The 144,179-nt window shown below is 35.6% G+C and overlaps 6 protein-coding genes and 1 long non-coding RNA gene across 8 annotated transcripts; 5 read left to right on the top strand and 2 right to left on the bottom strand.

The window, feature by feature from the left end:
• Nucleotides 1-28,648: 28,648 nt before the first annotated feature.
• LOC100373172 (uncharacterized) lies at nucleotides 28,649-36,454 on the bottom strand. Its single transcript, XM_002735484.4, has 6 exons — nucleotides 36,126-36,454; nucleotides 32,832-32,966; nucleotides 31,950-32,704; nucleotides 30,519-30,705; nucleotides 30,026-30,167; nucleotides 28,649-29,717 (listed from the first exon to the last, which is right to left on the bottom strand). Exons 1-6 carry the CDS (start codon nucleotides 36,402-36,404, stop codon nucleotides 29,578-29,580), a joined length of 1,638 nt encoding a protein of 545 aa, XP_002735530.3. The 5' UTR covers nucleotides 36,405-36,454; the 3' UTR covers nucleotides 28,649-29,577.
• Nucleotides 36,455-40,276: 3,822 nt separating this feature from the next.
• LOC144353338 (uncharacterized) lies at nucleotides 40,277-69,279 on the top strand. Its single transcript, XM_085508078.1, has 8 exons — nucleotides 40,277-40,377; nucleotides 42,260-42,334; nucleotides 42,823-42,906; nucleotides 50,747-50,809; nucleotides 50,961-51,055; nucleotides 56,143-56,334; nucleotides 57,822-57,938; nucleotides 67,702-69,279. The coding sequence occupies exons 2-8, from the start codon at nucleotides 42,271-42,273 to the stop codon at nucleotides 68,218-68,220; spliced, it is 1,134 nt and encodes a 377-aa protein (XP_085364204.1). The 5' UTR covers nucleotides 40,277-40,377; nucleotides 42,260-42,270; the 3' UTR covers nucleotides 68,221-69,279.
• A 1,321-nt stretch (nucleotides 69,280-70,600) lies between these two features.
• On the bottom strand, nucleotides 70,601-90,159 carry LOC100367078 (sialin-like). Of its 2 annotated transcripts, XM_002737440.4 has the most exons (10): nucleotides 89,901-90,159; nucleotides 85,418-85,596; nucleotides 84,162-84,395; nucleotides 83,657-83,744; nucleotides 80,817-80,912; nucleotides 78,401-78,531; nucleotides 77,893-78,036; nucleotides 76,911-77,043; nucleotides 74,932-75,173; nucleotides 70,601-73,244 (listed from the first exon to the last, which is right to left on the bottom strand). In XM_002737440.4, exons 1-10 carry the CDS (start codon nucleotides 89,980-89,982, stop codon nucleotides 73,017-73,019), a joined length of 1,557 nt encoding a protein of 518 aa, XP_002737486.2. In that variant the 5' UTR covers nucleotides 89,983-90,159; the 3' UTR covers nucleotides 70,601-73,016. The 2 variants fall into 2 exon arrangements, with proteins under 2 accessions (XP_002737486.2, XP_085364203.1); XM_085508077.1 differs by lacking the exon at nucleotides 74,932-75,173 and having other exon boundaries at nucleotides 89,901-90,155.
• Nucleotides 90,160-95,069: 4,910 nt separating this feature from the next.
• On the top strand, nucleotides 95,070-124,074 carry LOC100367226 (NPC intracellular cholesterol transporter 1-like). Its single transcript, XM_085508076.1, has 19 exons — nucleotides 95,070-95,322; nucleotides 100,732-102,147; nucleotides 103,657-103,895; nucleotides 104,250-104,350; nucleotides 104,780-104,961; nucleotides 105,260-105,388; nucleotides 105,855-106,037; nucleotides 107,072-107,186; nucleotides 108,078-108,343; nucleotides 108,881-108,970; nucleotides 109,404-109,594; nucleotides 110,029-110,153; nucleotides 110,653-110,782; nucleotides 111,211-111,272; nucleotides 111,888-112,038; nucleotides 112,483-112,714; nucleotides 113,524-113,637; nucleotides 114,667-114,829; nucleotides 121,098-124,074. The coding sequence occupies exons 1-19, from the start codon at nucleotides 95,260-95,262 to the stop codon at nucleotides 121,232-121,234; spliced, it is 4,089 nt and encodes a 1,362-aa protein (XP_085364202.1). The 5' UTR covers nucleotides 95,070-95,259; the 3' UTR covers nucleotides 121,235-124,074.
• Nucleotides 124,075-126,158: 2,084 nt separating this feature from the next.
• LOC100367378 (programmed cell death protein 6-like) lies at nucleotides 126,159-133,121 on the top strand. Its single transcript, XM_002737441.3, has 5 exons — nucleotides 126,159-126,189; nucleotides 128,064-128,262; nucleotides 130,646-130,798; nucleotides 132,199-132,342; nucleotides 132,882-133,121. Exons 1-5 carry the CDS (start codon nucleotides 126,163-126,165, stop codon nucleotides 133,109-133,111), a joined length of 753 nt encoding a protein of 250 aa, XP_002737487.1. The 5' UTR covers nucleotides 126,159-126,162; the 3' UTR covers nucleotides 133,112-133,121.
• Nucleotides 133,122-134,171: 1,050 nt separating this feature from the next.
• On the top strand, nucleotides 134,172-135,050 carry LOC144356985 (uncharacterized). The gene is made up of 2 exons (XR_013421603.2): nucleotides 134,172-134,249; nucleotides 134,875-135,050. It is a non-coding gene; the product is annotated as an uncharacterized LOC144356985 (long non-coding RNA).
• Nucleotides 135,051-137,017: 1,967 nt separating this feature from the next.
• LOC100367533 (peflin-like) lies at nucleotides 137,018-140,793 on the top strand. The gene is made up of 4 exons (XM_002737442.3): nucleotides 137,018-137,147; nucleotides 139,197-139,349; nucleotides 139,835-139,978; nucleotides 140,564-140,793. The coding sequence occupies exons 1-4, from the start codon at nucleotides 137,018-137,020 to the stop codon at nucleotides 140,791-140,793; spliced, it is 657 nt and encodes a 218-aa protein (XP_002737488.1).
• Nucleotides 140,794-144,179: the final 3,386 nt, after the last annotated feature.

The following is a 144,179-nucleotide window of genomic DNA, read 5'->3' as shown; positions in this document are numbered from 1 at the left end:
ATTAAATGTGATGTTTTTCTATGACTTCTATATACTTATTGGGTACAATATACTGACTGACTACAGCCATATTTACGGAACGCTCGATTGCTGTTCCTCTCTGTTCTACATGTTGCATTACTATATTATGTTTAATCTGATTAGATGCCGGATTGTACCGAACTGGCAAGGTCATGTGGCATATGGCAGTAACAGAAAGTGTTTAAATAATATTAAATATCTATCAGAACTTATTGAACTGGCAGAAGGCTTATCCAAAGATATTCATGACGTCATGAGGGAACAAAGTCTGACATGTGTGTATGTTTCATGTCCATTCTACAGCATGGTAAGTATCAAAATAGTGCAAATTATAAGACAAGTTTTAACCTTATAGTATGATATAGTTGCATTGTACTTAAGGTAGAGATGCAGGTTCGTGGACACTTTTTTAGAATTTTTTTTCTTTGCTTTTTATTATCCAAACAGTCTTTTTAGTGCACATCCCAGAACTTTAAAAAATAAATAGCTCCTATACGCTTTGACCTTTTGTTTTGAAATTTTCACAAATGATTGACAATGTGTTTATCTTCCAAACGCCGTCGGGGCATTGTTTATGGTTGAACAGTGTTACAACAATCGTACAGACAACTAGCCTGGGTGTTAATTTATGCATAAATTTGAAGTAGTGAAATTTGAGCTGCTGCCCTGCACAATTGACAACTGGTAGTCAGTTTTCAAGGAATCAGAAACATGGTTTAGAAGCTATTTTTTAAATCACTTTTGACCAAAAAGGCACATTTTTGTCCATATTTCAAATTCATACAATAAGCTTTCCGAAAATATATAGTTTTGTGGACAAGGGAGGTCATCTTGGTTTCCTAATTAACTAATTGAAATACCTGTCAGGTAAACTGCATCTCTACCTTAAGACGATCGTCATCCCCCGGTCATTATATTATATTTAATTTCTAAACAGAAAATACTCGAAATATTGAAGGCTACTGACGTTCCAGGAATATGGTCACTCGATAAAATAACTACACATGCATATCCTGCGATTCGAGCCTTCAAAGATGACAATTACGTGATGTCATTAGTTGAGCAAGAAATTTGCAAACGTAAGTAATGTGCATTTACTAATATTGATTTATTGTTAAATTTGCTCTCAGAGGAAATCACCAGAGCTGTAAAATTACTACAGTACAGAGGCTGATTTACAGAAGGTCAAATGGCGGATTTAGAAGATTTACACTCTTCTCTGTGTTTGCCAAAAGAAAGTTGTTTTTAGTTTTTGAGTAATGTAATATAATTATACCCTATGTATCGTTGTGTGTGTGCCTTTGTTATAACCCCTCCCGATTGCTACAACCATTAGAAATCTAAGATTTACAAACCTATGTCGAATCCAAATAATTACAGTGCCGGGATTTGTCAGTGAATATTCATAAACATTTGGTAAATTGAATAGTGTGGGGTACTGTCCTATATAGTCTTGATCTATATTTAAACCCATTACAATAATACGAATGACTTTATTTGTTCCTGTCCTGCAAGAAATTACGGAACAAACAGTAGAGTAACTTTTGTGCAAGAGAGTGGGGCACAATGTAGCATGTATTATAATACAAACAAATCCGAGACATACTTCGTTTGTTTAATATCTTTAATATAATTGTAGGCGCAATGGTCATGTCGAACGATTAAGTTTTTATTTGGGACGGAAATAAATTAATGTGAAGTGGGTTACAAATATTTTCGTTTTTATTATTCGAATTTCTAGTCTCTCTTTTTTTTAAATCCGGTTTCCTCCCCTGCCCTTGACTTGACGTACTCAATGATCTACGGACTATGACATCAATACCAATTGTGTTCATTTTTTATAGGAAGTAATATATGATCGTGCATACACATAGACAATTCCATGTGTCATGCTAGAGTAACTAAACCTACACTTCAAATAACTATATTGTTTGATTGATAAGGGGGTAGCATACTGCAGTTAAAATATAAAATATACCGCCAGGACACGAAAGTAATCCCCTCTATTTTGAAATTATGATATATGCATAGAATTTTAAACAACCACTTTTGAGATAGTGGAATGATACTAATAGAAGAAGTATTCAGTGTGGCTGGTTTTAGTTTTTTTTTTACTTTCACCTCCGACTATATATTGTTTGTCAATTGATTTTACGAGTACTGCAAACCACTTTTTTTATAGTGTGAGTACCTGATTTATCGTCCCTATGTGTAAAGTACATTCAATGGTTTTAAAATCAATGCGAATTTACCGACAGTGTGAAATTTACTAAGATGTCTATTGTCGTGTTCATATTCTAGGATCTGAAGTTTTTATTCAACGGAGTGAATCAAACTGGTCGGAAATGGTGCGATACACAAGAAAGGCAAATCATGACGTCACGTTGACAATGAAAAATTTGCCATGGTATAAAAAAGCAGCAGACGGACTATCATGACATGTGTACTCTTCTACATGATCTCCAGGAATATTTCCTCAAACAGTTTGTAACATGTTTCTGAATGTGTGATTTGTTTACAAACCAGTGTTTTCTAGTAAGGGGACATTATAGGTACCAGTGTTTTCTAGTAAGGGGACATTATGTGTACCAGTGTTTTCTAGTAAGGGGACATTATAGGTACCAGTGTTTTCTAGTAAGGGGACATTATGGGTACCAGTGTTTTCTAGTAAGGGGACATTATGGGTACCAGTGTTTTCTAGTAAGGGGACATTATAGGTACCAGTGTTTTCTAGTAAGGGGATATTATGGCTACCAGTGTTTTCTAGTAAGGAGACATTATGGGTACCAGTGTTTTCTAGTAAGGGGACATTATGGGTACCAGTGTTTTCTAGTAAGGAGACATTATGGGTACCAGTGTTTTCTAGTAAGGGGACATTATGGTACCAGTGTTTTCTAGTAAGGAGACATTATGGGTACCAGTGTTTTCTAGTAAAGAGACATTTTGGGTACCAGTGTTTTCTAGTAAGGGGACATTATAGGTACCAGTGTTTTCTAGTAAAGGGACATTATGGGTACCAGTGTTTTCTATTAAGGATCAGTATGGGTAACAGTGTTTTCTAGTGAAAAGAAGAAAGTTATTTTAACAAAATTTATGTCTTTTCTTTTGTTTCGAATAGAGTCAACGATGTGCATTTCCTATAATCACGTTCCCTGGTGACGAAACACTTAAGACCATTCAAATAGCTGGTTAAATCAACGAATGTTGGGATATTGAGAGGTTATCACAAAATCACGAGTAAAGCGGCGAGAAACACATGGTTTCATGATTTATATGTGACGTGACGGATTTTGACATTCCCATGATGTATTCCTGTGAGGAAAAGATGTATAGTAATAAGGTCATTATGAGAATACTGCAAATTATGCACTCAGACAGTACGTGGTTGCATTGACCTCCGCTGCGCGTTGGTCGATACTCCTGCTGTACTGTCTTTGTGAATACTTTGCAGTATCCTTGTAATAACCTCATAATATTTTACTGTAGCACGTTCTATCTATATTTAATACAGATAACTATTGTACAAGAAAATACAGATGTTGATTTGAACGACGTTGCTTTCATCCAGCAGTAGCCATATTTAGCGGGACTGTAAAATGACTTTTATTACGAGTCTGTTCATTTTACTGATAGCTGTCGAATATACACAAATTTCCTCATCATCAAAAACCTTTGTTTTTTATCCTGTTCTTGACTCGACTAACTGTACGGACTGCTACTATCCAGTGGATGGGCGTCTGTAGAAGCTGATGATTCATCCTATCTTTCTGTTGAGTATTCATGACTTTTCGATAACACATTTCAAATTTTCCGTTCATTACTTTCACATCCACAACTCTGACTTCACATATGTTTCGTCGGAAAATACCACTCGCAGGGGATTCATTAACATCGTATACCTATATAAACATTCCCTTTGAAATTAAAAGTATGTATATTTCTTTTAAGGTATTATGCAAATGTTCTAGTTCGGTGGAAAATAGAGTACATTACATTATCTATAATTATATGTGACAAGTCATGTTCATCTAAGTTTGGCAAAAACAGGCTGTTGTATTAACACCGTCCAATCGCTTTTAATGCCCTTTGTATGTATTTGTGTGTCTTCCCTATTTTCCCTATTAGATCTTCCCTGTCGGATGAATTTACGTTTAATGTAATCACGTCATTTTGTACACGGTGAACCGTGGCTTAAGTAAGCTGTGGAGTTCTGCGAACCTGCCCTACAACCACAGACCAGTCAAACTAATTTATCCCTTCATAGTAAAGTATACTTAGTCATTTAATCAATGATTACATACGGGTTTTCCTACAAACAGCATCAACAGTAAATATTTACACGACATAAACGTTCATCATAATAGCCAAATGTGACAAGTTTCACAGGTGGGAGTGTTGGCTAAGAATGCTCTGTCAGCAACTGACGAGTTTTAAATCTGTCGCCACCTGCTACTGTTTAATCAATGAAAACGTTATCCAAACAATATCACATGGGTCGTCAGTACTCTGTGCTAACAATAATTACGGCTGTGATAATAGCTTTGACTGTGATAACAGTTGTATTTGTATTTATGCTTTAAAGTCAATTTGTACTGTAATGATAATATTTCAGTAATATTGAATTGAGTCCAACAATTCATCTGGCCGGGAAACAATACACGTATCAACTTTTCAGAATAATGTCATTAGAATACAGCCTTGTATAAACTAGAAAGTTTCATTCCAGTAACAAAAAAGTAGTTCAAGATCGGTGTACTCATTTCATTGAAATGACGGATAGCATTACATGTGCCGTAAGATGAAACCAGATTTGTTAACGTAATGTTATTATATATTGCTTATATACATATATGGTTTGTGTTGTGGTTGTGGTTGCTAGGGAAACATTGTCTTCTCGTTCATCGGGCATTTTATTTCCTTTAAACAATAGAGAAGTATACAGGCTATTAGTGTTGTGTAACGTTAATTGCGATGATATAGGGTTTTTTTTCATTAAAATAGCAACCTTTTTTTAAATATCTGTTACAATAAGTGCAATACATAAATTGTTAAGAATAAATACAAATAATTTACGTTTTAATAATGAAAATGTACGAAGACAACATTTTTTTACATATGATAACGATTATGGTGCCCGCCCCTATTTATATTCACCGCCACCCTGAGTATCCAATTGTTTTGGAGATCCTGTCAACAGCTTGGTGATACCATTATACCGTTGTGCTGAAACATAGCACAGGTCATAATACTCGCAGCAGCATGACGTTACCCATACCAAGTCTGATCACTGTCGTTAAGATTCTAACATTCTTGTTAATAATGGGCACGTTTAATTACATGTTTATACTTAATAATTACGTCGATATAAGGACTGAGTCTTCAGAGGCAGATACCTGGATGACGAGGACATCTACTGAAGTTATAACAGTCGACACCGTTTCAGCAAGTACTCTAACAGTAAGTTTTGTATTCAGAAAATATTCACAATCAATTATTTCATTATTAGATATATTAATTTGGATACCTTCTCCAAGTTACTGTACTTGTATTATGATGATATTTGTTCATAGTTCGGAGCTCTTTACATTCAATTATGGCCCTGGGTCAATTCATTTAACAAAGGTGATTCATAGATAATATTTAAAAATACAGGTGGTGTTTATGTTTTGTCACAAATTTCTCATAATATGCATATATTGTTCTTGATTGGTTTTAATTAAAACTATGCATGTACGTGAACATGTTTCAATTAAAAATTAATAATTACTATGACTTCCTTTTTTGTTGTTATACCACGGGCACTTCAGGACACATGTTCATTTCCAGTGCAAACATACTTCATAGTTCGGTGTACTTGACATCCATGTGTCATTCATATGTCACTTTCACACATTGCAATTGAATTGACGATTGTTTAACATATCTGTGCAAATAATATTTCAATAACCCTAAAATATTTAATTAATTACAGATTTTTACGTAACTGTCAATATTTTGCTTTTGAATTAACTTTTCTAAAGTAAACAACAAAAGAAAGAATCACAATTTTACTAATCATTGATTGTATCTGGTTCTGTATATTGAGTATTTAGTAAAGTAGATTGCTATTGCGAATGCGCTATATCTCTCCAATTGACAACAACTATTAACATATACCGAGAATGTGTAACATGTATGTAACCAAGTTAAATCAAAACCCGGGATAGAAGCGTTATAGTGGTTGATATTCCGTCACGCCACTCAATCACAAAACGGCTATTTGGCATTTGGTATCACCTTTTTTTGTTTTGTTTTTATTTCACACGACCACAAAATTGTTTATGTCAATGTGATGAAATTAGGTCTTGAATATAGTCAAACTGTGACACGCTATGCACGACATCAATACGTGATTGTCTAGCCCAGTCTGCATATTGTCTTTTTTGCATTAACTCCTCTTGATTTTCTGTATCTTGTTCGACTTTAACAAAATGTTTTTACTACTTCTATCTATAGAATATCGAGAAGATACGTGAAAACAAAACTACAATAAAGAACAATGAAGTTTATATCAATCGTATACAAAACACACCATCACACAATTATACAAAGCTGCTAGGAATTGACGAAGACTATATAACCCATATTACAAGCGTTCGTTATTTGTTTCCTATTCACTACTTTGCCGGTGGTCCAAACTACCAGTACAATAACTTCAGAATTGCCTTACGCTATGCAATCAGTCAAAATCGTTCTATTGTAATTAGTGCAATTAGAAACCACTTAACTCAACGTTTTGGTAAGCGTAATCCAGGGGGAATGCATTCTCTGGACTCCACGTTTGACATCGACGAGTTATCACGTTTAGTTTCTACGGTAACAGTTGATGAATATAAACGTGTTTGTAATAATTCGATTGATATCATTGTGATGGAGCATATTCCGGTGATCTCTGATAGAGAATATACCCGCGAATACATAAAAACGTCGCTGGTGTTTGAAATGAATTATGGCATCAAACTTCCCGTGTTACCAGACATTTCGAAAACACGCCAGGAATACAGACAACTGTATGGAGAAACTATTTCTACACGCTGTGTTGGCTTATTTCGACCATGGGATATCGATAATTGGCCGATTCCTGGAAAACAAGAAATAGACAGAATAATCGATATACATCTGAAGTGGGCGCCCTACATCAGAAAAATGGGAGAAAAAGTTGCGAGTACATTATGTAATGGAAAGCCTTACTTAGCTGTGCATTGGAGAAACAGAACAGGAGAACCGTAAGTATAAGAAGTCAAAAACAAGAAGTAAGAAAGGATGGTCGTTATATACCCTCTCTCCTCGTGTAAACTTTATTGCGAAGAATAGTTTTGACATTTCATACATATAGGTATAGATTCAGTTAGTGGACACTGACAGCCCTAAAAAGTGATTGTGAATCACAGAAGCAAGTGGAGCTTTCTACAAAAAATTGAAATGATTTTTTTATGTAGTTTAGTTTTCGTTGCAAAGGGTTGCAATTTTCATATAATTTTACTATTAATTTTACTATTTTATTGTAGCAATGTGCCAAATGGTGTTAATAACTTAGTTAAAACTACTAAAGTATTTAACACTTTTGGTATCATTGTGTGTGAACAAATCATAACATACAAAGCTGAACATTCTTTTCATTAAAACACTCCACCTACACAGTGTGTACATTTCAAATCCAATTGAAATAAACTCTTTCACCAACGAAGCAGTAGCGTATATATTGGCAATTACAACACATACCCATGTATATTTCAGTATTTTGATGTTTCTAAAACTTGTTTTTCCAGTTATTCCTTTGTGGTAGATCTCTGAAATCTTAACATTGAGTAGCAAACACTGTCTAACTATATGTAAAAAATATCACTTCGAGCGTTAAGTAACCTACATCTGTACCTTAAAGACCTTGCCATATTGCTATGACTTGGATGTACTCATTACTGACCAAATCTTACGTTAACAGTGTATATCGATTTTTTCCGGCGTATTTGCTAATGTGGATAGACGAATTATTTTGTTTTCTTTATGTTGGTGTACAGGTGCCGGATTGTACCAAAGTATGATCAAATGCAGTATGGTAATGCAACAAAGTGTTTAAATAATATTAAAGATAACAGTCTATCAAAGCACAATACACTGGCAGTGGCATTCTCCATGGATGCCAATGACGTTATGAAGCAACATAATTTGTCATGTGTGTATGTTTCATGTCCATCCTACAGCGGGGTAAGTTACTCAGTAATACATTATTTAATAGAGTTATATTGCTATAGGTGAATCTTCTTATCACCAAATTCGGCATGCATGCATGCTTTCGGCATGTTCGTGTAAACAATAACGTGTTGTGTACATATAACCCATATCGCACATGACACAGCATAATGAATAAAGTATTTGTATGTGATCGATTGATTCTATGTCGTCAATCATCACCGTGTGCTGTTATGTTTACACTTGAACGTGACAATGGTTAACTGTGATTTATTGCTTTGTTACAATAGAAAATAATCGAAATATTGAAAGATGCTGAAGTTCCAGAAATATGGTCACTCGCTAACATAACAACTGATGAATATCCCGAGATCCAAGCCTTCAAAGATGACAATTATGTGACGTCATTGGTGGAGCAAGAGATTAGCAAACGTAAGTAATAGTAAAGAGTTCTAGTTTATATTTTTGACGAGAAAAAATGCTGTCGAGATTGTTTGCTACTGCAAAATTATACCCTGATTTGATTTGATTTGATTTTAGCAAAATTAAATATATTTTAGTTGTGTCTACCAATTAAAGCAACGACGGATTCAAAGGCGGCGGAATAAATTTTGCATGGGGCGATATCTGCTCATCATCCCTTGCGCCAAAGGCACGACCTTACTAGGGGGTCCGGAGGCATGCTCCTCCGGAAAAAATGAAATCTAGACCCTCAGAAACGCTATACACAAAGGGTTTCAGCTTGATTTAAGGACGATGCCCCTCCCCCAACATTGGTGATGGGGGAGCGCCGCTCCCGCCCCCGGTGCCGCCGCAACTTAGGTAAATGTATGCACCATTATAGAGAAACTAAAACACTCAATATAGAGTATGATGTGAAGTGGTGCGTGGTACTGATGTGGATCTACCACATACAGTGTTACTCATAACCAGTTATGCAAGTCGTACATAATGATCTTCTTTTCTTTGACCAGTGATAAGGAAGAACAATTTCGTATCCCCACACATTTTTTAGCAGAAATGAAACATGTGGAATCTTTTATATGTATTACTGATTATTGTCATTTTGGCTATCATCAATATACAGAATTGTATTGCGAGTATTTAGTACATCTTCAGCCCGATGTCGGAGTTGGAGACTTACAAAAATATCGTTCGTAGAAATATGCCGCCTATTTAGTTCATGTCACTAAGCAAAATTTCGAAACCAAATGTAAATGATATTATGAAATAATTATTTACGCTTTTGCATCATGAATTATCTTGTAATCCCCGTCATTACAATGTCTGTGTATGAATGACGTGAACCCACATTATTGGAAATGTGTGGAAACTGTCATCTGTTCATCAAGTAGTCGGTATGTAGTAGAAGGGATACCAGACGTTCTGTTTTGTTTGGTCATTTATGTAATTGTGGCTATGAGTACTTTATTATTTAATTGTTTTATTTCAGTACCAATACGTTTAAATGCACACGCAGGTAACACCGCTCACTTGTATTTCTAAGACAAACAAAGAGAATTGATGGCATATGTATAATTAACATGTGTTATATATTGTAAACACGTGGGCAATATTTGGTGGTATTTAAAGGGCGGTGGTCGTCCGCTGCGCATGTCTGACATTTATTTTGATAAACATATATGTTCCCACAATCCAGTGCAAGTATGAGATTTGACCTGGGCGCGACTTGCACTAATTACAGCCTGTGGCTCCTTCAATACCTTCCAATTATCTGAAAAATACCTAATTAAAGCTTGGTAACGTCTCAATTTGTACATGTTGATCTGCGCAACAGTCAAAGTCGCCATCTTTGTTTATATGAGACCCATATATCTCGCGCATGCGTAGCGCGACGACTACCGCCTTTAATACCACGATTTTTGTTACACCAACACATATGTGTATCTCAATGTATATGAACAGTCTTTAGACAATTTCTAATTTATAAATTTGAATGTTTGTTACAGGGTCCAAGATATTTATTCAGCGAAATGAATCAAATTGGTCAGAAATGGTGACATACTCAAGAAACGCTAACAATGACGTCACATTGGATATGCAAAGTTTGCCTTGGTATGCTATGGCGGCAGATAGATTCAAATGATAAACATGCATTAACCTATCCACAAACAAGTGGGTCACCTTGCAATAAATTATGTTTAATCGGAATGATAAAGAGTCAAATGTTTTCTTATTATACAATGAGACACAATGCATTAGAACTTATAATTAATACTAACAATTCGATTTGAGTGTATAAGTTTACACATTATTGTTGTATTCTTATTTTCCATATCGACTTCTACTTCTTCTTAATTTGTTGTGATTATATTTTGAACTTATTTCGTAATTTATTTTTAAAAAAATAGTCTACTACTTGTTAGATTATATTATACATTAGTGTTATATTTTTATAACCCACGAGTGTTATTATTTACACGTTTGCGGTTTTTAACTTTATCTCCAAGCTTTTGAGGTAAGATGCTTGGCAATGAAATATATTGACTTCTATGCCATTCATTTCTAATTTTCATTGTGATTATAGTGATAAATATCTGTCATGCATATCAGTGCATTCGCCAGTGTAGTGTGTCGATTGAGTTCTATATGGCGCCATGCATTATAGGTAAGAAATTCCCATTGTATGCAGTGGATTGTATTACAGATTCACAAACATGACAACTTTATTGATCGTAATGTTTAGCTTTGCAGACCAAATGGAGAGAAGAGAAGAAATAACATACCCAACCTTATATCGTATAACAAAATTCATATAAAGGAGGTTTACAATTTCAAGAACACAAAACAAATAACTGACAACAATAACAAACAATCTACAAGAACAAAACATTTAACTGGCGGACTGTAAACTTCGTAACATGATCGTGTAATTTTTCAAGTAAATATTTTGCGTGATTCTTGTAATAACTATATCAAGAATATGAAGCCCAAAACTGAGCAATATGATTGAAAATAACAATACTTAGTTTTCAAAAATATCCGCCTTCTCGGAATGAATATGACGTAATCATTCAATATATGGAATTTGCATTTCCGAGTAACGGGCGCAAATTCCCTGTGCAATACCGCATAATTATGGAATGTTGTAACGTATGGCGTAACCAAAACGCAATCCAGCTTCGCAAGTAGCCAAACAGTATACCCTGCCAAAACAAAACTCTTTAACGTTAAGTGAAACTTAATTTTATAAATTAAGTGAAAATTGATTGTTTTCTTGTTTGTTTGTTTGTTTTTCAATTTCAATGAGAATGACCCCCTTCTATAAACCACGGAAAGTAAAACAAAAGCACAGAAAATAACACCTAGGGCGCTATTCACATTAAATATTAAAAAATAGGATTTGTTGAGGCATAGTTCATTTGTCGACGGTGACCAATTTGGGCGCAGTTCTCATATATTCACAGTACTTTGCAACAACTTCAGTTCAAAGACAATCTCATGGTATGCGATAAGTCGTATCCATGGAAAATGACAGACTATGTCTTCCCTCTTATTTTTGTTAATGCATGTCATGAAGTCGAAAATCGAAATTCATGTCATTGGATTTTATGATTCTCTTGAATGATATTTAATGATATTTAAATATTTTTTGATTTGTCACAAATGAGATAAAAATTAAAACATCAGTCTTGTTTCTCTTGGAATACTAACATTGTGTCGATCGTGTCAATTGGCTGTTTTTAGAATAGTTGTGTTCACTGACAGTCGCTAATTGGTTGCTTTGTGTGTCTAAAGTTGGTATTAAATATTCCTCGTATTGCCACCGTGTTGGGTAGATGGTGTATTGTGTTTATCTTCGTTGTAATATGTCCCGTGTCTCGTTTTACTATGTTGCATGCTTCGTGTTACTGCTTCCCGTGCCTCGTTGTGGAGTATTTATTTTCTCGTTTTGCAATGTATAAGTCCTTTTCTGTATTTTATTTGCCGTTAAAAATATTATATTACTTCAATCCGGATTCCTTTAGAATAATGACGCTTTACAGTTTTTAAGCGGGGAAGTCGTCGCCTGCGCATGCGTCAGATGGCTAAGCGTGTCATTGTTGACAAACAAGTGTCTACCCATGCGTTTTTGCGATTTTAGCGTTATCGTCGCTTGGGACTCAATTCCCGCGCATGCGCCAGTGACGACCCTCCCGCTTTAATACTATGATGACAACGATTTGTCCAAAAATGTGACTGTCATTACCGCCTGAAGCGTTATTATCTGACCGGGAGCATGCTAACTGGAAGCCACTATTAACAAGTTATTTTATCTGCACGCTGGTCCCCGTCGCCTTGTAATTTCATTCAGCTTCTCTCACTCATAATTAAAAACAAAAGAAATGCAAAAACATCGAGAATATAAAAATGGTGTTTTGTCTTTAATATTCACGTGTAATCGGTAATTATGCAAATTATTTTTGTATGGAATATGGAATACATTTTTTTTTTAAATATAATCAGCTATTTTATTCGTCCGTATTTTGTACAAGAATCTTATTTTTTGTAAGCGTATAAAGCATTTCCACATTAAATGTCATAATTCGAACGCAATTTCCAATTTTGATTTTTTAAACTAAAATTATCAAATATATTACTAGCGTAACAACGTGGAATGTAATGAGGAATTTGCTTTATCTGTAAAGTGTAAAAACCTATTTTTACTGTCTATGGAACTTTCATTTTATTTCCTGTAAAAACCGAAAATGTCTTTTTTATATTTCCCGTAACCTGTACCAGCTACCCCCCTTGCCCGCCGACACTGGCGGTATTTATGTTATGTTTTCAGTTTCAAGTTCGATCCGTACTTATATGGACACTTAGGGTCGCAAGGCCCTTTCTCTTCATTATATACGCCACACTCTCGACAGTCGAGCTCTGTGGATCTTAACTTTTTTTTTATTATCATTATTTTTATATGATATTAAAACAGTGCAAATACAAAATAACATAACAACGTAAAAATTAAAATTAAAAAACAAAACAATTTAGAGTAACTCCATTGAATCAAACAGTGGGTCCCATGTACTTTTGAACCCATGTAAAGAATCTTTCTGTATGGACTTGGAATACTCAATATTAAAGGTTAAAATCAAAGTATTTTTCCATGCCCGTATATTTGGCTGCACTTGTTTCCACTTACACCGCACAATATACAATTTCGTAAAGTATCAGAAAATTTAAAAGGCAGAGGTGATTTCTGTTTGAATTTAAAGGTATGCCCAAAATTATATCTTTCTGAATAAATTTTATGTAAATATTGCCGTTTACCTCTAAATAATTTTCTATCTGTGTCCAAAGCTCAAGCACATGGGGGCATTCAAAAAACAAATGATGACATCTTTCTACAAACAAACCACTAAAAGAACATTTTTCATCCTTTACCAAATTTCTCAAATATCTGTTAGTTGGTGTAATTCTATGTAATAATCGAAATTGAACATTTCTCATTGATACATCGTCCGTAGTTTTATATGGCAGAATGAAAATATCTTGAAATTCTTCAGTTTGCAAAGAAAAGAACTCGCTCCACTTTTTTACAGCAGTAAGTGGTTTTGTTTTTAGTCCTAATTGACGAATGTAGTAACTATAAATAGTTTTAGATATTTTCTTATTGCCACTGGGAATATAACAGACATTCGTCTTGCATGTTGTCTGTTTATTTTTTTTTTAGTTTTGTTTTCCAATTTTGCGGGATTGCAGCAATTAAAGATTGATATTGAAGAAACTTTGGTGTAATATTCCATTTTTGGCCAAATACATTCAATGACATAATATTTTTACTTTCCTCCAATAAATTCCCGATTACATCAATTCATTTGTGATGCCAATTCTTATACATTACAGTGTTATTTCCTACCAATATTGCTGGGTTATACCAAAGTGGTTGATTTACAATATAATCTGATTCTGTTTTGGTAATACAAATTTCTTTCCATACAGTAAATACATATTTCCAAAATGGATTATCACTCAATACTGTACGTCTAATATAACGTATTTGTTCTTCCCCCATACGCTTGAGCAAGTGATGTTTAAATTTTAGTTGACTATTAAAAAGTTGTTTCCATGTATAAAAGTCATCTATTAATTTTATCATAATTAGAGTTCCAAATAAAATTGTAAATTATTTTTTCCAGGTCTTTGATGATATTAGCCGGCATGTTTGGAAGAACCGTCAACAAATGAACCAGTTTTGAAATTGCTAATGTTTTACCACTGTAACTTTTCCTATGAGTGTCAAGTGCCTCTTTTCCCATGACTTAAACAACCTTTTAATATCATTGATAGCGGGAATATAATTAAGGTCACACAGTAGATTTAGATTCACATCAAATGTGACCTCCAGTACTTGAAATGGATTGTTCGTCCAATTTAAACCTCTGTCTGTTAAAAACTTATCGAGGCAATGTCGTTTACTCCCTATCCAAATAACACTAGTTTTTTCATAATTAGGGCTAAGTCCTGAACAGATAGAGAACTTATCTAAGGTATTGAGCACTTCCCTCAGGGACCACTCAGTTCCATCTAAAAATAAAAAGGCATCATCTGCATATTGCCCAAGCAAATATTCATTTTTTAACAGGGTAATCCCTTTTATTTTTTAGTTATTTCTAAGGTAGATTGCTAAAGTTTCAATGGCAAGAATAAATAGGTATGGTGACAATGGGTCACCTTGTCTGACTCCCCTTTGAACTTGAAAAAAGTCAGTAAAATGTCCATTATTAATTACACAGCTGGTAACATTAGCATATATAGTGGATACCCATTTACGGAAAGTTGGCCCGAAATTAAAACTGATCATTGCTTTTTGAATAAAATCCCATTCTAGACTATCAAAAGCCTTTTCAAAGTCTAAGAGAAGTAACATGCCGGGAATGTTTTGTTGGTTTGCAAGAAACAGCACATCATAAATTAGTCTGGTTATATCACTGATGCTTCTGCCCTTCATAAATCCCTTTTGGTTCTCATTAATAATTGATGGTAATATTAATTTCATTCTATTTGCCAAACACGCTGAGCCAATCTTATAATCAGTGTTCAGTAAAGATATCGGACGCCAGTTTTTCAAAAAGAATCTGTTCTTGTTTGGTTTAGGCAGACAAGTTATAATGGCCTGTTTCTGTGTTGTACTTAATTCTCCCTTTTCTTAAGATTCATTTAGACTCATTAAAAGGTAAGGTGAAATATCTCTCCAAAAGAATTTGTAAAATTCACTGGGGAAACCGTCTGAACTAGGTGTTTTTCCATTGACCATATTTTCAAAGCATTGGCACATTCTTGTATTGTAAGCTTTCCCTCTAACGAATTTCTTTCCTCCGTTGATAATTTTGGTATATTTGTTTTTTAGAAATGAACAATTTTGATCAGAAATATCCCCGACCGTTTGATTGGCAGATTTATACAAGTTTTTGTAAAATTGTTTCATTTCTTTCAACATTTTTCCTTGATCTAAAATTTCAGAACCATCTTCTTTAACCAGTTTTCCAATCGTTTTATTTACATACTGTCTTTTTTCCAGTGTACAAAAATATTTAGATGGTTTCTCCCCATAAAGAGAGTCATTTACCTTTGACCTTATCATAGCGCCCTTCAACACTTGAGAGCGCATTTGTTCCAGTTCGGACTGTTTATTTTCCAGTTATATCAGTTGTTCCTTTTGAATGTTTTTATTAATTTGTTGTATTTTAAGGTCAATTTCCTGTTCAAATAAATATTGTTTTTTATTATTTTCTCGTTTGCAATGACTGGAATAGATTATAGTTTTGCCTCTGATATTTAGTTTTAAAACCTCGAAAAATAACTGGCTGGAAATAGAAAACTCCTCCGTATCTGGAACAAATGCGCTTTCATCAATTGGACTGTTATTCACCATATAATCATTTACCGTTTCCTCTATAGTTTTTTTTTTGACAATATTAATGTATTCTTTATCCTTAAGAAGGTCTACATTAAATTTCCAGAAAACCTTTCCTCGTTTTTCCCCATTCTGGTTAATAGTAACCGAAATTAAACTATGATCAGTATTGTAGCCTGGTTTTATATCTGCATTTGTAATATTAGATGCAATGTCGGATGTGGTAAAAAAATAATCTAGTCTACTTTGTTTAGGCGGATTATTTTTTCTCCATGTAAATGCTCTATCATTTTGGTGCAGTTCTCTCCAAATATCCAAAAGAAAATATTCGTCTGCTATTTTATCAACTTTTTCTTTTGCTAATGGGTTGTTATTCATTGAATAACCCATCGAGTCTTTTTTGTAATCTCTTACCACATTCCAATCACCACAAAATATACATGTTGGTATAGCAAAGTCATTTAAGTACGAGGTCACATTGTCAAAAAAAGTTGGGTGTGTCATCATTGGGTGCATACAGATTTACTAGGCATATACGCTTTTCTTGAATGGTCAAATCAATAATGATGTAACGACCACGTGGATCTGTTATTGTTTTATTCACATTATATTCAAAATTTTGCCTGCATAAAACTGCCACGCCTACACTATTACTGGAGTATGCAGTAAAGAAAGACATCCCCGACCACTCAAATTGCCATCTGTTTACTACTCCTTCTGAGCAATGGGTTTCTTGCAAACAATAAATATCACAGTTCTTATCACATAACCAATTAAATACATCATTTCTTTTTTTAGTATCCATGAGACCTCGTACATTCATGCTACATATTTTATAACAAGCCATAATATATTTCCAGTTTGGGAATTACCTGATGATATACCATATTGTAATACTGAATGATCTTAACTACAAGTATTTTGACAATAGCATGTCCTTTTCTTTGGACCCTAATTAAGTATTCAAATGTAATGACATAACATAAACAATGGATACTCTGAAAAAATATTCGGTGTTAATAAATGGACAAAAATAAACACGTACACTAATAAAATAAAACAAATCTGCGCCATAGTTTTCACAACCAACAAATATGTATAAAGACAGAACTTTTAACTTCAGTAGCTAAACTGGAAAAAATTATTATTCTGCAGTGTTCAACATTGAGAATTTTTGAGCACGGCTGTCTCGCGTCTTCTTTACGTAGGTTGTTCCGAGATTTGTCCAAGCGATGTACCATTTTCTTGATTTAACAAATTCTCTGGCATTGCGAAAGATACTGGCGTTATACTTAGTTAAGCTTTCATTAATATAGATGAACTTTGATTGAGAACTAATCCCCAAATCTTCCGTTGATTTTCGCCTCAGGTGGGTTCTCTTTGCATACACACAGTTGGCTAGGCAACACGATTTAAATTTCACAATACTGTAAAAGGATTAATTATTCACTGGGTTTTAATTTTGCTTATTTCGCTGACTGGGAAATGCGCTAAATTAAAACCCAGTGAATATGTTATATTTAGCATAGAACACATTATCTAAATGATAAAACCGTGAATCTTAAACCCACTGAATATGCCTGAAATGGTAAATCAGCGAAATTTAAACCTAGTGAAAATTAGTCATTTTACAGTAACAACTGGAATCCCATGGCTTTTGCGTGAAATCGGATGACAGGTGTCAATATCGCGTTCTAAAACTTCTACGCCAATTGATTCACAAATTGATTTCATAATATAAAGATTACTGCTATCTTATAAATAAACACCGTGGAATTCCAAACAATACTTTCTGGAATATTGTTCCAAGTAATTGATTTCCATTTTCAGTGTATCATTCTCTTCTCTAAGATTAACTGCCTCGGTCTCTAATCTTTCTATTCTGTCGCCTTGACCCGTGACTATTTCATCAATGCTTGTAATACTTTTAGATATATCATTTATTTCTTGCTTTAATTCAGATGAGATAACATCGATTTTTTTCGAAAGCTTCGTGAAAAGCGACTCTAGTGTCATCGAACTTGCCTTTGTCTTGTCTTTGTCCACACTGGTATCCGCCATCTTGCCACGTTTCTCGTTTGGACTGCACTCACTGCTTGTAGATACTGGTGTCCTATTTTGCCGACCGCGCTTCTTTCCCATTTATTGGTTCACCGTATTGAATATAATAGTATTTCGCACTGCTTTAGTTATGATTTAAATAAATCTTCCCTTCACACTACCGAAGTTTTGTAATAAATACGGAGCTGCCCATTGACACTCAGATCGCCGCAAACTGAATAGCGCCACCTGTGTTGACACAATGCGGAGCTGCCATCAGACACGTCCGCTTCTCAGCCAGACATGCGCAGAATCAGAATGGAATACATTTTGTTAAGAAATATTCTTAATATATTTATTGATTCACTTGTCAAAATAATTTGTTTTCAATGGTTTTCACAATGTCTAAAATGTAGTGTTATCCATTTTTGTACAACCAAACTGCCTTCTGAATATCACTCGTGCCGAAAGTTTGGATCTGTAACGTTTTTGAGCAGCGTCCTCAACGATTGCGCCCTTAACGTCGATCCCGGGTATTATGTGGTCACACCAAGACCACGCTCAATTTTGTTTTACACTTTGCACCACTATTCCACTACGTTGCACTCTAGTTTCGCAATTTGTACCACTATTACTTTGCACTCTATTTTCGCAATTTGCATCACTATTCCACTACTTTGCACTCTAGTTTCGTAATTTGCACCACTATTCCACTACTTTGCACTCTAGTTTCGTAATTTGCACCACTATTCCACTACTTTGCACTCTAGTTTCGCAATTTGCACCACTATTACTTTGCACTCTAGTTTCGCAATTTGCACCACTATTCCACTACTTTGCACTCTAGTTTCGTAATTTGCACCACTATTCCACTACTTTGCACTCTAGTTTCGTAATTTGCACCACTATTACTTTGCACTCTAGTTTCGCAATTTGCACCACTACTACTTTGCACTCTAGTTTCGTAATTTGCACCACTATTACTTTGCACTCTAGTTTCGTAATTTGCACCACTACTACTTTGCACTCTAGTTTCGTAATTTGCACCACTACTACTTTGCACTCTAGTTTCGTAATTTGCACCACTATTCCACTACTTTGCACTCTAGTTTCGTAATTTGCACTACTATTACTTTGCACTCTAGTTTCGCAATTTGCACCACTATTCCACTACTTTGCACTCTAGTTTCGCAATTTGCACTACTATTACTTTGCACTCTAGTTTCGCAATTTGCACCACTATTACTTTGCACTCTAGTTTCGTAATTTGCACCACTATTCCACTACTTTGCACTCTAGTTTCGTAATTTGCACCACTATTCCACTACTTTGCACTCTAGTTTCGTAATTTGCACCACTATTACTTTGCACTCTAGCTTCGCAATTTGCACCACTATTCCACTACTTTGCACTCTAGTTTCGTAATTTGCACCACTATTCCACTACTTTGCACTCTAGTTTCGTAATTTGCACCACTATTACTTTGCACTCTAGTTTCGTAATTTGCACCACTATTCCACTACTTTGCACTCTAGTTTCGTAATTTGCACCACTATTCAATTACTTTGCACTCTAGTTTCGTAATTTGCACCACTATTACTTTGCACTCTAGTTTCGTAATTTGCACCACTATTCCACTACTTTGCACTCTAGTTTCGTAATTTGCACCACTATTCCACTACTTTGCACTCTAGTTTCGTAATTTGCACCACTATTACTTTGCACTCTAGTTTCGTAATTTGCACCACTATTCCACTACTTTGCACTCTAGTTTCGTAATTTGCACCACTATTCAATTACTTTGCACTCTAGTTTCGTAATTTGCACCACTATTACTTTGCACTCTAGTTTTGTAATTTGCACCACTATTCCACTACTTTGCACTCTAGTTTGGCAATTTGCACCACTATTCCACTACTTTACACTCCAGTTTCGTAATTTGCACTACTATTACTTTGCACTCTAGTTTTGTAATTTGCACCACTATTCCACTACTTTGCACTCTAGTTTGGCAATTTGCACCACAATTCCACTACTTTGCACTCTAGTTTCGTAATTTGCACCACTATTCCACTACTTTGCACTCTAGTTTCGTAATTTGCACTACTATTACTTTGCACTCTAGTTTCGTAATTTGCACCACTATTCCACTACTTTGCACTCTAGTTTCGTAATTTGCACTACTATTACTTTGCACTCTAGTTTCGTAATTTGCACCACTATTACTTTGCACTCTAGTTTTGTAATTTGCACCACTATTCCACTACTTTGCACTCTAGTTTGGCAATTTGCACCACTATTCCACTACTTTGCACTCTAGTTTCGTAATTTGCACCACTATTCCACTACTTTACACTCTAGTTTCGTAATTTGCACTACTATTACTTTGCACTCTAGTTTTGTAATTTGCACCACTATTCCACTACTTTGCACTCTAGTTTGGCAATTTGCACCACAATTCCACTACTTTGCACTCTAGTTTCGTAATTTGCACCACTATTCCACTACTTTGCACTCTAGTTTCGTAATTTGCACTACTATTACTTTGCACTCTAGTTTCGTAATTTGCACCACTATTCCACTACTTTGCACTCTAGTTTCGTAATTTGCACTACTATTACTTTGCACTCTAGTTTCGTAATTTGCACCACTATTACTTTGCACTCTAGTTTTGTAATTTGCACCACTATTCCACTACTTTGCACTCTAGTTTCGTAATTTGCACCACTATTCCACTACTTTGCACTCTAGTTTCGTAATTTGCACCACTATTCCACTACTTTACACTCTAGTTTCGTAATTTGCACTACTATTACTTTGCACTCTAGTTTTGCAATTTGCACCACTATTCCACTACTTTGCACTCTAGTTTTGTAATTTGCACCACTATTCCACTACTTTGCACTCTAGTTTCGTAATTTGCACCACTATTCCACTACTTTGCACTCTAGTTTCGTAATTTGCACTACTATTACTTTGCACTCTAGTTTCGTAATTTGCACCACTATTCCACTACTTTGCACTCTAGTTTCGCAATTTGCACCACTATTCCACTACTTTGCACTCTAGTTTCGTAATTTGCACCACTATTCCATTACTTTGCACTCTAGTTTCGTAATTTGCACCACTATTCCACTACTTTACACTCTAGTTTCGTAATTTGCACTACTATTACTTTGCACTCTAGTTTCGTAATTTGCACTACTATTACTTTGCACTCTAGTTTCGTAATTTGCACCACTATTCCACTACTTTGCACTCTAGTTTCGTAATTTGCACTACTATTACTTTGCACTCTAGTTTCGTAATTTGCACCACTATTCCACTACTTTGCACTCTAGTTTCGTAATTTGCACCACTATTCCACTACTTTGCACTCTAGTTTCGTAATTTGCACCACTATTCCACTACTTTGCACTCTAGTTTGGTAATTTGCACCACTATTCCACTACTTTGCACTCTAGTTTCGTAATTTGCACTACTATTACTTTGCACTCTAGTTTCGTAATTTGCACCACTATTCCACTACTTTGCACTCTAGTTTCGTAATTTGCACCACTATTCCACTACTTTGCACTCTAGTTTCGTAATTTGCACTACTATTACTTTGCACTCTAGTTTCGTAATTTGCACTACTATTACTTTGCACTCTAGTTTCACAATTTGCACCACTATTCCACTACTTTGCACTCTAGTTTCGTAATTTGCACCACTATTCCACTACTTTGCACTCTAGTTTCGTAATTTGCACTACTATTACTTTGCACTCTAGTTTCGTAATTTGCACTACTATTACTTTGCACTCTAGTTTCACAATTTGCACCACTATTCCACTACTTTGCACTCTAGTTTCGTAATTTGCACCACTATTCCACTACTTTGCACTCTAGTTTCGCAATTTGCACCACTATTCCACTACTTTGCACTCTAGTTTCGCAATTTGCACCACTATTCCACTACTTTGCACTCTAGTTTCGTAATTTGCACCACTATTACTTTGCACTCTAGTTTCGTAATTTGCACCACTATTACTTTGCACTCTAGTTTCGCAATTTGCACCACTATTCCACTACTTTGCACTCTAGTTTCGTAATTTGCACCACTATTACTTTGCATTCTAGTTTCGCAATTTGCACCACTACTACTTTGCACTCTAGTTTCGTAATTTGCACCACTATTCCACTACTTTGCACTCTAGTTTCGCAATTTGCACTACTATTACTTTGCACTCTAGTTTCGCAATTTGCACCACTATTACTTTGCACTCTAGTTTCGCAATTTGCACCACTATTCCACTACTTTGCACTCTAGTTTCGTAATTTGCACCACTATTCCACTACTTTGCACTCTAGTTTCGTAATTTGCACCACTATTCCACTACTTTGCACTCTAGTTTCGTAATTTGCACCACTATTACTTTGCACTCTAGCTTCGCAATTTGCACCACTATTCCACTACTTTGCACTCTAGTTTCGTAATTTGCACCACTATTCCACTACTTTGCACTCTAGTTTCGTAATTTGCACCACTATTACTTTGCACTCTAGTTTCGTAATTTGCACCACTATTCCACTACTTTGCACTCTAGTTTCGTAATTTGCACCACTATTCAATTACTTTGCACTCTAGTTTCGTAATTTGCACCACTATTACTTTGCACTCTAGTTTCGTAATTTGCACTACTATTACTTTGCACTCTAGTTTTGTAATTTGCACCACTATTCCACTACTTTGCACTCTAGTTTGGCAATTTGCACCACTATTCCACTACTTTGCACTCTAGTTTCGTAATTTGCACCACTATTCCACTACTTTGCACTCTAGTTTCGTAATTTGCACTACTATTACTTTGCACTCTAGTTTCGTAATTTGCACCACTATTCCACTACTTTGCACTCTAGTTTCGTAATTTGCACTACTATTACTTTGCACTCTAGTTTCGTAATTTGCACCACTATTCCACTACTTTGCACTCTAGTTTGGCAATTTGCACCACTATTCCACTACTTTGCACTCTAGTTTCGTAATTTGCACCACTATTCCACTACTTTACACTCTAGTTTCGTAATTTGCACTACTATTACTTTGCACTCTAGTTTTGTAATTTGCACCACTATTCCACTACTTTGCACTCTAGTTTGGCAATTTGCACCACTATTCCACTACTTTGCACTCTAGTTTCGTAATTTGCACCACTATTCCACTACTTTGCACTCTAGTTTCGTAATTTGCACTACTATTACTTTGCACTCTAGTTTCGTAATTTGCACCACTATTCCACTACTTTGCACTCTAGTTTCGCAATTTGCACCACTATTCCACTACTTTGCACTCTAGTTTCGTAATTTGCACCACTATTCCATTACTTTGCACTCTAGTTTCGTAATTTGCACCACTATTCCACTACTTTGCACTCTAGTTTCGTAATTTGCACTACTATTACTTTGCACTCTAGTTTCGTAATTTGCACTACTATTACTTTGCACTCTAGTTTCGTAATTTGCACCACTATTCCACTACTTTGCACTCTAGTTTCGTAATTTGCACTACTATTACTTTGCACTCTAGTTTCGTAATTTGCACCACTATTCCACTACTTTGCACTCTAGTTTCGTAATTTGCACCACTATTCCACTACTTTGCACTCTAGTTTGGTAATTTGCACCACTATTCCACTACTTTGCACTCTAGTTTGGTAATTTGCACCACTATTCCACTACTTTGCACTCTAGTTTCGTAATTTGCACTACTATTACTTTGCACTCTAGTTTCGTAATTTGCACCACTATTCCACTACTTTGCACTCTAGTTTCGTAATTTGCACCACTATTCCACTACTTTGCACTCTAGTTTCGTAATTTGCACTACTATTACTTTGCACTCTAGTTTCGTAATTTGCACTACTATTACTTTGCACTCTAGTTTCACAATTTGCACCACTATTCCACTACTTTGCACTCTAGTTTCGTAATTTGCACCACTATTCCACTACTTTGCACTCTAGTTTCGCAATTTGCACCACTATTCCACTACTTTGCACTCTAGTTTCGCAATTTTCACCACTATTCCACTACTTTGCACTCTAGTTTCGTAATTTGCACCACTATTCCACTACTTTGCACTCTAGTTTCGTAATTTGCAACACTATTCCACTACTTTGCACTCTAGTTTCGTAATTTGCACCACTATTCCACTACTTTGCACTCTAGTTTCGTAATTTGCACCACTATTCCACTACTTTGCACTCTAGTTTCGTAATTTGCACCACTATTACTTTGCACTCTAGTTTCGTAATTTGCACCACTATTACTTTGCACTCTAGTTTCGTAATTTGCACTACTATTACTTTGCACTCTAGTTTCGTAATTTGCACCACTATTCCACTACTTTACACTCTAGTTTCGTAATTTGCACCACTATTACTTTGCACTCTAGTTTCGTAATTTGCACCACTATTATTTTGCACTCTAGTTTCGTAATTTGCACCACTATTACTTTGCACTCTAGTTTTGTAATTTGCACCACTATTCCACTACTTTGCACTCTAGTTTCGTAATTTGCACCACTATTCCACTACTTTGCACTCTAGTTTCGTAATTTGCACCACTATTACTTTGCACTCTAGTTTCGTAATTTGCACCACTATTCCACTACTTTGCACTCTAGTTTCGTAATTTGCACCACTATTCCACTACTTTGCACTCTAGTTTCGCAATTTGCACCACTGTTCCACTACTTTGCACTCTAGTTTTGTAATTTGCACCACTATTCCACTACTTTGCACTCTAGTTTCGTAATTTGCACCACTATTCCACTACTTTGCACTCTAGTTTCGTAATTTGCACCACTATTCCACTACTTTGCACTCTAGTTTCGCAATTTGCACCACTATTCCACTACTTTGCACTCTAGTTTCGTAATTTGCACCACTATTCCACTACTTTGCACTCTAGTTTCGTAATTTGCACCACTATTCCATTACTTTGCACTCTAGTTTCGCAATTTGCACCACTATTCCACTACTTTGCACTCTAGTTTCGTAATTTGCACTACTATTACTTTGCACTCTAGTTTCGCAATTTGCACGACTATTATTTTGCACTCTAGTTTCGTAATTTGCACCACTATTCCACTACTTTGCACTCTAGTTTCGTAATTTGCACCACTATTCCACTACTTTGCACTCTAGTTTCGTAATTTGCACCACTATTCCACTACTTTGCACTCTAGTTTCGCAATTTGCACGACTATTACTTTGCACTCTAGTTTCGCAATTTGTACCACTATTCCACTACTTTGCACTCTAGTTTCGTAATTTGCACCACTATTCCACTACTTTGCACTCTAGTTTCGCAATTTGCACCACTATTACTTTGCACTCTAGTTTCGTAATTTGCACCACTATTCCACTACTTTGCACTCTAGTTTCGCAATTTGCACCACTATTACTTTGCACTCTAGTTTTGTAATTTGCACCACTATTCCACTACTTTGCACTCTAGTTTCGTAATTTGCACCACTATTCCACTACTTTGCACTCTAGTTTCGTAATTTGCACCACTATTCCACTACTTTGCACTCTAGTTTCGTAATTTGTACCACTATTACCTCGCACTCTAGTTTCGAAATTTGCACCACTATTACTTTGCACTCTAGTTTCGCAATTTGCACCACTATTCCACTACTTTGCACTCTAGTTTCGCAATTTGCACCACTATTACTTTGCACTCTAGTTTCGCAATTTGCACCACTATTCCACTACTTTGCACTCTAGTTTCGCAATTTGCACCACTATTCCACTACTTTGCACTCTAGTTTCGTAATTTGCACTACTATTACTTTACACTCTAGTTTCGCAATTTGCACCACTATTACTTTGCACTCTAGTTTCGCAATTTGCACCACTATTCCACTACTTTGCACTCTAGTTTCGCAATTTGCACCACTATTCCACTACTTTGCACTCTACTTTCGTAATTTGCACCACTATTACTTTGCACTCTAGTTTTGTAATTTGCACCACTATTCCACGACTTTGCACTCTAGTTTCGTAATTTGCACCACTATTCCACTACTTTGCACTCTAGTTTCGTAATTTGCACCACTATTCCACTACTTTGCACTCTAGTTTCGCAATTTGTACCACTATTACCTCGCACTCTAGTTTCGAAATTTGCACCACTATTCCACTACTTTGCACTCTAGTTTCGCAAATTGCACCACTATTCAACTACTTTACACTCTAGCTGCGCAATTTGCACCACTATTCCACTACTTTGCACCACTATTCCACTACTTTGCACTCAGACAGTACGCTGTCGCATCGACCTCCGCTGCGCGTCGGTCGATACTGCCGCTGTACTGTCTTCGTGTATACTTTGAGGTATCTTCGTAATAACCTTATAATCTTACTTAGTATTGTGGAATAAAGATAGTAATTTATTAATTGTGCTTTTTATTAAAATTATGTCTCAAATTAAAAAAAGGCTTTAAATTTAAATTGAGGTATATACTTGTTGTGATTACATATTGTGATTTTGAATTATTGTTAAGGTAGAAACCCACTCATAAATTAAAAAACCCAGAAATTATTCATTTTGCAATGAATTGTACTCCAAGCCAATATAAGGATATTGACTTAAAAAAAGTTGGGGGTCATCAGCCTTTTTTTGAGAAATTGATGGTTGTATTTTAGTGGAAAGTCGCCATTTTGACACTATAATAACACTTTTACCACAGGTTCCTATGGCAGAGAAATTATGCAATATCTCAAAATCTAGCCTGGTGACATAGCCTGAAAAATCATATATTGTCAATGATGGAGTACCTTATGTTGTTCTGAATTATTTAAAAAATCTGGGTATTTTGAAAGTGTCAAAACATGAAATTTTTTTTTAACATTGTGTTCTATGGAATTGATCTAAAAATAGCAATTTTCAAGAAATATTAGGACACGTTTCTCAAAAAGCTTAACTGTAACACACAAAATAATGCTATTTAATTGTACCATGAAACATTAGCTTCATGATTGTACATAATAAACCAATGAACATTGTTGTGCGATTTATGACGAATTTTGTCAAAAATTATGACTAGGCTTCTACCTTAAGTTGGGTTGATAATTTAACACTTACTCAGTAATAACATCTCGCTTCAGAAAAACAGTGACACTCATTTACATGTTTATAGACGTGACGATACTTGACTTACCGCATTTTGTGTTTGTATTTGTTTTTTGTAAAAGGAACCACAATGTAGTTTTCATTTACTGTCTTGGACATGGGTACCATATGTTTGATATTAGAGACATTAAGATGCGCATACGAGAACGGAACGAGAACGGACACGTCACTGCTTTGTGCATGTTCTTCGCGCGAATCGATGACGTCATCGGTTGCCTGGTCGCACGGCAGTTGTTTTGAACGTGATACAGGTGACTGACTCGTAGTTCTTTTCCGAGAGCTTTTCTCGCTGTCAATTTTGATTAATTTTCACTGACATTGATACAACGTTTTATATTGGAGTGATTTTGTATATTTATGATGAGATAAGAAATATTGGATTTATATTAGCTGATATTTATACCCACTGAAAACGCATGACATTGATCTGCTGAAAGAGGATTCGGCAAACAGGCCTGGGACTTCAGCAGAGTGGGTGGAAATAGCGAGAGCTCTGTCAAATGTCTTATTAACTAGTAATTCAGATTCTGGACGTGAAATGACATAACAAATTTTATTGGATAGATGGTTGCCAAATGAGAGATGAATTGACATGGTTCTGTTTCAGTTACGTTCTCGTTGTGGACGCTTGTACAAGGAGAAAGATAAGCATTCATTTACTCAGTGGACAGGGGCAGAGTTAATTACCCATAAGCACTTGGTGCAATCCTAGGGATTGAGCGGTTCCCCTTTAATCGTTTTCCGACACCCGAGAACGTAATGCAAATAAAATTAGAACAACACGTTACGTACGCAAATCTCAAACTCTCTATTTATGTTAATGGAACACGTTTTTAGTGAAAAAGGTGAAAGAAGGTGGTGGGTCAGAGTGAGGTCAACATAATATGAAACGTTTTGGTGTCGTGTGATGTTCTAAAAACTCGTTCCTTGTAAATTCAAACTGAAATTGCCGACAAGAGAAAGCGGCGACTTAACTAGGGAAACGAACGCGATATGGGTAAAACTGAGAAAATGCGTTTAATAATTTTGATCTCTTTTTAAAATCACGCAATGAAATTGGTAATAACGTAAATTAAAATTATGATTGTGAGTACAGGGTATCTGCCAAATAACAAATTCTTTCAGTTGTCAATTATTAATGAACAGGGGGCTTCATGCATGGTTTTCTTTTTTAGTTTTTGTCCCCAAAGCCACATATTTATAAGGTAAACTTTTGTTTGGCATATTACCATTCAAGATATTTTACCACTTTGGACTGGAATATCTCTGTCTTTGGTGCAAATAATTCATTGCTAGAAAAAAAAGATGCCAAACACTCGTTTCTCTATACGTTGTTATAACTTTCAAAGAAGTTACTTCAAATAAAATAATACAGGTTTATCGAACACTTACAATAATTCAAACAGCACATTCTCAATTTAGATAATTATTTTTTAACATTTTATCACATGTAATGTCAAGTATATGCAACAAATAAAGTAATACAATGAAATAAGAAACATGTACAGTTAAATTACACATTGTAATGTAAGACGCTAGTCAGACGTAACATTGTTTTTTTGTATATTGGATGTTATGAGGAAGATTGAGACATTCTACAACATTCTGCAAAATTTGATATTTATTTTGAAATTTGAAATATTTTATTTTGTTTCGATATTTATTCGAAAATTTACATCATTTGCAGGTTTTTCATAACAATACCTTAAATTAAAGGTTGTTTACTACCAAATTAATATTGTAAATTATATATGCTCTAAATATGTACAAATACCATATTTTTAAATTACTTCCAATTAAGATATTTTTCAAAGTCACTTACTGTCCCCGTGTTGAAAGTGTGTAAAAATGTAAATACAAATTGTCTTTGAAAACACAATTAGCAAGTAAAAGAATTGTGAGTGTATGTCCGGGATACAAGTGTTTAACTATGTTTAGCAATGTTATTTAACCTTTAAGAATCATCAAATCATGAAATATAAACTTATCTATAAATTCAAATAATTTATTATTAATGATGTCAGGGTACTGTTAGCATTATTATTGAGTTTTATATTACGTGCCGTATTAACATTTGAATAAATTAAAATGTCACAAATATTTACAACCAGGGTATATGTCTATTATTACGGGTCATGGGTCAAAGTTACACATAATGCAAGTATGAGATTACATGTCATCCACACTCCGCATTCCTTTTATATCAATATCACAGTTTCATTTTCTGGTATTTCCGGTTAATAGTTATAATGAATGTACAGTTGTTGCCTTCATGTACCATGGCAGTCTTTGCATTGTTAATGTGACATCACTGTTGGCGTCTCTCGCGTATCTCACCATTTCTGACCAATTTGATTCACTTCTTTGAATAAAAATTTTGGACCCTAAGATGAAAGTAAAAATAGACAATGTATGTACAATAAACAATGTTAGTAGTGTAAAATATTATTGACTGGGTTTTATTTATTTTTATTTCCATGACAAATGAAATCCGCTAAATTAAATCCACGTGAACGTCTAAAACTACAGGACTCATTGCTTTACTGACCAATATATTTGTATTCGAAGTTTTCTGTTCTTATTGCAATTCCTTGAAAAAGTATATTGCGCAATATAAGTACGCGTTCGAATGCACGTGACAGCGACGGCGGCCATAATGAATTATCCGTGTTATCAAACGTACATTACTTACGTTTGCAAATTTCCTGTTCTACCAATGACGTTACGTAATTGTCATTCTTCACGGCTTGGATCTCTGGGTATTCATTTGTTGTTATATTAGCGAATGACCATATTCCTGTAACGTCAGCATCTTTTAATATTTCGATAATTTTCTGTTGTATCAATACAGATATATTAGTTTTCACAAACACATAAACCAATTAATTATATGTGTGGTTACACATTATCAAATGTCAAAAGTAAACATATTTGCAAGTATACGCCGAATATATGGCTGGGTAAGTACCGGTACCATGCCGTGGCGTGAAACTAGGCAATTTGGCGTCGTGGGCCAGTTTCGGTTTGAGTCACGCACGTAGTTTACTTTGATTTGACATAGTATTTACCCAGTCGTGTTTCGGTATAATTTACTTGCTTCATGTCAACAGCTACTATGATTTTACAAATAAATTTGCAGTCACGTAAACATACAAAGACAAAGAAAACACGGTAATGTCTCTTACCCCACTGTAGAACGGAAATGCAACATACACGCATGATAATTGATGTCGCTTCATGACGTCATGCACATCCCTGGAGGCACCCACCGCTAATTTTTCAAGTGTTTGTAGGGTTCTGATATTATTTAAGCATTTCGATTCGCTGCCATATCGCAAACCTTGTTTGGAAGTTTTCGTAACAATTCGGCACCTGTGTGACGAAAATGAAAAAAAAAATGTGTTTTTTTTTTCTATTTTTTAATTTAAACTTTTTTCCTTGGTATACTTTATTGAGCATATGGAAAAGCGGCATTCAACCACAGTCCCTCTGTCATCTATCCTCCATGGATAGAGGGACTGTGATTCAACAAACATGTACATGAAGCATTTTCCAGAGAAATGCTCTTACATATATGATTGACTTTATAGCTCAACAAATGTATAATGCTAATGAAGCAGCGACTTCCGGTTATGCAGATTTCAAGCGACAGTAATTTTCAATAATTTGAGCAAAACTATCATGCACCTAATCGGTTGCAAACTAAAATTCGAGTATTCACAACAATGTCCTCAGTCCTATGTATTTTTAACTTTTACGCAATCACAATAATGATTGCAACTGTACAACAATTTGGTTATTCCCGTACCACATTTTGCTATTAAAATATGCATTATATATATATATATATAACTGTTTTGTCTTTCCAGTCTTTGGATTGATTGGCATAAATATGCCTCCTTATTTCATTGAGCATAAATGATAAATTATTAAGGCATGTAATAATTTCTCATATTATGTCCGACTTTGTTTGAACATATACATTAGGATAAGAAACGTATTCATTTTATAGATTGCGGTGCAATGCGTTGGGGGGGGGGGATTTGATCTCCACAGTACGTGACTTTACTGGCATGTTGTGGGATTTGACGACGTACACCTATCTGTCGGAAACAGAAAGATATGTAGAACAGAAATCCAACTGCATCCAGGAGTTTTAGATAGGAGTACGTTTTCAACGATATGTAACATATAACTGACCAACTCGTATATCTGTTACTGTAACCTTGGTGGACTCATGAGGTGCAACCATACAACGTCTCACTCTTTGCACAACATCCATACACATATTTATTATCATCATACAATTCGATAATGACGTCATATCAAAAGTGTGTCCCTAGCCATAAATTCTGCATACGTCATTAATAATCATTACCTCGGGTAAACTAAAATGTATTATTCATGTCATTCAATACAGAATAATCAGGACGCACATATATCAACCATGACCTTAGTTTGAATTATTTTTTGGAATTCGAGCGATAGTTCCATCTTCTAGGATGAACATACTTTCAAGTGACTTCTCTACCACAGAAACATCACATATTTATAACTGTCTTGTCTAATGTTAAGCCTCGTGATTTCCCTGACCAAAACTATTCATTCAGACTTACGGTTCTCCTGTTCTGTTTCTCCAATGCACAGCTAAGTAAGGCTTCCCATCACATAAAGTCCTCGCAACTTGTTCTCCCATTTTTCTGATGTAGGGCGCCCATTTCATGTGCATGTCGATCTTTCTGTCTATTTCTGCTCTGTCAGGCAATCGCCAATCATCGATGTCCCACGGTCGGAATATGCCCAGGCAACGAGCAGAACTACTTTCTTCATACAGACGTCTATACTCTTCTCGTGTTCTCGAAATATTTGTTAATTCGGGGAGCTTCACGCCATAGTTTTTCTCAAAAATCTCTGTTGTTCGTACGTACTCGTCTGTGTATTTTACTGGAGAGCAGTAATTGGTACGTTCCGTGATAAAACCGTCAAATGAACTTTGACACGCCCGTTTAAATTCATCAATACTTACGATAGATACTATTTTTCTTAATTCGTCTACGTCAAAAGTAGATTCGAGAGAATGTAGACCTGTGCGCACTTCAGCGGGCTGCGTGAAATGGTCATTCACTTCAATAGCCACGATAGAACGATTTTGACTGATTGCATAACGCAGAGCAATCCTAAAGTCATTGTACTGATAATTTGGTCCACCAGCATAGTAGTGAATAGGAAACAAATACCGAACATCTGTGTTTTGCATTGCCTCGTTTTCATGCTCCCTCATGATTGGTGACTTCGGCAATGTCGGATTATAGTTTGTATCTTGTACAATTTTGTTTGACTCTGTTTTTGTTCCAGGTACTGTCCCAGGAATCTGTGAATATGGGAAATAAGCGACTGTGTAAACAATGCGAAATAATATAAAATCGAAGCAAACAAAACAATAAAGAACAAGTTATCGTAACCTCAAGTCAGACATGAATAGCAAATAAATAACGAACATCTATGTTTTGAGTTGGCTTGCTTCCATGGTAACTCAATATTGGAGTCTTCGGCAACGTCGATGTCGGGCTGTGATTTGAATATCGTAGAAGTTTATTTGTTCCTGTTTTCGTGTCACGTATTTTCTCGGGAATCTGTAGGTACGATGAGAAACAAATGATGTGTAACAAAAATCATTCTCATTTGATAGGAAAAATCATTGAATCCATATCATCATTTTTTTACAATACATATTCAAATTTGACATGTAGCAAGTAATGCCTGGCTCCCAGGCGCAGCTGAGCAGTTTATTGATTTACAACTGTTGAAATGCATGAACTACGCACGTCGGGAGTTATTAATTGGCATGTGAGGCGAGTGGGACTCAAGATGGCGCTCCGCACGACTCATAACAGACATACATGAAACAATAGTCAGTTCATTGTCAGAAAACGGTCGCATGCTTTCGCTTTATAATTTGTGAAAGAACAAGATGGATCGTTCACGGACCAAAAGTTGCGGCCTCTTGGGTATTCAGATTTCTTTCTTATATATATATATATATAACATCCAATATACAAAGATGACCCTGGGTAAGGTAAGTCATATTCATAAACAGGGAATACAATGAAAAGAACCCTAAATAATAGAAAACAATCAACGACATCCCATGGGATGTCAGTTTCTTTAAGTGATTTACGAGTTCAAAAATTCAAACAAATTCACACAAAAATTATCCTAAAGAAAGACCTCGAAAAAGTAATTAATAGACATAATTAGTCAAATCGTATTACAAGAATACAAAACTAGAAACCACCATGGATGACACAGAGAAATGTTATCCATAATCATAATTCGTGAAGATAATTTACAAGTCCAAGAACACACGGCAATAGACAACAAACAACAGACTAACAAACGTGGTATAGTAATGGTATTACTAGTATTTATTTCGAAAAAGGTCAGCACTTCCTTGGCCGTGTGGAATATATTAATCAGAGTCATAGCCTAATAGTTTATGTTGGCTACATGCATGGTCTATACATATTCTGGTGAATCCTTGTTTTAACGGTCTGGGTGAGAGGGTACTATCTTTACACACAACTAGACATATTTATTACGTGTCTTGTTATATCGAATCAGCTATGAATTGTAAACCCAATAATTTGGGAAAGTGGGACATTGAAAAATAGATGATGGTACAACTGAAATCATTACTTCCGGTATACAGTCTAGAGAAAGATGACTAATGGCGTTTACCTCAAGACGAAAAAAAAACAGTACGAAGAATGAATGCTTTAGCTCTCCTAATCTTATATTCAGTTGGGTGTACCATTGGAATATAGTTGGATTGTTGATGAAAGGCGTGTTTACCACTTCCACGGTTTGTCTGCACCACTCATACATGTGTAATCACTAATGGTTTCGGTGCTTAAACGTAAACAATATAAAGTGTTTAGCATCTGTTACTTTGTGATCGAAGCCCAAAACGCGGGAGTTTTATTCATCTGTGCTTTTCTGAAGCAGACCGGATGAAAAAGCAATATATATGTGTCAGCTATACGACAATGGGCTTATGCTATGCACCCCATTCGTGATGTTAATATAAATGTACGCGTGCAAATCGTGTACCACATTATAACGAGTGAACCTTGGGATTAGAGTTTAACCACTCAATATATTGTTTGCAGCTGCTACAACGTAAATATGTTTTAACTTATGTGACAGGTAGCTCACGTCACTAATCGCTTAAACTAACATGTGGCAAATTTGCTATATGTACAATAGGTTTTTTAATGTACGTATAGGTTGTTTTTATGGCTGTTGATAACATTTGTAGTCCGTCAAACATTCGTGTAATTCGTGTTACTAACAATATATACTGTGTATCGCATGCCTTCGTAGTTTGTTTTTTGAAACCAACATGGCGACCAGTTTATTTAGAATTACTATTCATCACTTTTTTCAGATCGCACAGTTTTGTGGTTTCTGTTGCATTTGTGAATGTGGTGTCGGTGTCATTTCGTGATATTTTAAAGTGCTACATTCCTACTGTTTTCTGAACGAAACATCGTCTAAACGGCACAACGACGACAAGACTGTTTGCTGGTCCGTTCACGTTTAAAGTGTATTGATCACACAACCACCAACATAATTTGTATAACATTAATGTGCCAAATTTTTACCAAAATGGAATTATATCACAATAAATTGTAAACGCTATTAAATATACAATAACTCATCCATTTTTATTGGGTTTGTGTTTACGAGCCGCGGGAAATCAAAATATAATCTGCCAAATGAATGGAGGTGGCAATGACATAGACATAGATAAAAACAAGGCGCATTAAAATACCATGTGACAATTTATAATACAGTAAACAGAATCAATCTCTTCGTTTTAATGGTAATTTAGGTTATCTGTTTCTGTGTATTACTTTTATATCAATGTGGTGCATTTGTTGTGCGACATTCGTTTCATATGGTCTTCACACTATGTGATCGGTGGCCGTTTGGACCCACCACAATTTTGAATTTACGAATATTTCAGTCATGGTTTATATACTGTGACCTGTGTACGTGTAATTAGGGATATGCATACATAAACATACAGCTGTGCCGTGTAGAATAACAGTCTTATGTGCGCTCAGGCTCATCTCAAAATGTGAAAAAACGGAGACGGTGTCAACCATTTCTCCTTTGAAGAGTCGTTACACAGCGGCGTTCAAAAGTCATTTATTTTGTCGTCCCATAGTGGCGTTAGAATTGCATGTAAACAATATGTTTTACGGACGATGTATGCGTCACATGCAACCCGTATAGAACACGACGCGGCGCGACTACTATATACGGCGTGTCAATAGTGTACCATTTATTTATAATACCGCAATCGATATTCTCACATATTAGACCCCAAAAAAATCACTCTATAGTGAGGGTATACCGTGATTTTATGATATTACGTATTACGTATGATTCATTACGGTGAACGCGACGGTGTAGGTCAAATATCGACATTTCTAAAACGAATGTAATTATTTTGGCCATATATATTATATATAAATATATATAAATGTTTATATATACTAGTAGACCGGTCAATACTTCATTCATATGTATATTGGTTGTCGGTATTGATGACATATAGACATTCGAGAGAATAATTCAGTATATAGTACTATTGTCCACACTGGACCGCTGTCATCATTATCTCAAAAGCTTTGCACGATTATTTAGGAATACTAAATTATTTGCCAGAGCATGCCATTGCATTATGTTTAATGTATTAGGTATGAATAGATACGATGAAATACCTCACTTGCAATGTTTGGACGCACCGTCGCGGCAGTTGTTGCAGTACCACTGTCGGTTGTCATAGTTTCTGCATGTGTTCCCAGCATCCACGCATCATCGCTAGTATATGGTTGTTCGGTATAAATGTTAAATATAGGTATTTCTCCGAGTTCTGATTCGGATTCCTTCTTTAAACTGATGTAATTCGTGTCAAGTAGAAAGCTGTAGAGTGTTGGAATCACGAACAAGCCGGTTACCCCCGAAACGGCAGCGAACAAACTAAACCCGCTTGATGTCATGTTACTACGAACAGGTCTCGCGTTGTAGCATGCTCGGGCTCCGACTGACGCAGCCTGTGGGTTTCGTCCGGTGCAACTGACAAGCTGCTGACGAATTTCCCATGATCACCACACGCAGAAATTAGTAAGTGATTTTGCCCTAGTCGAGATGTGACGTCACGGACAAACCACAAAATCGCCAGACTAAGTTAATGATTTTTTTATATTATACAAAATTAAAAATATTTGGGCGCCTCTTTCAGGCCAGAGTTCAAAAAGCATTTTGCATTCCTTACCCAATAGAGCTTAACACATTCGGTTAAAATGTTGTTGCTATATGTCAAATAAAAATCGTGACTGATTCACAACATGCATGCGGAAATGCTTTGTCAGTGTTTTGAATGCAGTAGGGCGTTGTTCTCGCTGCGACCACTATATTAAATTAATACACATTTGGGTCGTTAACAATGAATACGAAACTTACAACATAATTTATCGTATATGTTTTAAAGACCGGGGAGGTTGTAACTTTTTAAGCAATATATATTTATCCTTTAGGGTAGGTTAAAGTACTTTATTTGAAATAATTATTATATGGAGAGTTCTATTGATTTGTAGCAATTAAACTAATATACCAATGTGACGAAATCCGATGAGTTTAACATGTTTCAAATAGTATGTCCGATAATTAACATCCATGGAAATAAAAATCAACTTAGATTTCTACTTTTGATCAGTGCGCTAATTCAAACATAACTTTTTACCGACAGCTCTTGTTTTTAACATATCATTTTCTATATAGAGTTGCTAAACGAATGGACTGACACAATACGAATATTTTTCCCTACTATGAAGTTATATGCAACAATACAAGGTAGGCTATGATCTGGGCCTCATTTATATTGTGGGAATACTTTTTAGTAATAGGTTTTAATATACTAAAATTGGCAGACTCCACCTAGGGATGGGAAAAAACGTAGAAAAGCATATACAAGTCGAGAAAACAGCTTTTATATTGACGAACACAACCACGAAAGCAAACACACAACAGCAAATCCGAAACCTCGTCTGAAGTTATTATTATGTTATCCCGAAGAGTCAGCTATTATAAAGCTTGTTTCAAAACGAATATGTACATTGTAAGTGTTACAGCATTATGAAATTAATACGTACCTCGTAACGATTACACAATGAAATAAATACGTATCTAGTTAGGAGTACACCATTATAATGCATACGAACGTTGTAATAATTGCACTATCATGTAATGAATACGTATATTTCATTATGAAATTAATACGTACCTTGTAACGATGACACTACTATCATGGGTAAAATCTTCTTTCTCTCGGGGTCTCCACACTTGCCAGGGGGGAACTCGTCTCGTCTCTCTATCTCGTCCCCTTGAGGTACGGGATCGGGAAAGTCACTTTAACTTTACAGTCAAATAAGGCACACCCAACGAAATACGTTTCAGCTCTCGTCTTAGTGGATCTTTTGAAGCACTCTATAAGACACAGCGCCCTGGGGAAAAGTCCCCAAGACTCAAGGCTGAACCAAGACTCGCCCAAGACTGGACTGCGTCAAGGCTCGCCCCAAGACTCTCTCGGACTGCTCTCGACTCTTGTGGAGTATTCGCCAAGACCAACTCAAACTCTCTTTATTCATTTTCAAAACTCTAACCAATTACAAAGCAGTAAAAAGACTCTAGGGCGTAACCTTCAATCATAAAGCCAATCACACTAAGTACTGAATACGTCATATCTTTTGATTAATCGTTCACTACATTAATAACTATGGATGTCAGAATAGCGACGGTATCTTGTAATTAGTTCCAAACCACTGAGCCAAGTTCCGTCCAAAACTTCAAATAGGCTTAAACGATGACAGACATAACACAGCAATTCGCTCGTAATCAACTAATTATGTCGGTCAACAGATACGCGAAAACAAATTCATGACACTACTATGAAATGAATAGTACTTTGAAACGATTGCACTATGAAATAAAATGTTGCATTATTATGAAATGAATGCTATTTTTACTTACTTCACTACAAAATGAATATATATTTAATATTGATTACATTATTAAATAAATAAATAATCACTTCACATATGAATGAAGGGGGTTCAGTTTATTTTAGCTTTATTTTAGTCTTATTTTTATCTTATTTCTGTTCTTACTTGTATAGTCAGTCAACTAGCTTTTATTATATTTATTTGAGCCCATTACTGTATTGCATTGTTTTATTGTTTGATATTAGATTTGTCTTTTGTTTACTATACACTTTATTACACTTATTTAAGCTTTATTCTAGTTTTATCTCTCTTATTTGTATTTATTATGGTCTTTTAGGTATTTTATTATCTTTATTTTAGCTTATTACTGTAATGCATTGTTTTACTTTTTGTATTTGTCTTTTATTTACCATACTGAACCCAAGGATGGTTCGGTAGTGTAATAAAGTTATTATTATTATTATGAACACAAATATTGTGAAATTCACAAACGTAGATCTATGTTTGCAAATAACTGTTTGTCAAATGGAAAAATAACAAAACGTACCGTAAGGTAAGGTGTCATATAATGTAACATAATATGGGAATTTTGGAAATGTGTTAATGATCTTTCTAAACCGCTGAATTTAAACATAATATAACATAATTTATTAGACCCTTTCTATACCTAATTGACAATTTTATAACAAAGGGATTAACGCAGCATTTAGTTTTCGTAAGTGTTCTGGCAGAGGGTTGCGAACTTTGGACAATTAATTTGTATGTAACATTCAGAAATAGGTCACATTTCCTAAACTATTGTCGCATTAATTCAAAACAATTTTGTGGTCACCCTATTACCCTAAAGTAGATAGATGTTTTTATGGTCTAGTGGACGATTTTTAAGACTGATATTTTTGATATTTTACTTCGATGACCTAGAATCCATGACTACGCCCGTATCTATGAAGCATGCAACTACTAGTATATGTGAAGCCAAAGTAGATACATGAACAGGCTTGAATGAGTAATTATCTTAATGAACAACTAATAGATTATGTGACCTCATTAAATATGCATAAATCAATTAGCTCAAATACTATTGCAGGCACAGATATACATGCCGAGATATAGGAAGTATTTGATAGGAGATATTAAAATATTTGATGGCCATATTATGGCCATCTTAACTCATATACACTAAAGTAACGAAAACTAATAAAGCTAAGGCTAGAATATTAAAGTTATTGAGCAAGAGATGTGGCCAACATATTGTCCGAGTATATGTGAGTTTATTAATAGCCCAACAGACTATTGCCAGGATAACATTGCTAGCAGCGGCTGTATAGTAACCTAAACATGCAGGCCATTGAATTGCTGATTTTTGAATCATGAACATACTAGTACTAACTTTGCGCACATTTGTACCCAATGAACATTTTTTAGAACACTACTGCAAAAACGCCATCAATTCAGAATTCCCGAATTCTGTCAACATATCTGATGTAATGTTTTACATAGGATTGAATGCATATCTCCCATATAGCATATTTCTATCGTCCAAGCATATTTTTGGGTACCAGTATTTTCAATATGGTTATTGTAAATATTGTAAATCAAAATTTGTCCAAATCTATGTACAGCCATGGTATAGCCTAATTGTTTTCGTTTTCCTTTTTTTTTTAGAAAATGTGGGAACTCGCTTTGCATTGTTACGCATGTTCTTCAGATGTAATAGCTTGAATGAACAACAGGAATTCAAAGCAGGGGAATTCCCTTCTAATAATACGACACACTGATCCGTACATATCGATAACAAAGACATTGAGGCAAAAGGTAAACTTTCTATCCTACGAACAAAAGAGCGAGGTTTCTGCACATGCGCACTTTAAGTGCACAGCGGAAAGTCCCGTTTCGACCCCTTGTACATTTACCGATAAACTACGTCGCACCAATTTAGTTGATTTGCGTACTATTCAGCGCCCGAGTATATGTAAGTTCATAATTTATCAGATATCATGTTTTATACTTTTGTATCGCAATTTGTGCGTGATTTAAATACGCTCTTACAAAGTATACATGTACGTGTATGTAAAGTTGCACAAGTGCCAGTCGTCGATTTCCACCACTCGGTCGTAATTGTCGGGGAATTTTATTATCTTGAAAATTCTTTTTTTTATCAAAATACTTCGCTGATATTACCACAAACATGTATACTTTCAAATTCGCCCACTCATTTATGTGTCAAAGAAGTAAATGCGGTGTATTTTGACCGATATTTGAAGCCCTTTCACTCCGATAACGTCAACGCGTCAGTTTCCAGTCAACTTCGTGCGACGAATCATGGGAAAACACAATGATCGCCATTGATTGGTGAAATTACCTCTATAGCATCATTCGGCGAGTGTCTAAGCGTGCGATTCAATCGTTAAGGTAAAAAAAAATACCGTGAATTACGACCGAAATTTCCAAATGCTATCTGGCAGGTGCGAGCAAGGTCTCCGGCTCATTAATATAGGCGTTGAAAATAGCGAACATGTAATGCGAAGCGATGACAAATACTATCTTCAAGACTAGTGACGTCATTGTCAGATTCTAATATGATATGATATTTTATTTGGGACGTACACAAACAAAACTAAGGTAATGTACAAAAATATATTCAAATGGGGGGGGGGTGTCATCACCTGCGCACGAGTTAGAATTGAGTCACAAACGATGACAACAACGCAAAGGCTAATGAGTAGACGCTTGTTTGTAAACAATGACACACTGTGGACTCATGCGCAGGTGTAGACTTCCCGGCTTTAATAATAATAATAATAATAATAGTTTTGGCAACTGTAATCTGCTGTGAATAAAGTAAGGTAAAATAGTGTAAATGAAATAGCAGTACAACAAAAAATTAGAACGTCTAATAACTACAAATAAATAAAAAAAATAATGAATAAATAAACCTCTACCTTCGAAAATATAGCACTCATAGTTATTAAAAAATATTCTCATGCAATGAAAACTGTTGACGTGACTCAATTAAAGGGACTTGATAACGCTTGAAGATTTACAAATATGTAAGGTATGTCTGTGAGATATCGACAGCCCAGATAGCACTTTACTTACTGTTGATTGGATAGAATTATGGGCGTGTCTGAATGTGCATGTCTTTTAAAAAATGACATACCAGATGGCAAGGGTTGTTTTTGTTCAACGTAATTGCAATATTTTTTTCCTACACTGTAAAAATGTGGAATGTTTCTTGGTACATACAAGAATTTACATCCAAATAAAAAAAGTCGTAAAGAATAATCCAGGGAAATTACATTTTTATTTCCCGTGAAACTGTACCAGCTACTCCCCTTGCCCCCCCCCCCTCCTCGCTACTAGCTACCTCAATTGTACTCTAGAATTGTACTCACCAGATAACTACCAAACCCTTGCCATGAACCTGAAGCAATCCTGACGGTATTTTAATTATTTTCACAAATCTTAAAAGTGGGTCACTCTTCCATTTTGTTTTAATCAAAACAATAACATTTATAGTCAAATATGTATCACAAGCCGCCTACAATTTTGAAACATATCAATTTTTTGACTGAGCCTTAATTCTGGTCAAACTCCTCGGCAAAACTTTGTTTCCTTGACCTCGTAGTTGTTTTTGTTATGGTTTATAGCCTTGTTAAACTTTCTGGCACAACTGGTGTTCATCTAGTGTTTATCTGTCTCTATCGTGTTAATTAATTAATTAATTAATTTATTTATTTATTTATTTATTTATTTATTTATTTATTTATTTATTTATTTATCTATTCATCCCGTACATCACCAAACATTCTGTATACCAGTAACACAATCTGTTTTTGTGATACTTTTTTTAGCTGCTACAGGCATGAATGTACAGTCACAGTATTGCCAGATTGGTAACAACAATACAATTCAAATCTTCTCAAATGGTAATTACAATAAATATACTCCTGAAAAAATATCCTTCATGAGAATTTGTAGTTTATGCTTGAGTTTGTGTGTTTGCAAATTGTTTCCCCCACCTCATACTGAGTGGTTTAATTGCATCAAGATTCTCAGGACATTGTGTTGTGGATTTCCTTTGTTTTTACACTTCTTTTGTTTATGAAATGTGAATTTCATTTTAAAAAATTACAAATTCCATAACTATAGTAAGATATTATTCTGTTACACAAATGATGCACCAGTGAATTTGCTTCACAATATAATTGTCTGCATCACTGCTGAATTATATTGGCTTACAAGGAACGCTGCTGCATTGCAAGTAATTCCACTTAGTATAATTCTCAACTTTGGCTTCCAAAATATACAATATTTTATTTCAATCGGAATAAATGTTTTAAATAGTTTATTAAAACAGAAAACAACTATTGACTATTAGTGAGAAATGATTTAAATAATGTTATCATATTCATAGGCTCACCTCAGCATCAAAGAAAACAAAGACATACTAAGAGAAAAACCAAGATACTGAAACAACCACCACGTAATCAGAGATCTAGTAAGTACACTGTTTACTGTAAAAGCATTAATCATTAGCTGGTTTTTAATTGTGATATTTTTGCTGATAAGTAAGATTTACTAAACTTATTACCCATAAACATGTAAAATAACAATAGAACTCATTATTTTCCTGCAAAGTTCAAGAACTTAAAAGCCAATGAAGTTGCTGAAAATAGTGATTAGGTGACTGGCTTTACAGTAATGGTAACAAAAAACGAGCTACTACAACACTGAATTGACATGATACTACATATGTCTAACAATGCATCCAACACCACATAATCCATAATGACACTGCAACCAGCACCACATAATCCATAATAACACTGCAGCCAACACCACATAATTCATAATGACACTGCAGCCAACACCATACCTTCCATAATAACACTGCAGCCAACACCACACAATCCATAATAACACTGCACCCAACACCACATAATCCATAATAACACTGCAGCCAACACCACACAATCCATAATAACACTGCAGCCAACACCACATAATTCATAATGACACTGCAGCCAACACCATACCTTCCATAATAACACTGCAGCCAACACCACATAATTCATAATGACACTGCAGCCAAAACCACACAATCCATAATAACACTGCAGCCAACACCACATAATTCATAATGACACTGCAGCCAACACCATACCTTCCATAATAACACTGCAGCAAACACCACATAATTCATAATGACACTGCAGCCAAAACCACATAATCCATGACACTGCAGCCAACACCACACAATCCATGATGACACTGCAGCCAACACCACACAATCCATAATGACACTGTACCCAACACCACACAATCCATAATAACACTGCACCCAACACCACACAATCCATAATAACACGGCAGCCAACACCACATAATTCATAATGACACTGTAGCCAACACCACATAATCCATAATGACACTGCAGCCAACACCACATAATTCATGACACTGCAGCCAACACCACATAATCCATAATGACACTGCAGCCAAAACCACATAATCCATAATGACACTGCAGCCAACACCACACAATCCATAATGACACTGTGCCCAACACCACACAATCCATAATAACACTGCAGCCAACACCACATAATCCATAATGATACTGCAGCCAACACCACATAATTCATGACACTGCAGCCAACACCACATAATCCATAATGACACTGCAGCCAACACCACATAATCCATAATGACACTGCAGCCAACACCACACAATCCATAATAACACTGCAGCCAACACCACATAATCCATAATGACACTGCAGCCAACACCACATAATCCATAATGACACTGCAGCCAACATCACATAATCCATAATAACACTGCAGCCAACACCACATAATCCATAATGACACTGCAGCCAACACCACATAATCCATAATGACACTGCAGCCAACACCACATAATCCATAATGACACTGCAGCCAACACCACATAATCCATAATGTCACTGCAGCCAACACCACATAATCCATAATGACACTGCAGCCAACACCACATAATCCATAATAACACTGCAGCCAACACCACATAATCCATAATGACACTGCACCCAACACAACACAATCCATAATAACACTGCACCCAACACCACACAATCCATAATAACACTGCAGCCAACACCACACAATACATATTAACACTGCAGCCAACACCACACAATCCATAATAACACTGCAGCCAACACCACATAATACATAATAACACTGTACCCAACACAACACAATCCATAATAACACTGCAGCCAACACCACACAATCCATAATAACACTGCAGCCAACACCACACAATACATATTAACACGGCAGCCAACACCACACAATCCATAATAACACTGCAGCCAACACCACACAATACATAATAACACTGCACCCAACACAACACAATCCATAATAACACTGCAGCCAACACCACACAATCCATAATAACACTGCAGCCAACACCACACAATCCATAATGACACTGTACCCAACACCACACAATCCATAATAACACTGCACCCAACACCACATAATCCATAATAACACTGCAGCCAACACCACACAATCCATAATAACACTGCAGCCAACACCACACAATCCATAATGACACTGTACCCAAAACCACACAATCCATAATAACACTGCGCCCAACACCACACAATCCATAATAACACTGCACCCAACACCACATAATCCGTAATAACACTGCACCCAACACCACATAATCGATAATAACACTGCAGCCAACACCACATAATCCATAATGACACTGCAGCCAATACCACACAATCCATATTAACACTGCACCCAACACCACATAATCCATAATAACACTGCAGCCAACACTACACAATCCATAATAACACTGCAGCCAACACCACATAATCCATAATGACACTGCAACCAGCACCACATAATCCATAATAACACTGCAGCCAACACCACATAATCGATAATGACACTGCAGCCAACACCACACAATCCATAATAACACTATAGCCAACACCACACAATCCATAATGACACTGTATCCAAAACCACATAATCCATAATAACACTGCACCAAACACCACTTAATCCATAATGACACTGCAGCCAACACCACACAATCCATAATAACACTGTAGCCAACACCACATAATCCATAATGACACTGTATCCAAAACCACATAATCCATAATAACACTGCACCCAACACCACATAATCCATAATAACACTGCAGCCAACACCACACAATCCATAATGACACTGCAGCCAACACCACATAATCCATAATAACACTGCACCCAACACCACATAATCCATAATAACACTGCAGCCAACACCACACAATCCATAATAACACTGTAGCCAACACCACGCAATCCATAATGACACTGTATCCAAAACCACATAATTCATAATAACACTGCAGCCAACACCACATAATCCATAATAACACTGCACCCAACACCACATAATCCATAATGACACTGCAGCCAACACCACACAATCCATAATAACACTGCAGCCAACACCACACAATCCATAATAACACTGCACCCAACACCACATAATCCATAATAACACTGCAGCCAACACCACATAATCCATAATGACACTGCAGCCAACACTACATTATCCATAATAACACTGCAGCCAACACCATACCTTCCATAATAACACTGCAGCCAACACCACATAATCCATAATAACACTGCAGCCAACACTATACCTTTTATAATAACACTGCAGCAAACACCATACCTCCCATGATAACACTGCAGCCAGCACCATACCTTTCATAATGACACTGCAGCCAGCACCATACGTTCCATAATGACACTGCAGCCAACACCACATAATCCATAATAACACTGCACCCAACACAACACAATCCATAATAACACTGCAGCCAACACCACACAATACATAATAACACTGCACCCAACACAACACAATCCATAATAACACTGCACCCAACACCACACAATCCATAATGACACTGCAGCCAATACCACACAATCCATAATAACACTGCACCCAACACAACACAATACATAATAACACTGCGCCCAACACCACACAATCCATAATAACACTGCGCCCAACACCACATAATCCATAATAACACTGCACCCAACACCACATAATCCATAATAACACTGCAGCCAACACCACACAATCCATAATAACACTGCACCCAACACCACATAATCCATAATAACACTGCAGCCAACACCTCACAATCCATAATAACACTGCAGCCTGCACCACACAATACATGACACTGCAGCCAACACCACATAATCCATAATAACACTGCACCAAACACCACTTAATCCATAATGACACTGCAGCCAACACCACACAATCCATAATAACACTGTAGCCAACACCACATAATCCATAATGACACTGTATCCAAAACCACATAATCCATAATAACACTGCACCCAACACCACATAATCCATAATAACACTGCAGCCAACACCACACAATCCATAATGACACTGCAGCCAACACCACATAATCCATAATAACACTGCACCCAACACCACATAATCCATAATAACACTGCAGCCAACACCACACAATCCATAATAACACTGTAGCCAACACCACGCAATCCATAATGACACTGTATCCAAAACCACATAATTCATAATAACACTGCAGCCAACACCACATAATCCATAATAACACTGCACCCAACACCACATAATCCATAATGACACTGCAGCCAACACCACACAATCCATAATAACACTGCAGCCAACACCACACAATCCATAATAACACTGCACCCAACACCACATAATCCATAATAACACTGCAGCCAACACCACATAATCCATAATGACACTGCAGCCAACACTACATTATCCATAATAACACTGCAGCCAACACCATACCTTCCATAATAACACTGCAGCCAACACCACATAATCCATAATAACACTGCAGCCAACACTATACCTTTTATAATAACACTGCAGCAAACACCATACCTCCCATGATAACACTGCAGCCAGCACCATACCTTTCATAATGACACTGCAGCCAGCACCATACGTTCCATAATGACACTGCAGCCAACACCACATAATCCATAATAACACTGCACCCAACACAACACAATCCATAATAACACTGCAGCCAACACCACACAATACATAATAACACTGCACCCAACACAACACAATCCATAATAACACTGCACCCAACACCACACAATCCATAATGACACTGCAGCCAATACCACACAATCCATAATAACACTGCACCCAACACAACACAATACATAATAACACTGCGCCCAACACCACACAATCCATAATAACACTGCGCCCAACACCACATAATCCATAATAACACTGCACCCAACACCACATAATCCATAATAACACTGCAGCCAACACCACACAATCCATAATAACACTGCACCCAACACCACATAATCCATAATAACACTGCAGCCAACACCTCACAATCCATAATAACACTGCAGCCTGCACCACACAATACATGACACTGCAGCCAACACCACATAATCCATAATAACACTGCACCCAACACCACATAATCCATAATAACACTGCAGCCAACACCACACAATCCATAATAACGCTGCAGCCTGCACAACACAATCCATAATAACACTGCGCCCAACACCACATAATCCATAATAACACTGCAGCCAACACTACACAATCCATAATAACACTGCATCATACACCACACAATCCATAATAACACTGCAGCCAACACCACACAATCTATAATGACACTGCACCCAACACCACACAATCCATAATGACACTGTAGCCAACACCACATAATCCATAATGACACTGCGCCCAACACCACACAATACATAATAACACTGCAGCCAACACCACATAATCCATAATGACACTGCAGCCAACACCACATAATCCATAATAACACTGCACCCAACACCACATAATCCATAATGACACTGCAGCCAATACCACACAATCCATAATAACACTGCAGCCAACACCACATAATCCATAATAACACTGCAGCCAACACCACATAATCCATAATGACACTGCAGCCAACACTACATAATCCATAATAACACTGCACCCAACACCACACAATCCATAATAACACTGCACCCAACACCACTTAATCCATAATAACACTGCACCCAACACCACATAATCCATAATAACACTGCAGCCAACACCACATAATCCATAATGACACTGCAGCCAACACTACATAATCCATAATAACACTGCAGCCAACACCACACAATCTATAATAACACTGCAGCTAACACTATACCTTTTATAATAACACTGCAGCCAACACCATACCTTCCATAATAACACTGCAGCCAACACCACATAATCCATAATAACACTGCAGCCAACAATATACCTTTTATAATAACACTGCAGCCAGCACCATACCTTCCACAATGACACTGCAGCCAGCACCATACCTTCCATAATGACACTGCAGCCAACAGCACATAATCCATAATAACACTGCAGCCAACACCACACAATCCATAATAACACTGTAGCCAACACCACACAATCCATAATGTCACTGCAGCCAACACCACACAATCCATAATGACACTGCAGCCAACACCACATAATCCATAATGACACTGCAGCCAGCACCATACCTTCCATAATGACACTGCAGCCAACACCACACAATCCATAATGACACTGTAGCCAACACTACATAATCCATGACACTGCAGCCAACACTACATAATCCATAATAACACTGCAGCCAACACCACACAATCCATAATAACACTGCAGCCAACACCACACAATTCATAATGACACTGCAGCCAACACCACATAATCCATAATGACACTGCAGCCAGCACCATACCTTCCATAATGACACTGCAGCCAACACCACACAATCCATAATGACACTGTAGTCAACACCACATAATCCATAATGACACTGCAGCCAACACCACATAATCCATAATAACACTGCAGCCAACACCACACAATCCATAATGACACTGCAGCCAACACCACATAATCCATAATGACACTGCAGCCAGCACCATACCTTCCATAATAACACTGCAGCCAACACCACACAATCCATAATGACACATACTGTAGCGAACACTACACAATCCATAATACAGTGGCCCCTCGCTAAGTCGCGCCTCGGTAAGTCGCGATTCGGCTAAGTCGCGGGTACTTGGATGGCTCCCAAAATTTCTATTGTGTTTTGACAGCAATTTTGAAGTACAAAGACTAATGTTTCGTGGCATAGTGTTTTTAACTAACCGTTAAAGAGACAACTTAACACCCACTGTCCGTCAATTGCTGAGATGCAATGGGTGACGGCGGCCTTACTCATGGTGTCAACAGGGGTGTCGAGTAGTGACCGTACGTACTTCTTGGCCGGTCCCATTTTGGTATACCTCTACAAAAACTCGCTACAATGAGATGAATTCATAGAATTCTGATCTCTATTTCTCAATTGAGCAGCATGTCAAAGCGAAAGCTATACAGCCTGTTCGTACGCCATAAACTCACGGCGATCGACCGTGTCAAACCAAGTTAAGGGTTGCACGTGGTTGAGCCCACTATTCGTGGGTGGGTAAAAAATGAAAAGTAAATTTGTTTTCAAAGTTGACCATGAGGCGGGACTGAACAGAAAAACAAGCGAAAGTGTCCGACAATGATGACACCGATAAAGCTGTTTACGTTTCTTTAAGAACGGTCTGCCGGAACTCCACTATCTGGTCCCATCACCCAATGCAAAGCATACAACTCAGATATGACGACTTTGAATTTAAGGCCAGTTCAGGGTGGTTCTTGCGATGGCAAAGAAGACACGCTATCGACACACGCAGTCTCAATCCAAGGCGAAGCTCGATCTGGGAATATTGACGCTGTCGGAACTTTTCCTGAAAAACTGAGAGAAATTATCTATGAAAGTGGTTATTTTGACGAACATGTTTATAATTGCGATGAAACTGGTTTATTTTGGAAGCTGTTACCGTCGAAGTCGCAAGCAACAGCAAGCGGCCCACATAATATCAGACACAAACAAAATAATCAACGCAATGTTTACAGCAAACATAATCATGATTTTATTCGAATACTGCCTGACACATGTGATGATACATCAATTAACTAAACCGAGGGTTTATATGTGCTTTTTATATGTTTTTCAATGCACGACCTCCCTCTTTCACGACGTCCCTCGGTAAGTCGCGGCCCTCGATAAGTCGCGGTTTTTGCTTGGATCCCAACACCCGCAAGGGGCCACTGTAATACTGCATTTTTTATTTTCTCAATATTGTAATTTTTACTTTTTTTCCAGAATTTTTTGACAGTAAGCTGCACAATGACATCGTTGTGAAACTATTTGATCTTCAGTTTTCAGGTAAATTTTGTTATTTGATAACAACAACTGTAGGAAAAGAGACTAGACTGAATTATTGTAATAATTTCAACACAAAATATATTTGTTGTACATGTGTTTACAGCAAGATTTTCTTAACTTAAGTGTTTTTTTGTTTTGTTTTTGTGAGCAGGAAAATGGAATGAGATGGATCAGACTTGCTCATTGATAGCACCCCAATTAAAAGATTCTCCGTCTACAGATTTAAATTTGATTATGTTAGCCCAAGTGAGTATCATATTGAATATCATAGTGAGTGAGTATCATAATGAGTGAGTACTAGTGAGTATCATAGTGAGTGAGTACTAGTGAGTATTATAGTGAGTGAGTACTAGTGAGTATCATAGTGAGTGAGTACTGGTGAGTATCATAGTAAGTGAGTACTAGTGAGTGAGTACAAGTGAGTATCATAGTGAGTGAGTACTGGTGAGTATCATAGTAAGTGAGTACTAGTGAGTGAGTACTAGTGAGTATCATAGTGAGTGAGTACTGGTGAGTATCATAGTGAGTGAGTACTAGTGAGTGAGTACTAGTGAGTATCATGGTGAGTGAGTACTAGTGAGTATTATAGTGAGTGAGTACTAGTGAGTATCATGGTGAGTGAGTACTAGTGAGTAGTATAGTGAGTGAGTACTAGTGAGTATCATGGTGAGTGAGTACTAGTGAGTATCATAGTGTGTGAGTACTAGTGAGTATCATAGTAAGTACTGGTGAGTAGTATAGTGAGTGAGTACTAGTGAGTATCATGGTGAGTAAGTACTAGTGAGTATCATGGTGAGTAAGTACTAGTGAGTATCATGGTGAGTGAGTACTAGTGAGTATCATGATGAGTGAGTACTAGTGAGTATTATAGTGAGTGAGTACTAGTGAGTATTATAGTGAGTGAGTACTAGTGAGTATCATGGTGAGTGAGTACTAGTGAGTAGTATAGTGAGTGAGTACTAGTGAGTATCATGGTGAGAGAGTACTAGTGAGTATCATGGTGAGAGAGTACTAGTGAGTATCATAGTGAGTGAGTACTAGTGAGTATCATAGTGAGTGAGTACTAGTGAGTATCATAGTAAGTACTGGTGAGTAGTATAGTGAGTGAGTACTAGTGAGTATCATGATGAGTAAGTACTAGTGAGTATTATAGTGAGTGAGTACTAGTGAATATTATGGTGAGTACTAGTGAGTATTATAGTGAGTGATTACTAGTGAGTATCATGGTGAGGGAGTACTAGTGAGTAGTATAGTGATTGAGTACTAGTGAGTATCATGGTGAGTGAGTACTAGTGAGTAGTATAGTGAGTGAGTACTAGTGAGTATCATGGTGAGTGAGTACTAGTGAGTATCATAGTGAGTGAGTACTAGTGAGTATCATAGTAAGTACTGGTGAGTAGTATAGTGAGTGAGTACTAGTGAGTATCATAGCGAGTGAGTATGAGTGAGTATCATAGCGAGTGAGTACTAGCGAGTATTATAGTTAGTGAGTGAGTACTAGTGAGTATCATAGTGAGTGATTACTAGTAAGTATCATAGTGAGTGAGTACTAGTGAGTATTATAGTGAGTGAGTACTAGTGAGTATCATAGTAAGTACTGGTGAGTAGTATAGTGAGTGAGTACTAGTGAGTATCATAGCGAGTGAGTACGAGTGAGTATCATAGCGAGTGAGTACTAGTGAGTATTATAGTGAGTGAGTACTAGTGAGTATTATAGTGAGTACGAGTGAGTATCATAGCGAGTGAGTACGAGTGAGTATTATAGTGAGTGAGTATCATAGCGAGTGAGTACGAGTATCATAGCAAGCGAGTACTAGTGAGTATTATAGTGAGTGAGTACGAGTGAGTATCATAGCGAGTGAGTACTAGTGAGTATTATAGTGAGTACTAGTGAGTATCATGGTGAGTGATTACTAGTGAGTATTATAGTGAGTGAGTACTAGTGAGTATCATAGTAAGCACTGGTGAATCGTATAGTGAGTGAGTACTAGTGAGTATCATAGCGAGTGAGTACGAGTATCATAGCGAGTACTAGTGAGTATTATAGTGAGTGAGTACTAGTGAGTATCATAGTGAGTGAGTACTAGTGAGTATTATAGTGAGTGAGTACTAGTGAGTATCATAGTAAGTACTGGTGAGTAGTATAGTGAGTGAGTACTAGTGAGTATCATAGCGAGTGAGTACGAGTGAGTATCATAGCGAGTGAGTACTAGCGAGTATTATAGTTAATGAGTGAGTACTAGTGAGTATCATAGTGAGTGATTACTAGTAAGTATCATAGTGAGTACTAGTGAGTATTATAGTGAGTGAGTACTAGTGAGTATCATAGTAAGTACTGGTGAGTAGTATAGTGAGTGAGTACTAGTGAGTATCATAGCGAGTGAGTACGAGTGAGTATCATAGCGAGTGAGTACTAGTGAGTATTATAGTGAGTGAGTACTAGTGAGTATTATAGTGAGTACGAGTATCATAGCGAGTGAGTACGAGTGAGTATTATAGTGAGTGAGTATCATAGCGAGTGAGTACGAGTATCATAGCAAGCGAGTACTAGTGAGTATTATAGTGAGTGAGTACGAGTGAGTATCATAGCGAGTGAGTACTAGTGAGTATTATAGTGAGTACTAGTGAGTATCATGGTGAGTGATTACTAGTGAGTATTATAGTGAGTGAGTACTAGTGAGTATCATAGTAAGCACTGGTGAGTCGTATAGTGAGTGAGTACTAGTGAGTATCATAGCGAGTGAGTACGAGTATCATAGCGAGTACTAGTGAGTATTATAGTCAGTGAGTACTAGTGAGTATCATAGTGAGTGAGTACTAGTGAGTATTATAGTGAGTGAGTACTAGTGAGTATCATAGTAAGTACTGGTGAGTAGTATAGTGAGTGAGTACTAGTGAGTATCATAGCGAGTGAGTACTAGTGAGTATTATAGTGAGTACTAGTGAGTATTATAGTGAGTGAGTGCTAGTGAGTATCATGGTGAGTGAGTACTAGTGAGTATTATAGTGAGTGAGTACTAGTGAGTATCATGGTGAGTGAGTACTAGTGAGTATTATGGTGAGTGAGTACTAGTGAGTATCATAGTGAGTGAGTACTAGTGAGTATTATAGTGAGTACTAGTGAGTATTATGGTGAGTGAGTACTAGTGAGTATTATAGTGAGTGAGTACTAGTGAGTATTATAGCGAGTGAGTATCATAGTGAGTACTAGTGACTATCATGGTGAGTATCATATTGAGTCCTAGTTTGTATCATATTGAGTACTAGTGTGTATCATAGTGAGTACTAGTGAGTGAGTACTAGTGTGTATTATAGTGAGTGAGTACTAGTGAGTATCATAGTGAGTACTAGTGTGTATCATAGTGAGTACTAGTGAGTACTAGTGAGTATCATGGTGAGTGAGTTTCATAGTGAGTGAGTACTAGTGTGTATCATAGTGAGTGAGTACTAGTGCGTATTATAGTGAGTACTAGTGAGTATCTTAGTGAGTGAGTATCATAGTGAGTGAGTACTAGTGAGTATCATGGTGAGTGAGTATCATAGTGAGTGAGTGTCATAGTGAGTACTAGTGTGTATCAAAGTGAGTACTAGTGAGTAACATAGTGAGTACAAGTGTGTATCATAGTGAGTACTAGTGAGCATCATATTAAATATTGTAGTGAGTGAGTATCATAGTGAGTGAGTATCATTGAGTGAGAACTAGTGAGTATCATAGTGAGGGAGTACTGGTGAATATCATAGTGAGTGAGTACTAGTGAGTATCATAGTGAGTGAGTACTAGTGAGTATCATAGTGAATACTAGTATATATCATAGTGAGTACTAGTGAGTATCATATTGAATATCATAGTGAGTGAGTATCATAGTGAGTGAGTACTAAGGAGTATCATAGTGAGTACTAGTATCATATTGAATATCATAGTGAGTGAGTGAGTATCATAGTGAGTGAGTATCATAGTGTGTACTAGTGAGTATCATTGCGAGTGAGTACTGGTGAGTATCATAGTGAGTGAGTACTAGTGAGTATCATAGTGAGTGAGTACTAGTGAGTATCATAGTGAGTGAGTACTGGTGAGTATCATAGTGAGTATTAGTGAGTATCATATTGAATATCATAGTGAGTGAGGATCACAGTGAGTGAGTACTAGTGGGTGTCATAGTGAGTGAGTACTGGTGAGTATCATAGTGAGTGAGTACTAGTGAGTATCATAGTGAGTAAGTACTGGTGAGTATTATAGTGAGTGAGTACTAGTGAGTATCATAGTGATTATCAGTGAGTACTAGTTTGTATCATATTGAGCACCAGTGTGTATCATAGTGATTACTAGTGAGTATTATGGTGAGTATCATGGTGAGTGAGTATCATAGTGAGTGAGTGTCATAGTGAGTGAGTACTAGTGTGTATCAAAGTGAGTACTAGTGAGTGAGTTTCGTAGTGAGTGAGTATCATATTGAGTGAGAACTAGTGAGTATCATAGTGAGTGAGTACTGGTGAATATCATAGTGAGTGAGTATCATAGTGAGTGGGTACTAGTGAGTATCATAGTGAATACTAGTATATATCATAGTGAGTACTAGTATCATATTGAATATCATAGTGAGTGAGTATCATAGTGAGTGAGTACTAGTGAGTATCATATTGAGTGAGAACTAGTGAGTATCATAGTGAGTGAGTACTAGTGAGTATCATAGTGAGTGAGTACTAGTGAGTATCATAGTGAGTACTAGAGAGTATCATATTGAATATCATAGTGAGTGAGTATCATAGTGAGTGAGTACTAGTATCATATTGAATATCATAGTGAGTGAGTATCATAGTGAGTGAGTACTAGTGAGTATCATAGTGAGTGAGTACTAGTGAGTATCATACTGAGTAAGTACTGGTGAGTATCATAGTGAGTGAGAACTAGTGAGTATCATAGTGAGTGAGTACTGGTGAGTATCATAGTGAGTGAGTACTAGTGAGTATCATAGTGAGTACTAGTGAGTATCATAGTGAGTGCGAACTAGTATCATAGTGAGTACTAGTATCATAGTGAGTGAGAATTAGTATTATAATGAGTGAGTACTAGTGAGTATCATTGTGAGTGCGAACTAGTATCATATTTAGTGACTACTAGTGAGTATCATTGAGTACTAGTGAGTATCATAGTAAGTACTAGTGAGTATCATTGAGTACTAGTGAGTATCATAGTGAATATCATTGAGTACTAGTGAGTATCATAGTAAGTACTAGTGAGTATCATAGTACTAGTGTGTATCATAGTGAGTGAGTACTAGTGGGTACATTAGTGAGTGAAATTCATAAAAGGTGTTGAAACCTTATTTTTGCAGCATTGTGTATCTGCCTGTCATAATGGCAAACCTGGTAAAGCAAAGCGTATAGTTATGAAAGCGAATAAAATGTTAGATGGAGCAACAAATATTGACTTACTTCGCGGAAGGCTGTTAACATTCAAAGGTCTCGCATACACAAAAGAGAAGCGTCTTGGAAAAGCCCAATCTTGTTTTGAGGATGCAATTCAGGTCAGTTTGAAAGAACAGTTCAGAAGATTACATGCAGATACAAGTGGAAAGTATGTTTTGGGGTTAGCAATAATGGTATTGAATGGCATTATCGTGTTGTGTCATCGTCGTCAAGCTGTCCTTAAATCAAGCCATAAAATTATACAGTAGATTGCTTATTTTCATCTTTCACATACTGTATATATATATATATATATATATATATAGCTAGCATAGCTAATGTCTCCACATTGATAGCTGACTCACATAAACAAATGGTGTTATAAATTAACACATTCAAATTACTGTCTGGATAACGTCTCATTACCAAATGCACATGCTCCAATTATGACACAGAACAGCACAATTATCTTAGACATCGAGAAAAGTCAACAGAAGCAAAAAGTCACCGCATAAATCACACAAATACATATTTATCTCATTGAACTCAGGCAAGAAAAATTACAGGATTGATTTGAACGATACTAGACCTAAACATTATAAAATGGGACCTGACTGAAAAACTTGCCCACATGCATGCAAGAAAAAAAGCATGGTTTTGAAATCTTGTGTAAGCTAGCATTCTCCCAACAATACATCTTTACATGTTTTGATTCACAATTTATCTGCCGAAATGCAACAACCTGCCAAGATCCATGACAAAGTGAAAAGTAATCAATAGCAGTCAACCCTCCCATTATATCCAGCCATTACACAGCAAACCATTACCCTCTGATACACTTTAGATTATCAGAGAGGCAACTACTTGAATAGCCAGACACTTTTTCATGCCTGTAGGCTGTTTTAGTGTCCATTCTGAACTGTTTTCCATAAATATGCACAATAGTATGCTGCCCTCTATGTTTTATCAGTGTACATACTGTGTATTTTCGTTTTCATCGTGTGGGTCACACCTAAATTCTAAGAAATACGTGGGCCATAGCCCTCTAAAATTAGTCTGACTATTCAAATAGTTTCCCCTCTGGGCATTGTGCCCAAGTACCAGTGTTTAAATCCATTACTGAATATTTACACAGTGTATCATAATCAATTCAAATTCAAACTAAAAGTGTTAAAAAACAGTGTTTTCAATAGTCAAAATGATCAAAAATTTAGTAGAGCATATTTACTATGGTTACATTCTCCTATATCTAAGCTTTCAGATGATATATAGGTTGCTAAAGTAGCATGCTTAGTGTATTTTACATAATGTCTAAATCACAGACCATTTTTTACCCTGTTGCTACTGTAAAATATTATATTTTCACTGAAGGAATGATACAGTTAAAATAAAATTCAGTGAATATACCTTTTTTCCTATCTTTTACATTCAACTTGCCAAAAATCAGTGAAAATAAATTACATACAAAACTTTCTTTTTCAGCAACAATTTATTCTAACACAAAGTATTTTACAGTACCTTAAGGTTTAGCATATTTCCTTATTTCATTGTTTATTCTCTACGCTGTCTAATAAAATTGATCTTTATTCTCTGTCCGTCTCACCAGATATTCAATGTGAGTGATTCTTATCCTCATTTCCATGGAAGCTGCTTGTATCACATGACATGCATTGAGTATGATGTACTATGTCGACAATCAAGTCCAGAACAAAAGGTGTTCAAGGTATTTTAATGCTGCTGAGAACGAATGAAATAAATTAAACATGCCCAGATTTTGTGTTTTGTATGTTTATATGGCTAAATTGGAGTCTGTCCACTGGAGGGCGCTGTTCCCTTTTCTAGCTGCATGCTGGAAAAATTATTCACAGCATAAGAAAATTTCTGCTTACAACTCTTCCAAGGGGTTACAATTATAATATGATCTAAATCTAAATCCTACTTTAGTTGATAAACTGTTGTTTGTTGAGTACAACAGCAAATATTCTGTTAGTGGTGAAAGCCAACATACCTTCACGATGGATTATTATTTACATTACTGGTTTACTGATTCAATCCCAAGATGGCTGACTGACAGTCATTTTGTGTTTTTTAGCTCCCGTGAAACGGAGCTTATGTGGTACCGTTGTCTGTGACTCTGTGACTCTGTGACTAAAATTTGTTCCACTGATAACTCAAGATCTACAATTTCAATTCAAATGAAATTTGGCACACAGCTAATATATGATGAGTAGATGCGCTGATTAGATTTTAATGCAATTCCATGCATATTAATTAGTTAATTATTGCATTAATTAGTTCGGACTCAGTATCTGTATCTTAGAAATGCCTGGACCAATCACAATCAAACTTTACACATACATCATACATGATTTTATACATGTGCACGTCAATTTGTTTCATGATCTGATTCAAGATGGCCGAATGGCGGCCATTTTTGTGTTAAAAAAACTTAAAAATCAAGCATTTCTTGGCTATTTACAGATGTATTTTGTTCAAACTTGGTATATACAATAGACATTATAGGACCTTGATGCAAATAATTTTGTTTTTCAGATAAGATTCAAAATGGCCGACTGGCGGCCATTTTGATTTAATGAATGGGCTTCAGGACCCATATCTCAGACTTGTTTTGACTGATTATGTTAAAATTTTAAATATTCATTATAGATCATGTCATAGATATACAGATATATTGGTTTGACAAGTACTTGTTTGACGATCAGATACAAATGTCAATCATTTTAATGTTAAAAAATCATATTCATGACATGGTTATATTCCAGCCATATTACTATAAACAAAACTATTTATCTTAAATTTGATAACTATTACGGGGACTGTGCCATGCATGGCTTGTTAATTTATAATTTAGAGTCCTTAAAGTTTCTTAACAAATATTTGACTAGGGTGAGTAGCCTAATTTGCATATTGCAATAACGTATTCTGTCGCAAAAAAAAACTGGTAATATTTCATTGGAAGGTCTGCAAATTTGCGAATTTTAGTATATAATGATTTATTATATCATGATGGATGTTATTTGAGCAGATACAGCGACTAAAAACATCAAATGTATACGAGTATGGGGAGTACGCGATTTTCATGAACGCAAGATCAATTTCACTTTGTGCGTCATATTCATCAATGGACAAAATCGAAGACAGATGCCGTACAACTTTCTGCCAATCTTGATTCGTAAATGTGCTGGTTACCGGTACATGTACAGTGTTCTCCTCGGGCCTGCGTCGCTTAGACAATAGCCGCATAACTTTCGTTTCGCCCACGATTCTGCAATGTTCTCATCAGGTCTTTTAAGGGTATCGGGTCCGATACTGTTCTTTCTTTCCACGATACTGTTTCCCTCAAGCTGGGCCGTTTCCAGGCCATTGTTTTGCAATGATGAATCAGAACAGAACAATTCATGTGAACTGATCGATCCTAACTTATTATCTGGATACTCGTATTACCTGCGGATACTTCGGCTTACTTTCAAGCATGAATATAGAAGGAAATCAACGATTTTTTTTCAGTATCGTTCCAGACTTTGCAAGAAATTTATATAATAATCACAGTGATCACTACTATTGGGTTCAAAAATTATTTATGATCATTCAAAATATAGTGGCCATGGCTGTCTGTTCAACCCAGTACTGGCCTTCACCGCTATTGCGACGCCACGAGCAGAGAAAAGGAAAGCTGAATCCCCGCGTCTACACTTAATCCATGTATAAGGCAGACACCCGACAGCAACAGCAAGGAAGTTTGTCAGTTTTATTCAAGATATAAATTTTCTATTTTACGCATTGAAGCTACACAACGTGACTTAAAGCACTTCAAATGTGATCTAATTTGTAAACAATCTCTTTGCACACGACTCCCAGTGTCTTCTCCTCGAGCAGACAGTAATGTTTCACATTTGTTTTCGCATGGTTTCCATCTTACTCAAATAAGACGAAGCAGTTGATTCCTATTTTACCTAGTGTTTTTTCTTGTTTGATATTTTTAAACAAAAATGCACTCATTAAACAAATAGTAAATATGGGAATTTTTTGTTTTTGCCGAACGAGAATAAGGAAGACAAAATGGTGGTAGTTTTGTGTAGGGTTGATCGCGATTTTTGGTTTATCTCAAAAGCACATCTCACAAATGAAATATTTTTTTTTGCGCGAAAATTTGATAGCAATTAAACAAATTTCAATCGTTGGCGTATGTAAGGGCTGGATCACTTACTTTCAAGGGCTCAAAGTCCGAACGAACATTAAACTACGATGTTTTTATTTATCTGTTCTAGGTATGTTGTACCATGGAGGTAAAAAGAGTTACCTCCATGGTTGTACAGATTTTTAGTTGTACTGTTTTGATGATTTAATTTCAAGAATCTGTCAAGGAAACAATTTGTTGTTACTTTACATGTTCATGTAGATTTAATTTAGCGGATTTTACTTATCAGCGAAAATAGCGAAATTTGCCCATTGCGTCAGGAAGATCTATCCCGATTTGCTGCACTGAGGTTAATTGCAGTTTTTACTACTCCGTCGCTAATGACACTAATTACCAAGAATTAAAAAAACAAGTGAAATTAAGTCGCATTGGGAAAAAAAAAACATAGGAAAATCAAAGCAAAAATTATTCAACTGCAGACGAGACAAACCCCGACCTCTAGAAATACCTCATTCATAGAGTGCCTCATTAGTGCCCTTTGTTTACAAGTATAGTGTCCTTGCATGTTTTTCAAAATGCCCATATCAAAATCATGTGTTTCCATATACAGTATGTCATAGATTCTCAGACATCATGATCAATTTTATTGATGGATTGACCTACATGAAATTACATTCACATATTAGGCAAAGCCTATACCTTTAATAATACATGCTCTGATCACACGGGAGCTATTTACAGTTTAACTTTGATTGAAATGTGGTATTTATGCCATCAGTTTTTGTTCAAATTTGATACCTAGATTGTATATTTTAGATTACATGTTCATGGCAATTTGTTTTACAATTGAATCAAAGATGGCTGTCTGGTAGCCATCTTGCTTTTTGACTATACTACTACATTATGAACCATTTTCATTCATATTTGGCACATACATCATACATATAGGAATATATGTTCATGTCAGTTTGTTCTATAATCAGATCAAAGATCATGTTGGACAGGATTTGTTGGTTTTCATTCAAATTTGTAACATTACACATGTTGAGATACATGTCCATAATGACCAATTGGCCGCCATCTTGTTTTTTCGAAATGTTTGGTTGACTTTTTTTTCTCTTTAAATTATACATGTTACAATACACGCCCATGACAATTAGTTTCACAATATGATCAAAGATGGTTGTCTACCTGGAATCTTGCTTTTTGACCAAACTACTAGATCTCTGTACATGAGGGAATTCAGTTTTAATTGATACAAAAAATGCATGAATAGCATATCCTGTTAATTTTTTACCAAATATTTTGATTTAAGAAGTTATTTCATACATCTAATTTATGTTGATACTAGACCACCCAATTATATACTCTCAAATACTAACTATGCTTTTGGTTCATAATTTTGGCATGAATAACATTTCCCCTAATTCCAACTTGAGTTGGTTTGTTCAAGTTTGCCTGATGACTTTTCCCTGGAACTGCCTTAACCAATTAACTTGTTGCTGGAATACTTGTAATTGCAGTAGTGTCTCTGAACCAAAAACTATTAATGGCCAGAACCCATCATCCATGTCCTGTTACTGATGTTTTGTTGCAGTGCCAACATGCTTAACAATGAAAAAAGGGCCAGAACCCATCACCCATGTCCTGTCATTGATGCTTTGTTGCAGTGCCAACATGCTTAACAATGAAAAAAGGGACAGAACTAATCACCCATGTCCTGTCACTGATGCTTTGTTGCCGTGCCAACATGCTTAACAATGAAAAAAGGGCCAGAACTAATCACCCATGTCCTGTCACTGATGCTTTGTTGCAGTGCCAACATGCTTAACAATGAAAAAAGGGCCAGAACCCATCACCCATGTCCTGTCACTGATGCTTTGTTGCAGTGCCAACATGCTTAATAATGAAAAAAGGGCCAGAACCCATCACCCATGTCCTGTCACTGATGCTTTGTTGCAGTGCCAACATGCTTAACAATGAAAAAAGGGTCAGAACCCATCACCCATGCCCTGTCACTGATGCTTTGTTGCAGTGCCAACATGCTTAACAATGAAAAAAGGGTCAGAACTAATCACCCATGTCCTGTCACTGATGCTTTGTTGCAGTGCCAACATGCTTAACACTGAAAAAAGGGCCAGAACCCATCACCCATGTCCTGTCACTGATGCTTTGTTGCAGTGCCAACATGCTTAACAATGAAAAAAGGGTCAGAACTAATCACCCATGTCCTGTCACTGATGCTTTGTTGCAGTGCCAACATGCTTAACAATGAAAAAAGGGCCAGAACCCATCACCCATGTCCTGTCATTGATGCTTTGTTGCAGTGCCAACATGCTTAACAATGAAAAAAGGGACAGAACTAATCACCCATGTCCTGTCACTGATGCTTTGTTGCAGTGCCAACATGCTTAACAATGAAAAAAGGACAGAACTAATCACCCATGTCCTGTCACTGATGCTTTGTTGCAGTGCCAACATGCTTAACAATGAAAAAAGGGTCAGAACTAATCACCCATGTCCTGTCACTGAATGCTTTGTTGCAGTGCCAACATACTTAACAATGAAAAAAGGGTCAGAACTAATCACCCATGTCCTGTCACTGATGCTTTGTTGCAGTGCCAACATGCTTAACAATGAAAAAAGGGACAGAACTAATCACCCATGTCCTGTCACTAATGCTTTGTTGCCGTGCCAACATGCTTAACAATGAAAAAAAGGCCAGAACTAATCACCCATGTCCTGTCACTGATGCTTTGTTGCAGTGCCAACATGCTTAACAATGAAAAAAGAATCAGAACTCATCACCCATGTCCTGTCACTGATGTTTTGTTGCAGTGCCAACATGCTTAACAATGAAAAAAGGGCCAGAACTCATCACCCATGTCCTGTCACTGATGCTTTGTTGCAGTGCCAACATGCTTAACAATGAAAAATGGGCCAGAACTAATCACCCATGTCCTGTCACTGATGCTTTGTTGCAGTGCCAACATGCTTAACAATGAAAAAAGGGCCAGAACCCATCACCCATGTCCTGTCACTGATGCTTTGTTGCAGTGCCAACATGCTTAACAATGAAAAAAGGGCCAGAACTAATCACCCATGTCCTGTCACTGATGCTTTGTTGCAGTGCCAACATGCTTAACAATGAAAAAAGGGACAGAACTAATCACCCATGTCCTGTCACTAATGCTTCGTTGCCTTGCCAACATGCTTAACAATGAAAAAAAGGCCAGAACTAATCACCCATGTCCTGTCACTGATGCTTTGTTGCAGTGCCAACATGCTTAACAATGAAAAAAGAATCAGAACTCATCACCCATGTCCTGTCACTGATGTTTTGTTGCAGTGCCAACATGCTTAACAATGAAAAAAGGGACAGAACTAATCACCCATGTCCTGTCAGTGATGCTTTGTTGCCGTGCCAACATGCTTAACAATGAAAAAAGGGCCAGAACTAATCACCCATGTCCTGTCACTGATGCTTTGTTGCAGTGCCAACATGCTTAACAATGAAACAAAGGGCCAGAACTAATCACCCATGTCCTGTCACTGATGCTTTGTTGCAGTGCCAAAATGCTTAACAATGAAAAAAGGGCCAGAACCCATCACCCATGTCCTGTCATTGATGCTTTGTTGCAGTGCCAACATGCTTAACAATGAAAAAAGGGACAGAACTAATCACCCATGTCCTGTCACTGATGCTTTGTTGCAGTGCCAACATGCTTAACAATGAAAAAAGGGCCAGAACCCATCACCCATGTCCTGTCATTGATGCTTTGTTGCAGTGCCAACATGCTTAACAATGAAAAAAGGGTCAGAACTAATCACCCATGTCCTGTCACTGATGCTTTGTTGCAGTGCCAACATGCTTAACAATGAAAAAAGGGTCAGAACTCATCACCCATGTCCTGTCACTGATGCTTTGTTGCAGTGCCAACATGCTTAACAATGAAAAAAGGGACAGAACCCATCACCCATGTCCTGTCACTGATGCTTTTTGCAGTGCCAACATGCTTAACAATGAAAAAAGGGTCAGAACTAATCACCCATGTCCTGTCATTGATGCTTGTTGCAGTGCCAACATGCTTAACAATGAAAAAAGGGTCAGAACTAATCACGAATGTCCTGTCACTGATGCTTTGTTGCAGTGCCAACATGCTTAACAATGAAAAAAGGGTCAGAACTAATCACCCATGTCCTGTCACTGATGCTTTGTTGCAGTGCCAACATGCTTAACAATGAAAAAAGGGCCAGAACCCATCACCCATGTCCTGTCACTGATGCTTTGTTGCAGTGCCAACATGCTTAACAATGAAAAAAGGGCCAGAACCCATCACCCATGTCCTGTCACTGATGCTTTGTTGCAGTGCCAACATGCTTAACAATGAAAAAAGGGCCAGAACCCATCACCCATGTCCTGTCACTGATGCTTTGTTGCAGTGCCAACATGCTTAACAATGAAAAAAGGGCCAGAACCCATCACCCATGTCCTGTCACTGATGCTTTGTTGCAGTGCCAACATGCTTAACAATGAAAAAAGGGTCAGAACTAATCACCCATGTCCTGTCACTGATGCTTTGTTGCAGTGCCAACATGCTTAACAATGAAAAAAGGGCCAGAACCCATCACCCATGTCCTGTCATTGATGCTTTGTTGCAGTGCCAACATGCTTAACAATGAAAAAAGGGTCAGAACTAATCACCCATGTCCTGTCACTGATGCTTTGTTGCAGTGCCAACATGCTTAACAATGAAAAAAGGGTCAGAACTAATCACCCATGCCCTGTCACTGATGCTTTGTTGCAGTGCCAACATGCTTAACAATGAAAAAAGGGTCAGAACTAATCACCCATGTCCTGTCACTGATGCTTTGTTGCAGTGCCAACATGCTTAACAATGAAAAAAGGGCCAGAACCCATCACCCATGTCCTGTCATTGATGCTTTGTTGCAGTGCCAACATGCTTAACAATGAAAAAAGGGTCAGAACTAATCACCCATGCCCTTGTCACTGATGCTTTGTTGCAGTGCCAACATGCTTAACAATGAAAAAAGGGACAGAACTAATCACCCATGTCCTGTCATTGATGCTTTGTTGCAGTGCCAACATGCTTAACAATGAAAAAAGGGTCAGAACTCATCACCCATGTCCTGTCACTGATGCTTTGTTGCAGTTCCAACATGCTTAACAATGAAAAAAAGGTCAGAACTAATCACCCATGTCCTGTCACTGAATGCTTTGTTGCAGTGCCAACATGCTTAACAATGAAAAAAGGGTCAGAACTAATCACCCATGTCCTGTCACTGATGCTTTGTTGCAGTGCCAACATGCTTAACAATGAAAAAAGGGACAGAACTAATCACCCATGTCCTGTCACTAATGCTTTGTTGCCGTGCCAACATGCTTAACAATGAAAAAAGGGCCAGAACCCATCACCCATGTCCTGTCACTGATGCTTTGTTGCAGTGCCAACATGCTTAACAATGAAAAAAGGGTCAGAACTAATCACCCATGTCCTGTCACTGATGCTTTGTTGCAGTGCCAACATGCTTAACAATGAAAAAAGGGTCAGAACTAATCACCCATGTCCTGTCACTGATGCTTTGTTGCAGTGCCAACATGCTTAACAATGAAAAAGGGTCAGAAGTAATCACCCATGTCCTGTCACTGATGCTTTGTTGCAGTGCCAACATGCTTAACAATGAAAAAAGGGTCAGAACTAATCACCCATGTCCTGTCACTGATGCTTTGTTGCAGTGCCAACATGCTTAACAATGAAAAAAGGGCCAGAACCCATCACCCATGTCCTGTCATTGATGCTTTGTTGCAGTGCCAACATGCTTAACAATGAAAAAAGGGCCAGAACCCATCACCCATGTCCTGTCACTGATGTTTTGTTGCAGTGCCAACATGCTTAACAATGAAAAAAGGGTCAGAACTAATCACCCATGTCCTGTCACTGATGCTTTGTTGCAGTGCCAACATGCTTAACAATGAAAAAGGGTCAGAACTAATCACCCATGTCCTGTCACTGATGCTTTGTTGCAGTGCCAACATGCTTAACAATGAAAAAGGGCCAGAACTAATCACCCATGTCCTGTCACTGATGCTTTGTTGCAGTGCCAACATGCTTAACACTGAAAAAGGGCCAGAACTAATCACCCATGTCCTGTCACTGATGCTTTGTTGCAGTGCCAACATGCTTAACAATGAAAAAGGGCCAGAACTAATCACCCATGTCCTGTCACTGATGCTTTGTTGCAGTGCCAACATGCTTAACACTGAAAAAAGAACCAGAACTCATCACCCATGTCCTGTCACTGATGCTTTGTTGCAGTGCCAACATGCTTAACAATGAAAAAAGGGTCAGAACTAATCACCCATGTCCTGTCACTGATGCTTTGTTGCAGTGCCAACATGCTTAATGAAAAAAGGGCCAGAACCCATCACCCATGTCCTGTCATTGATGCTTTGTTGCAGTGCCAACATGCTTAACAATGAAAAAAGGGCCAGAACCCATCACCCATGTCCTGTCACTGATGTTTTGTTGCAGTGCCAACATGCTTAACAATGAAAAAAGGGTCAGAACTAATCACCCATGTCCTGTCACTGATGCTTTGTTGCAGTGCCAACATGCTTAACAATGAAAAAGGGTCAGAACTAATCACCCATGTCCTGTCACTGATGCTTTGTTGCAGTGCCAACATGCTTAACAATGAAAAAGGGCCAGAACTAATCACCCATGTCCTGTCACTGATGCTTTGTTGCAGTGCCAACATGCTTAACACTGAAAAAGGGCCAGAACTAATCACCCATGTCCTGTCACTGATGCTTTGTTGCAGTGCCAACATGCTTAACAATGAAAAAGGGCCAGAACTAATCACCCATGTCCTGTCACTGATGCTTTGTTGCAGTGCCAACATGCTTAACACTGAAAAAAGAACCAGAACTCATCACCCATGTCCTGTCACTGATGCTTTGTTGCAGTGCCAACATGCTTAACAATGAAAAAAGGGACAGAACTAATCACCCATGTCCTGTCACTGATGCTTTGTTGCAGTGCCAACATGCTTAACACTGAAAAAAGGGACAGAACTAATCACCCATGTCCTGTCACTGATGCTAAGTTTAATATATAATTTTTGATATAGTCCATGGATTCACTTTAAGTGACTCAAGACACTTTCTGGGTGATTATGGTAAGCTGAACACAATAATATTTCCACATCACATAGGTGTTTGCAACTGCAGTCTACAAATGAGAAGTTTTTTCATTTGGTTTTCATTCCCATTATAAATATGTGACTATGTTGTTTTGTTTTTCAGAAAATCATGAGTGACATGAAACAGGCAATGCACCTAGTGTCTAATGACAACCCGGTAATCACAAAGTATCTGAGGGCAAGAATGATGATAAAAATGGCAACTATGTATATGGATTGTGATTCACACGCAGGAAGAACCAGAGATTTGACAGTTAATGGTAACAGAATGAATAAAGCAACAAAGTTACTAAAGTCTCTCGAAACCGAGCCTGATTACATCTATGCATGTGACCTCGGGTACCTGAAGTGCTGCTATCTTCAAGCTAAGGCCAGTTGGTTTTTCAGAAAAAAAGAGTATGTTGACGCTGAGGAAAAGGCAGTGGACGCAAACGAACTTGCCACGCTGAAAGGTTTCAAAACACAAATTGGGCCATCACAACAACTTATTGATGATATCTGTCGCAATAAACCTTACTGTGTCAAATCCAAGGTTACTGAAGAGGAAGATATTTCTGCAGGCTGTCTTGCCGATCAGAGTAATAATGAATCACCAAAGTCTGACAGTTTGAGTGATGAGTAAACTTCATAAAAAAAAAATGCAAGATGCATTTCGATATACTTAAATTGAGAAACGTCACTACGGTTATATCTCAATGTTGTACAAAGATGCACTTTTCGATTTGGAGGCAATGTGAAGGTAATTTACGATAAATATTTCATAAAGTTTTCATGAAACAATAGTATGAAAGACAATAGTTCAGGGTGCAAGGGCAATTGTCAAAAAAGTAGTTCATTATTTATTGAAGCTTTTGTGTTATCAAATATATTCATTTGTATTGAAGAGAACAGATGAGATTATTTATTCTTTAGTTAAGCCTACAATAAAGCAATCAGAATAATGCCAGTAAATCTCAACATTGCATTATTTATAAGAACATTGTCAGTGGCGTTTCTTTTGAAATTGACACTTTTATTTCCATCAAGAAACGAAATGAAATTTGAAATGAAGTTTAAATTTTGAGCAAAAGTATTGCATGAAATATGAAAATGGTGAATTATACATGCATTCTAACACTAAATATTATTTGATCACCAGCAACAATTTTAAATTTGCACTGCACTTTTGAAATGCAGTGTTGTTAATTTCCAACAAATGGGGAATATTACTACCATACTTTGTTGCAAGAGTGATATATATATATATATTTCGGCACCCACTGTAATTCATTCACTTTATCTTAGTGGGAGGCTCGTCACCTGTGCATGCGTGGGAATTGAGTCCCAAGCGATGATAACATTACATGCTAAGAATGCAAATGCTCATGGGTAGACACTTGTTTGTAAACAATGACACGCTATGGCCATCTGACGCATGCGTTGGTAACGACTCCCCGCTTTAAGTCTAGCTTCCAGCTAGTTTACTCACTTTAAAACAGATAAACCGATTTATGCACGTGTGAAATTTGAACTTGATTGGCTAAAGCATGTGCAATATGTGGCTGGATAAGGACGCATACATGCACGCACACACATGCACAATAATAGAGCAAAAACAACTTCTGATCTTTGTGTTATGAAAACAAATCTGTAAATATATCTGATCTAGAAATTAAACACATATTTTAAATGTTCATTGTAACCGTTTATGATCTATGACCTATCATGTTGTGTTTGTTGAGTGAAGTTAATGCAAAACAGATGTCCATCCATATGTGTGTGTGAAAGGTGTAAACTGTGGACATTGTTTTTAATACCAACTTCCGAGGACTTGCACACCTTCTAGGGACCTTTTTCATGGTCCTCTGGGAAAACATAATTTATATTATTAGTTAATTTGATTATTAATATGTTTTGCGTAGCTTAGGTTTAGTAAAGAGGGATGGCATGGTTCAATTCATATTAATATAATTGTACCATACCTTCCTCGTTACTAAACCTAAGCTTCGCAAACATTTCTATGTCTGGGGATATTCAACTTTTATTAAACTTAATTATAATGCAATTCTACGTTGTATTGCATTGTTATTGAGTTTAATTAAACTACAATTAAAACGCACCCCTATATAGGAACACATTTTAATCAAGTTCATATCGCAACTATATTAAAAGTTAATCCAATGTGTGTTGTCACAACTACGGTAAGACGCGTGTGCATGTGTGCGTGCACATGTTTCTGTGTGCATGAGTATGTGCATGGGCACTTGTGTGCGTCATTTTGGATGTCCAGGAAGTTGATCAAAAAAATTGTTTGAGTGAACCAGCCATGCATGGCATAGTCCCCGTTAGTTATCAAATTTAAGATATATAGTTTTGTTTATAGTAATATAGCTGGAATATAACCATGTCAGGAATATGATTTAGCACAAAAATGGCCGCCATTCGGCCATCTTGAATCAGATCGTAAAACAAAATAATGTGCATCAAGGTCCTATAATGTCCAACATATATACAAGGTTTGAACAAAATCCATCTGTAAACAGCCGGGAAATGCTTGATTTTGATGATTTTTTAGCACAAAAATGGCCACCATTCGACCATAGGATCGTCAAACCAATATATCTGTATATCTATGACATGATCTATAATGAATATTTAAAATTTTAACATAATCAGTCAAAGCAAGTCAGAGATGTGGCACGAGAACCACATTCATTAAAACAAAATGGCCGCCAGTCAGCCATTTTGAATGTTATCTGAAAAACAAAATTATGTGCATCAAGGTCCTATAATGTCTAAAGTATATACCAATTTTTAACAAAATTCATCTGGATCATGAAACAAATTGATGTGCATATGTATAATATCATGTATGATGTATGTGTGAAGTTCGATTGTGATTGGTCCAGGCATTTCTAAGATACAGGTCTGCACGCACGCACGCACGCAACGCAAGTCCCAGTTTTCAGACTGAGTTAAACGAGGACTAATAACGGATAACAGAATTTAGGATGACAGAAACGTTGTTGATGCAAAGAAAAAATAGTACTTTAATAAAGTATCACAATTCAGTCTGTTTTTTTTTTTTTACTGGCATCTGACTTAAATCCATTACACATCGTAACTGGAAATGAAATGACTAGTGTGGCATCAAGCGAAAAACCAAAAACATCCGAGTAGAGAAAAGAAAACATTCAGGATTTGATAAAAACTGATATATTTTTATTGTGAAAATAAAATACATTAAAATGTTTTGTAGTTTATTATATCACAACTTTACAATAAAATTCAGCCTTTTTGTTTACAGATAGATTGTGTTGCCCTGCAGTAATCATTTAAATATTTCTTTCTGCCAAAAAATTTATTGAACATTTGTATTTTCAGTCAATTACTTTTTTTAAACTTAGAACTTAATACTTTTTTTTTTAAAAGCATGTGGCAAAATTATGCAAACGGAATTTATTTTGTATTATATTAAAAAGGTCAGTAGTCATGATGCATTGCTTATTCAAATTTTTCATAAACAGTGTATTCTACATGTATTGTAAATATCACATAGAAACCAACAACCACTATTCTTTACGGCCAATGACAAGTAATCGGATTCCTCTAAAAAACTGAAACATTTCAATCAAATGATAATGAAACCATTGCAAGACCATATCTAATAAGGAGAAGGTTCTATGGCAAGATAACGTACGAGGCTAAGCTAAACACATGATACTGTGCAGGATTCATTATTGTATCACCACTATCATAATAATACAAACTTGAATTAGACACTTTTTGTTGAAATGAATTTACTTGTGAATAGAGGTTTACATTAACTTGTGATAATATAAAGCTGTGACATCATCGAAACCCCAAATTCTGATAGTAGTGATTAGGAATCTGATAGTCTGTGTTAGGAAGTTTGAATGCCAAGAAACATTGACATTAATGCATTGGGAGACATTATAAACCTTCCAAATAATATAGTTTATATTTATGATTTTCTTACTCCCCAATATATGGAAGAAACTGTTATTTTATCAGATTTGCTCTATTCTTAATGGAATTGCACATAAACCAAACATAATAGTGGAGTGAGACAGTTACATTTCTAGAGAACAGGCTATAGAAATAACCAGTTTTTTCTCAGCTACTCTGTACTGTATTTTAGCTGCATTAGCAATTATCAGATTTTCCCTATTAGATTAGAAACACATTTATAATAGAATTGCACATAAAATATTGCATTTATAAAAGACCATTAAAATATTACTTAATTTGACCATATATATATATATCAACCCTTTCCCAGCACAAGTGCTTCTAATGGGGGAAATATGATAGAAAGGAAATTCTTTAAAGGCCCTGAAGAGTTCATTGGAAACCTCAAACAGTAAAAACCTAATAGTAGTTGTAAACAGATCCTGTTAAATTTATCTTTCTCAATGACTTCAAATCCAAAAGTGGACATTTGGACAATTATAATGTGCATATTACAGCAGTGATTTCAACATTCATTTCATGAAAAGATGAGCAACTGTTATACTATTGGTCAGAATAAAGTTTGAATGCATGGTGTGCTTTGAATTCTGAGAATACATATAAAGCTTCTAATGTTCACATTGCATTTCTGTAACGACCATACAGCCAATCAACTTGTGGTCAAGTTGTGTCACAAATGCTAATAGTTGCAGACACTTGGTGGCGCTGATCTCATAAAACGCTTTGTGCCGACATTTCAGGATATATTATGACTACAATATACAAGGAGAAAACTGTAAAGTATGCACTTAGGCAGTGAAGGATCACGTCAATCTCTAGAATCGATATGACCACCATACTGCCTTTCTGCACACTTTGCAATGTTCTTTTAATTACATATTATGCCTCGATGCAAGGGGTACAACTGTTGATTCTACATAACTCCATGGATCCTAGAAACCAAAGCATGGAATGTAAATGTACAAATCTGACTCGTTTTGGAATAAAAGATGATTGCTTTTCATGGTTTGTGTTCTTTCAAGAAATTAAAAGCGCAAAGTAAATATTACTCGTAAATAGTATGCATGTAAATATATGCTTTATTTTAAATGAGATGCTAAATTGTTTAAGTTGAGGACATTGAGTTACGCCCATATTTTAGAAACCACGCCCAAATTATAAATCAATGTTCAATTAACAGTTAACTGATCTTTGAATTGTGTTGCTGTTTAAACATTGAATTATAATTTGAGCATGGTTTTTCGTAACTCAAAGGTCTTAACTTGATGTCAATTTAGCATCTCCATTTAAAGCGGGAATTGAGTCCCAAGCGATGATAACAACGCTAAAAATGCAAAGGCTCATGGATAGACACTAGTTTGTAAACAATGACATGCTATGGCCATCTGACACATGCGCAGGTGACGACTCCCCCGCTTTAAACAAAAAGTTAGATCTTAATGGTATTCAGTTGACAGCGGTGTGCAAGGGTTCTTCGTCATCAGCGTATTTCACATACGAGTTCACCTTCACCTCATCTTCGCTTTCAGATTCATTGTCATGATGCACCACTTGTGGGACGGCATTGGCCCATGGCTGTTGTACGCCCGTTCCCAGGAACAGAAATGTTGTCATACCCATAACGTATACTCCTGCGCATATGTAGAATACAATTTGCCATTGGTGGCGTGTTTCCTAAAAATAAAATTGTTAAAGTGGTTACACAATAAAGTATTTCCTGTGATTTGATTTCAAATAAAAATTTCACTCAATTATCAATATTCATTAGTACCTGGAAGTATGCACATAAACTTGGTGAGAATAGTGAAATATTGTTTTACAAATTTTTCCCCAAGAACACGTGTTCAACATTTTTACATTAAAAGAAAAAAATCTGCCAAACAAAAATTTCTGCTTTACAACTCTTTTTGTTTTGTTTTAATCCGTATGAAAAAAAAAAGTACTGGCAAATCAAATTCTCCATGGGTATGTCTCTAACACATGCTTTTTTGTTTATTTAGTGCACTTTTTTGGACTCGGCAACCCTTACCCTTTTCACCACCAGTTCCCTCTTTTCAGTATAAATTTACAAAATAGTCCCGTTTATAATCTGCACTTTTCAGATTTAGGCAAAAATTCTTTGAGTAAACACTGAAAATTTATTAAAATTTTGTCTGTTGGCTCCAAAATTAGGATTCATTACTAGAAATATTGAAGAATATGACAATAAAAGTGCAGACAGATTTGGCGAGAAAGTCTGGTGGTGAAAAGGTGGAAGCCTACTCATAATTTTTGAGAACATTGGTAAAAAAATGGCATGACAGTGTTCATTGGTCTATAATGTAAAATCATCAACTACTGTCCCACAACACTATAGCATTATAGTGTGTTATATTGAAGTATTTTGAGAAACTTGTCCAAATATTTTTCAAAAATCGCTATTTTTGGAACAATTCCATAGAGCACAATATTAATGAAAAAATACATTTTTTGACACATTTTAAAACCCAGATTTTTGATACATTTCAGGACAACAATAAGTACCTCATCATTCACAATATATACATTTATTTTCAGCCCAAGTCACCAGCCTACAATTTGAGATGTGGCATAATATCTCTGCCATAGGAACCTATGGTAACAAAATTATAATACTGTCAAAATGGCCACTATAATTTTCTCAAAATTTAAGCTGGTGAACCCCAACTTTTTGTAAGTCAATATCCTTATAATGCCCAGAAGTACAACTTGTTGAAAATGAATAAACTCTGGATGTTTTCATTCATGAGTAGGCTTCTACCTTAAAACCTAATATTACATGTAATAACGTAAATAATCCATCAAGTTTTCTGGACCCTATCTTGACTCGCGCCCTATTCCAAACACAAATCAACATTTATTGGCAAATCCTCTTAGAAGATTTGTGAGCAGAAATTTTCACATGGAGTAGTATCTCATCTGCAAAATTAATATGAATGATAACACCTGTTCAAGGAATTATCAAAATCAGTTTTAAAACTTTTTTAAAGTTGGATTCATACTTTGTATTTTATTTGAAACACATCTTACTGATTATTGTGATCACCATGAAAAATTATAAAAATAGTTGCTATCGCAACAACAAATTCTAAAATATTGGGAAACTGAAGCTAGCCTGCAGTGAAGGGTTAGGTGTCTAACCACCAAATCAAACATAATTTCCATTGTTGTAATTACTATTTTAAAAGAAGCTCTAAATTTGATTTCAACATCCTGTTTATAGATACAATTTCACAAGAGCCGTACCAAATCCAAGTCTTATGATGTTTACAGAGGTCAGCGAGAAGTTTTCTACAGATAATACAAAGTGGGAATATATTAAAAATTCTCTATCAGTAAGTACCTGTTCATTTGTCAACTCTCCAACTATCAAGGGACCAACAAAACCAGGGATCGTTGCAAACATATTGGTGATGCCCATCAGAATTCCTGAATACTGAGGAGCTATGTCCAAATGGTTAATATTGAAACCAGACATGTTTAAACCACCAGTTGAAACAGCTAAAGTCAGACACAAAACAGCTAAAACATTGTTACATCCAATATAACCAGTCAGTACTATGAAAATTGCAGGTAACATCATTCCTGTTAAAAAAAATGAAAATATAATTGAAAACTCTCATCCCTCCCCCCAACCATGTTCTGAGATTTAACTTATAAATGCTGCCCTCAACGCTGTTCATGGGAAAGTGTACAGTACACAAATGTATATATCTATGCTCAGCTTTGAATATTAAAAAAAACAAGCAGCCTATCGGCTGAGATAGCTCCGCTGTTAGAAATGCACATTTTAATTAAAGAACTGAGGACATCATCAGAAAATGAACAATATGTATAGTATCAAAGCAATCGGACTAACAGTTTTTAACAAGAAGTCGAAAATATCACTTTCTACCAAAAATGACCAAAATATTAAAAATGACCAAAATATTCACCAAAATTAGAGAATTAAAGATATCATCACGAAATGAACAAATCTGAGAAAGGTCTACATGTAGTATCTATATATGTAATATCAAAGCAATTGAACTTTTGGTTTTTAACAAGAAGTCAAAAATATCACTTTTTACCAAATATGACAAAAATATTCACCAAAATTATAGAATCCAAGATATCATCACGAAATGAACAAATCTGAGAAAGGTCTACATGTAGTATCTAAATATGTAATATCAAAGCAATTGAACTATTGGTTTTTAACAAGAAGTCGAAAATATCACCTTTTACCAAAAATTACAAAAATATTCACCAAAATTAGAGAATTGAAGATATCATCACAAAATGAACAAATCTGAGGTCCACATGTAGTACCTATATATGTAGTATCAAAGCAATTGGACTTGCGGTTTTTAACAAGAAGTCGAAAATATCACTTTTTACCAAAAATGATAAAAATATTCACCAAAATTAGAGAATTAAAAATATCATTACAAAATGAACAAATCTGAGAGAGGTCCACATGTAGTACCTATACATGTAATATCAAAGCAATTGCACTTGCGGTTTTTAACAAGAAGTTGAAAATATCACTTTTTACCAAAAATGACAAAAATATTCACCAAAATTAGAGAATTGAAGATATCAACATGAAATGAACAAACCTAAGAGAGGTCTACCCAAGGTACATATACACCAAGTATCAAAGCATTCAGGCTTGTAGTTTTCAAGAAGAAGTCGAAAAAGTAAAACATTGACACGGACGACGACGGCGGACGACGACGGCGGACAATCACTCATATGATAAGCTCCGCTTGACAAAGTCGACAGCGGAGCTAAAAATATTATTATGCTAATAAGGCAAGAGTTTACATGAACTGCTATGTCAGACATAGAAACGCAAATTATTTGATTTTAATTATATATATTGTGCCATAATAATATATGTAATAATTTTTGATATCTTTATACTATGCAATACAAATGTCACTCTTAGATTGTTCAATGAAAGCAGGTTACATTTTTTAGACTTCATGACTGACAATCCTGAAATAAACCACCTTTGTTAGGAAGTATATTCTTAGACATTTTTAATTCTCCCAACCTCACTAATCATAAAAACTATATTAATTTTTAAAAGTACTAATTAATTAGCATACAAATTCAATAAATAGTTAATTTTTTTTTTCTCAGATAAAAATAGATCAACAAGAATTTAATGTAAATAACAGTACTGTCATATGCAATAGTGATTTATTGTACTCATCTCTAGAAATAGGACGTACAGGACACTACAATATCGTGCATATAAAATCATTAAAACAGATATTCTTAGCAGCACGAATTCCAAAAGTAACTGTAACAATCAACTGTTTTTATACTTACCCAGCGTGTTCATTAACTTTCTTGTACTTGTAGTGTTTAATAGTTTTCGTTCTATAAAGAAGTCAGCTGTTCTGCCACCAGTTATTTGCACCAGCCAAAGCATTAAGTACGGTATCGCTGATAAAAATCCATTCTGGACAAATAAGAGAACTTATGGTCACAAAGGAAAGTTTTGCAGTGTGTTTAATAGTGTAGATTATGCTGATGTAGGTCTGTTGATATCTACTGATTCATTGATTTGTACGTTATTATTTGTCAATTCTTGTGCGAAATTGTGTATTATTTACGAGTTGGGAACTAATTCAGTGTGATATCACTGAGTTGGTGAGTTATAATTTTTTAATCATGCATGGTCTCAATGATCATTATGTACTCTGGGAAAAATTTATTAACATTGATGATTTGGGAGTAGATTTCATCTTTTTCATCAAGACAAATGCACTGTACATGCACTGAATGTGTGTGAATTGGCAAGCAGGTTCATGTATATGCATGTTCAGGACAAGCAGGTTCGGTATATGCATGATCAGCGCCAGAAGATTTATGTATATGCATGATCAGAGCCAGGAGGTTCATGCAAGTATATGCATGTTCAGGGCCAGAAGGTTGTGTATATGCAAGTTCAGAACCAGAAGGTTCACGTACATGCATGTTCTGGGCCAGGAAGACGTGAATATGCATGTTCAGGGCCAGGGCCAGAATGTTCATACAACAATTGAATTAATTACAGACTTACCTCAGACAAATCAAATCCTAATATCTGTTTCATATATGTTGGTATGCAGGTCATATGTATGTCCAGGGAAAGGAAGTCATGAATATGAAATGCAGAGCCAGGAAGTAATGAATATGCATGTTCAGGGCCAGGAAGTCATGAATATACATGTTCAGGGCCAGGAAGTCATGAATATACATGTTCAGGGCCAGGAAGTCATGAATATGCATGTTCAGGGCCAGAATGTTTATACAACAATTGAATTACCTCAGACAAATCAAATCCTAATATCTGTTTCATATATGTTGGTAAGCAGGTCAATAATGTATAAAAACCCCAGTTATTAGCAATATGTGATAAAGTAATTGCCAGCACAGGTGTAGACGTCATAATTGAACACCATGGTACGTCCTGTAAAAAAAATACACCACAAATCATTCATTCGTTTGCTTTCCTAAACTTTTATAAATTAATCAATGAGTAGGACACAGGTTATCATCAGCCAATCAGTTTATTTCCATTAATTGCTAATTGTAATCAATAGTAGTCTATCATATATCTATCTATATTTCTATTATTTGGTCATTGTTATGAACAAATGGTAACCAATCAGTATATTTTTATTATCAATCAATGATAGTCAATCGTTTTATTTCCAAAATAAAACCCAGTACAACAAATTCAGGTTTCTGGTCATTCATTGCGCATGCGCATATCATATTTTCTCTTTAAAAAGACAAATAAATCCAAAACATTATTTAATTGTCAGACTTACTTTCATTAATTTTTCATTTCCTATTGATCTTTCAATGTAATTTCTTTCCTCAGTGGATATTCTGGGATGATCAGACGGAGTTTCATACACAAGTGCCATCCATAGTACAAACCACAAACAACCAAATAACCCTGGGTAATGTAAAAAAATAGATATCATATATAAGACAATTGATTTTATTGATATTATCATAACATGAAGGCTGACTTTATCAGTGTTCTGTGCTAATGGCCTCACCAGTATTATTCAGCTCTTCTGTGCTATCAACATCATCAATGATATTTAACCTCACCAGTGTTACTGACCTCACCAGTGTTACTGACCTCACCAGTGTTACTGACCTCACCAGTGTTACTGACCTCACCAGTGTTACTGACCTCACCAGTGTTACTGACCTCACCAGTGTTACTGACCTCACCAGTGTTACTGACCTCACCAGTGTTACTGACCTCACCAGTGTTACTGACCTCACCAGTGTTACTGACCTCACCAGTGTTACTGACCTCACCAGTGTTACTGACCTCACCAGTGTTACTGACCTCACCAGTGTTACTGACCTCACCAGTGTTACTGACCTCACCAGTGTTACTGACCTCACCAGTGTTACTGACCTCACCAGTGTTACTGACCTCAACAGTACTGTTATTGAACTGATTAGTAATATTACAACCATTCTACCATAGCATGCCTTATGGCAGAGCCAAGACTTAAACTCACAACTCAATTGTAAAAACCGAGTGACAACCCTCTGATTGTCAAACCAGAATGACAACCCTCTGACTGTCAGACCGGAATGACAACCCTCTGACTGTCAGACCGGAATGACAACCCTCTGACTGTCAGACCGGAATGACAACCCTCTGACTGTCAGACCGGAATGACAACCCTCTGACTGTCAGACCGGAATGACAACCCTCTGACTGTCAGACCGGAAAAACAACCCTCTGACTGTCAGACCGGAATGACAACCCACTGAATGTCAGACTAAAGTGACAACCCTTGGATTGTCAGAAGGCTACTAATTAGCCAAACTTGACAAAAATATGACACGCACCTTCAACCCAATATGCATGATCCCCACACAAAGTTTTAATGAAATCACCCTTTTCATCTCTGAGGAATGATTTCTGACACATTTAAGTTTCAAAATATGGCAAATTTAAGGACCAAAATGGCCACCAGTCAGCCAGGCTTGATCAAACTGTGATGAAAATCAACGCGCATATGTATGCCATATTACATGGTCATTTTATAAGTTTAAATATCATTGGTCAAAGCATGCCCAATAAATGCCCTTGGACGCATGCAGACATGGATAGATCAAAATATTAGTAGTTAGTATTTGGAAGGATAAATAAATCAACTCGCTTCAATTTAAACTAGTCGCATACAGTCCTGCCATTTTTATTTATGTCATTCTCTCTCTGCATCTTATTTATAATAATTTTTTCAAAACTATTTCCACAATTTTGAGAGAGGAATAATTGTTCACCCGTGAGTGAACTTCAGTGCGTCATACACATGTGTGGATGTTGATTGTTCTATTTTGACGATGTCTATGTTTAGACTAAAATGTTGCAATCATGCTACAGTGTACATTGTAAATAAAAATTGGATCAATGTTATCCTTCACAAGACGCATTAAATATAAAGCTGTACACTTAGATAAAACTATGTGATGCAACATATTATGTGATGCAACATATTATTATGTGATGCAACATATTATGTGATGCAACATATTATTATGTGATGCAACATATACATGATGTAACATGTAAATATGACATGCATGTATGCAACTTTTTTTCAGTCCTGTTTTATACCATCGTATTCACACATAAATATTGCAGCTAAAAACATATGCTACAAAAACACCAAATATCCTGTATCTCTGTCTAGAATAAATTTTTCACTTGACATATTCCAGGAGTTAATGTCAAAAAGGGCCCCAATATTAATTAAACTGGCTACACCCCACTAACTAACACCAAAGTATTATCTCAGGAGGAAGTTTAAGCATGTGTGATCATTTGTAGGTGAGCCTTATTTACAGATCTTAATAATGATCTAATTTTGACTAAACAAAAATTTTTAATAAATAACGTTAGAGTATTTTGCTAAATTAAATCAACGTGAATGTGTAAAATTACAACACTAATATTTAATTTGAATATTGTTGTGAAATTATCCCAAAATTTCATATTTACATATTGCATATCTCAATACCAGTAAACGTCAAATACCAGTCTCAAGAAATATCATACTCTATGTTCATTGGCCAGTGTATTTGCTGCAGCCAATAGCTGATTACAATAAGATATTACTAGCAGTGTAGCTAGGCATTAGTGGACTGGAGTGGCTATAATACTGTGCTCTGTGCTAGCAGCTCTTGTTATGAGACTTGTATACTTACCAAACACATAAAACACTGAAGGCCAGCCACCTAGAAAATCTGAATCACATAGAAGACCTGAGATGGGTAATGATACCACAGTGCCTAACTGAGCGCCTGAAACAAACAATATTAATATTATATTGTCAATATCAAATGCAGTACTGTTGTGTAGAAACACCTAAAGAGATAGTGTCATCACACTATGCATGTGTACTTAGTGAGTCCCCATGTAACAGGAATGTTTACATAGCAACCAAATTAAGAGTGTTGCTAAAATGCTGAAGGATGTTTTCAGGCAAGTTCATTACAAATATTTCACACTATTGAGATTCTATTGAGTGCCCCTGTGTACGTGAAATCAGCATTTCTGGAGGTTCAAGTAAAAGTAAATGTAAAAAGTTGATGCGAACACAGATAAACGACAGACAAACAACAACGACCGAGAATCACCATTAAGATAACCTTTGCTTGACTATGCAAACAGTGGAGCTAAAAAGATAAATTTGGGGGCTTTTTGTTGAAAATAATTTCCTTTCGATTAGGTTTACATTTTTGTATTATATGGTGAAATTATTTCTTTATATGTAAGAGTTTTGCTTGATGGCATAGGATGAATATTATTTATACAAATGTTAAAAAATTGCAAACAAGAGAACTAACACCCATCCAGATTTGATTTATAAATGCTGCCCTCAACACTGTTCAGTGTACAGGTATACAGCTTTAAGATGGCGTTGCGGGGAAAAATACATTTCACTTTTTTACCTTTTTATATAGCAGAAAACATTCTTGTTCTTGAGTGAAAATTTCAAAATTCCATTGTGAGTAGAACACCTTATAAACTAAGTTTAAATTATTAAAAACAAAGACATGTGCCATTGTCTTACTTTAACTGTTTAATTTGCATAAATCTTGCTTAATTAATGTTGCTGGAGCTTAACAGTAGTATGCAAATCATGTTTCGAGATCCCAGTTTTGTTTCCTATGTACTTCTTTCAACATTAGTGGTTTCGCGTAAATTTAAAGAAAATAGCCATTAATTTAACTTCATTTTCGACTTCAATCAGGTCCTTCAAGAGTATTTAGCTCTTGTCAACTATTGTCATTTTCTTAGATTAGGACAATTATTTTATTTTTAAAAAAATTTACTAATTATGCAAATTAGGTGATTAATCAGGTCTGTCTGTTGTCCTACAGCATCCATGTACAAAGTTTCATTGAAATGTGATTACCGTAAAATCTGTATTAGAAGCCTCATCCCTAATAGAAGTCGCATCAATTCTTTTTGAACAATTGAGAACCAAAAATTCACCATTTCTCATATGTGTAGATGCTCTAATAGAAGCCGCATTCTCTGTGCTGTATTGTACCATTTTAATAGAAGCTGCAGCTTCTAATACAGATTTTACAGTAATACTCGAGATATCAGTGGAAAAGCTGAAAATTTACTAATTATGCAAATTAGGTGATTAATATGCACAAATGTTTATCCTAAAACAATCAATCTCTGCATAGTCCTTGAGTATCAATGTTTCATTGAAATGTAATGCTTACTACTTGAAATATCAAAAGCTGAAAATTAGGTAATTAATATGTACTGATATTACCCTAAAAACTATCAGGTCTGTGCAGTGTCATATGACATTTATGTACCAAATTTCATTGAAAGGTGATGATTAGTACTTGAGATATCAGTGGTAAAACCGAAAATTTACTAATCACTATGCAAATTAGGTAATTAGTATGCACAAATGTTACCAAAAACTATTCAAATCTGCATATAAGTTCTGAGCATCTAGGTACCAAATTTCATCAAAATCCAATGAGTGGTTCTTTAGATATCAGTGGAACAGTCATGGAACAGCTAAAAATCAGCTAATTATCATGCAGACACACTAACTGCAAAGACTCCCATATCAAACACGAGAGTCAAAAACTATTCAATGGAAATACTACAAACTTTTGTTCTATAATCCTAGTGAACATATGTTTTAAAACAAGTCAAACTTCCATTCAATAAACCTATGCGTTCGGAAGTTAAATAGTTTTAAACACAAATTTAACCAAAAATGGACATTTTCAACCCATTTTCGATACAGTTAGCAGGCACAAAAAAGACATCATACTGTTGAAAAGCTGGCAAAATAAGCTTTCATATGGTATATCACATGATAAAATTAACGTATTTGTTAGTAGTGTAATTTATTGTTTAAAATTCCTATAAATCACGGTGCCGCGCCACTTTAAATACTTAGTAGAGCAACGCTTATCATAATAGTGATTGTCAGTTGTCATTCGTAATCTAGTGAATTACCAGTGTAATAATAGTTTTGTATCATAGAGGTTCTCTCCCATAATGCATTGCCAATATGTCCAGTAACATGTTTTCCACTGAAATAAATATGCTACTGAAAAACCATTTATTTTCAAAAGCATTAAATTTCACTAATTTGATGTTATGAGCAATTTCACTGGGTTTTAAGTTGGCAGGAAAACAACAAGTTCCACTTTTATTTCACATGTTTACATGGATTTAATTCACCAAAATTTACTTATCACTGAAATTAACGAAATTAAAACCAGTGAATAATTAATTTGTTTAAAATTTATATTTAATTGAGGAAATAAAACAGTTTTAGGTAATATGCAAATTAATTCACCTCGGCCGATACTATCATCAGGTATTCATCTAAACATTAAAGAATATGCATTTATTATTTCAATCCAGTTAAGCAATTGTTGCCAAAAGGAAATGCTAAAACTTAATAATTATGCCTAAATAATTTAAATTGTACAAAAAGTCTAAAATTTACAGTATCTGTGTATCCAGTTTATCTATGATGAATAAATGTAAATACCTGCATAAGTGAACGCAGCCAATCGACTTCTTTCAAGCGGCGGCGCCCATTTACCCCAGAGTGCGTGCATGGCAGGAAAAGTCACACCCTTGGACAGAAAATAGACTACATGTACATGTACATTTCATTCAATCATGGTCCTTGTGGTCTCAACAAAATTATCAAGAAGTCAAATTATGGATTCTTGGAGAAAAGTTTTTTTAATATTGCATCCTAATGAGTGAAAATAGATTCACACTCCATGCCCCCCCCCCCAGTTCCCAACAGATCTCAAACTATCCAGCCCTTACTAGCATAACCTTGGATGGCAATATTACTTGGGCACAGAGGGTTAATAGGTTAATATTGTTACAATAACTCATGGTTGTAACAATATTAATATGCAAATTAGTTACCATGGTGAAGCATTGTAAGTAGCTGCACGAGTATATTTATATCACATTTATAACACAAAATCCCCTGTCACTAATACTTACTGCTATATGCTTTATAATAGTCTACCTACCTCACCAATGCCTTCAAGGACTCTTACCGCTATCAATAGCCATACACTTGTTTTTGCTGCAATTGGCGTGACCAACGTTAACACAGACGTACACAAAACGCCGAAACCAAACATTTTTTTGCCAGAGTAACGTAATCCAAGATATCCACCTGGCACTTGTGTTAAGATATAGCCGTAGAAAAATGAACCAAGAATTATCCCCTGCATTCTCTGGTCCCACTGGAACTCTCCTACCTGTGAATCCAATCAATTATTAAATTAATAATTCAGTGGTTTATGAGGTTATAAAGGGTCATGCAATGATACCTACATACAAAGTATTAAAGCATTAAAGTATTAAAGAAGTCAGAAATACAGGTACCGGTAGTATTTTTAAACAAAAATGAAAAACAAAATCACTAAAATTAGAGAATTGATGGTATTATAGCAAAATAAACAAATTATACTCAAGCTGTCCACACATAAAATATCCAAGCAATTTGGCTTGTCATTTTTAAGAAAAAGTCAAAAATAGCATTTTTTACCAAAAATATTTACTAAAATTAGAAATTTTAAGGTATCTTTACCAAATACCTGGTACACTAAGTATAAATACAAAGGGGAACAGCAAAATGAACAGCAGGCGACAACAAGCAATCAGTAATATGAACCGCTTCACCATGTCGATGCTAAAGCCCTTCTAAAGTTTGCAGCAGATTTTCCGAAAATGAAGTATAGTACATGTACATTATTGCCTTTCTAGGAATATTTTATATTTAGTGATTGTGCAACACATTAGGGTCATGCACCCATTTATCACATACACATTTCCACATTCTAGTTGTACATTTTTTGCATTTTAGCCACAGCAGTGTTGATCTTGTGTGGTAAAATCCTGAAAATATTATGGGATATAAGTGTGACAACTGCACAACCTAAATGTGATGAGTGTGCAATGTGAATGCGATAAATGTGTGCGACAGATTGAGCAAAAATTGTACTGTACACGTCTTGACCTTTTCATCATCAGACTTTCTTGCCCAATTATTTCTGCACGTTTTTTTCCTATACATGTATTCTTTAATATTTCTGAAAACGAACCCTAAGTTTGGGGTCAACAGACAAAATTTGAGTCTATTTTCAGTTTTTACTCAAAAAATTGGGCTATTTTTGTCCCAATTTTTTTGAAGGAAAGTGCAGACTATAAACAGGACCATTTTGTGAATTTGTGATGAAAAGAGGGAACTGGTAGTGAAAAGATTACGCCCATATCTTACCTTGTCATGTTTTGTAGTGTTAGACACTGGACACTCATTTGATATATGTGGATGAGTTGCAGTATTGTTCACCATGGCAACCAAAGCTACACTCAAATTGACCCTTAAACAGTAAACATTTAAAAATCCCAGGAATCCCAGTAATGCTAAAACTTGACGACATGACAGACAGCCAGGAACTGTGGTTGCGAAAAAAAAGAAAGATGTAAATTAGAGTTAAATTTTATAACGTAGTTTTTAAACTATAAAATGAAATAAACCATGTTAAACTGCAAGTATCTCCCCCAAAATGTTCATCAACCGACTTTCCACTAAAGAGCACAAAATTGTACACATGTATGGCGAAGTTAACCAGAGAATACCCATGATGCTCTGCTTCAATTTTATATTTTGCTATTTTTTTCAATTATGAATGCTATAATGCAAATATTTTTTAATGTAGAATATCTGTAAAGAAAAAAAAATCCTACTGCATGTGTACAGAATGGTATCGATTGGTTCTGTGCGTTATTTGGGGGGGGTTGTGTGCCGCATGGAGCTCCACATATGTAGCTCGCTGACTTGGCAGTGAAATGATTAGTTTAGTTGTTCATGGTATTATAATGCTGGACATTGGTTTTAAGGTAGAAGCCTACTCATAACAATATATGATTTTTTCAGCCTAAGTCACCAGGCTAGATTTTGAAATATTGCATAACATCTCTGCTGTAGGAACCTATGGTAAAAGCATTACGATACATGTAGTGCCAAAATGGCGACTTTCCACTAAAATACAACCATCAATTTCTCTAAAATAAGGCTGGTGACCCCCAACTTTTTTTAAGTCAATATCTCTATATTGCCTTGGAGTGCAGTTTATTGCAGTGTTTTTTTAATTTATGAGTAGGCTTCTACCTTAATGTTTTCCAATGGATAATAGCACACACCATGCAGTGTTCTCCCCAAAGCGTTTTAGCGTAGCGGGGCCGCTACTCCATTATTTATGCCGCTACTCTGAGAGATTGCCCGCTACTCTGTGGCATTTCCTGTTACTCTTTGTTTTAGCTTATTAATACACGTGCGAATCTGTTAGTCAGCGTCATCAGCGTCCGGTACTGTGAGCCAAATCAGGTGTGAATGGAAACATGTCAGTGATTACGCAAAGACAATGGACTAATACAGCTTCGTACTTCGACAATAAACACTTTCGCCCTATTTAATTGGGGTAATAGCGAGTATTTTCTCAGTAGCATATTTGGCTGGAAGAAGCAACGATGTCAAACAGCAGAAATATTACGTTGTGGTTCCGCGTAGAACGCCCTGCTGGGCCCCTGGTTGCGAGCGATAAACCCACCAGCAACGCGGTCACCGGTACCCCTGTCGGCAGTGGTACTAAACGTGTCCAAGATGATGTTACAACGAAAAGTGCAAAAAAATAAACTCTAGATTTGATGCACAATGGACAACAAAATATACGTGGCTGAGAGAAACATCCGATGGCAAAGGTAAAAAAAGTATTTATTTGTAGCGTTTTACTTGGAAGCGAGTTTTGACCTAGTTTAGTAAATTTTTGTATGGCTTCATTTTTTGCCGATCGTCGAAACATTTTTTTGGAAACGACCTTCTTTCTGGAAGTTCAAAAATTGTTGGCTACGATTTATCAAAGTAACTAATACTAGTATTGTGTTTTGAAATAGTTGGGTAAAGTTTATCGTGGCAATTTTTAAGTTTAGCGACTTTTCAAAATGGCGGCAATTTGTTTATTTTCGTGTTGATCGTGACGATATTTTTTAAATACAAGTATTGATTCACTCCTATTTCTTATCTTTTAGGAATGCTGTGACACATATGTGGAAAATTCAACTTAAAAACATCCAGAAATAGTTCTTTGGTATGGAATTCTATGCCATGTATAACTATTACGAAATATGCTATCGATAAACACGCACACTCGGAGATGCACAAGAAGGCCATGTCATTTAATAGAAGTGGGAAGCAAAGAAAATCACGGCGTTCTCAAAAGCTGCAGATCACTGGGCTTCCATGAAAGTCCGAAAAATCAACATTACATAGAAATCACACAGCAGCAGATTCATTTAATCTTCTACATAAATTTGTTAAAAAATAAAGACACATTTTCATCCATGCAAGCCTGTCATTATTGTTTTCTTTATCTTCAGACAAATGCTAATGATATGTAAATTATATGCAAATTAGCCGCCACTCTGATACATTTTTCTGGGGAGAACACTGACCATGGATCATTTGTATACACGTAATACGGTATCTAAAAGCGTAGTTTTAAAAAAAAACACAAACTGTATCATTTTTTTACTGCCTGGTCTTATTTTATTCACTTGCTACATGTACTGGTACATTTCTATTAATATTTTCAGCCAAAAATGAATTCGTAATTTCAATACGATGTAATAAAAATAGTAATTATAAACATACTAATAACGCTGATGTAAAAATAACACTGATCACTGATATGTTGTGTTGTATAAAGAACTATCTTTTCATTTTTACTATAATATAGATATACTGTACTCTCATATTAGAATGGTTTTTTCACACTGTTGCCAAAATAGTCGAACTCACCATATGTGATCGCGGAAGTGTGAAGTGGTCAGTCACTCATGTTTACAAAAGGAAAAGAAAAGAAACTATATGCCACACAACAGCCCAGGAACACCTATCTCTGACATGTAGTGACTGTTGTCGATTTCAGTGACGCAGGTTTACAAAAACGCACAGACATTACATGAAAACACATAGGCGACCCTCTGGCTCTGCTATGAAAACAACAACACAAATAATGCTGGTTGCCCTTGCATCATACATTATTTTATTTTTACCACAAGACATTTCGTGATGGGCATCTTTCATGGTTAGTGAACATTTTTGTTCACTATTTTATAAACTGGCTTGGCAATTCCCACCACCAAATAGACAATGTCACAGCATTTCGGCTACTTTCCCAACAAATCCAAAATCACTCGATAATCTTGTTTACTTTACATTTGTACTATGATTACATTTGAAGTTTTGATAATTTTATTGCATACATGTAGTCACAAAAATACCCCCAAAATAAGAGAATTTAGTATATAGCCTGGACAAAAGGCATTAATTTTCCTTGTTTTAATATTGCATTTTTTTCGATCTGTGTAACTTCATGTGGAAATCCTAATTAGATTTAAAGTTCAGTTCAGTTCACAACTGACGGCTTTGCAGTATTAGAGGTTGTGAACTTGTCCATATAGAGGATTTTTTTGATAAATTTTTGTATTCACTGACATGATTTGCCATGAGTTCCACAGTATCTTTTTCTTACTGGTGTGACTACAGTGACTGTGTAGTGTACTCGGCAGTTTTTTGTTTGTTTTTGTTTTGTCGATTGTTGTCAGTTGTCTGTTTTGTGTTCTTGGAATATTGTACGAAAATAAACAACAGTTAAATAGGTACGTTATTTCCACTTTGCAGTATATCGTATACAGTACTTGTATACTTTGTTCTCAAGCATAAATTTTGGATTGTTCGGAAGCATGAGATTGTAATGTAAATTTCGTTCATTAATGTTGTCTGATGATGCTTCTTCGGGGGCCTTTAGAGGGCCTGTTTACTAACTTCAAGTTGTTGTCAGTGTCTGACTGGTATACGCAAAATACGACCAAGTAAACGTCAGAATACAAAAAAAAAGAAACCTAAAAATCAGTTGCCCATGCCAAGAGCCACAGAACCAAAACAATCTGTCAGCCATCGCCGTCCACAGCAGCGATATGATTCTACACATTGGAATTGAGAATAGCAAGTGTAGACATATTGCATAGAAATGAACACTAAATACATCTATCCCGGCCAGCAATCGAATCATCTTCATGAGTGATGTATTTCCATCTATTTCCATCTATTCACACCATCCTAAAACGCTCAAGTGAATGTTGTCAAATTCGCGAGTGTGCGTATTGTCATACAGTGGCGTAAACATTGCTACAATCAAAGATGTGCTGAATAGAAAGTCCATTCTGGGCTAGTACCATCGTCAATTTTTGGAGAGTAGAGGACTATTTATACAAGGGACGCTCCAGTGAGAAATTGTTAAAATTGCCCGATTGGCATATCAAAATCAGTGTTTTATTTATTTTTTTTATTTCCCGTGATATGACGGTCTGTATTGACTGACTTCCACCCTTCAGGCCTGGCCAAGTTCAAATCCGGCTGAGTTCGGCGGACACCGGGTGAACGGAGGGGCGTTTCTCAGGGTCGGCCAGGCTATTAAGTAGTTTTGTTCAGCAAAAGAAATCCAACGCCGAAGTGACAGACAGATGACTTACATTTTACATAGTTTGATATTTTTTAGTAACCGTAATGTAACAGCCTGACATATACGCTGTGCATACACACACGAAAAGGTCATTGAAACTATAAACCGTTCAAACTGAAACGAATACATGAAAACATTAAATGAATGACAATCATGATTTGGAAACGAAACGTGTACCTTTCGGAACGCCGTCGAGTTCCTCGCTCTCGTGATCTGAGTTACTTTTCATAATTGGCGTTACTTCATCTTTTATGTCCATGTTGCTTGTAGCCAAACTATGATAGATCCCATTACATGGTACATTGGCTACACTGCTCTGTAAACGGTAACGCCAACAAACATACTGAAGACAAAAACGGATGTAAAGACTGCCTTTCGCTGGTTCCCGGCGTCCTTTGCGAATGGTAGGTACGCCATGACACTTGAGGCGGAAACCAGCCAAAGACTGCCTTAGCTTCGCTGGTTCCCGGCGTCCTTTGCGAATGGTAGGTAGGAGCCACAATGGATGAAGAGTCAACATCAACCAGCCTGAGAATTTTGTAATCATAATCTTAGACAATTGTTAATTTGTAGCTGCAACCTATAGTACTTGCTTTGTCTTTGTTTCTTTGTTTGTTTTTAACACTGATTTGTATTATGCACGGAAATCTTTCTACAATTTCAATGGCTTTCCAATTTATTGTTATCAAATTCTCTGATTATATTTGCCTTTTTTATTGGTACATTCACTATCGTACCAATTATTTTTATTTTTGGGTCGATTTCGCGGTGAGGGAAATAGACATGCAGAACTATTTCCTGGAAACAGATTTAACCACGAGTTTGCGTCCGATTGAATTCGTCGGTGATGGCGCGATAACTATCGTCGACCCTGATAAGCTTATTTAAAAATCAAATATTCAATAATATTATTATTTTCCCAGGCGCAAAAACCTAACAATGTCAACAAATATGTTTCATTGGCTTTCGGTTTTGTTTTCAGGTTTGACATAATTTCTATAAGTGTAACAAATATGTCAGTGACAAGTTCGGGATATTGTAATATTCACGTTTTGTTTAAACACCGATCACGGCATTACTCTCGATTTGTTATTGAAACTTGACATGTTGATACAAAATAATCAACAAAGAAAAGAGGACATGCCTGCCAGTGAACTTGGCATCGACTTTCTACTTGTCACGAGTTTCACCAGCCAGGTCGCTGGTTTTGCTTTCTACTGTTTTTTTTAATACACTGGTGAATCGATTCAACATAAACTAATGTCTAGAAGTGTTTTTAATATCCATTCCCAATACTAAACCCGTAGTTTCTAAATATTCATAACTGAACTGAGTGGCAAGAGAAAGGTTGAGCGATTCTAGTCCGTTAGATGGTCTCTGTATATGGAAATCTAAGATAAGATGTCGTATGGAAGCCTCGTTCTGGGCGCGAATCATCGTAACGGGTGAAAGCAGAACGAGGATAAAGAATACGGTGAATACAACTGCCAGATTCTCCACTTGTATTGTAGCCCCGGCATTTGTTATATCTTTGAAGTTATTATTTAATGTTTGTCTTACTTTGAAAAAATATTTTACTGAATATACTAATAATTCTAATGTCGTTTTTTTCTATTTATAATCAATTAATAAATGCTGGTTCATACGAATATAAAATAGCAATTATTAACATGCCCAATATACAATTAAAAAAAATAACTGCTTGGCACCACCTGCACGAAACTTTGTATCACTGTTTGTAGAAATATCTAGTCTCCCGACGACTGTGCGGTGACTTTCCTCTCATGTTTATGAAATATAACCATTAACATGTTCAGATTCAACAACGGATACACAACACTCTACATAAAGTTATTTGTTCGAGGACTGAGTGAATCTAGTGTAAATTGTATTTAACATTATATACGACGTACATTTGATTTTTTCCTGTATCTTCCGTTTCTGGATTTCTCTGTTTTGCCATTTCGCTGATTATAATTCTCAGTAAACAGCGCTCTCATCTCATGGTACGCAAACGAACTTTGTTTTGATTTTGTTTCAACACTAGCGGCGCTCTATACTGAACCGCAAACTCAGTGCGCAGACAAGACGGAGGCTGGGTAGAAGGCCATCAACGTGGTGGTTACCAACGTGTCATTATTTACTCACACGGAACCCTGTAGGAAATGCAGGAATAATTGTGTGTTTTTCAATGTTGCAATTGCATATTCAATTATTGATATATTCCGGACTCCAATACAGATTCCGGAAAATAAAACTTATGCCTCTGATCAGCAAAAGTGTTTAACCTCAGAATTAAAAGAAAAATCAAGGCTAGCAACATAATACTCCCAGATAAAAGACCTTGGCAAATGTAAGAACAATAAAAAAATACCAAATTTAAGTTTGGTAACCTCTCAGTTTGTACTTATTGGTGTGCGCAACAGTCAAAATCGCCATCTTTGTTTATACGAGACCCATCTGGCACATGCGTGGCGCGACGACCACCGCCCTTTAATATATTTTTTTAAAGATGATATGTATAGAATTTGTTGACTTGACAACAGTCGTGATGAATATGTATGACGAGTATACCCCCTCACGAATAAATTAGTTTTACTTTAGTGTAGATGATAAATCATGGTTTCTCATTATCTTGCCATTATGCATTTAGTATCATATTTGTTTACGGTTTTCCGTAACTGTCTCAAATCGGAGCAGTAGTGGGTGGGTGGGTGAGGTGTGTACAATGCATTACAATATTTATCTAGAACTAGTAGTCTAAGATCAATCCTAAATTTACACCAGCAGATAAACAGTTCTGCAAAACCCCAGCAGCATTCAGTCCAAAGTGCGGCACGGAAACGGACAGTATATTTACTGATGTTTAGGTTGATTACTGGTATAACATTACGATAAGGATTTTCCGTTTTCGACATTGTGAAATTCTTTCGTTTTGGGAGAGACAAGACCCTAAAAAACTGATTTTGAAAAGATAATTCTGAAATTTATTTTAGAAACAATTCAAAACGAAATGTATTCGCTATGCACCCATAATAATTCTCGCAATTACCGATTACACAAGAATATTACAGAAAGATAATTTGCTATATTCTCTATATTTTTTCCTTTTATTTGTCTTGAATTATTACTGAAAGAAGCTGAATGAAATTACAAACTATGTAGTGCCAAGTGTACAAAAACTCATATACGAACAATAACTTTAATAAATATGATTTTATTTTTTATCGCAGTGTTGTATGTTCATTTTACTAAGAACTCACAATAACAAATACTTCTGTTCATTTTTGTTTAATGATAATTGCTTATGACATCATTCTGGTGCACATGTTCCGCCCATATATCTCACTACTAAAATTAAAGTTGGTTAAACGAAACGCCTTATTCCGTATGTGGTGTGTGACAACGAAGATTTGCTTTTTTCGCTGTATATAGAGACTTTAACAAACACAAAGCGTATTCTGCATCCCAGGTCACCTGAGTTGTAATAAATCACAATTTGAGGATATCGATATCGATTTATTTGTACAAATTTTGAACAAAAAGTCATTATACCTACTTTGCTGTAGATACTCTTTCCCACGACACTGTAACATTACCCTTGAGGTCGATAATAGCTTTGAGTTTGTGTCGGTTTTTGGCCTTTGTGATAATATTTTAGTCACGTCTGGTACATTTGGTGTCATTACAGCAAGTCTCAGAAGTATTGGGGCAGTCAATTTGCAAACTCGCTAGCAAATTGGCAAACTGCTTGGGTTTTGATTAAACAGTTGGCTTTCGAATCTCGCTGGCGCCGACTTGTGATCGCGTCCACTCTGGGCGAGTCAATATCGCATTAGGAAACATAGTATGCTTTTACGTAGCCTGGAACATGTCTGGATTCCTCTGAATGGTTTGCTTTGCGAGGCTTGGGAATGGCCACAGTCAGCTGGCGTACAAGTGATAATATGCTAAATGCGATTACTCCACCGATATTTACTATATGGGGGTAGCTATCTTGAACACTGATTGAAACTAAATAAAGAGACAAGTTGAGAAACAGTTTCCTATAAATCAGGGAGAAAATCGGCCGACCCCCTACTGTGATATAGATTCATCCAGAGTGGGCGTGACCACAGGACGGCGCCAGCGAGATTCGAAAGCCAACCGTTCAGTCAAAACCCAAGCAGTTACTGCCCCAATACTTCTGAGACTTGCTGTAAATGTTCAGACATTAGGATTTGTTATCGACGCAGAAGAGTTATGGCTCATCCCATATACTTGCGTGACACGAACGTGCGACGCCGAATGCCGCCGAAAATAAAAGTCGACAACCGGGTATTAATAGAGAACATAACTTTTATCACAACTTTTGTTTCAAAAGTTGTACTATTGTCATCCCAGTGCCTTCACCGTTATGGCTTTCTGTTCACAAACAACGGTTATACTTTCATAACATTTCTTTGTTTATTTATGTATTTCAGTGTAGTTTCTGTATCTTGTAATTCCATGGTTCCCTGCGTTACGCGCTGTATGTATGCGTGTGCCCCCCCCCCGGAGGGGAGGGGGTTGATACATAGCCGGGTAGGGAAGTGCCCCTGAGTGCTCAAAAGTGTGACCTTTTTTTACCTGGATAGTGGCAAAATCTATACCCATATTTATACCAAAGTACCATTTCTGTCATCACTGTTTATTCCAAATAAAACAGTTACCGTATTTGCTCTATTGAGAAGAGCATCTCAAATAGAAGCACATGTAAGCCAACAGTTAAATTGTATATTGATTTATTAAAATATGTATTTTGACCATAGAAACACCTCTGTCACTTACATAAAAGCATATTATTAACACAATGTTCAGGTTATTTATATCAAATCGGAAAAATATTACCGATATTTATACCTATCTTGACGTGAAATAAGACCGATACTTATACCTAAAATCCAACGAGACCCATTTCAGGGGCACGTCCCTATTAGGCAAGTTCTATGTATTGCCCCCCCGGGGGGGGGGGGGTGCGTGTGTTGGGCGATGTTAGTTTTATCTCGGAGTTGGTTGTCTGAGATTTTACCATCACAGGCAGGCATGGATCTAATCTTATTATTTAGTCGACACATATAGCGAAGAGCTCTTCGTTTATACGACATAGACGACAACAACGACGCTGAGATTACGATTTTTGTCTCGTATAATTCCGTCTTTGGTCTGGTATTGGTCGTTCACATTTTAGTACGGATTAAAAAAATGGTCAAAATACAGTAACTTTTGTGGAAATCACGATAACGTCTCGCGAGAATTTTCGAGACTAGAGAACGGAAGCAGAATCGAATCACACCACCGTGTCATGTGACGTCCCTGACACTGTGACTCCTTAGCAAATACATAACACCGATTCGTTGGTGTAGTCAGGAAACGTTTAGTGCGGTCTCTTCGAGTGGACAGAATACCACATTATATCTTGCATCGTGGAGGAGTACCCGTTTTGTGACCAGTCGCGACAAGGACCACGAACATTTTAAATTGTCGTGCCCATGCGTGTTGATTTCTTTTTTTCACGATGGCAGGCCACTCTCTCTTAACGCGTGTTTTACCGTTCGTTGTTGTATGTACTTTGATTCAGGTATGTAGTAACATGATCTAGTTAACAACGCATTTTTGTGCAACGTAATCGATATTTAAATTTTTAGATCGTGGTTTATCCAAAGACACTAGAAAAAAAGTGTCTTTGGTTTATCTGGTGGAGTCGCGCTTTGTCGCGTCATTCATGTTCTATATTGCCACAGCAAGAGATGGTGTATGCCGTCGTGTACCAGCAGCCGGCCTTCAGTCACACCCTCCGCGATGACATCATTTTAATTTCTGAAGGTCGCGCAAATTCCTGTATACTCATCATTGCGTGTAAATGACGGTATAAGCAAATATTTAGACCTATACTGGGAATGTTTAACATCTGCAATGGACCGATAAAGCTGAAAATGACATTGTTGTGAACAACATATTGATCTAGAAATATTTTAAATTTCACACGTGAACTTTTCCGTTTTTACGCACACTTACGTTCAAATTGTTTGTTTTTCATAATTACTGTAAATCCCCCTCTTTGTGTGATATAATTTAATCGCACTTACGAATGACCTCAACTACAATGAAACTATTTCTGTTAAAGTCAAACACCATAAGCACTGAGAAATCAGATTAAAAGTTAGTTGATTTGTTTTGACAGGTTTCCAGTTAAGACAGTATACAGTTAATACGGTACAGGTTTAATTATATTTATGTCCCTTCATCTTCACTTTTTTGATGATTCTGCTGGTTATTTGGTAGTGGTTGTACAGAAACCACTAAAGCAAGTTCTCAGCTGCTGAGAAATTGCTGATTAAACTACCTGGCCTGATGACTCAGTTGGCTGGCATGCAACTCAGCAACTTGTCAGAAACAAACCACGATCTCCTACATCACCTATCCACAGAATCAACACTTTCCAAAAATCCAGCCAATCTAATTCCATTTCATGTCCAAATATCAGTCATTCGCGATGCATAGACAGTCGTGACAAGTTAAATCAAAGTTGATTCAAAAATCGAGTAGCATAAATGATGAACTAAAAATTTATCAGGACTGAGAACGGCCGCTTCGGCAAAAGTCACTTATAACTCGGAAAGTTTTGTAAAACACTGACATCGTCCTATAGTCGGTGCTGGCTAAGTGAACTGCACATACGTATACAATGTAGTAAGTAACAAGCCTATATGTATATATCACCCCTGTGTACACTGGAAAACTAAATAATGATTCAATTATGCAGTATTAACAAATTTATGATTCTCATATCGTCAAAATGGTATTTTGTTCCCTGCTACTAGCATGGTAATTGACAATCCTATTAAAATTTAATTTTTATTTCAATTTTTTTAATTATTTTTGTGTGATTTTAATTTTTTTTTCAATTATTTCACAAATTTTTATTTTTCATAATTGTCTGATTGTGAAAACTCCAAAATCTGAACAACCTACATAGAAGATCTTGTTCAATTCTCACAAACCTAAATAACCAATCAGAAAAGGCTTTATATACAGATATGCACATAAATGGCATAGTTATTGTATACAAGGCTTTCTGGGATTGGTTGACTAATCAAATTATTTGAGATCTCACAAACAAGATCTTCTATGTTGTTCAGGTTGTTCTTTAGATGTCCGAAAATTGATAAATAGAACTAAGCAAATAAATTTGAAAAAATATGACTAAAATAAAAAATGAGTAAGTAAAAGTAATGAACAATTGAAAGACTAAAATAGAAAGAAGAAAAGCCTAATAATATCTGATAATGTCTGGGTTGGAATGTTAGGTTTCAGCCGACTTCTCAGCCTTTATCACTTCTAGTTAAGTCTGATGTCTATGTCTGGGCGAGATGCAAATCATAGACGTGTTTGTTAATTGAGTTTGAATTGTCTAGTTAGACTTCAAAATGTTTTCTATAATTAATATTCAATTCACTGTATTATTTCTGTTCAGCAATAGCTTTGATGTTTAATTTAAATTATTCGTATTACTATTATATCATACAAGTTGTATTTGACCTATGACGTTATTACCACGATCAGTGATTGGTTTAGAACCGATCTATCACAACTTGAGTTTTGTGTCATATGACACTTGAGATGATCGCGCCATTGTTTTCGTTATTATTATTTTTACGTTTTGTTGTTGTTGTTTCAAGCCGATGTCGATGTTTCCATTTCAAAGTTCAATAAATGTCAATCCTGACATGAAACTTTCCGACTTCGTGAATTGTTCCGACCTATAGTGTACAGTGGCTATACTTCGAGCCAAATCACAGCCACAGTCTATGTCCTATTTTTGAATTTTGATTTAAAAATCATAAATACTTTCAAATTGTTCTTGTACCATGGATGGAGTTATAACTCTCCTCTAACAACAGAATCGCTGAAACTATTGTTTCAATACTCTCTTTAAATTCATAATAATTCTTTAAAATATTTAAATTAAAAAAAAATTGCCAGAAAGAAAATGAAAAGAACACGACACATTCATATACTGACACAAAAGTATTGAAACCATATGACCAATCTACATACAATATACCGTCCATGTCAAAGTTGAATAACCTCTCTGTTAACAACAATGCATGTAGACACACTTATACGAGTCATTGTCCATGAGAGCAATTCAAAGAAGCATTCTCAACAATTAATAATTTATTGTTAGGGTTGGGGATAACCTTTGCCATCAATCAAATAAAAGTAAGGCCCACTAAAAAACTAATTACTCAGAATGTTAAATGGGGATGGGTATGGCAGGTGAATAATTTAATGTTCATTTTGGATTTTAGGTGTACTGGTTAGAAAAACAGAAACAAACAAAATGGTATGAGCACAATGTGTTGGCAAAATACAGATGACAAAACTGGGAAGTTTTCCTGAAATTTCTTGGGGGAAAAAATCCTTGCTTTTTTGTGAGAAAAAATAAAAACCAAATATTGCCATCTTGCCATTAATACTTTGAGATCCAAGGTCAACTTTTGTAAATTTTTACAAAATAATTATTAATTTTACCCATATTTGGGACTGAAGAGTGTATCAAAAAAATGTAGCCATCTATGATTTTTCTGTCACTGGTAGTGGATGTATAATACGAACACAAAATGTCTTGGAATAGCTCTTTTTGTTAACATCACCTCTGCCCAGAAAAAAATCATAATAGTTAAATTTTATAACAATATATGTTAATTTCCTACATTGTTTTTATTGTTATGGTAATTACAATTCGTATAAACAAAAACGAGAACTTGTAGATTGACTTTTTGTCACTGTCAAATCCAAAATGACTGACTGGTGGCCATCTTGTTTGAATGAATGCAGTTCCACAGAGCCATTATGGATATCACATTGGTAGTCATGCAAAATTTCATGCCTATTATACATTAACAATGACTTGTTGATCGTTATTGTTTATCCGTAATAATAAGGGGGGTCCAGCCTCTAATGCTCCTGGGAGAACCCAGAATATTAACCTTAAAGCTGTGGGCTGTTTGACCATCAAAATGTTCTTTTTTTCATATCTTGCATTCACTTGAATATTGAGGTTGATATTCTACTTGGCATTGGTATGAAGTTGTACTTTGCTGTTATTACTTTCAATCGTTTTGGTTTATGAAATGCAGTGTGTGATGCATGCTTTGTATCACATGACAGAGAAATATGTACGGTCTAACAAGTTACAAATGTATGTGACCCATTTTTTCGTCCCAGTGACAATGAACTTTCTTTCTTTCTGCTCCTGAACTACCGTACTATCTTTGGACAAACAAAACTTGTGGGTCTTTCTTTTCAATTGTAATCTCGGAATAATGTTGATCATGATTATCTCAGTTTGATAATTGTACGGTCAGATCTATCTATCGTTCCTAGTCTCTCTTGACTTTATTTTTATGCCCAAATTACATGTACTGACTACGTACGTGTACATTTAACCACAGAAATCATTTTCTATATTTGAGACATAGGGCTGTGATAAGACTGTGTGACTAGTTGGTGACCAGCGAATTGTCCTATGATGAGTCAGTATCCACCTATTGTCTCTTGTGATTCTGTTATTGTACATTCCATTGTTCGAAAACCTCACACTTCAACTCAATTTGACAAAGTACAACTAATATGCACAATCTTTGTTATCGATTAATGTGATGGATAATGATCTTTGACTTCAAAGGTTATATGACATTAGTTTATGCTTGTCTTTATTGTAAAATATCATATTTGCAATATTGGTAATTTAAGCATATGGTTATGTACAGGTAATAACGAGGTGTGTCTTTGGTTAAAATACAGCATATATACAGTGTATGTACAATGTATGGACAGTCCAGTTTTTGGCTTGTGTTTGCTTTTATTGCACTGGATACAATACCACTGACGTTTACAGTAATTTGTCTCTACTGAACTTATATTTTCTAGTTCAAGGGTACCGCTGACATTTACAGTAATATTTCTAGACTTTTTAAAACTTTTTATTCCCAGTTAAATGCTATCATAAAATTCCTAGACTGATTTGGAACTTCAATTATTTTTTTTCTTGGCCTAAATGATTTTCCCCACCAGTCTTTTCACTCTTTTTCTACAAGCTTTCTGATTGGTTAATCAGTGACCTAATGAGTTAAGTGAAATGCACCGTAGGAGTACCAGGGCCATACTGTTATGTTGTTAAGTTGAAATATAATGATAATAATAATAATAATAACTTTATTGCATCCTTAGAAATACAATGTTTCTATCAATTAATAGCAATAAAGATTAGATATATGTATACTTATTAAATGTTTTATTGGATGTTCATAATACAAGCCTTCTGATTGGTTAATCTGTGACCTAATATGTTAAGTAGAGGCTAATGAGGGATGTCTGCCACATTGGTGGATATTGATAATATAATATAATGTTATTACAAGAATCCCCCAAACTATGTATTAGGACTGTTTCGGATAGACTGATACGCAATGAAGGCTGATGCAATACTTTACGAGTGTACGTGTGCTTTTGTGATAACCTATGTTTTTTGCTTGCTTGTAATTGTGATTTAGTGAGCGAGAACAGCCAAAAATACCTGTAAAAGCTTTTCAAAAGATTTGTGCTTTGATTGTTTGTATTTGTGATGAGGTTCTGTTACTATCTCTCACTACACTGCTCCTTCATCTGATGTAACAAAGTTTAATTGTGACGTAAATGTTAAAGAATTTAAAATGTAGTTTGTTAACCTCTTCACCACCAAACTTTCATGCTCAAATTTGTCTGCACTTTTTTCTTATATTCTTCAGTATTTCTGGAAATAAACCTTCATTTTGGTTTTGCTCAATCTTCTGAAGGAAAGTGCAGACTGTAAACACGACTATTTTGTGAATTTGTGATGAAAAGAAGGAAATGTTGGTGAAAAGGTCAATTTCAAATGCATATTGAATAAATACAGAAACAGCACTGCTAGATGTATTAATATTTGTATGTTAATTTTCAGATATGCATTAGTAAAGATGTACACGAAGATGGACGTTGTGTTTGGTATGGGCAATGTAGCTATAATCACATCAATGGAAAACACCTCAACTGTGCTTACAATGGTAAAGCCAAGCCTTTCACAGACCCCAAAGATGTGGAACTTCTGAGAGAAGTCTGTCCCGATTTGGCATCCCAAGGTGGAGACCCACCGATAACTTGTTGTAACGCAGATCAGCTACGCAACCTCAAGTCCAGTTTGCAAGTTCCCGACCAGACGTTTTCACGCTGCCCTGCTTGCTTGTATAACTTCTATAAACTGTATTGTGAGTTCACCTGCAGTCCTAATCAGAGTCGTTTTCTGAACATTACGAAGTATTCTACCGACTTTGCCCCACTTAACGACACCGAATTGAGTACCGAAACAGAAATGGGTGTCTCTGCATTTCAGTTGCGTGATAGTGAATCCTCACTAGCTACTGACAGATTTGATGTGACAAGTTCAAAAAACTATACTCTTAGTGCTAACGAAGTTACGTATTATCTCGAACGTGATTTTGCTGAAGGATTTTACAACTCATGTGCCAACGTACTGTTTCCGAGTTCCAATTCCAAAGCCATTTCAATGTATTGTGGTATACATACCGCTGATGATTGTACCGCTCAATACTTTTTAGATTTCATGGGAGATACCAATAATGGCCAAGCTCCGTTCCAGATAAACTTCACTCTTGTTAATAATCAGACATTGCCGGACAACATGAAAGCGTTGAACACTTCTTATTTTCCTTGCAGCCGTGCAATCAACAACAATTCCCAACCATGCAGTTGTCAGGACTGTCCAGCTGTGTGTCCTCCAATGCCGGTTCCGCCATCGCTGCCGCAACCGTGGGAATTGTTTGGGATGTACGGCGTACTGTTCATCATGATCCTTGTATTTGTAACGTTCGTTGTTGTTTTCCTAATCACACTAGTGTGCTATTACGCATTCCGAAATAAAGGTAGACCTACGCCAGATTATTCTATCAACGGGGGCAGCTATGTAAATACAAGAATAGTCACTGCTAATGACATTAGATGTCTAGAGAAAATCGGTGCTTTCTTTGAGTGGAAGTTAAAACAGGTGTTCATGAAGTGGGGCACTCTGTGCGCTAAGTATCCGCTCCCCGTGATTGTAATTATGCTTGCTCTCGCGGCTGTCGCTTGTGTCGGTGTAATGTACTTGGAAATCACAACAGATCCTGTTGAATTGTGGTCTGAACCGAGTAGCCGTGCCCGACAGGAGAAGGATTATTTTGACCAGAAGTTTGGACCATTCTATCGCACTGAGCAGCTGATAATAACGGCACCGAACACCAACAGTACAACATATAGTACATATCCTTATGCTAGCATCATACCTTTTGGTGGTGTATTGTCTTTGGATATCCTGCATCAGGTAGGTTTCTGGTTTGGGGGGGGGGGGGTTACAGGATTGTGCAAATGGGGAGAATTGGTGCCCTTTCTTGACTTTTGAGAATTCTATGTGATTTTGTGATTTCTTATATTTCATTGAGAATTATTCTGTAAAGAAATAACTGAAATTATTTCATCTGTTCGTAAAGGAAACGGCGTTGCTTCGATGATGTGCGGCTATAGACGACTGATTTTGAAGCGTTCCATCCACATTGGACGGCGCCTTCTCATGCCAACCCCCCCCCCCTAACAATGGTACCATTATTAGCCCTATAAAATGCAAGCTCTTGTAACCAAATTTAAAAAACACTTACATGTATCATATGAGTGAATGTCAGTGTCAACTTTTTACTTATTCGACTTCTCTTGAAAACTGCAATTCTTATTGCTTTGATACTTGGTATATATGTATGTACCTTGGGCAGACCTCTCTTAGATTTGTTCATTTCGTCATGATATCTTCAATTCTCTATTTTTGATGAATATTATTGTTATTTTTGGTAAAAAGTTATATTTTCAACTTCTTGTTGAAAACAGCAAGTCTGATTGCTTTGATACTACATGTATACATATAAGTACCTCAGGTGGACCTCTCTCAGATTTTCTCATTTTCTAATGATAATTAGTGTTACAGGGCAACAACATAACACCCAGATAGTACCAGTATGTGTTTAAAATTTTTCAAAAGATGTTTTCTAGAAAGTCAAAGATAATATTGTGAAATTTGTAACTGTAAAATTAATTTTTTTCCTTACGTTACAAAAACAGTCATCTCCACAAAATGTCAAGTATTCCATTAAATTTACAGTATCATTTTAGCACGATTTTTTTCTATAAAATATTAACATTTCAAAAGGCGGTTAATAACTTGACCAATTATTCAATTCCTTGTTTCCATTGTGCAAAATTTATATAGAACAGAAAATACTGTAAAACATGTCTTTTTCGCGAGCATGTCTTTGTAGCGAGAGAACTAATTCGCTAATTTAAGATGTCGCTAATGACTTCATTATAAATTCAAAATGGAGGCCAAACAACATCTTTTTCTTCACACACACACTTTGTAAACAACACAGAAAACATAATAATTTTGAGCGCTACCTTATTACCCTTGACAGTTTTTCTTTGTTTTTATGGAGGTGGTAACTGCGCATTTGTTTTGGCAGGCGACAGACTAGTATTGTGAAAACAGGAAATCAACAAAGACAAGAGAGATTCGCTAAATCAACATTTCGCTATTACGTCATTTTACCACAATTCGCTAAAATAGTATGTCGCTTTTTCAACATGTTTTACAGTAGCATGAAGACTGTTCAGAATACCAGCTGATTCTAAAGTTTGATCGGGGAAAGATGTATTGAATGTAGATATTGGAAATTATGATTTTTTTTGAAACTCCATAGGTAGTAGTGCAGTGGTGGATGTATAATAATGAATTTTTATTTCACTAATGTGTCGGTACTTACCGGTAACTGATTTCTGTCGTCATCAGGTACTTGACTTGCAGACGCATATTGAGACAATGAACGTCTGGTATGAGCCTGAAAATCGTAACATCACGCTGAAGGACATTTGTTTCTCGCCGTTACATCCGGACAATAACAACTGTACGATTGAGAGCGTTTTGCAATATTACCAAAATAGCCATGACCAGCTTGATATGGTAGCAATGGACCCATCGGGATTTTGGCAAGTTGCGGATTATCACGACCATTTTATGTACTGTTCAATGTAAGTTTCAGTCTCAAATAGATCACTTTTATGACCTCTAAATTTCACACATCCTGGTACTTTTGGTGGTATGACAGCATCACAAACAAGCACAATTGAGGCGTTTTTTTGTGCACAACAGAAGTATTTTACTCAAGTTGCTAAAAGTCTTGAAAAGTATGTCAAAATATAAATAAAATAAATTCATTTTTGATTTTCATGCCACCAAAAGTACCAGGATGTGTAACCTTTAGGGGTTATAAAAGTGGTCTATCGCAAAAAAAAACAAAAAAAACATTCAAGTTTGAACCCCACTGGCTGTACACTGTTCGGAGATAATATAGATGAGTTATGTTTTTTTGTTTTCACACGTAGGGCACCAGCTTCTTTAAATGATACAACACCATTACATCAGCCATGCTTAGCAACTTATGGGGCACCAGTATTTCCATGGGTTGTACTGGGAGGATATGATGGTATGTATTTGTTATCTTATTTGGCTCATTGTGCCAGCTAGTTATTGTGTTCATTTGGTTTAATGGGCGAGTTTCCTCATGTACCACTTATTATGTATGTCACATGGGACCCATATCGAACACAATTTGTTGTGACAACCATCGTCCTATCTGTCATCTGTGTGTCAAAAGTGATTTAATAACATGATGTTTTAATTGAAGTTGATCCACCTAATTATGTAAATTAGTTAATTAAAAACTGCCAAACTGTCAGTTTCTTTTAAATTATTGACATCATTGATTTATACATGCTGGTCTGAGATCAGTTGTAAAATTCATATGGGGTTTGAAATATATAAAATAGAAATGTTCATCATCAGAGACACTGTTCGCCCTTATTATTATTATTTACCCTTGATTGTTGATTCTTGACATTTGATTGTATTGCAGCCACTAATTACAACAATGCAACTGCCTTAGTCATCACGTTTGTTGTGAATAACTACTTAGCTGAAGGTGCCAATGATACAACCACTAAGAAATTAGATATGGCAATGGCATGGGAAAAGGCATATTTGGATTTTATATCTGATTACAAGAATGAAAATCTTAGTATTGCTTACTCGTCTGAGGTGAGACAGTTTCCAACATGTTCGTTTTGTTTTGTTTTGTCTTCTTGTCAGTGAGTAACTCTGTCTGTCTGGCTGTGTCTGTTAGTTTGAAGTAGAATTGTATGCATGAATTTAATGAATTCATTTCATATAAATCTTTCCGACATTGTTGGTATTTTTGTCTTCTATTCAGTGAGTGACTCTGTCTTTTCGGCTGTGTCTGTCAGTCTGTCCTGTTGGCTGTTTGAAGTAGAATTGTATGCGTATGTAATAATGAATTCATTTTCATGTTCATCTTTTTTTATTTCTTCGTACTTAGCGTTCTATTCAAGATGAGTTGGTTCGTGAAAGTGATTCTGACATTATGACGATCCTTGTTAGTTATCTATTGATGTTTGCGTACGTTGCTGTTACGCTGGGAAAGCTCACGAGTTGTCAGCGATTTATGGTAAGTAAGAAATATACAATATAGATGGCAGTGTGCTGCATGATATCTGTTTTATTTATAGAGAATGAGACAAGTATCAATAGAATACCAGACAGTCTCCTTCCACTCTGGTTGACCTCCCAGCAACTTGCTTTATATAGTCTGAAAAAAAATGTGGAGTCTGAGGTTCAAACCCTCATGGCACATTTTTTGTTAATCTTCAGCGTTGTTTCTAAATGTCATGAGTCTGTTACCATGGTAATTTAGTTGTGAAAATAGCTTTTTTCACTTATTCTTTGTCACCTTTCAAAAAATAAACTTGCCAAAGAAGAAATTTTGTCATTTTCATTCTAAGTTGACAATGAATTTGTAGAAAAATTCAAAATGTTGGCGAAACAATTATGACTTTCAAAGCGTTTTTTTTTTTTTTTTATCGATTTTAGATTCCAGATGTGGTAATGTATAACATGTAATCTTGTTTATTCAGATTGACTCTAAGATTAGTCTTGGACTGTCGGGAGTGTTGATTGTACTCTGTTCTGTGGGCTGTTCTCTCGGTATCTGGGGATATGCTGGCATACCGACAACGCTGATTGTTATAGAAGTCATGCCATTCTTAGTGCTTGCTGTCGGTGTGGATAATATATTTATATTGGTACAGACATACCAGGTAAATAAAGCTACTGTAAAATACTTTATTTTAACTGGAATTAATTTTCACTGTAAAGACTTTGATGAAATTAAATGAAATATAGGAAAAAAGATATTTCAGACTAAAAAGAATCATTTACAATACAGTCAAACCTGTGTATAGTGACGACCACCCAAAGAACTTATAAACAGGGGGTTGGATTATTTTTTTTATCTTTCACCAACTAGTATATTTGACATATTTGATCAAAAGTTGATCAAAATCAAATAAGTTTGACTTGAAAATATTAATTATTATTTTGGTTACTAAACATAGGCGAATATGCAAAAGTATTGCTGAAAGGGTGGTCTCATGTTCAGTTTTTCAATACAGTTTCCTGAACATAGTGGGTTTTAAGCGAGTGTGCAGGAGTTTCCATGTTTTACTGGCAATGTGTTAGCATAGGGAAAACTACTAAATATCTTTTCTATTTTTCCAAATGTTTCAGGCACATTGTTTGATTTTCTTGAGTTTAAAAATAGTTGTTTTTTTTTCGATTGAACAGATCATGGTTTACTTTTCCTCTTAGCGTCCCATATATAAAGTAATCCACATAAAGTAATACTGTAAAATAATTTATTTTAGCAGGAATTAATTTTCTGATATAGAAAAAAAGGTATATTCGCTGGATTTTATTTTCACTGAATTATTCCTTCAAGCGAAACTAAAATATTTTACAGTACAAATGTATAAAGTTTATCTCAAAAATTAGGTTCATGACGTGACTTTCATTGCAAGCCTTGCATTATTAGTTGCCAATGTTTCCTCATGTAAAAGCTGCTCATTTATGACCAGCATCCAATAGTGTCACATGCCTGTTTTTGTTAGGGCAATAAAACGACCACCAAACAAAATAGCTACAGTTCTTTATTCTTAAAAACATGGAAATGTATATTTACTAATTTTTACCCGGCCACTTTTTTTCAAGTCATGCGAAATTTGTACTACAGTTTCTCGTTGATGTTAGAAATACAATAAATAATCCGTGATTGCTTTTGATAACTTGTTTACAGCGTGATACACGGATGCCTTATGAAGATAGAGCCGATCAAATTGGTCGAGTTGTGGGTGACGTTGGTCCAAGCATGTTATTAACAAGTTTATCAGAATCTGTGGCCTTCTTTCTCGGTAAGACCCTAACTTTTTTTTAAATATATATTATATACAGTTATGTTATGAGGTAGTGGTGTTCACCTCACATCAGCAAGATAAAAATAGTCTTGAATAGTCTTTCCAGTTATCAGTGCAAGTTTAAAGAATATTTGCATACATATCAAAAAGATTTATATTATGCTAGGTTAAGTTATTAGCACCTCTAATATTTCCTATCATTTTTTTGATCAGCCGAGGGGTCTTACAGATGAACAGAAACATGGATAGAATCAGCATCAATATATCGAGTAGGGGTTACATTTCATAAAAGTAGGGGGTGAAACTGTCCATTCTCGCATTTCATTATCGATAAAACTAAACAATCCATGCTGAATTTCTTGTAAATGAATGATGAAATTGAGAGGATTTTGCACTTAAAGCGGGAGGGTCATCACCTGTGCACTCGCGGGAATTGAGTCCCAAGCGACGATAACAACACACACTAAAAACGCAAAGGCTCATGGGTAGACGCTTGTTTGTAAACAATGACACGTTATGGCCATCTGATGCATGCGCAGGTGACGACTACCCCGCTTTAACTCAGTAACAGCCCCAAGTATCCTAACAACGCTTAACATGCAGGTTGTGTCATAATGTAACTGTCGATGTTACTGTGACTGTAAATTTGTTTCATGCTCTGAGTCAGTAGGATAATTGACTGACAGTACAGCTGTATTGCAGCAATGTTGAGTTGCCTTTGAATCTGATAACGATCTACATGTACTTGCTTCCTGAAAACAACATTGCGTGCAACACAGCTATATTGTTAACCAATCAGCTGACGATATCACTGACTTGCTGTACAAAAGAAATATTGAAGATTCCCACTCACTTATCAATCACATATATTCTTTTTGTGTCCTGTAGGAGCCTTGTCAACAATGCCCGCTGTCAAAGCATTCTCACTCTATGCTGCCACCGCAGTATTTATTGATTTCATTTTACAAATCACGGTGTTCGTTGCGGCGATGTCCCTGGATGCTAAGCGACAAGATGCTGGACGTTTTGATGTTTTCTGTTGCCTACCAAACTCTAAGAAAGAGCCTGGACCCAAAGAGAATGGCATACTTTATTCGTTTATGACAAAATACTATGCACCTTTCATTATGAAAAACTGGCTGAGACCATTCATTGTAAGTTCCTTATTTTTCACAGTGACATTGGTGTGTAGAATATTTTGAAGATTAGCATAGTGTTTTAAAACAGTTCAGAGTATCTGTGTTTTAGCACAACAGTCATCACATTATTTCTTGCTATGTATGGGTCCCAAATATAATGTAGGAAATTACAAAATTTATGGCTAAAAAACAAACGAAAAAACAAACATTGTTACAGACAACAATGATAAATAAAAAACAAGAACAAATTTAACAATATAAATTTCTAAGATTTTATGAATAAAAACTCCTAGACTGTAGGCATTGAAACTAATGTTGTACAACATGTATAGAATGTCTTGTTTACACAAAATTCTAGCAAAGACTGACATTATTTCTATGGTGTCAAATTTGACATATGTATATCAAACCTAAATTTGTCATCAGTATTTAATATTTAATGTTGACATTTGTGTTAAGTGATTCTTGTGGAGATCTCATAGGAATTCCATTTTCTGTGTTTGTTTGTTGTGTCATTTCTCCAAATGTGACTCAGTTTGTTCATATTTACAGGTTATTTTCTTTGTCTTCATGTTCTGTGCTAATGTTGTTCTCATGACAAAAGTTGAGGTTGGACTAGATCAGCAGCTTTCTATGCCTGAGGTAAGAATAATTAACAGTAGAAGAGATTGTGAAGTACACTGTAGAAGAGGCTGTATGCATGACCCTTTAAAGGTCACACATCCTAGATTTTTTGGGGGTAGTGTTTTCATAGCTACCATATTTGCTCTTGTAGAAGCATATGTGTGTCTATAGTGGAAATAAATTATATTTTAATAATTGACATACAATACTGTAGGTTTACACAGGTCTTTATATGGGAGTGTACTTTTAATAGAACAAATACGGTATTGGACTTCCAATAGCAATACAAATGCATGCTTTTTTTAAAGAGATTTTCTTCTAATGGAGTAATTACAGCTCTCCCAAGATACCAATAAGCTTAGCATAAATCCAACAGTTTACTGGACTCGGAGTTCATATCTAACTGCTATATAGCTATTTAAAAAAAAAAAATGTTTTCTTTTTCCATCAGAATTCTTATGTTCTTGATTATTTTGATTATCTGAATAAATACCTGAATGTGGGACCCCCAGTGTATTTCGTGACTAAGGAAGGATATGATTTCACTGAAGTCAAGAATCAGAATATGATCTGCGGAGGCTCAGGTTGTAACGATGATTCCTTAACGTCACAAGTTTACCATGCTTCTCAGATGCCCAACTAGTAAGTTTCAGTTTTCATTTATGTGATGGTTTGCCATGTGCCCTCTAGCAGGACTGATTTTGTAGTGTTCCTGTGTCAAAATGGAATCCCCCAAAAACTAGTTCAGCCAGTTTGTTGACTGCTTGAGAGATCAATCTTCAAGAAAAAATCAAATTTTATATGTGGCTGTACAGGAGACTTGATGCAGGAACAAAAATGTTGTGATTTTTTTTTTTTTTTTTAACACTTAGATTTTGTTTATAAAATGTGAAATTTATTTTACTGAATGACTATGACAATCCAGTGAGTTAACACAACTAATTGCGTCACAGCAAATCTCTGTGTACCACAGGCACGTCCTATCAGATCGTCATGGTAATTTATGTCATTTTATCCTAGAACAAGCATTGGAATTCTGTCAACCAATGCTTGATTATTTGTTTTGCATCTTTTAGTACGCGTTTAGCTCACCCAACAAGTTCTTGGCTTGACGACTTCTTTGATTGGTTGAATGCTGAAGGATCAGTGCCTTGTTGTCGATATTACAATAGTACAGATGAACCGTTCTGCCCTGCGACTGGTGAGTAAATAGTCTAAAATACACATCCATTATAACAATGCACTTGTGACACAGATAGCATTTGAATTCTGTAATTGCATTCATTCTAAGCATATATATATTAATCCAAACATTAAAACATTAAAAATAAAACTTTTAATGTAAAAGGAAATCATTGAACATGCAAACATTTGGTGACTTAACTTGTATACAGTGTATTTTTAATTTGTTTTGAGTTAGTATCTCATTAAATTATGAATGCATGCAGCAGGTAAACGTGATATTTAGTTTATCGCGAGAAAGTATGCACTCAGGTAGTGCAGGATCGCATTGATTCTGCTACACATTGCTCTGTATTGCCTTTACACGCACTTCACACATATTCTTATAATAACTTTGTATTATCTTAAGTATATTGATCCTAATTGCTCATTTTTAAATGTTTATATGCATAAATTTGCATAGTTAATTAAATTAGCTTAATTATACATAATGGCATTTTATTGGTGGTTGTTTTCAGTTGGTCCTAAGAAGTCTTGTATCGCATGCCACTCTCATTCTGAGAAGGGGAAAAGACCAACACCGGAAGAATTTGAGAAGTATTTGCCGTTTTTTTTGGAGGACAATCCTGGGGTTGCATGCAGCAAAGGGTGAGTATTGAGTGCACAGAAACCGTTAAATTTTCGTCACTATCAATTCTTGCGACAAAATTGAGACAAAATTTCACATTAGATGCTTTGAGTCACTGTCTTATAGATTTCAATGAAATATTCACTGCTACATAACTTCATGATTTTCCTGACTCGAAAATTTATAAAAATTTGTCTTCATTGGAAAATAATTTATTGTCATCATTGTTTTTGCTCATTAATTTAAATCCTTAAATACTTCTCGCTAGAATTGTTCATGCTTTGTTTATTTTTAATATTTGTGAAATTCTACAGCAAATGGCCATTTATACTCCCACGACATGAAATTCCCAAAACTTTTGCACATACAAAAAAATTCACAAAATTCCTTGTTCTGCTTTTCATTTCACACAAAAAGTTCTTATTTAATTAAATTTGTATTCTTATAGTGGTCATGCAGCATATGGGTCTGCGGTACATTTTCAAGACGAGCAGAAACGTACAGTTGGGGGTAAGTACAGGTGTACAAATGTCGTGATAATAATTTCTCATGGAGTGTCAGTGACTTTCTCCAAATTTTGTCTTTACAAATGCCATAAAAACCTGAAATAAGGAAATTCTCAGAACCATATTCATAGATGAATTTGTTATAGGCCAATTCATTCATTCATGTATTTTGTGTTAAAATGCCTCAGTCATTTCTCTGCATCGTGTTTGAAATGAGTTTCATTCAGCATACACAACATATGCAAAATAGATTTGTTTACGCAAAATTCAAACATCCATGATTTTACACATAGTCGGACATTGTCAATGAGTTCTAGTCCTGTAGCTGTGGTTATGTTATGTGTCATATGTCAAGCGACTCGGTCAATATTCCTAGGTAGTTTTTTGGTTTTGCTTTTTCTATTTTGACCTTTCTTGGACGTATATTGACATATATTCGATTCGACTTGAACTTGATCAAATCTGTTTATAAACTGTAACTTGAAAGGAACTGAGCTTTACCAATGTTCGTTTTCAAACTTACACAAGCATTTAAACTACATACCCACACATCTTTTCACTGTTCGAATGTGCATGGGAAAGGTCACTATAGTTTCACTATGTTTATCTTGAATTGCAGCGACTTACTTCATGACTTACCACACCATATTGAAGAACTCTGCTGATTTCATTGACGCGTTAAAGCATGCACGTAATGTGAGCGGTAATATCACCAGAATGCTCAATGATGCCCATGGTACAGAGGATGAATTTGAAGTCTTTCCATACAGGTGAGTCTTCTTGTAACAACACATCCTATTGGTTATTCAACCCAAATATGCATTCTTTTAGCCAACTAGAGTTGCTGTTTTTAATAAACCTTTAAACAAAAGCAATGTATTGCGTTTACTTTCTATATACTAGACATTTTCATAATGCAAATAAAAATCTTACTTTAAAGATTTTTTTTGAAATATTTATTTTTACTCAATTTACCTGATGTTTTGTATAAAACATGAGGAATATAGATTGAAGTCCATTTAGTTAAAAATTCTGAAATGATTTTAAAAAATTGTATAAACAAAAAATTTATCAATGAATGATGGTGATCAACAAAATGTTAAATCAAACCAATTCAATTGTTAGATCAAATAATTTTTAAATCAAATCAATTCTATTTTTAAATCAAATCAAAACAATATTTTATTAAAACATAATGGTTTGTTTATTTGCAGTATATTCTATGTGTTCTATGAACAATATCTATTTATTGAGAATGATACATACTTCAACCTTGGCATTTCACTGGCGGCTATCTTTGTTGTCACTTTCATTCTTCTTGGGTTGGATTTCTACTCTGCGACGATAATATGCATAACTATTACCATGATTACAGTGGATTTGATGGGAACTATGTATCTATGGGGTATCAGTCTGAATGCTGTGTCATTGGTCAATCTTGTTATGGTAAGTTTTACGTTTTATCCTTGTTCATTCAAACAACTGAATTAATTTTATCCCTTGGCATGTAGTGCTATCAGTGAAGATAGCGTCCTTTCATACATTTGTTTGTCTGTTCGTCCGCCAACCAGCCGCCCGCCTGTATGGAGTCATATCTGGTGCACTATTGCAGGTATATTCAACCAGCGCTTTATTGATACATTGCACACCAGATCTGATCAACATATTGAATGACCATATATGGTCATTTGACCTCATTACAAATGCATAAATAGTATATCTGGAACACTATTGCAAAGTTAAAAGTTCAACCAGTGTTGGTAAATAATGGAGCAGGGGAATTTGCTATCTATGATCATGGCTTTCTTGTTTCAATTTGTGTTTACAGTTTAAGGAGGGAATTCTGAGTAAATTACTGACTGGCCTGACATTGTACACAAAAGTAAACTTGAGATTTCAAAAAATAAACACACATATATAAATAATTATTTTTTTCAAACATTTTGATTAAAGCAGGCAATAAAAAACATAGACCTATTTGGTTTGAAATTAAAAAGAGAAAAAAATTTTGCAAGAAAAAATTAAGGATTAGCATCATGTCTACTGTTACAAAATGTTTGATTAAATTACTGTAAACCACTTAATTTTCACTCCTAGAAATGTTCACCATTTCAGGGTTTTATGGCAATTTGCCAAGACAAATTTTTTTCACAAAATCAAAGCAGCAGTTTACAGTAATTTATGTAATTTGTTTTGTCACCATTTGTGCAAACATTCCTTGTTTTATAAAATATAATCTTTTTTTGTTTTTGCAGGGTTTAGGTATTTCTGTTGAGTTCTGTTCTCATATAACCAGGGCGTTTGCTGTCAGCACGCGTGGCACTAGGAAAAACCGAGCAGAGTACGCAGTGGGTCATATGGGAAGTTCGGTATGTACAGTGATTTATGCAAATATGTTTTTGTAAATATACTATATATTTGACACTTAAAGCGAGAGGGTCGCCACCTGTGCATGCGACGATAACAACATACGCTAAAAACGCAAAGGCTGGTGGGTAAGCGCTTGTTTGTAAACAATGACACACTATGGCCATCTGGCGTATGTGCAAGTGACGACTCCCCGCTTTAATAAAGTCGAGAAGCAACAATGACATTGCATTGTCTCAGCATCTTCAATATAACATGTCTGTTCGAGTCATCAGCGGTCACTCTACTCACAAAATACTACATGTACGGTTGTTGCTTTTTGTATATAGGAAACGCTCCTTCTCTGTCGTTGAAAAGCAATTTTGTGAATAATAATGATTGGCTCAATTTGAGAAAAAATGGAAGTGTAATAATAGTTATTCCTAATGCTGGCGTACATCATCTCTAACTACATTTGACCAAATTCCTATGCAAGTCGCATTCATGCAGCTTTCCTAATACAACCAATTAGAATGTATCTTACAAGAAATCAGCTTGTGACACAAGTTCTGATTGGTCGCTGTTCCTGTGAGATCTGAATGTGACTTGTGTATAGGTCAGATATTGTTAGACATACATTAGAGACTTGAATTAAAAGTTACTGGATCCTCTATCTTCTATGTGTCTTCATCAGATTGTGATTGGCCAGAATAAAACTCATGTTATGTTTGTCGTTCTGATTACTGCACTGTAAACCATTTTAATTTTTAGAATGACAAATTTTCACGAATCACTAAAAATTATCTGCAGGTCATACCGGTACTATTTCTACAAATTTTTGTATTCATGAATGCCAATAAAATCATCCAATAATGAAAATTTTTAAAGCGAAAATTAAGCAGTTTACAGTAATTTTTAAATCATTCATTCCTGCCATGTCTTCTCAATTGATTAGTCCCATGATGCAATGCATGAACAGTCAAAAAAATCTTTACTAAAATGTTCACGTATTACACCGCACTGCACTAACATATAGACTGTTTATTTGACAGGTTCTCAGTGGTATTACGTTGACAAAGTTTGTTGGTATACTGGTACTTGCATTCGCTAAATCTCAGATATTCCAAGTATTTTATTTCCGAATGTATTTATGTATTGTGTTATTCGGAGCCAGTCATGGTTTACTTTATTTACCAGTGTTCCTAAGCTATGTCGGTAAGTACTCTATATTCACATCAGTACTCTATATTCACATCAGTACTCTATATTCACATCAGTACTCTATATTCACATCAGTACTCTATATTCACATCAGTACTCTATATTCACATCAGTACTCTATATTCACATCAGTACTCTATATTCACATCAGTACTCTATATTCACATCAGTACTCTATATTCACATCAGTACTCTATATTCACATCAGTACTCTATATTCACATCAGTACTCTATATTCACATCAGTACTCTATATTCACATCAGTACTCTATATTCACATCAGTACTCGTAAACATTTGAGTATCTTGCTTTCGCTTTGATGCAATATTCTGTGCATATTTATGTGTTTTTTTACAATTTGTTGTCAACCCATTGACCTTTAACCTTTTGAATGCCAAATGTCTAATTTTGTCAACTTTCATAAACTAATTTTTTGGTGATTTTTCGCAAAATATTTTTGACTCCCATGTGCGAAGCACAAAATGGGAGTCTTTGCAGTTAGTGTGTCTGTGTGTGTGTGTGTGTGTGTGTGTATGACTGTTCCACTGCTATCTCAAGAACCATACATCGGTTTTTGATGAAACTTGGTGCATAGATGCTCTGGGCCAATGCGCAGCTTTGATTAGGTTTTGGTAAAAATCCATGCTCGTTAATTACCTAATTTGCATGATAATTAGCTAATTTTTAGCTGTTCTATGACTGTTCCACTGATATCTAAAGAACCACTCATTGGATTTTGATGAAACTTGGAACATAGATGCTCTGAACTAATGCTAGGTTTTGATTAGGTTTTAGTTAAAATCCATGCTCGTTAATTACCTAATTTGCATGATAATTAGCTAATTTTTAGCTGTTCTATGACTGTTCCACTGATATCTAAAGAACCACTCATTGGATTTTGATGAAACTTGGTACATAGATGCTCTGAACATATGCGCAGATTTAATTAGTTTTTGGTAAAAATCCGTGCATATTAATTGCCTAATTTGCATGATAATTAGCTATTTTTTAGTGGTTCCATGACTGTTCCACTGATATCTAAACAACCACTCATTGGATTTTGATGAAACTTGGTACATATATTTTCTGAACTAATGCTAGGTTTTGATTAGTTTTTGGTAATAATCCGTGGATACTAATTACCTAATTTGCATAATGATTAGTCAATTTTCGGTTTTTCCACTGATATCTCAAGTACTAATCATCACATTTCAATGAAACTTGGTACATAAATGTCATATGACACTGCACAGACCTGATAGTTTTTATGGTAATATCAGTACATGTAATTACCTAATTTGCATAATTAATTAATTTTCAGCTTTTGATATAAGTAGTGAGCATTACATTTCAATGAAACTTGGTACTTACATACTCAAGGACTATGCAGAGATTGATTGTTTCGGATAAATATTTGTGCATATTAATCACCTAATTTGCATAATTAGTTAATTTTCAGCTTTTCCACGGGTATCTCAAGTACTAATCATCGCATTTCAATGAAACTTGGTACATAGATCTTTTAGGACTATGCAGAGACCTGATTAGTTTCAGGGTAAATAATTGTGCATATTAATTACCTAATTTGCATAATTAATTTTCAGCTTTTCTACTGATCATCACATTTCAATGAATCTAAAATTATGCAGAGACCCAATTAGTTTTTGGTAAATATTTGTGCATATTAATCACCTAATTTGCATAATTAACCAATTTCCAACTTTCACACTGATATCTCAGGTACTCCCGTAAAAACCCTCAAATAAGAGCCACTTTGTAACACTTTCATTTCTGGGTGGTGCTTATTTGAGGTAACATGTTGACAACCCTGTAGCCAGTGGCTCTTAAACCAGGGTCATCAAACTTTTTCATTGTGAAATAGGGAAGGGGATAGGCAAACACACACACAACCAAAACAGACAAGTAATTATTAATGATGTATCATTGCAATTAATTTATTCTGTAAAAAATACTGTTATGGGAATAACAAATGTCAAATAAATACGACGATTCGACGTTTCATCGACAATGTGTAGCAATGCCTGAAGTCACGTTTCACTGACAATGCGTAGCGATGCCTGAAGTCGGATTTGGTAGCACTCTCAGTGTCTGACCCAACACTCGAATCACTTGTACAATTGTTTACCAAGTTTGGTACGGCAAACTTTTTTCTTGAAAACTGGGAATAACTTGCGTGGCTGTGGCTGGCGTGGTGGTTGATTTGGTGACAATATAAAATAGTTTCGGATAGAATTGATCTGACCAGCAGTGACAGGAGAGGACATACTTGCAAAGGAAGCATGGAACGAATGATAAAAATGATGCCCAATCACTTGTATTTATGGCAAAAACAATAAATAAAAACACGTTTTTCTATAGATTTGTACAGCTTGGGTACTTGGGCATTGTTTTAATTGCGCTAGACGTCTGACAGTACAGCTTTGGTTTATATTTCCTGTTTCATAATCAAGCCAGCTTATAATGATATTCACGTACTTCACAGTCCACGCAAACAGGGTCAAACTATAGCCCCACCCCTATATAACCAAATACGAAACGATACCGAGAAAGTAACAATTACATGTATTAAAAATAATTTCCTGTGACCAATCGGAAAGACGAAATCATTCACGAAAGCCCAGGCCTGTTACAAGGCATTTTCTGATTGGTACAAGTTCAGATTATTTTCAATTCTCACAAATAGCTAATTTAAATATTTGGGTCAGGCGGGTCACGTAGACTTCACTTTGCTGTAAGACAAGTATCGCACAAGTTTGTGGAACTAATCCATTCAACTTCAATTTTGATTATTTTCGGCAAGAGAGTCCTCTCCAAACTAATGCCAGTTATTTTGTTACTTCCCTGAACATTTTGTCTCGAATCATCCAAAAACGAACGTCTCAAATAAAATGCAAAAAATAACCCAAAATCACGATCAGCGAGAGTGGGCTGCGTAATCATTACATTCTCACAGTCGGAGCTACGTCATGATCCCTCAAACGTTGCCATGACCGGATTAACACCTCTGTTTTCCCCCACGCTAACCAAATTCCCCCCACGCTAAGGAAAAAATCTTTTGTTTTCTGCTGACTTCCTGTTCCGGTCTGTCTGTGAAAATGTATTTTCGATACCTCCGATTTTCCGATAAAGGCATTCTAAAATCGTGATGTTCTTTACTTGGTTATAAAGACAACATTGACAATGAATATCTCAACGTGTCCTTTGGTGTTTCGGCAAAAAAACATACTAGTAGTTACTATGAATAGTTTGTGAATTGGTCGATTGTGTGTCAGAAATATAAAATGGACAAGTTGACAGTCACATTCATGCTCTCAGTGCATTTCTTTCGTCTATCATTCTTCCGTTCTCAATTACACAGGACATCAGGCAAGTTATGGGGATAATCTTTATTTGTCTCGCACCTTCTGTGCGGCAATAAACAATGCAGGTGGAAGTGAGGCACGATAAGCTCGGTGTCTGCCTGATTGTAAACAACCGGGTGGCTGGCACTTATTTCTGGGTTCTTATTGACAAAACCACTCAACTCTTGGTGGCTCTTAATGGAGGGTCAAATGTAACAAATTTTCACTGAGTGGCTCTTAATTAAGGGTGACGCTTATTTGCGGATTTTTACGGTAATCATCACATATCAATGAATGTTTATACATGGATGCTGTAGGACAATAGACAGACCTGGATAATTGTGGGTTAAAATCTGTACATATTAATTACCCAATTTGCATAATTAACCAATTTTAAGCTTTCACACTGATATCTAAAGTACTAATTTCCATTTTAATGAAACTTAGTACAAAGATGCTCTAGGACAATGTACAAACCTAATTAGTTTGGGGTAAAACTCTGTTCATATTATTTCCCCAATTAGCATAATAATTCATAATTTTTTGGTTCTAATCACATTTCAATTAAACTTGGTACATAGAGTTTTTGTTACATTGCGCAGACCTCATTAGTTTTACAATCAAATCTGTTCATGTTAATTTTCTGATTTGCATAATTAGTTTTCAGCTAAGTAATTTCAAATTATATTTAATGTGTCTCCAATACTCTCAGCACATGGGAGTTCTTTCTAAGCTTTCTTTGATTAGAAATTATGTCTATTTGATCCAAAATTAACAAATTGTAGAAAAATACATGAAAATGTGCAAAATGTTGGCTTTTAATGCGATAATTTGGACAATAAAGACATAATTTTATCTGAGAACATAAAAGAAAAAAATATTTTGTAATGACTACATGGTTAAAAAATAATGTTATTTAATATAAGACTAATTATGCAATAAGTTATGTGAATCAGCGGGAATCACCAAATATTGTAGCAGTGTGATTCTTGTGAAATCACAAATTATCTGAAAAAAATTAAATGCATATGTTAGGGATGAATTTGTTTACTTGTCATTCTCACTGTGGGTACAGTACTAGTAGATCATGATATTGTGCTCATCAGTGCATGTGACAGGACAACTAACTTTGTAGGTATGTAATGTTCGGAACTCACTTCGACACAGTGATAACATGAGTAAAATAGCCTTATAAAAAGACTTATTGGCTATGAAGGGAAACCACTCAAGATCACTGTGTACATTTCATCTAAGTACAATGGAAAATGATTTACGTGTGATATTAATTTTGTATATTGTCCATCTTTGTTTATCAAACCATAGACCCTCTGTTAGAGGGTCTATGATCAAACGAAGAATTCCATGATTCTGATCCCTGTTGACAACCTGACATTACATTACGGAACAGAACATTACGGAACATTACATTACAGAACGCAACGCAACAGAACAGAACATTACATTACGGAACAGAACATTACATTACGGAACATTACTGAACATTACATTACATTACGGAGCATTACATTACATTACATTACGGAACATTACATTACATTACGGAACATTACATTACATCACGGAACATTACATTGCGAAACAGTACATTACATTACGGAACAGTACATTACAAAAAATTACATTACAGAACAATACGTTATGAAACAGAACATTACATTACATTACGGAACAGAACATTACGGAACAGAACATTACGGAACAGAACATTACAGAACAGAACAGAATATTATGGAACATAACAGAACGGAACAGAACATTACGGAACATTACATTACATTACGGAACAGAACGCAACAGAACATTACATTACGGAACGGAACAGAACAGAACGCAACAGAACATTACATTACATTACAGAACATTACATTACAGAACAGTACATTACATTACATTACGGAACAGAACAGTACATTACGAAACAGAACATTACATTACATTATGGAACAGAACATTACATTACATTACATTATGGAACAGAACATTACGGAACAGAACATTACAGAACAGAACAGAATATTACATTACATTATGGAACATTACATTACATTATGGAACAGAACATTATGTTATGGAACAGAACAGAATATTACGGAACATTACATTACATTACAGAACAGAATATTACGGAACATTACATTACAGAACATTACATTACAGAACATAACATTACATTACGGAACAGAACATTACATTACAGAACAGAACATTACAGAACAGAATATTACGGAACATTACATCACGGAACAGAACAGAACATTACATTACAGAACAGAACATTACATTACGGAACAGAACATTACATTACGGAACAGAACATTACATTACAGAACAGAACATTACTTTATGGAACAGAACATTATGGAACATTACAGAACATAACATTACATTACGGAACAGAACATTAAATTACAGAACATTACATTACGGAACAGAACATTAAATTACAGAACATTACATTACAGAACATTACATTACAGAACAGAATATTACGGAACATTACATCACGGAACAGAACATTACATTACAGAACAGAACAGAACATTACATTACGGAACAGAACATTACATTACATTACAGAACAGAACAGAACATTACATTACGGAACAGAACAGAACATTACATTACGGAACAGAACATTACAAAACACATGTTACTTAACTTGCCAAAGGCTTCAGATAAAATTTTGGCGACAATACAACTTTAAGACGTGTATGTAAATTTCTCAGACAGTCAGGCACCATCTAGTCTGAAAAATATTCTCAAGTAGTTTGCAAAGTTGCAAGCAATGCTGCTAACTCTTAATAATTTTAAGACCACTGTGAGATGGTTGTTATGGTGACTTTGTCCAAAACGCTGAACTTTTTTTCTGTCTTCCCAGGTCCACCTGTCAACAAAGTTAAATTATACGAAGAACAATTACAAGACAGACCGCTTTCAAGACCCAACGTTAGTTCAGAGAAAGCACCGCTACTAAGACATCGCAATCAACTGCCAAGCGGAGAATATTATACGTAATGTCTTTAATATGGCTCACTTGATAAAATAATCTCTTCTTCATTTTATGACAATTCTTGTTAGAAGAACAATTCATTACAAAATTAAATTACATCTATCAATTGAACCAAATTTATAACTTTATTGAAAATTAAAAATTTCATACAGATGTACTTTTTGTGAAAAATACTGCAGATACTAGTATTGACAGGTATTTGTGAATGTAAAAAATTGCCATGGTAACAATAGCATTATTAGATGATTAGAATTTAAAATCATAGTTTTTGAAGGTCCAGTGATTTTGAATTATTGAGAACAAAATTTTGATATGTAATAAATTAGGATAAATCAGAATTTAATAAAAATGTTAGACGATTTTATTTACAAGTGTATTTCTTACCCAAGTTGTACAAACTGGCTGATACAGTGTATTTTTTTGCAAATATTGGTTATTTTTAGAATCCTTATCAAAATAATTTTCATTTCCTGTTGCCAAGATATAAATAACTTGAGGATAAGTTTATTTCCTTGTATTGGATTTTGTTTTTATTTTACAAGTGTGAATTTTATTATGTTTATTTTATCTATCTTTAAGTTTTAATAGTAATTTATTTTTCTCCCATGTTGGAATAAAATGTATCTGATTCAGTCCTGGGAATGTTATAATTCTCCTGCCAAAAAAATTGTTCAACATTTGCTTGGCTTGAGGGATCTTTTGTCTTAAATATAAAGGTTTGATAAAATGAGCATATTTTTCAATGGAGCTATTTATGGAAAAATGACTGCAGTTATCCATGAAGATATTGATGGAAGCATTATATCGTCATAGTAACAGGATAGAGCCTGAACCCTGATAAACTAACTTGTAAATATAGTAGTTGAAATACGTTTTAAAAAGAAGTGTATTGTGGAAATTTTTTTAGTCAGTTGCCACTTCAGCAGTCTGTTTTGTAATGTGCGTTTGTAGTGTGGTAACAAGTAGAAGTTGTGTTCTGTTTGTTGTGAATTGACAGTTTGTAGTTATAATAGCATGAAAAGTAACCAGTCTGGAGGAGAGGATAGAGGTCTGAGGTAGATTTACTCTGATTGACAAAAGGCTGGTGACATGATTGCAGATCGCCTCATTATTTTGCCATGTCTGTTGCAGTGTCACAAAGTTTACCACTGAAATTGTATGTATACGTGTATAACATATTGCATAACTTGTATTGCACTGTTTTTGAATTTCACGATTGTCACAAATATACTAAATTCACTTTGTTATTTATAGCGTATACGGGTACATAAATGAGCATGGTGTGCCCTATTGGTATAATAAGCCGTATTTTAACTCCATATATGTAAATGTATAATGTGATATTAAGCTATAATTTTGATGGACAAATGTATTCCAATGCAACAAAAATACTCAGGTTTTCATGCAACACTTGGTGCATCAATGTCCACTTTATACTGTAAAATATTTTAGCTGGAATTAATTTTTGCTGAAAAATTTATTTTATTTTGTGTGAAGTTTATTCACTGATTTTTGATGAGTTGAATGTAAAATATAAAAAAAAGGTAAATTTCAAGTGAAAATAAACTACTTCACAGAAGATCACATAAGATTGAAAATAGTATATGCACACTTAACAATTTATTGGCCCCTCCCTAGTTTTACAGTGTAGAACAGTGTTGCATTTTCATTTCATTTTGCTTTATTAACTTGATGTGGTAATTTTTTCTATATAAAGAACGATTGTTGTCATTGATTGTTATGGATTTCATACAATGTTTACAACTCGTGTTGAATACATTGTTTACATAAACATGATCAGTTGAAGAACCTTGTATTAGAACAGTTACTTTCATCAAAACGAGAAATGAATAATTATGAAGCTTGTTCTCATCGGTCCCGCATTATGGCTGCCAGCCAGCCATTCTCAACAGGAACTGAGGTCAAAATCTTTGAAATATTCGCTATTCATCTAGTTTAAATAATGAACCAATTTCTCAATATTGTTCATATATATTTTGTCTGTAACCATGGTAATGGTGTGCTCATGTTTGCCAAATACTAGTATACAGATTCAGGGTTTTTATTTTCTGAAATTTTTGAGAGATGTTCATGAAGTGTATAATTTTAATTTTCAGAAAGTCTGCTGTTTTTTTCTCTTCTGCAGGTTTTTTGACTTAAAATGTACTGTAAACTATTTTAGCTGGAATTAGTTTGCGCTGAAAAGACTGGGTGTTTTGTATGGAGTTTATTTTCAATCATTTTTGATAAGTTGAATGTAAAATATATGAAAAAAAGATGTATCTGCTAAATTTTATTTTCACTGACTCATTAGCAAAAATTAATTTCAATTGAAAATGTATTTTACAGTATCTAGTAAGTAATTGTGTCAGTTTGTGTGAAGGGGCAATATTGATCTTTTCTGTCAAACTTTTGTATGACATTTTCTGATAGTAGCGGTAGTGGCTAAAATTTGTCTTTCACTTTTAGTTACATTTAATGCATATCAGAAAATTGAATTTAAAGTTTTTGACAATTTGATGTTTCAATGTTATTTTGTTTTATTATATAATAAAATATTCATTACATATTAATAGAATTGTGCTCTTTATGTGAGAAAACTAATTTATATTTAATTTTCAAATTATCAGGTGCCGATCTGGGTTTCAATTCTGACTACTGCCCAAAAAATTGTCATGCCACATAAGTTCTGGAGAATTCTTACCAATTTGTATATTCTCTGGCAAAATTCATACCATTTTTGATACATTGTACTTTCTGGTGAACCTGACACTGCACAGAGGGTGTATGCCTGGATCCAGCCCTGCTTATCAATAAAGCAAAAAAAAAAACCATTGCTGTGTAATTAACGAGTCTGTTTCATGCAAATACCCTGTGGTCTTTAACATGCAATAAGGATATGAAGCAATAAACATGACTAACATTAGTCGTCCCTGACAGACATGTCTTCAATTCTCCTAGAAAATGTTCATAATGTGATTTATAATGCCACATTGGCGATCACCCCCCCCCCCACACACACACACACGCACACACAACCTCCTTGATTTGAGATGAACAAATACTGCACCATGCATTGGTAATTATCGCTGTTTTGAATTTCTGTCAGTGTACCTTATTCACCATATTAAAAGCACATGTTCAAGAGAATTGCATAGAAAACTAGATGGATCATTACTTGAGATAATAATCCTCTGAGCAATGTTGCAATTTACATCGCTGTTTTGCTAACAATATTGCTATACATCCGAACAATATTTTATCAATCAATTTAAAACAAAATATTGCAATATTGTTTCTATTCCAGACTAAGCAGCAACTCCTATTACAATAAACATTGCCTGAATCACTCCAAGTAAATCAATAGTAGACTCAACTTATTGAACTCAAAAAATACCGTGACACTGCACAGATCATACATTCGAGTAAAAGCAAAATTTTTTTGCCGGAAACATGCAATTAATAAAAGTGATAAATGACCGCACGGTAGATTACTTTCAGAGTTTTATGTAATTATTCATATTTCTTTGATGTAAATGGGTTATCATTAAATGTGTAAACAAAACTAGTTCCGTCTGACTTCGGGGTAATTTTGATTTTTCGCTTTTCTAACTTTTTGAGTTATTAGCATCTTGTCTTTGTAATATTCAGCATGCGAGGAGGGAAAGGCTATGTCATGAGGAGTTCCAATATCAGTAGCGTACTAATCCCCCTCCACCCTCCACCCTTACCAAATTTCGGACCCGCCAGTGTACGCACGTTTCACCACGTATATTTAGTCTGTGCGCAAGAGTAAACTTCGACACGATACTCCTTTCAGTGTATATTCGCAACAGTTTGTAGAGAGGGTAAAAATGCATGTGATCTGCAATTTGCAAAATAAAGTGAAGCTGGTTTCATTTCAGATCAAAATGCTTATTTTGCTGGGTGTGATTGTATTCGACTAGTTGCCTGTCCTTGGAATGATAATAGAATCTACCAGGATGTTGTGAAATGCAGGCGCTTCTAATTCTTTTGATATGGATACATTGTTGCATACTTAGTATTTTTGTTTTAGCTTGATTAATTTATAAGCAATATTATTCAATGTATAGCAATTTAAACAGCGATGTAAATTGAAACATTGCCAAGCGATTATTTTTTTTTTACCATATAAAAAAGTCCAATTTTCTTAAGTGCAAATACTATATCAGTTTTCTTTTGTGGATCAGATCGAGATGAAAAAATGTTTGCATCCTTTATAGTTGCGATTATATCAAATAGTTAGTGTGTATTTTGGTTCATTGAAGTATAAACCTGATTTTGTATGAACCTGGTCTATAAAGACTAGCATGCAAACAGAAGATTTAATTTAATAAACTTAATTGCTTTTATTACTTTCCTAGTATATCGGTAGAGGGCGCTACATTCAACAATGCCGTTCCGTGCTTCTGCATGTTTGTAGGTTCCGGAGCGATCCCGGAATGGCTTGAGGTGAATTTGAAACAAAAAATCTACACAGAAAAAACAAAACAAAAAAACTTTATTCTGTTACGTTGTTGTCGCCAGGAGTATCAGAAAAATAAATTCGATAACATATTCATTGTTTAAGAACATCAACTTCATCCAGAAGATAAATCTTGTTCAAAAGTGGGGGTCGAAAACATTATTTTAATTTTTTTTTCAAATATCAAAAACATTTGCTAGTACTAGATTATGTGATTAAATTGGAAATAATAATAATAATAAAATACTAGTAAATAAAACTGAATTTTAATATAATGGTGTATCTTGGATTCATTATGAAAAAACATTATACATTTTTTAAATATTTTTTGTATGACATGCGCAGACGTTTAATAAAAATTCAAAACGGAAATCATGAATGAAAACGTAAAGAATGTAGACTGAAGGAAAGATAGAAGCAACAAACACACACATCTTAAAATCCAAGATGGCGTATCCAGGATATGGTTATCAGGTAGGCGATGCAGTGAAAGTGAAACTGTTTTGTCACTTATCGCGGAATTATTTGCAAAGTGTTAGTTTCTGGATATTGAGGAGTAGTCGATCAACCAATTCATCGTATTTTTTCCTTGATAAAATGTATGTGTGGTGCACATGGAGCCGTGAACCGATTGACCTAGTTAAAGCTATACAGAAATTTCCGTTGCCACGACTTCCGTGTTTTATCTTGTAATTTATGGGTTAATGTTTTAGATCTGACTATATTGTAATCTTTGTCATGATTGGTATCTTATTCTCGCGATAACACAGCCCTATCGTTATGTTGCTGGTATCAAACTTCCCGTATTTCGCCCACTTACAGGGTTTCTCTGTCTGGGCGATCACAGACTCTTGTCAGACGGCTTTGTTCGTCTGTCATGTCTAATTACGCTATGTATCGTTGTGTATACGGTTGATGACCACACCCACACGCCGTGTTGTTTCAGACAACCTTCAGGTTACAGCACAAATCCCAATTTACCGCCAGGAATATGCTGTTGCTTCGCTATAAGGGCACAGACTGAGCTAAATAACGCATTTCAAATATTCCCTGTTTCTGCATTGTAGTACAGCTATCGTCAGACTGTCTACAACCCAGACTCAACCAACCATATCCAATCTGTCGTATGCGGACACTGCAGGTTAATCAGTTTATGTATACTGTAAATAATTGTGCCATTTGTTAAGTAAACATTTTGCGAAAGTCACCCAGAAAATTATTTCTAGGGTCTATGCTGCAGCTATCTTGAAACTCATAGTTAAATCCAAAAAAGATTTTAAAAAAATTAAAATCCTGTAGAAAACTCAGTATGGACCCCAAAAATAAAACTTTGATTTTTGTTTGAGTTTATCAAATTCATGTTACAAATAGCATCTAACCGTGCAGAGGTGCAGTCAAGGTTTGACCAGAAAAAATACTGTATCACTTGCTTACGACAATGAAGATGTTTGGCTGGATTATAGCATAGTCTAATAATATGTGTTGAGCAGTTTATCTATATTACTGTGGAATACTTTATTTTCGCTTGAAATTTATTTTCGCTATTTTTGCTGAAGGAATGATTCAGTGAAAATAAAATCCAGTGATTTTACCTGTCAAAAATCAGTGAAAATAAATTCCATACAAAACACCCAAAAAGTTCATTCAGTGAAAATTAATTCCAGCTAAAATAAAGTATTTTACAGTGTGAATTTCCATAAAGCCATGATAGCAGCCAGATAGAGTTGAATCGACTTATTGTCCACCATGTCCATATATAGACTGTTACAGTGAAGACCACCCTTGGTGCATGAATTGATGCTTGTGATTGGTTTAGTGTTTGACCCAATGTCATGATCACATGATTGGCAAAATGAATGAACCTTATAAATTTTATTCCATGCTCTCAATAAACTGTGTAATTTTTTTTTTATCTGATTTTGATCGCACACTTTTTATTAATTTTTTTTCTGTCTAGTATGTCTGACAAAACACAAAATATTCTGCATCATTTGGTACAGCCTATCTATTTTTGGAGGATATGGATGTCCCTAAAAAATATCGTTTTGTTTGGTTGTACTAGGATTTTATTGAATGAATATTTAAACCTAGAACTATCATGTCATGTGTTTTCTGAGTTTTGTGTTGTCTACTTTAATTCATCTAATGTTTCTCGTTTGAATAAATATAATAGGGTCTATATTCCACGTAAATCAGCCATGATTAAGGATGGGATAGACACAAAGACTCATGGGTAATTGGTGGAACTATTTTAGGGCTTCTCTAACCAATGAAAACTTCTTCTCATTTGCCCACACAAGTTGAGTGTTTTGCACTTTTTTATATCATATATACATTTGTTTATCCAGGGCCAGCAGCCTTATGGAGCCGCTCAACAACAGCCACCCCAGCAACCTGGTGGATACCCGCAGCCTCAGCAGCAGCCAGGAGGTTACCCACCACCTCAACCAGGGGCGTATCAACCTCAGCAGCCTGGTTATGGAGCACCTGGTGGATATCCCGGGCAACAACCAGGCTATGGTTATCCACAACAGCAAGGACCACCAGGTGAGTTACTGTAGGCAGCTTTACTTTTGAATGAATATTTGCTGATTTTGCGTGCCAGAGAAATTGCGAACCTGGGAAAGAGAGAGAAAGAGTCATAGTTGATGTTGGTGAAGCTTTATCCCCCATGAAATGAGTTGTCCATCAGTTGTATCTTTTATTTTTGCATCTGAGAATTGCATTGATCAAAATTGACTCTAAAAATAGAACTGATAGAACCACTGAAGGTTCGTCTATGTCATGATGTGTGAAACAGAAAAAAATGTAATAATCTGTAAATGATATAATTTGTCATGGTTTTTGAATGAATTTTACTGGTTGAACATAATAAGAAATTAATAATTTATTACAAAATAATTTTGATATGTCACAATCATTAAATATATGTATGAGTATCTGTTTATTGTTTACATATTTGTTTGTCCGAATCCAACAAGCTCATAAATATTCATGAGCTAATAATGGCATGACTAAAAACTATAGTGTCTCTGTTTTTATTTCTGTACAAATTAAAATCGAGCATGAAAAAAAGTTTATCATCCTTCAAAATAATTGCAATAAAAATAAACCTTTGTAAATAAATTTTGTGTGATTTTTGGCATGTTTCTTTCTTTCTACTTTTTTCTATTTAAACAAATATTTACCAATCATATTGCCAGATGGGGTAGCCAAACACTGGCCCTTAAGGTTAACTAAATATATAAAAATAATACAGGGTGGATATACCTTAATCATACACCATATGCTTACATGTGTATTTATATCTTACATCCATGTACTTTGGACTCTGTAATAAATTAAGTGCTGGACTTAACATTAATAGTTTTAAAACAATTATTAGTAGACAGACCCCCCAGTGTCTCGTCCGGCATTTGACAAAAAATGCAGGGGTGTAAATGACCCACATCACTCAAATAAAAAGTGCAGAATTTGTTGTTGTTTTTTTATAAGGGAACATTTCTCTTTTTATTTTAATTAAAAGGAAGCATTTTTTTTTAGTCCTGCATCGTTTGTAAGATAATTTCATCTTGTTGATACTTGCTTGTTCAGGAGTGTTTTCCAAAACCATGTCACAGTCTCTATATCATGTCTATTAAATGCAGCATATTATATGTCTGGTTATATTAACAGAGTATACATGCATACAAATAATGACCACTGTATACAGTTAGTTTGAAACTCAAATTTTCTCATATGTGTCTGGTTATATTAACATCTAGTATACATGCATACAAATGATGACCATTGTATACAGTTACTTTGAAACTCATATTTTCTCACTTAAAAATAAGTACTGTAAAAGGATTAATTATTCACTGGGTTTTAATTTTAAAATGCGCTTAATTAAAACCCAGTGAATATGTAAAATTTAATATAGAACACATTATCTACCGGTAAATGATAAAACCGTTCAGATGATACTAGGATTTGGATTCTTATATCATTAAGTGATTTGGAACATCAGAGTAGCACAGACACTTTAAAGGAGCACTTCCAGTTAAGCCCAATCTCACAATAAATTTACTTTTTGGATTAAAATGACAATGGATAACAAAAGATAGATTTGTAAACAACATAAACAATAGTGTCCCATGAATCTTTGGTGTGATCCCTGGGATTGGAAGGTTCCCCTTTAAATGATCAGCCGATGTGTCTAAGAGATCTGAGGCAGTGGCTGAATACCTAAATAGGATTTTTTCCAAATGTTACCTCGTGGGTGAATCCTACATGTATGCATGTAGGTCTTCATGTTCCATAGATGATTCTGCTTTCCAGATTCCTAATCAACATTTTAATTTCCAAATTATGTTTTTTTTTAAATCTCTAATTACCGTAGCTCCTGTGTGTGCCAAGAACACAAGAACGGTAACAAGTGTGGTGTGTCTGTCTGTGTAAGCAAAATCTTGAAAACAGTAGATTTTAATGTTGATTTCGATCAAATTTAGTACCTTGGGGTAATACACAGACATGATTAGTTTTAGAGCCATGATCTTGCATATTAAGTAGCTGATTTGCATATTGTCTCATTTCAATCTGTGTAAACAAAATCTCAATCTAGAGCAGATTTTGATCAAATTTGCTATATATTGATGCTGAACATCTGATAATCTTATCCTCTAATGCCATTGCTTAATTCACTGACTGTTGAGAATTTTCATTTCCTCGATATGTATTTTATTAAGCAACAATGATATTGTGTATTCACACAGGAGCTTAGCAAAGTTTAACTTTGATTTTAAAATTCAGCTACATTGTATTTGTTTGTAAACTTATTCAATGATCTGTTACTAAAAGTTGAACTTGATATTGTGACAATAGCATCATCCAAGTGTCTCTATGTAATACAACTTCCGTAATGTTCACCCCTACATTTCTTTGATTATAGGTTGTCCCCCTGGAATTGATCCCAGTGTATGGCAATGGTTCTGTGCAGTAGACGCTGATAGATCTGGTAAAATAACGGCCCTTGAGTTACAGCAAGCCTTGACTAATAATGACTGGAGTCATTTTAATGCAGAGACTTGTCGTCTTATGGTTGGTAAGTAAGTTGCAATGGACAGTCCTGAGTATTGTACAGACAGAACTGTTCCTGGATGCATGGAGCCAGGAACAGCCACTGGTGTCGCTGTATACAATCAAGACTTGCCTTTGCTCATGTAGATTTGGGTGTAAAATGCGGAAACAGTTGTTAAATTTGGTTACCAGTTTAGTATGATAGAAAGTGTTTACAGTCTTCAAATAACCACAATAGACAAGAGTGGGGGTCAAGATCGAATATACGTGAAATCTCGGCATTTCATACTTAATGCTTTTTATTAATAATTTCACTTTCAAATAATATTCATGAGATATGTCATAACCTTGTTATAGGTGATTAGCAAATTGTGTACGTAGTGCGCATGCTTCTGGCTCTTTTTCCTTGTTCGTCAACGCATCATGCGTCATTACAGTGAGTTCAATTGAAGTTTACGTTCCATGCAACGTAACATTCAGCACCGTCAATGCTACCAGATATATACAACAGCTAACATGCCACACACTCCCACCATGTCAAACGCTGTAATATGCAATTACTATTCTGGTTCCCCAATAACTCTGGATCTCCTGAACATTGTACATGTTTTGTTCATAAATTTGTTGAGGATTTGAAAGTCATTATGAATGGGAAATTTAAGATTATGTCAGGTTTCAAGCTGTAATTTTTTTTTTTAAATTAGATTTTTTTTGCATGGAGAAAAATCATGTGAATTAAAAGTGCACCAATATTGATGTTTCTGATCACTAATTTGTGGAATAATTGTATAATTATGATTTTAAATTTATTATCGTAACTACCGGTATTATGAATAGACCAGTTAGTGTGACATTGGATCACCTTTATGTATATCTTGCATCTATAATACAACGGGGACTATTTCATTGAGAATGACTTGTATGTTCACATTATTGACGACTTCCTAGTAACTACCGTACATGTACCTAATAGCTGTGCTGTTAATCGGTTATCAACAATTTCGCTACCACTAGGTGTTTACAGGACATGAAAGCTCTTTCGACTGTCAGGTCGTTTGTTGTATCCATGTAAAACTGTAGTTGTACAGTAGTAACCAACTAAGTAACTCGTAGTGATGTGTCATGTTATCATGATAATAGTAGGTAAATTGGTGGTAATAAATGTAGCTACTATTCAGGTGCTATTTGCATATGCATAGCATGATCATCCAATCATTTTGGCTTGGTACTACGTGGATTAAAAAAATATATATAAAAAAGTTGATGAAAACACAGCTCCTTTTATCACAATCCATATTAAATGTTTGATAAATAAAACATACCAGGACATTTAGCACATTAACAATCTTAGTGCTATGCGTTGCCTGCATTGTATAAAATGTCTGCCATCTTGCACTGATACAATGCTTTTGTGTTGTCTTGTAGGGATGTTTGATAGAGATCACTCTGGTAAGATTGACATCCATGAATTTGCTGCTCTGTGGCATTATATACAGCAATGGAGAGGAGTATATCAACAATATGACAGAGACCATTCAGGCAGAATTGATGCCAATGAACTCCATAATGGTGAGTGTTAATATCTCATGTACATGCTCTATCAGAGCTCACCATGTTTTGGATGAGGAAGCCCTTGTATACTTGTAAATCCACAGTTACATGGTTTGCCATGGATTGCAATTCAGTTAGAAGTTTGAATGTAGACATGCTATATTCAAAAATTGCTATTACATGTATGCTGGAAAGACATTGAAACTCACATGTATTTAAAAAAGGAATGTTTTCTGTAGTTATATGCTCTACATGTTTTTTGTACCAGTAGCATTTGCACTTTTCATTTTCTTTTCTTTCATTTCTTTGCTATTTTTTGACTAAATGGACATACAGGGTCTTGATCAAAGTTTTGAAAAAAATGGAAATAAAATTATGCAGGGTTATTTTGTGAAAGGTGAAAAAAATTGACTTTGGCTTTCAAATTAATGGGAAATTAATGATTCCTTTAATCAATATGTTTCAACATGTACGTTTCAAAGTGCAATAAAATCTTAGCCAAGGTAATGTGCATGAAATTTGAATTAATTGATTCTTATTGTTGTCTGTTATTGCAGCGTTCAACACAATGGGCTACAGACTATCACCACAGTTCTCACAGCTGGTTGTGACCAAGTACGATATACAGTCCCGAAGAACCCTGAAATTTGACGATTTTATCCAATGCTGCGTCCTACTGAAGTCACTTACAGACACATTTAAGCAAAAAGATGCAGCGATGAGTGGTAGCATTAATGTCTCCTATGAGGAATTTATGTCTATGATTTTATTAAATCTTATTGTTTAATCTGTGAAAATTCTTAATGGCCCATCTAAGCTATACTTGTATAGAGGGCAGGCTTCTAGGTGCTCTTAAACTAGTCTTAAATTTGAGGGGGCTCTTTGTAAAGACTAGTCCTCTGTGTGAGGGTGCTCTTTGTAATGACTTGTCCTCTGTAAGAGGGCACTCTTAGTGCTAGACTTGTATTCTGTAAGAGGGCGCTCTTTGTGTAAGACTTCACATAGGATTATTTTCTTTGGGGGCGATCTTTATGCAAGACTGGTCTTCTGTGAAAGCACCATTCACATAGGATTAATTTTCTATGTGAGGGCGATCTTTATGCGAGGCTGGTCTTCTGTGAGAGCACCCTTCACATAGGATTAATTTTTTATGTAAGGGCAGTCTTTATGCAAGACTGGTCTTCTGTGAGAGCACCATTCACATAGGATTAATTTTCTATGTGAGGGCGATCTTTATGCGAGGCTGGTCTTCTGTGAGAGCACCATTCACATAGGATTAATTTTCTATGTGAGGGCGATCTTTATGCGAGGCTGGTCTTCTGTGAGAGCACCCTTCACATAGGATTAATTTTTTATGTAAGGGCGGTCTTTATGCAAGACTGGTCTTCTGTGAGAGCACCCTTCATATAGGATTAATTTTCTATGTAAGGGCGATTTTTGTGGAAGAATAGTGTGTAAGAGGGCGCTCTTTGTCTAACACTTATCATCTGTTAAATTGTGCTCTTATGTCAGATTAGCATTCTGTAAGAGGGCAGTCTTTGTGTAAGACAATCTAGTCTGTCTAAATCTGGTCTGTCAGATTAATTTGTATGCATGGCAGTCTCGCAGAGACTAGTCTTGTTATGTATGAGGGCGCTCTTCATGCAAGACCTATGTAATGAGGACACTCTTGACTAAGACTAGTTGTTGAGTGGGCAGCTTTTATGTAAGACTAGTCTTTAAAAGTGATTTTCATGTAAGACAGACTTGTGTGCTAGGACACTTTTTATTTGTGACTAGTCTTTCATACAAGGGCAGTCTTGTTGAGACTAGTCTATTATATGTAGGGGTGTAATGCCTACATTACAGACTGGGGTGAAAGTGGGATGGTTCTTTGGGGGGAAAATATAATAAGTCACCTCACAGAACGATATACTTTACCAACTGTTTACACTTGAACCTGTCCAGTTTTTGTAGTCATAGAAACTAATTGTAGTACCAGTACCAATTATGGCATTTTTTTTCAGTGAATAAATAACAGGCTAGGGGGTCTCTTTTTATTGAACCACATTGGTTGAACCAGAATCCCACCTGAATCTTTAACACCCACTTATGGAGTATGCAACAGACTAGTCTCAACTAAGACAACTAAGAGGGCACTTTCAACATAAACATCATACATTCTTAAAAATGATTGTATATTCAAGTATTGTGATAATATATTTTCATGGCCAGACTTTATTATATAAAATTCTCTTATGACCACAAGAAATTAATACACGTTTCATGAAATTGAATATTCGTTGAAAAACTAGCCATGAAATTTGGTTCAGTATCTAAAAAAAAAAAACACTCACACAACTCATTGAAACTGTAAGTTAATTTCATGTGGCCAAATATATTTAGTGAAATAAGTAGAATTTGATTTAAATAAATTTTGCGATATTAATTAGATCAAATCATGATAAAAATCATAATCCTCTTCTGATTTTCATGCAAGTGATTCAGTCTAACCATGCATTTATAGTAAGCTTATTTATAACAATAATTCATGCTATCAAAGACTGACAGGTTTACAGGTGTACTTCAGAGTTGCTGCATTTATACTTAAAATTTCATCAGTTGTTTTTACTTTCATGGTACCCAGTCCATGTGGAGAAAGGATTTATGTAATTTTAGTTAATCTATCTTATTCAACAACGGTATTAAGTCATTCAATAAAGTATTTAGTAATAGTTTGCATATGATGTAATTAGTGTTCTTTTTATTATATTACCTAATAGCACTGTGTGTGTAGTTTGCTTTAAAATATTTAAGGTCATTTAAGTTTGAGGCATCTTTCTAGATTATTTTATATTCTTTTTTCCCAATATTTGGAATTATGAAATTTATAGCTTGAATATCCAGAAAAACTTTTGTTTCATATATGTAGTTTACTTCACAGATCTTGTATAACAGCAACATATGTTTAAAGGGGTAGAAAGTCAATGATATGTCATTTTGAGCCACAGTTTTGAAACCAACGTATCGTCTTGGATTTCTATAGTGCATCATGTAATTAAAGTTGTAAATCTTGCGAACTTAACTTGTATTTATTTGGCTCACACACATACTTGTTTTGTGATCTGAACTAAAATACTCTGTTGTCAGTTATAAACAAAGATAAGTTACCGGTATGTTACAGTTTCTTCAATTGTTTTGATGCATATAAGATTTGTACACAATATCAGAGTTAAAAAAACAGCATGATTTACCATCTGCTATCCCATCTGCTTCTGCTCTTTGAAGGTTTTGCGTCAAATTGTGAAGTAACTAGATTTTCATTCGTTCCATGCAAGATGACATTCCTATAGTGGATATTCAGCTAATATTTTTTAATTAAACATGAATTGCTACTTGTGATTTAATAATTATATACTTTGCATATTGTATACACTCTTCTCCCCCCTGAAATTACCATGTTATGCAATGGTGTTGAGTAGTTAGTTAAGTTTAAATAGCGGCCACATTAGTGCTGTGATATTTCATGTTTGGCCACTTGAGGGCGCTCAAGGTTCAAGTCTTTAGTAAAATGTGCATTTTGGTTTTAAACCACATTGAGACATGACAGTGCCTTTGAAATTTGAACTATGTCTACTATATCTAAGGCAGACAATCCATTAGATAATTTTGCATACTTGTCTTTAGACTCAAACCATTTTAAGCGAGAGGGTCGTCACCTGCGTACGCGTGAGAATTGCGTCTCAAGCGACTATAACATGTGCTAAAAACGCAAAGGCTCATGGGTAGACCCTTGTAGACCACTATGGCCATCTGATGCATGCGCAGGTGACGACTCCCCTACTTTAACATTATAACATGCCATCTCCCAAGTTCACCTGCTCATTTAAGATTTGAGTTAATTACTTTTTGTAAAATGGTTTTGTAGATGTACTTGTCTAATATTATAGAACTTTTTTTTATTTTAACTTAGTGCAATCAACTTATATCAAGTCCAACGTTTTTTGACGGCAATGCAAGTAATTGTAGTACTGTGAATGTATTTTATTTTCCTGATATTCAGAATAAATCAAATCTTGCTCTTGAGATTAAAATCGGTTGTTTTATGTCGATAATTTATCTCCGCTTCCAAATATATCATGATTTTTTACGCTTGTGTACACGCATATGGATGACAGCAATGACACTGTAATTGACAACTGTTTTTGTCTGAAGTCGTTTAGAATACAACAAAATCATTAAAATCATAATTTTTATTGAACGACTACATAAAACTATATCGATGCTTTGAACATCTTTCGCGTCAGCCATATATGTCATAAAAGCGCTTCGTCATTAGAGGGCGCGACTAGGCAAGGTCAAATTGCCATGTGGCTGGCATCTATGTACACATGTGTGTTTGCATTCATACTTTACTTCCATGTACTTTGGACCCTGTGTCATAGTATATACCGTACTCCAGACATAAATTAGTGTCAAACTTAATATTTATAGTACTAAAACAATTACTCATAAAACTCACAGTACAACCGAATAATTCAAAAATATGTTTATCAAAATATTTCAAGTTCAGCAAAGAGTTTTAAATTAATAACCAGTGTTTATGCAAATAAGACAGACTGTTAATGTTTTATTTTAATATGATTACTATTAAGTAATAATACATGCCCTTTGCTACCATTGTGGGTGCGGTGACTTCGGCTTCAATACAGTCATGCCTCTATTTAAAAAAAAGAAGGATAAAAAGGACAAAAAAGACAAAAAAGATCACAAAGATGACAAGGACAAAGCGAAGACTACCAGTTCTACACCGAGTACGGCGACAACTGTACCTCCGACTCAAGGTAACATATTGGTGTTGATTTTTTTGGTTTACCGTGACTTTACATGTATTTGTAGCAGTGTAATCGGCTGGTTTGCTTGTTTAGAGATAAGATTAAAATTCATCAGAATGAAGTATAACAGAGCCGTAGCTAGCTTTTTTCATTCAGAGGCATCACAAATAATATGTTTAGATGTCTGTAATGTGTGAAATGTGAAACAACAAACCCCTGTCCCGACGGCTGCAGCCCTGGGGAGTCTTTCAATCGTCTACTATATTTACCATGTTACTTGTTAAATTCGTAATATTGGGTGCAGAGTGACGCATGCAATTCCTCAAGGATTCTCACGGAAATAAATAAATCATTTCAGTGATAAATTCAGCAAAACCTCAAGAAAAGAATGATACAACACATGCATCTTGGGAGTAATCTTAAAGTCACTTTTGAAGATGATAAAGTCATCTATGTGAATAAGTGAACCGTCAAGGTTAAAGTGATCCTCAAGGTGTATATAGAAACCTTTTTAGGTGTATAAGTGTTCTGTCTGCTCGTGATGTTATGATATGAGAAGGTGTATAAGGGATTAGCCAAGGTGTATAATTGAAGCATCACCTCATATAGAAAATATTTCAATGTACCAGGTATATAAGTGGTATAAGATTCCAAGGTGTATAAGTGCCCGGCCAATGCAAGTGACTGGTCTAGCCAATGTTTATAATTAATCATTCAAGGTGTATTAATGATCTGATATAATCATTATACATATGAGAGTTGCTTTTCAATGTATCCTTACGAGGTGTCTCAGTGATTCGCCATAATGTATGAGTACTGTGTCTAAGTATATAAGTGAACATTTGAAGAATATAGGTAATTATTCAAGGTGTATATGTGATATAAGCTTTCAAGGAATGTAACTAATTTTTGGGGTGTATAATGATTCCAATGTGTATAAATGATGCTCAAATGTGTATATGTGATATTCAAAGTTGTATTGGAAATACTCGCATTTGAATAAGTGATGTTCAAAGGTGCATAATGAATGCCAAAGTTGTTTAAGTGATCTCCAAAGTTGTATCAGAAATGTTCAAATTTGAATAATTAATGTTCAAAGGTGTATAAGAGACATGCAAAGTTGTATAAATGATGTTCAAAAGTGTATAAGTGATGTTCAAAGTTGTGTTTGAAATGCTCACACTTTAATAAGATATGCTCAAATCGGAATAAGTGATGTCCAGATATGCAGAAAAGATTCCCAAAGGTGTGTAAGTGATTTTCAAAGTTGTATTAGAAGTGGTCAAAGGTGTGTGAGTGATGTCCAAAGTTGTATTAGAAGTGGTCAAAGGTGTGTGAGTGATGTCCAAAGTTGTATTAGAAGTGGTCAAAGGTGTGTGAGTGATGTCCAAAGTTGTATTAGAAGTGGTCAAAGGTGTGTGAGTGATGTCCAAAGTTGTATTAGAAGTGGTCAAAGGTGTGTGAGTGATGTCCAAAGTTGTATAAGTGGTTCCCAAAGTTGTATTAGAAATGCTCAAATTTGAATAAATGATGCTCAAAGGTGTATAAGTGATTTCCAAAGGTGTATAAGTGGTGTTCAAAGGTGAATAAGTGATCTACCTAAGTGTATAAGTGATCTACCAAGATGTATAAGTGTTTTATCAAGGTGTATATGTGATCTGCTGAGGTGTATAAGTGTTTTATCAAGGTGTATATGTGATCTGCTGAGGTGTATAAGTGTTTTATCAAGGTGTATATGTGATCTGCTGAGGTGTATAAGTGATTTATCTAGGTGTATATGTGATCTGCTGAGGTGTATAAGTGTTTTATCAAGGTGTATATGTGATCTGCTGAGGTGTATAAGTGATTTATCTAGGTGTATATGTGATCTGCTGAGGTATACATCTTTCAAGGTGGATAAACCATTTATTCTCTCACTAAATTCTTCCTCTTTGACATGTTGTAAACTCATGGCCTGTTAATTGGTTATTAACCTTGATTTTGTGGTAACAACATCGTCCAATACTTTGCATCCAAGTGAACGGCACAGTATAGTGTTCATGTTTCGTTAAATTCTAGCGTGTCCCCCTGGAGTCGATCCAACTGTATGGCAATGGTTCTGTGCGGTAGATGCTGATAAATCCGGTAAACTCACAACAAGGGAGGTACAGCAAGCCTTGACCAATAATGATTGGAGTCATTTTAACGGAGAGACATGCCGTCGTATGGTTGGTGAGTACATTAGTGTACTACAAAGAAATGGTGTCCAAAATTAAAAAAAGAAATTACAGAAAAATAAATACAAATTTGCAAAATGTTGGCGGGAAAATCGTTGAAACTGATAATTTGTGACGTGTCAGCCTTCAAGCTGGAAATGTTATTTTTATGGAAGGATCAATTTTATATAAAGAAAATTCATTGGATGTGCAGAAAATAGAATGCATCATATCATATACTGGAATGTTCTCACCACGTGTTAATATTACGCATTCATTGTTCAGAGGATACTACTACTACAAGTTTATAAAAACAATGTATGGTTTACAGGATGTGTTCACTTTGTAATATGACACACAATCCTGGAATATATCGTCATTTTATGCTTATATTGTATTGATCGTAAATGAAAACACCTATTTGGTGAACTTTGCTTCAACAAGTTGTCCTTGTCTGGGACGGTCTTCTCTTAATACAAATGTAAATCTGTTGTCTTGTAGGGATGTTTGATAAAGATCACTCGGGGACGATTGACATCCATGAATTTGCTGCTCTGTGGCATTATATACAGCAATGGAGAGGAGTATATCAACAATATGACAGAGACCATTCAGGCAGAATTGATGCCAGTGAACTCCATAATGGTGAGTGTCAATATCTCGTGTAATACCAGAACACATGTTATAAACATACGTTATTGAGTATATATCCATAATTCCATACCCATGTCTTGTTATGTGGGTTGCGGGGGAATTGACACTAGAATACATGTCACTTTGTATAAAATAACCTTTAAATACTATCATGCAACAATATTTTGTACATTTTATGTGTATACATGTAATTTGTTTGTGCTAATTTTGAGCCAAGACGACATAATTTTCAATAGGTGATTTTCCGTTCACTGCGAGATCTCGCGTAATGTGTGAAAGACGCGGCTCGAACGCCTGCCACAAAAATCGAATGAATTGATTTTGAACTTGTATTTCACTTTTTAATAGTTCAATGTTGAAATTCAGAGAGGGGTATGGCGTTAATTATCTTTACTTCATCAAAATTGGCCATCATCGAATGTGCGTAACGCATTATTAAGCGAGGAAATCCCTCAAAACGTTTTGCGTTTGTCAAATGCTGCGCGATGTTTTGACGCAACTGTGACGCTATGGCCTTTACAATGAAGTCAAGTTAAAGTGAATAAAATTTGAATTAATTGATTGATTCTTATTCAGCGTTCAGCACAATGGGCTACAGACTATCACCACAGTTCTCACAGCTGGTCATAGCAAGATACGACACACAGGCCAAAAAGAGTCTGAAATTTGACGATTTTATCCAGTGTTGCGTTCTACTGAAGTCACTTACAGACTCGTTCAAACAAAAAGACGCCGGGATGACTGGTAATATTGACGTCTCCTATGAGGAATTCATGGCCATGGTTTTATTAGATCTTATTGTTTAAATTCTCTTTGTAATTGGGCAATCTGAACTATATACTAGTACATGTATATAGAGGACAGGTTACTGGCTCAAGGTGGGAGGGCGCTCTTTGTGGGAGACTAGACTTGTGTGCGAGTGCACTCTTTATGTAAGAATATGTGAGGACGCATTTTGGCAACAACTCTTAGTTTGCATTACGTCGACTTAAGCAAGGGCTTCTATATACGACTAGTCTAGACTTGAATACAGTCTCTTGTTTATTTTTTGGTGTTTTTTTTCCAATAAAATAATATAAATAACAAAAGCAGGGTTACCGCGAAATAAACAAGAATTCTATGCAATCATAAACAAATTTCAAAAAATAATTTCAGGTTTCTAATAAACTATCGAGACAAATGTTTGTTTATGAAAATCTAACTCCAATTTTGACCTCAACGCTGATTGGTGGAATTTTAATGCATCACCCACCGAGCCAATACCGGTGACAAAAATCACCGATGTCGCAAGAGGGCGTCTACAAGCTTCACAGTCCTCTTATTTCGCGTGTTTTTCTGTAAGTGGTGCTCTTCATGTAAACTCAGACAACTGAGTTATTAGTTGTCTGAGATGCAAAACGTATCTTGATACGAGGTTGCTCTCGGTATGAAGTGGAGTCTTAGATATGAGGGCGCTCATACATAAAACTAGTCCTTCATATTTAGTTAAGAACGTCTTTGTATTTACAGATTTTCTAGGTTTTCTAGTGTTGTTATTTATTCAATAAAAGATGACTATAGAGGATATTATTATAATTATTGTAAATTTTAGTTTTTTTAATAATAAAGATTGTCACTTATCGTGTATGCTATTTTTTAGGAATTTTTTTCTGCTATGTCATACAATGGTGTCGACCAGCTTATATTTGAAATTGAGTCTGAAGAGCGCCATCATCAGTGCCGTGAGATTACACCTGAGGGCGCTCTCCACCAAGAATCAACAGTTATTCCTACACTCTGATCTTACCATGGACTTAACATTTCTTAGTTCAAACTGTGTTGAGACATCCATTGATAAACCTGCTTGTCAAAAGTTTAGACTCAAATATTTGAACCATAGCATGCCATCTTTCAAGTTCACTTGCTCATTTATGGTTTGAGAGTTACTTTTTGTCACATGATTTTGTAGGTGTATTCGGTCAATATTATAGAACTTTTTTTTTATTTTTTAACTTAGTACTTATATTTTGACGACAATGCACTGTACTGTGAATGTATTTTATTTTCCTGATATTCAGAATAAAGCAAATCTTGCTCTCCAGATTGAAATGGGTTTTTTATGTCAACCATTTTTATACTTATCCATTTTTGTCATTTGTCTATTGCTAGCCATGGTAGATCTAGTTTTCAACAAGCCCTGTGTACATAGACTGTGTGGCAGGTGTTAGTATCATATGAACAGGTGATCCTCAACCATTGGAGACATTGTCAATACACAACATATACACAGAGCTAACATGTGTGGATTTAGAGGAGGTGCGACAGCAACCCCCCCCCCCCCCACCTGGTCAGCCCACTAAAAAACAAGCAGCCTCTCGGCTGAGATAGCTCTGCTGTTAGCAATGCACATTTCAATTAAAGAACAGAAGATATCATTAGAAAATGAACAATATGCATAGTATCAATGCAATGGGACTTGCTGTTTTCAACAAGAATTCAAAAATATCATTTTTGACCATAAATGATTGTGGTTTTTAACAAGAAGAAAATATCACTTTTTACCAAAAATGACAAAAATATTCATCAAAATTAGAGAATTGAAGATATCATCATGAAATGAACAAATTTGAGAGTGGTCCATATGTAGTATCTATATATGTAATATCAAAGCAATTGGACTTGTCGATTTTAACAAGAAGTCGAAAATATCACTTTTTACCAAAAATGACAAAAATATTCGCCAAAATTAGAGAAGTAAAGATATGATTACAAAATGAACAAATCTGAGAGAGGTCCACATGTAGTACCTATATATGTAATATCAAAGCAATTGGACTTGCGGTTTCTAACAAGAAGTTGAAAATATCACTTTTTACCAAAAATGACAAAAATATTCACCAAAATTAGAAAATTAAAGATATCATTATGAAATGAACAAATTTGAGAGTGGTCCACATGTAGTACCTATATATGTAATATCAAAGCAATTGGACTTGTGGGTTTTAACAAGAAGTCGAAAATATCACTTTTTACCAAAAATGACAAAAATATTCACCAAAATTAGAGAATTGAAGATATGATCATGAAATGAACAAATCTGAGAGAGGTCTACCCAAGGTACATATACACCAAGTATCAAAGCATTCAGGCTTGTAGTTTTCAAGAAAAAGTCGAAAATGTAAAACATTGACACGGACGATGGACGACGACGGACAATCACTCATATGATAAGCTCCGCTCGACAAAGTCGACAGCGGAGCTAAAAAACTGAAAACCCCAAGGACACCCAGTTCGCGTCAATAGGAGCACCCACCCTTACCAAATTTCTGGATCCGCCAGTGGCTAGTTCTCAGTAATAAAATTTGCCTTTGACGTGATTGTAATTGTGGTCATTGTTATTCCATGAATAATACTTATATACTGGGTTATCTGAACGGGAATTAGTTTTTTGTTGCTATATGCCATGTGTTGGTGCATGTTTTAGAGACACAATCAAAACTGAGTATTTTAAGGTCATGGTTTCTTGGTAGAATGACGCACATATTTATGGGGGAGGCAGTTACTAGCCTTTGTAATCATCGGCCCCTGGGTTTTGTACAGTTTACAACAGAATCCTGAATTCAAATTTACAAAAAATAAAATACATGTAAATTGCAGTGAATAATAAAAACAATGAAAATTATACATTAAATTTGGTAATTTCAAATATTTCCGGATTTGTTGCCATAGTAACTGATTTTATTGTTTTTCATGGTTATCACAATAATCAGTGGGAAATGTTATGCATATAATATCAAAGAACACTTGCCAGGATGTAATTATTTATATGGAACTCTAAAAGTGTAATTGACATAAACCAATAATCTCATTATTCCAGTTGACTAATATCTTACTAAGTTTTGGGGTCTGCCTATCAGCTACAAAGGGCATCCCATTGTACTCACATCACAGATTAAACTAATTACTCGTAAATTCCACAAAATAGGCTTATTAAAAAATTCAGAATCTGTCTTATGCATGGATGCCATGCATATAATGATGATTAAATTTGTGCAATTAGACCGTATGCCCAGAAGGTATTGTTTGTTGGATTTTCACTTACCTCAATTATTTTGTTCATGTGCTGGCATAAAACTACTGAACTGTGATTCATGATATACGATTTGTGATTACATTTTAAATTGCACTGCAATCGTATATCGAAATGCAATTT

The sequence above is a fragment of the Saccoglossus kowalevskii genome, chromosome 14 (genome assembly GCF_978046115.1).
Source record: "Saccoglossus kowalevskii chromosome 14, keSacKowa6.1, whole genome shotgun sequence".
Taxonomy (NCBI): domain Eukaryota; kingdom Metazoa; phylum Hemichordata; class Enteropneusta; family Harrimaniidae; genus Saccoglossus; species Saccoglossus kowalevskii.
The sequence above is the reverse complement of the archived record's forward strand: the minus strand, read 5'-3'. Positions and strand labels throughout refer to the sequence as shown.

Excerpts from the sequence above, each read along its gene's own strand:
- LOC100367078 (XM_002737440.4), bottom strand. The coding sequence starts at position 89,982 with ATGGACATAAAAGATGAAGTAACGCCAATTATGAAAAGTAACTCAGAT. Across the intron at positions 78,037-78,400 it reads GAAATGAAAAATTAATGAAA|GACGTACCATGGTGTTCAAT; the intron begins GTAAGTCTGACA and ends TTTTTTTTACAG. Across the intron at positions 75,174-76,910 it reads AAAGTTAATGAACACGCTGG|GAATGATGTTACCTGCAATT; the intron begins GTAAGTATAAAA and ends TTTTTTTAACAG.
- LOC100367533 (XM_002737442.3), top strand. The coding sequence starts at position 137,018 with ATGCCTCTATTTAAAAAAAAGAAGGATAAAAAGGACAAAAAAGACAAA. Across the intron at positions 137,148-139,196 it reads AACTGTACCTCCGACTCAAG|CGTGTCCCCCTGGAGTCGAT; the intron begins GTAACATATTGG and ends GTTAAATTCTAG. Across the intron at positions 139,979-140,563 it reads TGCCAGTGAACTCCATAATG|CGTTCAGCACAATGGGCTAC; the intron begins GTGAGTGTCAAT and ends ATTCTTATTCAG.
- LOC100373172 (XM_002735484.4), bottom strand. The coding sequence starts at position 36,404 with ATGACATCAAGCGGGTTTAGTTTGTTCGCTGCCGTTTCGGGGGTAACC. Across the intron at positions 30,168-30,518 it reads CATTTCCGTTCTACAGTGGG|AAAATTATCGAAATATTAAA; the intron begins GTAAGAGACATT and ends TTGATACAACAG. Across the intron at positions 29,718-30,025 it reads AGAACAGGAAATTTGCAAAC|GGTCCAAAATTTTTATTCAA; the intron begins GTAAGTAATGTA and ends CTTTCATCTTAG.
- LOC100367226 (XM_085508076.1), top strand. The coding sequence starts at position 95,260 with ATGGCAGGCCACTCTCTCTTAACGCGTGTTTTACCGTTCGTTGTTGTA. Across the intron at positions 102,148-103,656 it reads CTTTGGATATCCTGCATCAG|GTACTTGACTTGCAGACGCA; the intron begins GTAGGTTTCTGG and ends TGTCGTCATCAG. Across the intron at positions 108,344-108,880 it reads ACTGGCTGAGACCATTCATT|GTTATTTTCTTTGTCTTCAT; the intron begins GTAAGTTCCTTA and ends TCATATTTACAG.
- LOC100367378 (XM_002737441.3), top strand. The coding sequence starts at position 126,163 with ATGGCGTATCCAGGATATGGTTATCAG. Across the intron at positions 130,799-132,198 it reads GACTTGTCGTCTTATGGTTG|GGATGTTTGATAGAGATCAC; the intron begins GTAAGTAAGTTG and ends GTTGTCTTGTAG. Across the intron at positions 132,343-132,881 it reads TGCCAATGAACTCCATAATG|CGTTCAACACAATGGGCTAC; the intron begins GTGAGTGTTAAT and ends CTGTTATTGCAG.
- LOC144353338 (XM_085508078.1), top strand. The coding sequence starts at position 42,271 with ATGAATGTACAGTCACAGTATTGCCAGATTGGTAACAACAATACAATT. Across the intron at positions 42,907-50,746 it reads ACCACGTAATCAGAGATCTA|AATTTTTTGACAGTAAGCTG; the intron begins GTAAGTACACTG and ends CTTTTTTTCCAG. Across the intron at positions 57,939-67,701 it reads CAGAACAAAAGGTGTTCAAG|AAAATCATGAGTGACATGAA; the intron begins GTATTTTAATGC and ends TTTGTTTTTCAG.